The 126697-nt window shown below is 45.8% G+C and overlaps 2 protein-coding genes and 1 long non-coding RNA gene across 4 annotated transcripts; all 3 read left to right on the forward strand.

Annotated features, from left to right (window-relative positions):
• The first annotated feature begins 10132 nt into the window (after positions 1-10132).
• On the forward strand, positions 10133-20709 carry STRAP (serine/threonine kinase receptor associated protein). The gene is made up of 10 exons (XM_028746535.2): positions 10133-10436; positions 12646-12781; positions 12957-13038; positions 13277-13349; positions 14571-14667; positions 15409-15546; positions 16294-16430; positions 17881-18030; positions 18766-18831; positions 19773-20709. The coding sequence occupies exons 1-10, from the start codon at positions 10325-10327 to the stop codon at positions 19832-19834; spliced, it is 1053 nt and encodes a 350-aa protein (XP_028602368.1). The 5' UTR covers positions 10133-10324; the 3' UTR covers positions 19835-20709.
• A 2481-nt stretch (positions 20710-23190) lies between these two features.
• Positions 23191-71706, forward strand: DERA (deoxyribose-phosphate aldolase). 2 transcript variants are annotated; one of them, XM_028746292.2, is made up of 9 exons: positions 23191-23309; positions 30175-30272; positions 34189-34336; positions 36984-37079; positions 38022-38156; positions 43310-43438; positions 57930-58042; positions 62221-62370; positions 69997-71706. In XM_028746292.2, the coding sequence occupies exons 1-9, from the start codon at positions 23279-23281 to the stop codon at positions 70051-70053; spliced, it is 957 nt and encodes a 318-aa protein (XP_028602125.2). In that variant the 5' UTR covers positions 23191-23278; the 3' UTR covers positions 70054-71706. The 2 variants fall into 2 exon arrangements, with proteins under 2 accessions (XP_028602125.2, XP_077791375.1); XM_077935249.1 differs by lacking the exon at positions 23191-23309 and adding an exon at positions 23362-23452.
• A 19512-nt stretch (positions 71707-91218) lies between these two features.
• On the forward strand, positions 91219-94413 carry LOC114605601 (uncharacterized). Its single transcript, XR_013394428.1, has 2 exons — positions 91219-92104; positions 93251-94413. It is a non-coding gene; the product is annotated as an uncharacterized LOC114605601 (long non-coding RNA).
• The last annotated feature ends 32284 nt before the right edge of the window (positions 94414-126697 follow it).

A 126697-nucleotide genomic window follows, 5' to 3' on the forward strand; every position in this document is an offset into this window, starting at 1 on the left:
TGCAAGAAATCCATGCTCATGGGAATCTTTCTTTTCTTCACACGTTAGGTAGTTCTTTAAAAATCCAGTGTGTCATCTGTTCTCTAGTATATTAGATAATCATAATATGCGGCCCGTGAGGTCAACAAACATATCCCCAATTCGAAAACAGCTGCAAAGACATTGGGGCAGATGCCAATAAACAGGGAGGGATCCCCCCCCCCACAAAGAAAGGAACAGAAAACCTCTTTTGTTAAAATAAGTTTTGAATGGGATGACCTCGTAAAGATGTATTGCATCATTCCCAGTGGTATTTAGTGTGGCTAACAGCTGCATCCTTGGAAAACTATCACCTCCTGCACATACAGGTCAGGTAAAATATGGCCAAAATGGTCCACGCAAGGTAGGTGAATCACCTTCCAATTGCCAGAGGTCATTTAGGAGCCAAGGATACATATGGAGGCTCCTAAATGTCCTTGCAGATGTTGACCGCACACCCCTTCTTGATACGTTTAGCGTGGAGGTCTTAGGGGAGTTTGGAAGCATGTTTCTGGCTTCCCCTGCATTCTCAGAGTTTCTGGTCATGAAGAGGCTCATCTACAGGCTCAGTATTCAGCTAGAAACACTTACAGGCCTCGGTCCTGTATACCTGAAGGAGCGTCTCCACCCCCATCGTTCTGCCCGGACACTGAGGTCCAGTGCTGAGGGCCTTCTGGCGGTTCCCTCGCTGCGAGAAGCCAAGTTACAGGGAACCAGGCAGCAGAGGGGCTTCTCGGTAGTGGCACCCGCCCTGTGGAACGCCCTCCCACCAGATGTCAAAGAGAAAAACAACTACCAGACTTTTAGAGGACATCTGAAGGCAGCCCTGTCTCAGGAAACTTTTAAGGTTTAATAGGTTATTGTATTTTCATATTCTGTTGGAAGCCGTCCAGAGTGGCTGGGGAAACCCAGCCAGATGGGTGGGGTATAAATAATAAATTATTATTATCATTACTACTACTACTACTACTACATGCTTAGCTCCTGGCAGACCTTTCTGCTCAATGCAGGAACCCCAGGGGAGCAGGGGGCAAGCCAAGATAACTCAGTTGGTTACAGCATGGTGCTGATAATGCCAAGGTTGCAGGTTTGATCCCCATATGGGACAGCTGAATATTCCTGGGGTTGGACTGAATCAGGCTTCCTCAACTTCGGCCCTCAGGATGTTTTTGGCCTACAACTCCCATGATCCCTAGCTAGCAGGACCAGTGGTCAGGCATGATGGGAATTGTAGTCTCAAAACATCTGGAGGGCCGAGGTTGAGGAAGCCTGAACTAAATGATCCTCAGGGTCCCTTCCAACTCTGCAGTTCTATGATAAAATGCCATGTGGGGACATTAAAGGCAGAACTAGCAGGGCAGAACTAGCTGGAACTCAACAGAGCTCAATTCCGGCACCTCTCAGGTGGGCGCTATTGCCATTATGAGAGAACAAGGGAGGCGTTCATAGAGAATTCCGGCACCTCCTTTTCTAGAAAAAATAGCACTAAAAACTAGCATATGGCACCTGGTACCCTAAAAATCATTCGTCCTCAAATGTTCAGGGTGGAACATCTGTAAAGGGATGGTGGTAGACACCTGGATTTCTAGGAAGATCTAAAACGAGACTGGAGATTTGGGAGGGATAACAGTCATGCAGCGTGTTATGTACTGAGCTGAATCCTAGACCAATAAGATCCAGAATGCAGCAGTCTGATTGGCCTGCAGGAGCAGCCAATCAGGCTTCTGGAGGTGAATCTGCAACCTGATTGGCCTACAGGAGCAGCCCAGAATTAGCCAATCATGCGGGGCCCATTGTGTAAATAATGTATATATAGCTAGACGTTTTGGGGAAAGATTTATTCATTACTACTATGAGCTGAATAAAGAGCATGAAATTCACACTCGACTCCAAGTATATTTCACAGTGTGTGGTAATATCTCATATGCCAGGGGTGGCAGAACCTTTTTTCAGACTGAGGGCTGCATTTCGCACAGAGAACTGCCCAGAATGGCTGGGGCAACCCCTCAGATGGGTGGAGTATAAGTAATAAATTATTATTTCCCTCCAGGCAAGTAAGAAACATCATCGGTGTCCAAAGACACAAATGTTACCTACCAACACTTTGAAGCCAAATCCTGGATGCCTTCTTCCTGGACTCCATCCTCCTGTTTTTTTATCGTGACAGTACAGTGGCCATTTTGGCTACCACGTGCTTACGTGATTTGATTACATAGTCCCCCCACAAAAAAGTGCTTTTCTGGGCATGGCACCCAAAAATGCATTTTGGGGCACCACAAAAGATCACGGGCCCCCCCAAAAGGGATTTTTTCCTGGAGGAGTCTCAAAATCGCACAAGATCATGCCAACCAAAATGGCCACTGTGCTCTCATGACAGAAGGAATGTCTCAGTTCTTCTAGGACACTTGAGGAGTATGATTATCTAGCTTGGCAAGAGCACTCAAAGACAGTACACAGCAGGACCTGTGAGAGGTTTGGTCTGTGACAAAAGGGTGTGATTGAGGAGGGTGTGTGGCCTCCTTCTTCCCTGAATTTTGCCTTCCCAGCTATGTATTTTCTCCTGGTAAGTTTCTCAGGCATGTTTGCCGAAGCTGGAAGAAAATTAGCTGTAAAAGAAGCCGAGTGAAAGGCAGAAATGAATTACGACTCACTTCTACCACCCATCATCTAGTTTGGCTCATAGTGGGTTTCAACCAGTGCAGTCCTAACCATGTCTACTCCAAAGTAAGCACCATTTAATTCAAGGAGGCTTACTCCTATGGAAGTAGGGTGAGGCATGTAGCCTGCTGTTTGCATGCATAATTCCCACTGAAATCAACTGGACTTAATTCAGGACTGATTTTCCCCACTGATTTCAATGGGACCTGGAAGCAACAAAATTAAGTATGGATCCAACCCATAATGTCCACCAAGCAACATACCTTGGAACAAAATCTCACATGTCTGAGAAATTTCAAGGAATGCAAGGAAAATGGCTTTGGGGGAGACAAAAGGTTTCTTATAGAAAGCATTTCTTTTGCTATATTTTGGTTTTTTGTGATAACATCTTGGTACGTGAGGAGAACAGACACAGGCATGCTAAGTTTCCATCCACTTCCCAGCATTAGAATGTGAAGCGGTCAGTTTTATTTATTTGAGGAAAGCTGGAGAAGGAACACAACAATCTGGAGTGCAACTTCTGCATGGAATAGTAATTACCACAAGTTAGAAGGAGCTGTGTGGGAGCAAAGTTACAGAAGATGGAGCCGGGGGATTGTAATCAGCAGAACAGATCGAAGCAATTTATCAGCATGAGAACTTGCTGTCTTTCTCCGTGGCTCTTTAAAAAGAGGAATCATATTGATTTAAAAACCATATCACGGCAATGCATTTATTAAGGCAGTCAAAATATCACAAGTTTTTGGGTTCTCCGGGACTTCTCATCACACTACATGGTCAACAAAGCAGCTGGCATGTGTGTGCGTTGATCTTGGCCAATGGTAGCACCATGAGTAGTGCAGTATGCTGCTTTTTGTATGCATTTTCAAGGGACTTTAGGGGCCAGGGCTGTAGCTCAGTGGCAGAGCATTGATCTTGCATGCAGAAGGTCCCAGGTGTTATGTACTGAAGTTCTCACCCTGGGCCAGCAGGGGGATACTGTAGATAGTTCAGGTCCACATATGCAAATAAGGGATCAAAAGTGACATTCAGTGATTGGATAGTTACAGAAAATGGTTACTGTTGCGTTCTAGTGGAGCTCTATGTAAGCAGGCTGGCAGAACCGTTCAGTTCAGTTCTGTTCTGGCCTGTGAATAAACAAGAGCTGTTTGAAGAATCGCTGTGTCGTCTGATATGTTCACCCACAACTTAACACCAGGTTCATTCTCTGGCATTTGCAGGCAGGCCTGGGAGAGATTCCCTGTCTGAAACCCTGGAGAGCTTCTGCCAATCAGTGCAGACAATCTACATGGACCAATGGGCCTACCTGTGTTCCATTAGGGGCTATACACCTTTTGCTGTTCCACATTCATGTAGATGCAATACCACAAAGCTGCAGCCCATTCTGATGTAAGGCATAGATTTGGGGTTATTCTCTTTCCAACTGAGGCTGAAATCGTGCAGTACCTTTAACCTTTGCTGTGACTTCAGCAGAAAACCACAAGCTGACCTGGCTTTCTCTTTGATGTGCCTCTCTTCTAGCTGTGCTCCAAGAACAGAATACAAATGAGGCTCCCTTGACCTTTTCTCTCGCCACGCCAGGCTCGCGCAACAGTGCTGAATCCTTGGACTGTCCCTGCTTCTTGTCAACTGCCTTGAATGCACCGTATGTTCCTCCCTCGAAATGAACTCACAAAGTGGAACGGGGTCAGCAGTTGAAGGCCGCAAATCAGAAAGAGAAGGGGGGGGGGATGGTGTGGACTCTGACACACATGCGCGCACACATTTCTCCAGACTTATGGCCGAAGAGCCACCTTGCTTCTCAATGGCTGGGATTAGTAGCACAGAAAACCACTATGGCTCCTACCTGAGCTGTGTTCCCCCTATGCACTCCTTTAGTTTCTCCCTCCTAGATACATAGCTGCCATTCTGTCTCATGAAGAAAATCACTGCAATGGAACACATCTTAATGGCAGCTCCTCAAATTGTCCCTAATTTCCAGGGGGCAGTCCCGGATTTACAGAAGCCATCCAGGGAACCAGGCAGAGGGCCTTCTTGGTAGTGGCGCCCGCCCTGTGGAATGCCCTCCCATCAGATGTCAAAGTGATAAACAACTACCTGACATTTAGAATACATCTGAAGGCAGCCCTGTTCAGGGAAGTTTTTAATGAGTGACATTTTAATGTCTTTTTAATCTTTGTTGGAAGCCGCCCAGAGTGGCTGGGGAAACTCAGCCAGATGGGCAGGGTACAAATAATAAATTATTATTATTATTATTATTATTAATTATTATCCTGGAATTTCCCACTTTTCCTTAGGATGTCTCTATTTTCAACAGAGAAATGTTGGTGGGTAAGGAGTTATGTGACCCCCGAGCCAAGGAGATAAGTAATTATACAACTTATAGAAGACATCTGAAGGCAGCCCTGTATAGGGAAGTTTTGTTAATGTTTAATGTTTTATTATGATCAGATGGGTGGGATATAAATAACAAAATTATTATTATTATGGAGTAGGACCTCCCTATTTTCACCGGAGAAATGTTGGAGAGTATGCAATGATGGTATTGCAGAGAGAGTCAGTTTTGTGTTCTGCTTAGAGAACTTACCTTCACACACACACCCCTCCAGCACTGCCCAGGGGGCCAACTTTGACAGTTGGGTGGGGTTTCCCACCTGTCAATCACCTGATATTGCAATGCAGCCCAGTGGTCTGCTTCCCTTTGTGATTTGCAGTTAAACAGTACTTTACAAGCGCTGCCAATTAGCCGGTTGACAGCAACTGCAAGCCCCAATTTGGGCAATGAGGGAGCTTTCATTTTTTTTAAAAAAGATATTTATTGAAATTTTTAAACAATTAAACAAATTTCACATACGTAGAAAATACAAAAGAAAATACATAGAAATACATAAGAAAAGAAAAACATAAAAATCCTGTTTCTAGCTTGTTACCTTCATAACCCTCTTTCCTGAGTTCCTCACATCTCCCTTTTCTGTGTTCTCTTTTACAAAATCATATTCAGCAATATCTTACCCTCTTTTGAATCTTATTATATATTATACATTTCAACTATTATGTCACCAGTTTTTCCCTTCGTATCATTTCGTTTAGTTCTGACATAATGTTATTCTAACTTTTTTCACCCTTATTTCTTATACAGTACTTTTTCATATTCCTTTCAGCTTTATCACTAATGCCATATTATCTTTATCTCCTGCATCATTTTAACATTCAGTCATTTTGCAATATCTTTGTAAATAGTCTTTAAATTTCTTCCAGTCCTCTTCCACTGTCTCTTCTCCCAGGTCTCGGATTCTGCCAGTCATTTCTGCCAGTTCCATGTAATCTATCACTTGCATCTGCCATTCTTCCAAAGTGGGCAAATCTTGTGTCTTCCAGTGTTTTGCGATGAGTATTCTTGCTGCTGTTGTCGCGTACATAAACAAGGTTCTGTCCTTCTTTGGCACCATTTGGCCAACAAGGGAGCTTTCAATCACATGAACAGCCCTACCACTGTGAAGTGGTACAGCCCAGGACCAAGTTTATCATCTTAATGAAAACCAGGTGTGAGACATTTGAGGCATAAGGCCTGTTCGTGTTTCCTGTGGGAAGTTCCTTTGGCATTCGCTGTTAGGTGAATTAATGTGACTGTGGCTTTGCTGCTCCAGTGTGTTATCACCAAGTAGCTGACTTGAGGTCAGGCGTAAGGCTGGCAGTTCCTACACTGCAGTGGTTACTTCTTATGAGTTGTTGTCAGAGCCACTCTTGTTGACGAAGATCGCCTGCTTTAATAAGGAGAAGAAAGCAAACGGGTGAAGCAGAGAGATGGAAGACCCAGCATTTCCTCATTTTGTTCCTATCCTGCTTGCACCTGTCTAGAGGGCAGTAGGTCAACCAAAGCAGATTAAACCATGCAATATATAAATCACATATGAGTAACAGAAACATACAACTGTTTGTACATTCCAAGCAGAAAACGAATTGGTGTCCAACATGATAGGTAGAGCACCATCTAGTGGCGATGGGCACATTTTGTTCAAGGATAAACACTACAGTACAGTGGTACCTCGGGTTAAGAACTTAATTCGTTCCGGAGGTCCGTTCTTAACCTGAAACTGTTCTTAACCTGAAGCACCACTTTAGCTAATGGGGCCTCCCACTGCTGCCGTGCCGCCAGAGCACGATTTCTGTTCTCATCCTGAAGCAAAGTTCTTAACCCAAGGTACTATTTCTGGGTTAGCGGAGTCTGTAACCTGAAGCGTATGTAACCCGAGGTACCACTGTAGTATCTCTAGAGCCAGTGTGGTGTAGTAGGTAGATTGTTGGACTAAAACCTGGGAGAGGGGAGTTCGAAGCCCCACCAGGTCATGATGCTCACTGGGTGACCTTGGGTGAGTCACAGTCTCTCAGCTTAACCTACCTCACAGGGTTGTTGTGAGGGAAAAAATAGGGAGAACTATGTGCTGGAGGAGACTCTTGAGAGTCCCATGGACTGCAAGAAGATCAAACGCATCCATTCTGAAGGAAATCAGCCCTGAGTGCTCACTGGAAGGACAGATCATGAAGCTGAGGCTCCAGTACTTTGGCCACCTCATGAGAAGAGAAGACTCCCTGGAGAAGACGCTGATGCTGGGAAAGATGGAGGGCACAAGGAGAAGGGGGCGACAGAGGACGAGATGGTTGGATAGTGTTTTTGAGGTTACCAGCATGAGTTTGACCAAACTGCGGGAGGTAGTGGAGGACAGAGGTGCCTGGCGTGCTCTGGTCCATGGGGTCACGAAGAGTCGGACACGACTAAACGACTAAACAACAACAACAATGTACACTGCCTTGAGCTGCTTGGAAGGAAAGATGGGGTATAAATGCAGTGAATGAATAAATGATTTTTAATAGGTTTAAAGCAGCCAGATAGGCATGGTTTTTACTATAGCCCAATGTTAATGAGCCTGTTATCTCCAGGGCTCTGTCTTTCCATTTGTGCTTCTGATATTATTTATGACTTTCCTTTGACTATTAGGAGGTTTATATCTCCCCAACTGGATATCATATGGCGGCTTTGCCTACAGGGCAAATTGTAGGCCAATTGCACAGAAAATTAAATTACAAGCCAACTGGTGGGAATAATCAAATCAAACTTTCTTGAGGAGCACACAGATTGCTCTGCATTACCACTGCTGTTCAGGCTGCGTAGTTTGCACTGCTTACTTCAAGTTTTCCTACAAAGTCAGCTTTGCCGACCTTGGATTTTATTCTTTTCCCTCTCGGAGGCTGCACCACGCAGTTCTCCATAATAGTCAACCCAAGGGCCTTTTAAAAATTTAAGAAGACAGCTCCACTAATTAAATCAGACACAATTCTCAGATGGCACTTGAAGTCAACAAAAATAGATTGCATGTCTCAAGAGGCTGAAGCGGGGGTGGGGGGGCACTTGAAGGGAATTGAAATGTCCTCCCCTTGGGTGAAATAATAGATAAATGGGTAGTGAAAGGTTTAAATGAATCTGTTTACTTATTCACCATGCAATGCTATACATCACTAGACTTCAACTGGCGGGTCTGGGGACAGAACCAGTGGGTTGTGGCCTGATCCAAGGTAGACCACAACCTATGCAAATAAATGGTGAAAGATTAAGAAATGGGCTCCCAAAATGCAGGTTTGAGTTATTTATTGGATAAATAAGTCTGAGGTTCTCAGGGTGGTGGGTCCTAGGTTTTTAAAGGGTGAAGACACCTGCTATGCTCAGAAGTACTTACTCCCAGGAAGCTGGGCATAACAGTGCAGCCACAATCATTTAGTTACATTTCTCATTTAAAACAACAATAATCCCCGCCCCCCCAACCCCAATGATCAACCTGACCCAATCAACATACAAAGGTGTTGTGAGAATGTGAATACAGTACTTTGTGACTTGGGGAAAGTAAAACAAAAGCAACCCCCCCCCCCCAGCTGCTTTAGTATTTTAGTCTACTTGTTATGCTCACAACAACCCTATGATGTAGGTTAGGCTGAGATAAAGCAAGCGGCTCAAGGCTGCTCTGTGAGGGATTTGACCCTGGCTTCTCTCCAGTCCTACCTTGACCCCCTAACCACCTTTAACTGGTATTTTAATTGCTTTTGCGTTTTCTTTCATGTTAAGCTGCCCTTGAGAATTGTTCATGTTTCAGCCAGGAAAGATTGCATTTTGAAAGATGAATGAATAAATGGGTTAAACAAACAATATATGTCAACTTTTTGTTCTTAATGCAAGGAATTGCTAACATACAGTGGTGCCCCGCAAGACGAACGGCTCGCAAGACGGAAAACCCGCTAGACGAAAGGGTTTTCCGTTTTGGAGGCGCTTCGCAAAACGAATTTCCCTATGGAAATATGTTCCCCCCTGCCTGCCTTCCCGGGAGAGCGGAGAAACGCAGCGCGTTTCTCCGCTGTCCCGGAAGGCTTTTGAAGGCAGGCGGGGGGGAGCAAAGACTTTCGCCCCCCGCCCGCCTTCAGAAGAGGTCCTGGACCTCTTCTGAAGGCTGGCGGGGGGCAAAAGTCTTTGTCCCCCCTGCCTGCCTTCCCAGGGGCTTTTAAATCGCCCCGGACAGCGGAGAAGTCCTCCGCTGTCCCGGGGCGATTTTAAAATGCCGCCCGCCAGCATTTTAAGATCGCCCCGGACAGCGGAGAAGTCCTCCGCTGTCCCGGGGTTTTTTAAAATGCTGGGGGTGGGAAGAAAAGCCCTTGTCCCCCCCCCCCCCAGCCTTCAGAAGAGGTCGGGGGACATACTGTCCCCGGACCTGGTCTGAAGTCGGTTTCCATAGGAACGCATTAATTGATTTTCAATGCATTCCTATGGGAAACTGTGCATCGCAAGACGAAAAACTCGCAAGATGAAGAGACTTGCGGAACGAATTAATTTCGTTTTGCGAGGCACCACTGTACAGTATTTTCCCCGCAGCTGTAGGCTGAAGTGGTACAGTCCTCCCAACCACATGAGGACCCTATCTCATCCTTCGCTTTGCTTCAACCTGTTGCGTCAGAGTACGTACGGCGGTGTGCGCCCAATGGGCCCACAGGGGCCTGAGGAGGGTTCCTCCCCCTCTTAAAGAAACAGCCTCACAAATGGAACTGGGGGGGGGGGGTTAATCCCAACAGTCGCTTTCCTATTTCTTCCACTTTCTTAGCTCCGGGTTTAAAATGATGGCGAGCTATATATATATGATATGTTGCGGGTTCGAATCCTGTACCTATCCCTGGCTGGAACATAGGACCCTCGGGGTCCATTCCAACGCTACATTCATATTTCTTTAATCCATATTTCTACGATTCATATATATCCCTTGGTCATCTAAAATATACAAATATAGAGCTAGAGAGCAGGAGCGCCGCTCCATCCCCGAAACTCTATGGTGCTCTAGGGCGAAACCGGAAGCGTCGCTATGGTTCCCTTCGACCTGGGCGCGGACTTCCGTCAGCGGCCATTTCTGACGACGTCGCTTCCGGCGCCGGCGTCGTCTTATCCCTCCCTCCTTCCCTTGGCGGCTAGAGTGTTGCGCGTGGCTGTGGGCGAGCGGCGTTTCCCCGGCGTGGCCGCCTTCTCCGCCCCTCCCGCGGCCTCTTTTCTCCCCTCGCCCTTCCTCGCGTCGCCCTCCTCGTCCTCTCCCCCCGCTGCTCCTTCCCTCCCGCCGCCGCCATGGCGATGAGACAGACCCCGCTGACGTGCTCCGGCCACACGCGGCCTGTGGTGGATTTGGCCTTCAGCGGCATCACCCCCTACGGGTACTTCCTCATCAGCGCCTGCAAGGGTGAGGCGAGGGGCCGGCGGGGGCTTCTTTGCGAGGGGTCGGTGGGTGGCAGGCATGGAAATAATACCGCGAATTATCTCTCGCGCCTGTTTCAATAATAATAATAATAATAATAATCTCAAGTTTTTATGTACAGGTATTCGGAAAATTAGGCTGCGAACCGCCCTGCTATCTATGGATGAAGAGTGGTGTACAAATTCTATTATTAATAATATGCAACTGACTTTTGGGTTTAGTGGGTGTGCGTCAGTAAACGAGGGGAATTAAGACTAAGAGAGCTGAGTGGGGGGGGGTGCTCGTGTAATCTCACTGTATACAAGTTGGTCTTTAAGGTGCTACTGGAAGGAATTTTTTTTGTTTTGTATACAAGTTGTACAAGTGACAATAAAGTATTTCATTTCATTTCAATCTGCTGCTTTAAGGGAGCCTTCAGATCTGGGAACAGAATCTTTCTTAACAAAGCTTCATGCCTAGGTGTGTCCACAGTCCTATCTTTCTTTTATGCTGCTTGACTTACCAACCTCCCCCAAAACATCTGTATACACTTACATGAGGCTGTTAATCACAGGATTGTGGGTTCGAGCCTCATGCTGGGCAAAAACATTCCTGCGTTGCAGTGGGTTGGATTAGGTGACCCTCGAGAGTCCCTTCTGACTACAGTTCTGCGAGTCTATAAGTGTTGAATCAAACATTACTGGAACAATACCGCAGCGGTTTATACTTTATCTTGGGTATAAGGTACATTGAACCGAAATGGCTGCAAGAAAACTTTTACTTTTAATGAAAGCAATTCCTCTCCCCTGTTCTCCTTTTCCTGCCTTGTCTGTGGCCATACTACTTGCTACTTTCAGATCCTTGCTTTTCTGGGAAAGCTTTTGGAACAGCCTCCTTGCCCAAATGCCATGTTGTGTTAATATTTAAGAAGTGGGTCCTCCAAGTCATGTTTGTGCTTAAGGTACATCCTTCACAGGGAAAGCTGTTAAGCTGGAGTGTGTGTAAATAATAATGCTTCTACACCCTCTTTGTACCTGCATTCCCTTTACTCTGTTGTTTCTGTTTCCAGATTGTAAGGCCCTTGAGGGTAGAGACCTGTTGAAGCTGATGTTTGTAATGGATGTAGATGGTATTATGGAGACAACAATAAACCATTTTGTTAGTCACTTTATTTATCTCTTGGCACATAATGTGTCTGTGCCTAACATTTAACTATATGCATACCATGGTTCTGGTTATAGAATCATAGAATTGTAGAGTTGAAGGAATTCTAGTGTCATCTAGTCCGACCCCCTGTGATGCAGGAATCTCGACTAAATCATTCAGAAACATTGCTGAAGTCAAGCTGGCCAGTGCCTGGATAGGGTATTGTCTGGGAAAGCTGTGTCTAATGCTTTGAGTCTTTAAAGTTTATTGTTACACTGTTAAATGATGCAAGGGCCACCAGAGCCTTCCAAATATTGTTGATGTATTAGTTCCATTATGGTACAATTTTTTTATATAAAAAGTACATGCATATCCATTATACACTGGGCACTTGAGCCACCATTCAGTGCTGGATTAAACATGCTTAATTGAGCTTGAAACACCCCTAAATCCTATAATGGATTGTGGCCTTTCAATTAACTTTTTTGCTTGGTGCTCTTGCAAGCAGACAGACAAAGCCATTGGGATTTGTTGGGGCCAATGGAGCAGAAATTCCTGGTGCCTCCCATCTCCACTCTGCACATATAAAACTATGTTGAATCTGTCAACCTGAGAAAAGAGACAAGTTTCCAAACATTTCCATAAACTTATTTGCAGTGCTGCCTTAAAAGATCATAGGTGATTCCCCACCCCCTGGCAACTGAGGGGTAGTAGGTATGATCCATCATCCTGGAATAACCTACCTTCAACCTCTGATTTACCACCTGAACATTTATTTAAATCAGAGGTTGAATATGAATTGTCAGTCCTCCACATGATCTTGCCTTGATTTTTCCTTCTGTAAATAAGTGGTTGTGTAAAAGCAAGTGTTCTTTGATGAGTGAAGTTCATATAGAAGAATAGTGACATATATATAGATGACCACGGAAGCCTACAATGGGTTTTGCCCAAACCTCTTGCTGGATAATCTCTCCTGAATCCTAATTTCACAGATACTCTTTGTATGATTATTTGATATAGATTGTTGGTTGATAAACTAAACTTCTATGTTTTACTTCTTTTTGTCTAGATGGGAAACCTATGCTTCGCCAGGGTGACACAGGAGATTGGATTGGAACATTTCTGGGTCACAAAGGAGCTGTCTGGGGTGCCACTTTGAATAAAGATGCCACTAAAGCAGCTACAGCAGCTGCAGATTTCACTGCGTAAGTGAAAGTCTTGTATCTAACACCAAAACCTACACTGTTCTTTACTACTACATTTGCAGCTCACTTGAATCTCCCCGCCCGCCCCAGTGTCTCAATTTTTTAAGAGCTGTGTAAAAGCATTATTTTAAGTCTGGAATATATCATATCAATAGCTATGTTTTTTTCCTTTCAGCAAAGTGTGGGATGGTGTTTCGGGAGATGAAATAATCACCTTAGCCCACAAGCACATTGTCAAATCTGTGGACTTTACTCAGGTAAAACAGACACTAAATATCTTTGTTTCAGGGCTGAATGCCTGCCTTTGTTTGCCTGTGTTTTTCTCAAGGGCATCATACGAACAGCTTCATATTCCTAACTAGTACTGATTTTATTAGTATTAAATAAAATAATGATAAATGAAATAGTACTGCTTTTAAAAACCAGTTTCTAAAAGTAGTGATGTTTAATTACTGTTGCACCAATGAAAACAATGGCTTTCGTTTTCTGTTCTAGGACAGCAATTACCTGCTGACAGGTGGGCAAGATAAACTGTTGCGTATCTATGACTTAAGCAAGCCAGAGGCAGGTGGGTTTTTACTGTTAGTAGGTGAAACTAATTATTATAATTTCTTTTTGAAATTCTTTTGCATCCGGTTACACTATTTCAGGGTTGGGGAGCCTCTTCGCAGACCAGCTTTGACAGGTGGGCAGAACAACCCAGCTGTCAATCCCATTGTTCTGATGTCACATGATTGACAGGTGGGTGTCCCACCCATTTGTCAAAATACTTGTGTGGGGTGTGCAGAAGCGATGGGGATGGGAGGAAGAGACAAGTCGTTTTTGCCAGTAAAGGTAATGGAGGAAACACTTTACCTTTCCTGCCTTTTGCAAGCTGTTGCCTTTCCTTGCAAAACACTCCCTTCTTCTCACCCCCCAAAAAGTGTGTTTTGGTCTAGGCTGCATTAGAGATTGGGGTAGGGTAAGGGTACCTCCTTACTTATTAGTCCTCACACCCTGCTGTGTGTGGCAGTGAAGGCAGCAAAGAAAGTATACTGTGCTTCTTCCATTTCTGCCTCATGATGATGTCCAACAGAGCTTTCTGGGTAGCGTGGATCCTCTCACAGTATGGTCCGAAGGAGGTGGTGGAACCGACTGTAGCTCACTGTGATTTGTTTGTAAAGCATTTTGAGAACAAGCCTGTTGCATCAGCCGGAATCTTGACTATGCTGTTGTAGCAGATGAATCTCAAGGGGTGTCTGGCCCTGTTGTGTTGGGTGAGTTTCAGCTAGTAAGTCAAGGATGTGGACAAGGTGCTCAGAAAATCACTCAAGAAACCCTGAATTTGGAAAATCTTAAGTAACTACCAGCCAGTCGTTAATCTCCCCTTCTTGGGCCATGTTCTTGAGCGAATGGTTGTGGACCAGATCTAGCCGCCCTAGGAGGAAACTTGATTTTCTAGATCCATTTCAATTAGGGTATATGCCTGGTTTTGGTACAAACTGCTTTGGTTGCCCTGTATGCTTCTGATCTACTTGTGGTTATGCTGCAGCTACTGCAGCTCATTCCTGTCACAATAAATTTGGGAATTTGCACTGAAGATCGTTTCTCGCAGCCCTTTGCAATTACACGATGTAGTTATATGCAGGGAAATAAAATATCTCATGTGTAGTGCTTACATGTATTGCCACTATTCTCTCAGTAAATCTGCTTGGTATTGATTGTAAGTCATGTAGAGAAAACTACCTTGATGATGCGCATGGCTAGAAGAGATCTTTTGAAATAACACAGTATTTCCCTTACTGTTTAGACCCTCAAATCGTCAGCGGCCACACGTCTGGGATTAAAAAGGCTCTGTGGAGCAGTGATGACAGACAGATCCTTTCAGCAGATGACAAAACTGTCAGGTAGGAAGGAACAAATATCTCCCTTTCGCCAGAGCTGCCTTTTGTGTTTCTGGATTTGGTGTTCATTATAGGGCCCTCTTTTGAATTCAAATATATATATATAATTAGCTTTTCGGCTAGTGTGCTCTGTCCTAGAACCATAGAATTGTAGAGTTGAAAGAGTCGTAAGAGTCATCTAGTCCAGTGTTCCCCAACCTTGGGCCTCCAGCTGTTTTTGGACTACAACTCCCATCATCCCTCGCTAGCAAGAACAGTGGTCAAGGATGATGGGAATTGTAGTCCTAAAACAGCTGGAGGCCCAAGGTTGGGGAACACTGATCTAGTCCAACCCCCTGCAGTGCAGGATTCCCACCCCCCCGCCAGTGTGGGGCTCAAACTCACAACCCTGAGGTTAAGAGTCTCATGCTCTATTGACTGATCTATTCAGCAGAGTATATGTCTCACAATACAGTACCCTGCACCAGGAAAGGACAGACTTAAATATTGCTGGATTTACATAAGGTATACAATGCTTAAGTTCATAAAAAGCTGCAGTTTGTTTGCCAGGCTGAGAAGCAAGAAGAATCACAGAGCTTCTTGGGAGGGAAACCGTGAAATGCTCTTAAGCCATACTGTAAATGTCTTGGGGGAGGTGATGACGGTGCAGGGAAGCATGCGACCCAAAGGGCTTTGGGGATCTAACCTATGGCGCTGGTCTTGTGATAAGCTAAACAGATTTTTACCTTTGTATCTCTGATGCAGACTCTGGGACAGAAATACATATACAGAAATAAAGGCAATAAATGTTGCTATGTCTGTCAGCAGTATGGAATATATTCCAGAAGGGGAGATAATAGTAATCACCTATGGAAAAACAATCGCCTTCCACAGTGCAGAAACGTAAGTTGAGTTTTTGATGTGGTTAGTTCTGAAAGAAACAAACTTAATTGGCAACTTTTTGGAGTAGCGTAAACAGATGAGAAGTGTGTGTATATTGCCATACTAGATCTAATATATATCCCTTCAAAAATACTTCATGTTTTATCTAACTTAAGTTCTTTTCAGAGGAGACCCATTGAAATTGATCAACCATTAATTTCAATGGGTCTGCTCTGAGAACTAGCATTGGATATAATCCTTAGTTCTTTGAATTCTGAAGAAAGTCTCTGTAGTCTTGATTAAGGACGTGCAGTTCATAATTCAGATTGGAAAACTTTCACAACCTTGGTTTTTCTCCTGTGAGTGAAATGGTTTCATCTTACTTAATTTTAAAGCTTACCTTGCTTTTAAATCATAATTTCTGAACCTGCTGCCAAAACATAAACATAGCAAAAACACATCAGTATAAACCACAAAGCACTAAAAACACCCAAAATGAGAGTGGCACTAAATCAGCCAATTAAAGGCCTGGTAATATACAATGAATTGCAGCCATAAAAATCCAGTTAATCATACAACAACTAGCACAAAATATTACTATTGCTAGAACAGGCAGAAAAATTTGAGAAGACCCTGGCTTAGTAAGTGGGTGAAAGTCCTCTATATGGAATTCCACCTTTTGTGGGTTTGATTTGTTTAATGCATTGGTATATGGTTCTGTGGAGAGTCCAGTTCTAGCTTTTAATGCCTTTTCCTTCCCTTCTTTAGTCTGGAACAGATTAAATCCTTTGAGGCTCCTGCAACAATTAATTCTGCATCCCTTCACCCTGAGAAAGAATGTCTAGTTGCGGGTGGCGAGGACTTTAAACTTTATAAGTATGATTATAATACTGGTGAAGAACTAGGTACGTTCCAACAGGTTTCGAAATACCTCCAGAGCATGTTTTTATCATTTGCATTCTTGTTAAAATATAAAACCTGCTTAACTGGTCATTCCAAAGATTGGAGCCTTCAGGTTTTCTCGCAATCAGTATAATGAAGAGACGGTAACTTCCTAAGCCATTGTTATAAAGCCACATTTCATTTTCCTTCTCTTGGTCTGTGTGTATGTGTATAGGCTCACTTTCACAAACCTCCTCAGATTTTTCATTGCACTTCAGGCTTTAATAGGATTAGTTAAATTTGACCCTGACTGTAATTGCTGTCCAGATAACCAAGTTGATCAGTCTTTGTATGGCTAAGATCCCAAAGAGACAAAAGTGATGCGCATCCATCTCTTGTTACTTCCCAATCGTTCCCTACTGAGGTGGTCTTTCCCTACACTCATGTCTTTTATTCAGTGCTGGCTGCTGGAAGAAATGGGGTGCAAGAGGAATGGGGGGAATCCTGTGCATACTATTTAGTGGGGAGGTAAGGGAAACCCAAAAGAAGTACTGTATTTTTCGCTCCATAGGACGCACTGGACCATAGGGCGCACCTAAAGAAGCCATAGCCCCATGCAGCCTCTCCCTGCCGGAGGGGCTGTGCGCGGCTATCCCTGAAGCCTGGAGAGCGAGAGGGGTCGGTGCGCACCGACGCCTCTCGCTCTCCAGCCTTCAGCGAAAGCAACGCGAAGCCTCCAGAGCACGGAGGGAGCGCTCCCTCTGCGCTTCGGAGGCTTAATGTTGCTATCGCTGAAGCCAAGGAGCCTGCATTCGCTCCATAGGACGCACACATTTCCCCTCAATTTTTGGAGGGGAAAAGTGCGTCCTATAGAGCGAAAAATACAGTACATTCCCTGGCAACAACTTCTGACCAGTAGGAGGCATGTAGCCAGGCCAAGGGGAAATGAAATCTAAGAGCTTGCAAAGTGGCTCAAGTGTTGACTAAGAATTATTCATGTTCTGGGAACTTTTTAGCCTTCTAATGTTTGGCCTCGCAGGTTGTCTTCTGTGCATAGCTGTTGGGTAAGGAATATCTCAAGCTAAGCAAGTGCCCAGATTGAAGCTTGAGTTTCTGATTCTAGTGACCCTCTGATAGCTGCAGGCAGTTCTTTTTGATGTTTCCATGCTGAGAGTAAAATGTTCAAGGAAACTTTGTGGTTGCTGCAGTATCACATCCACGTTTGGGTGGCAAGCCATACCCTTAGTGGTGGATGACCTCTCCATATCACACAAAGTAGGTGGGGGCTTCTTCATGTTATAAACAGTCGGGGCCTCATTATTGTCCTATGACTTGGACCGGTAAATTCATTTACAAAACCCAACCGCTAAGGAACCAAGAGATTATTTTTCTTCCTGAATTCCTAAGCCTACATGTTAAAGCACATGCATTCCTTGTTGCCTGGAAATTCATTGATTTGTCATTTCCCTGCAGAATCTTACAAGGGGCACTTTGGGCCTATTCACTGTGTCAGATTTAGCCCAGATGGAGAGTTGTATTCTAGTGGCTCTGAGGATGGAACGCTAAGACTGTGGCAGACAACAGTCGGGAAAACATATGGTCTCTGGAAATGTGTGATCCCTGGTAAGAACTGGTGGAACAAAAGTGCACTGTAAAATCCAAGAAGCTAATATTTTCAGCGCAGTTTTATAGTAATAATCTTACTCCATTACTTGAATAGCTTGGTGGCATCTTACTGAATTGCAAACCAGCAGAACATCTTTAAACTGTTATCCGTTAAGGCCTAGGTGGTAAACCTCTGGACTGTCCCTGTTTATAGAGCAGGTGTGGGTTTACATGCTCTCCTTTACACCAAAGAATTGAAACAAATCTGCCCACGCAACAGACTTGTGGGTGAGAAGTCTAGATAGAGCTTAATCTTCCTGCTTAACATTTAGTTTTCTCTTTGGTTGGTTTTTGTGTGTGCTATGGATTAGCACTTACTGCTGTGTGAGCCTCTTGAGGAAGTGGGTGCACGCTGGACAAAGCTTTACTTCCTTAGAAGTATACATACTTCACTTTAATTCCTGATTTTTTAAAAATTTATTTTTGCTGCTCTTGGCCTTCCAAAATTGGAAGAGGACGCCAAGCCACCTTTTGATCACGTCAATGAGTTACTTAAAATTGGCTCATAAAGCATAGTATTCGTATAATGGAAAAGCACACTGGTGAATTCAACAAATACAGAAAATCAGTGATGCCATTTGCTTGGTGAATTGCAGAATTCCTGCAGTTCTGCAGCAGACATTGATGCTTTTTACAACAAAGTTTGGCATGTTTGAGCATACAAAAAGAGGACTCTGTTTTCTTTCTCTGTAGAAGAAGAAGCTGTAGAGCTGGCGAAATCAAAGGCCAACCTTCCAGGAACTGCGGAGGAAGACCTAGGTAATGAGCTGACAGCTGTGCTGGCCAGAGTAATTTAGATAATGGCCACAACATATGTTTTTACGGTGTAGTGTGTTAAGTCAGTTGGGGGAAGCGGGTTGTGGGTGTGGAATAGGAACCACTGTGAAATGTTCAAACACTACATAGTAGAGGTCCATACTGTTGGGATACTGCCAGGGAGACAAAGTCCATCATGACTGCACGTCGCCTCTGGACGTCCATCGATCTCCCGTAGACACGCAGTATCAGCAATTAGCGACACAAGCTCCAGAAATAGCTTGCCACATTCCAGAGCTGATGCACGCTCTATCAGCAGATAACGCACAGCGAAAGATGCACGCAAGAGAGCATTATTTACAATTTTTATTCAGCGTTGGTCAGAACAAAGAAAACATGACTGCCTGCTTCGGTGTCTCTGGCACAGAGAGAGAAACGAAAGCATAGCCACAACAGAAACATCCTGTGAACAGGAAATATGCGGACTCTGTGACTCACAAAGCCTGCTCCTTTTTAAGGTGGAACGGAAATATCCTAACACATACCCCCCTACCCCATGCTTAGCCATGTAGCTTCAGGAACTTCAAAAACCAAGTGAAAGAGTGCAAGGAAGACCCTTTTGGGGAAGCGAGTTGCAGTAGAGAAGCAGCTAGCTCCTTGTGATCTGAGATGGCTCCAAGGGCTGTCTAGAAGGCATAGCAGGGAAGTTTCCCTCCATTTTAACAGTGAACGGGGACAAGTATGTACTAGATGCTGCTATTGTGGCCAAAACAGCATTGCCAGAGTTATGATTGGGCCGCACACTTAATGAGTGCAATGCTGTTTGTTCAGCATAGATAAGAGTACCTGAAATAATTGCGTGACAGAATGCTTGAATAAAGTAGATGAATTTATCTGCCTGCTGAAAATTAATTATGTCGGTGTTTCCTTTCTTGACTCTGCAGAAGACCTTGGCTCTGAAAACTCAGATTCCATCTACAGCACAACTCCTGAAGTTAAGGCTTAAGTTCGCAGCTGACAATGACAACATATGGACATTTTGAGACTAAATCAAGGAAGCAGTGGAATGCAGCAGCGTCCCAGGGTGCACACTGTACCCCAAGGCAAAGATGGGCAGTAATTGATGAGAATGTATTGGAACTGGCTGTCTTTCAAGAGAGCTGAGAGTATTGAATGAGATGAGCAGTAACGGTTTTTCGCTATCTTCTAGCGCCACTGCCTGTTGTATGTCTGAATGTAACATGGCAGCCGAGACCCAGTTTCTCCAACTGTGGTTAACTCAGTATAGTGTTAATAATTGAGGAGAAATGTAATGGCTTCTAGTAGAGTGTTCTCTGAAAGTGGAAAGAATTGGCAAAAAGATAGGGTTATGTGGAAAAACAGCGGATTTGGTTTTTTCCCCTTTTGTTGTACACCACATCTAAATAATCTGTTTTCAACCATCTAAATAAATAAAATGCCTCTACAACAACCCTCTTTAGAGAGCTTATAAATTGTACAAGCTAACTCATCTGTTCACTAACAGCACTGAGCATTTTTGAGGTTTTAATGAGATAAGTCTGCTAAGACTGCTGGTAGTTTTTGCATGTAGGTGGCTGAATTCGCTTCTGCTTCAGGCTTTTATTTTCCCCACTCCACCTTGGCGAATTTATTTAATCAACCTTCTCTCTAAAATAACAATATTGGGCCAATCTTCCATCTTAATTTCTCCCAGTAGCATCCGCTTTCTACACCAGAAGTAAGTTTTGTTTCCCCCCGATTTAAATTTGGTCTTTTGTGTGTCATCAGATTATACATATGGTGTATAGGAATAAAGTTGTGGTTTTGAGGGGGCCATCTGTATTAACTGGAGAATAAATATAAATGAGCCTTTCATATATACATACAGGTGAGACTCAACTTATATGGGGTTCTGTTCCGGGGTTTGTGTGTGAAGCCAAAATTGTGTATAGTCACACTGTGTTCAATGGGGGGGGGGTGGATTGCTCAAGTCTTCTTTTCCTCTATGCCCACCCCTTTTCTGCTTCTTTTTATTTTTGTTTTTTATTGCCAAGTGCATAAAACTGAGAGTGCACAAGTTAAATGTGCATAAGTGCCATTATACAGGCAGCTTGCAAATATCCTAATGTGTTTGGGATGCTTCATGTATTTGTGGCCAAAGTTGTACATTCCAAGAAGACCCTGATCTTCTAGGTAACGATAGTTCTATTCTGATAAGGTTTCTGAAAAGTGTTTTTAAAGGAATAAACGGGTGCTGGGAAGCCAAAAAGTCAAAGGATAGTATTGGGTAGGAGTATTTAAATGCTTATCACTTTAGGGGAAAGGTGTGAAAAAGATGGAAAAGGACGAAAACACAGTTTGAGAACATAGAATTAATGGAACTCTGGGTTTGGGGGCCTGTTCAAGAGCATCTAGATGTAGAATTATCTCATCGGGTAATTCGGAGAGTGTAGCTGTTCTTTAACTTGTACCACTGTGCCAATGGATGACGAACAGTAGAAAACAACAATCAAGGATAGTACTGAAATTCTGCAGTCCCAAATCAAAATAACTAAACATGAGCTGTGACTTTGTGATTATGCCACTTAGGTCTAGACCAGCTGTTTTTCAGTACTAACCTTCCTCAGCTGTTGTGTAGCGCAGCCGCTGCACATTGCTCCTGCCTCATTCTCCCTTCTAGTTTTTATATCTCAGTATGAGTTCTGCATGAGTGGTGGTATCTGTGTCCCACTGGGGCAGAGGTGGAATTGCATTTCGGTTAATGTTGGGATTCCCAACTCCCATTATTCCCAGCTAACTTGGTCGGGTAGGAAAAAACAAACCAAACAAGCAAACAAACAGCTGAAAGGTCACCAGTTCCCCAATACTCCACTAAGGAAAGGGTTCTCAATAAAATATTGTTGAGCTATACTTGCTTTCTAATAGTTGAAACATCCATGGAAAAGCTGTTCATCAGCTTTATTGTAGAGTATGGTTCGAAGGAAATATATACAGCAGTGTTCTCATGTATCTTACATTTTTAAAATAGATTTTCTGGCTCACCCGATCCATCATTGGTCTGCTACACCAAATGTGTGTCAGCAATAGGATGGTGCCTATCCTTTTGGCTGAAACTCGCTGTACGCAATGGGGACAAAACTGCAAGCTTAGTGCTGTGTGATGTTACCTTGCCTATCATCCGTGTGTCTGAGGTCTCCCAACTGGATTCAGCTACTGAACTCTGTCTGGAAGCCCTGCACAAGGGTTCTTGTAAAGGTAAAGGACCTCTGAACAGTTAAGCCCAGTCAAATTTGGCTATGGGGTGCAGCACTCATCTCCCCTTTCAGGCTAAGGGAATGGGTGTTTTGTCTGCAGACAGCTTTTCCAGGTCATGTGGCCAGCATGACCAAACCACTTCTGGCACACAGGACTCTTGACAAGTGCCAGAGTGCACGGAAATGCCTTTTACCTTCCCGTCGCAGCAGTACCTATTTACTTGTGCTGGTATGCTTTTGAACTGCTAGGTTGGCAGAAGCTGGGACAGAGCAATGGGAGTACACCCCATTGCAGGGTTTTGAACCGTCGACCTTCTGATTGGCAAGCCCAAGAGGCTGGGTGGTTTCCCCCCCATCTACCTGTGTTCCCCCTGAAATTGGCTCAAGGTGGGGGTCGGATGGAAACCCAGAACCCCGTTCCATCCGCTATATACACCGCCTTGAACTCCTTGGAGAAATACAATGCAGGAATCTTCTTGCCAAAGACAGGGCTTACAGACTTCAGTTTGAAACTAATTGCACTAAAGTGGATCCTAAACACACACACACACACACACACACACACACACACCGAGTGCCAAAGGCCAGGTTAAAGAGGTGCCACTTCAGCATAGGAGGAAAGCTGTACGTGGTGCTAAACGCACTTCTGCAAGTGCAGAGAGAATCCCCACAATTTAGGGACAGCCACATTTGCAGATTGCCTTGCATACAGAAGGTCCCAAGTTCAAGCCCAGGCCGGCATCTCCAGATAGGACTAAGGGGAAGACCCTTGCCTGGAAACCGTGTGTGTGGCTGCTGTCAGTCAGTGCAGACAAGACTGAGCAAGGTGGAGAACCGATGGTTTTGACTCTTACACAAAGGCAGCTTCCTAGGTTCCCATGGCAAATGAGGAGCACGTGTTCCCAAGTCAAGTCTGCCTGCGGTCCGGCTGCAGGGCGAGCAGATCCTGCTGCAAACATCAGATTCAAACAAACAAGCAGTAGGAAACGTTGCACTTGAAAGCAGAACAGCGAAAGATTGAGGCCGGCTTGCAAGCGTAGCAAAACGACAAGCATACTTTGCATCGCCCCCTGCACCACTCGGCGCGGACTTTGCACGGGGTTGTGGGAGGCGGGTTGAGGCAGCAGGAAGAGGAGGAGGAAACGCAGAGCAGGAAGTGCGGGAAGCTTGGAAGGAGAGGCGGAATTGCCCCGATCATGGCTGCTAGGAACCAGGGCACGGCGCTAGGTAAGGCTGGCTCGGGTGCTGCAGAGCGGGAGGGGGGCAGGCGCCAGGGTCGTTGCAAGCCCCGCGAATGCTTACTCACAAGCAATCCCAGCTGTGCCCCTTTAGACGCAAGCCCTGCTCAATTCAGCGTGGCTTACCTCCAGGTCAGTGGGGGGCTGGGATTGCAGGAGAAGCCCCACTGGGTTTGGGACATTCTGTGCCTGATTAAGGGTGACACCCCCCCCACCCCAGACGCAACGGGACTGACTTATTTTTTTTGGGGGGGGTGTCGCACTTTTCGACTGGCTTGGCAAGACCATGCATTCCAGAATCCAAAAATATTTAAGTATTCCACTGTCTACGTACGGTATCCAACAGTGCAATTTTCTGTATATGTCCTTAAATTCTGCTAATAAGATTTGCTATCCAGTGAGAGCATGCAGTGCAGTCCTAAGCACTAGTATATTAAGTATTATTATTATTTATTATTGGTATTCTGCCCTTCCTCAGAGGGGCAGCTCAAAACAGCACTCTTTGTCTTATCCTCACAACAGCCAGACAAGGTAGGTCAGGTTGAGAGCTGGCAAATGGCCCAGTGAGCTTTGTTTGGATGGGGATTTGAACCCTGGTCTCCCAAGCCTTAAGGGTATCATGCTAACTGCAGATGAGACGTATTTATGGAGAGACAACGCTGCTGAGGTCAGTGGAACGTGCACCTTAGTCAGTGTGCTTTATTTAGTGCCCAAGCTTGCTGGTGACCCCAGGAAGAAAAGAATTCTGCATTTTATAATAGTTGGGGAGAGAAGAGAAACTTTCGTAGCTGCAGCTTGTGAAGGGCGGTTGTGGGAGTCCACTTATCTAAACTCCTTCTGCCAGGCAGCTATTGTGGAGGTAGCGGCCTTCCTTTTCCCTTTGGTCATCCTTGGCAAAATTCCTCTTGTTACGAAAGGGTTTAAAGTCCACACCAGGGGAGCAGATCTATCTGAATCGCACGTGGGTTTAGTACATTGGTGGAAATTTGGCGCATGGATCCTCTTGCAAAAACTGCAAGTTATTATTATTATTATTACATATACAGTGGTAAAGGTAAAGGTACCCCTGCCCGTACGGGCCAGTCGTGTCCGACTCTAGGGTTGTGCGCCCATCTCACTTAAGAGGCCGGGGGCCAGCGCTGTCCGGAGACACTTCCGGGTCACGTGGCCAGCGTGACGAAGCTGCTCTGGCGAGCCAGAGCCGCACACGGAAACGCCGTTTACCTTCCCGCTATAAAGCGGTACCTATTTATCTACTTGCACTTAAGGGTGCTTTCGAACTACTAGGTGGGCAGGAGCTGGGACCGAAAGACGGGAGCTCACCCCGCCGCGGGGATTCGAACCGCTGACCATGCGATCGGCAAGCCCTAGGCACTGAGGTTTTACCCACAGCGCCACCCGCGTCCCATATACAGTGGTATCTCGGGTTAAGTACTTAATTTGTTCTTAACATGAAACTGTTCTTAACCTGAAGCACCACTTTAGCTAGTGGGGCCTCCTGCTGCCGCCGGAGCACGATTTCTGTTCTCATCCTGAAGCAAAGTTCTTAACCCAAGGTACTATTTCTGGGTTAGCGGAGTCTGTAACCCGAAGCGTATGTAACCTGAATGCATATGTAACCCGAGGTACCACTGTACATATACACCCTGCCTGTTTCGAGAGACAGTGCCTCTGAGGGTGAAATCAAATTGCTGCGTTACCAGCTCCAAAGTGACCTCCTTGGATGAAGTTGATGGACTATATGGAATTGGCGGAAATGACTGGCAAGATCCGAGACCAGGGAGAAGAGTTGGTGGAAGAAGACTGGGAAAAGTTTAAAGACTATTTATAGAAATATTGTAAAATTAATGAATGTTAGAAGAATGTTGGAATGAAGTTATATGGCTTTAGTAGAAATGTTATAAGGAATTAAGTATAAATAGATCAATAGAAAATTAAAGGAAAAAACAAGGCAAGAATGTGTTAAGATAATTATAGGATAGAAAACAGAGGAAGATGGAAAGGAATTGCTGAAACAATTAATAGAAGTGGAATACAAAAAGGGAGGTGTGAGGAGGTCGTTGGAAATAAGCGAATGAAAGATAAGATATTGAAAATGTTTGAGGTGTTTTTAAATTGTTTTTGTTTGTTTTTGTTTTGTTTTGTTAGGTTAATGTGTTATGTAGTGTTTTTGTACAGTGGTACCTCGCAAGACGAATGCCTCGCAAGACGGAAAACTCGCTAGACGAAAGGGTTTTTTGTTTTTTGAGCTGCTTCGCAAGATGATTTTCCCTATGGGCTTGCTCCGCAAGACGGAAACGTCTTGCAAGTTTGTTTCCTTTTTCTTAACACGGTTAATACAGTTGCGACTTGACTTCGAGGAGCAACTCATAGAACGCAGTGTGGTAGCCTTTTTTGAGGTTTTTAAAGACTTTGGTGATTTTTGAAGCTTTTCCAAAACTTTTCCGACACCGTGCTTCGCAAGACGAAAAAAATCGCAAGACGACAAAACTCGCGGAACGAATTAATTCCGTCTTGCGAGGCACCACTGTATTGTATTTCTATTGTTCTTTTTCTTTTCTTTTTTTGTTTGTAGTGTTGTGTTGTAACTGTTCGAAAAGTAATAAATATCATTTTTAAAAAAACAAAAAAACACACAAAGTGACCTCCTTGGGGTGTGAGCCTGTGCAGTGTGTCTGGAGGTCCTCGGCTGCCAGGACATCAAGAACACGCACCCCCCCCCCTTGCTGATGTGATCCAAAGGAAAGTAGAGCAGTACATATGGCACCAGCATGCAAGGCATCATCCAATCATTAATTAGGGAGGCTGGTGCCAAACGTATTGCTCTACTTTCCTTTGGACCACATCAGCTTGGCTGCAGGAGATGCCAGAAGGAGGTGTCCAAAGTGCCGTCCAAACTGTCTTAGGGACTCCATTCCAGATTTCTGTGGGGTTTCACTCCTGAGCCTTTTTCATCTCCTGAAGATACCCCACAGGGCAGCAGAGGTTTAGGATCAGAGTTTTCCTTCTCCTAGATGGGCTACCTTCCTGGGTTGATGAGCATCATCTGCCCCTCACTTCCCTCTACGCAGCCTTTCTCAACCTGTGGGTCCCCAGATGTTGTTGAACTACAACTCCCATCACCCCTGGCAAGCAAGGCCAGAGCTCAGGGATGATGGGGGTTGTAGTCCCAACAACATCTGGGGACCCACAGGTTGAGAACCGCTGCGTCTACAGCATGTGCAGGAAATGCCTTCTTGACCGTTTGAACCGCTATTGGTCTCGTCCTCTCAATCTGCTGGAGGGGAAGTCCCTAACTCACTGAGGCTTTTAGAGCCATTGGCTACCCTCACCTGGTTTAACCAGCCAGTCAAAGCCATTCCCAGGGTGTGGCCACTGTCACATGCTGACATTTTCTAGAAGCCACAGGTGAGAGCTCAGTCTACAAAATGTGAACATATTACACCAGAAGGAACACCCTGCCAGAGCTACTACCACTCCCCTACCACCCCAGACACTCCAAGGGTTTATACACATTTAGTAAATAATTATAATAAGAATCTCTTATCAGCCCTAGACAGCATGAGTAGTGGTCACGGGAGTTTTAGTCCAGAAGCATCCTGAGCGCACCAAATTTGGAACGTCGGTGTACACTTTGGGTATATAGGGATGGTAGAAGGAACTTGCAAGTTCAAAGATCGAGTAATGGAAAAGGCAGTAATAGGTTTAGTGCAGCCATAGCCCAACTCCGGCCCTCCAGATATTTTGGGACTATAACTCCCATCATCCCTGACCGTTGGTCCTGTTAGCTATGGATGATGGGAGTTGTAGTCCCAAACATCTGGAGGGCTGGAGTTTGCCTATGCCTGGTTTAGTGCCTTGCTAAGCATGTCAAAGTGCAAGTAGATAAATAGGTACCGCTCCGGCGGGAAGGTAAACGGCGTTTCCGTGCGCTGCTCTGGTTTGCCAGAAGCAGCTTAGTCATGCTGGCCACATGACCTGGAAGCTGTACGCCGGCTCCCTCGACCAATACAGCGAAATGAGCGCCGCAACCCCAGAGTCGGCCACGACTGGACCTAATGGTCAGGGGTCCCTTTACCTTTACGCACTACAAAGGAATTATAACTCTAATCAGGATATATGTATTTGAAAAACAACGTCCCAAAAATGTAGAGATTGCAAGGCAAAACCATCACATATATAGGTTAGCAGTCTAGGCTCACTCAGGCAAGCTAATGAGCCCTAAGAGCTTTTTAAAAAGGTAACCAAAAAAGCAAACAAAAACTCAGTGCATATAAAAAAAAATCAAAGATCAAATTCGAAGAACGCTCACGATTGCGAATGGAACAGAAAGTCACCTTTCATCTACAATTGCAAAATATCACTGAAGAACTGTCTGAGAGTAGAAATCCAGCCCTAGATTTTGGGGGTCCTCAAAAGACAAAGTATGTTGGGACCACAACTGAGGAGGCCCTGTGAATAAATCCTGAGTATTGTAGGGAACACCAGATCAGAGGAGTTGACCCTTCAGCCCATTATTGTCTACTCTGACTGCAAGCAGCCAGTGTTTCGGGATTAGTGGTGAGCCCATTTCCCATTATCTGCTACCTGATCTTTCTAAGTGGAGGTGCTAGGCCAGGGATGGGGACCTCTGACCTCCAGGTGGTGTTGAACTACAACTCCCACGATCCCTGTCTACTGGGCCATGATGGCTGGCGCTAATGGGAGTTGTAGTCCAACGTCTTTTTTAGGCTGTCGGTGTGCCCTAGATGTCTAAAATGGGTATCTCTGGATGCTTGTAGAAATCTTGCTTCTACCAAGACAGGCCTTGGGTCCCCCTTGCTCAGTAGTGTAACTTGAAATCATCTGTTCAAGTCCTACCCTCCGGAGCAGGAGAAAACAAGCTGGCTCCATCTTCCATGTGCCAGCCCTTGAGATCTGTGAAGACGGCTATCGTCTCTCCTCTCATGAAGTATAGCACTTCACTGTCTGCCATTTGGGCAGATATTCCACTACCCGTCGCTTCGTGGGTTGGCACCGTTTTATACCAATTAAAGAGAATTCGCCTGTACTCTGTAGCCATCCAGTTCAAAGCTATCTTATTAACGTCCTTTTCTCTTTGGCGCAACACCAGCTATGCTGTGGTACCCTGAGGCATAATGGGCCAAGCTGCCTACAGTCACAGGCCCTCAAGTTAAAAAAAGAAAAGAAAAAAGGAAGATTGACTTTCCCATGAAACTTCTAAATACAGTTTTGAAGATTGTTTTTTCCCCGCTCTCTCTTCTTCTTTTTTGGACACGTCTTCAGAGGGAGTAAAACATTCTCTCTTTTTTTCCAGAGGAGGATTAAAAGAAAGTTGGCTAATTAGCTGTAGTTTAACTGCTTTAATTACTTTTATCCCTGAAGCCCCATGAATATTTAGATGGAGCAGATGACATATAAAAAATGGGACTATTCACGCTCCATGTTTAATGAATATCTAAGCTGCTTCCCTGCTCCTCCTTTGGCAGGTACTTGAGATGATTCACACATAATTCCCCCCTCCCCAATATATCCAGATTTCTGACCTGCATTTGCCTGGAAAGCTGAACTCTGAAACAGCAGCTCCCAACAGCGGGTTGCACATCTTTCCCAGGCCTTGTATACCTGAAATGCATATTTTTTTTAGGAGCCACCCTTTTCTCTTGACTGTTTTTTGTTTGATTTTTTAAAAAAGGTTTTAATACTCTATTTTTAAATTGATGTTAGCTGCCCTGGGACCTTACGGTGAACGGCAAGTAAAAAATCCAATTAATAATAATATGTGCTTCTCCAACTTACGTAGGAATAATCTGTGTATAGTATACGGGGGGATGCGGGTGGCGCTGTCGGTTAAACCACAGAGCCTAGGACTTGCCGATCAGAAGGTTGGCGGTTCGAATCCCCACGACAGGGTGAGCTCCCGTTGCTCAGTCCCTGCTCCTGCCAACCTGGCAGTTCAAAAGCACATCAAAGTGCAAGTAGATAAACAGGTACCGCTCCGGCGGGAAGGTAAATGGTGTTTCCGTGCGCTGCTCTGGTTCACCAGAAGCGGCTTAGTCATGCTGGCCACATGACCCAGAAGCTGTATGCCGGCTCCCTCGGCCAATAAAGCGAGATGAGCGCCGCAACCCCAGAATTGGTCACAACTGGACCTAGTGGTCAGGGGTCTCTTTACCTTTTTTACTATGGGGGGGACTTTATTTGTGAAGCAGTTCTCAAAAGAGGGCATGGGTCCCCACTTTTCCAGTCCCCGGGTGACACATTTTGAAATCTGAGAAACTGGCATGGACATCACACTGCAAAATGGCTCAGGGATTGAAATTGTGGTTTTCTTCCTTGCGGAATTTAATTCTGATTAAACTTGAGTGTGGATAAGAAAGGCTACTGAATTTGGGTGATGCGTGCAAAAGTGGCCAGAGTGGCTGGGGCAACTCAGATGGGCTATTTACAAATGATGATGATCATCATCATCATCTTCATCGCAAAGTGTAGCCTTTCATCCTTGTCAGTTTGGGGAATGTTCCCTTGCATGGATCTGTCCACCCTGCCAGCTGCAGCCCAGGGTAAAAAGGGGGACGGGACAGGACCCCAAACAATCCTAAATGTAATTGAAAAAAGGGGGGGAAGAGTGGGGCAGAGGGCCTTGATAGGCACCAAGCAGCATATCTGGGGTGCCATGTTGCTTATTGATTTGGTTTGGTTCAGTTTTTACGACTTTGTTCTGCTTTATTATTTGGGTTACATAGATGCGATGCAATAAGAATACATTCAAAATAGTAATAATAATAATAATAATAATAATAATAATAATAATAATAAATGTACTAAACAGAACTAGGCACTTTTCCTCACAGACCTCAGCTGGCTTGCGAGAGTCCGGGTGAACCAGCCGGCGGTCCTGAGGCGAGCAGCTCAAATTCAGACACAGCGGGCTGTGAAAAAGAATTGGCAGGTAAGTGGCTCCCAGGAGAGGGTCTTGTCCGAGGGGTAGGGAACATGCTTTGCGTGTCAAAGGTCTCGAGGGTGAACCCTGGCATCTCCAGGTAGCTGCTGGGAGAATCCCCAGCTTGAAACTCTGGCTGCCGTTCAGTGTAGGCAGTGCTGCACAAGATGGGCCAGTGATCTGACTCCGTATCGGGCAACGTCCTTTTGCTCCTTGAGTATTCTGCTCTCGTGTTCCACAGACACCTGTTATACCTCCATGGGCTTTAATACCTTGGAAGTCGAACGGAATCCGTTCCAGAAGTCCGTTCGGCTTTCAAAACGTTCGGAAACCAAAGCGTGGCTTCTGATTGGAAGCTCCTGCAGCCAGTCGGAAGCCATGGAAGCCCTGTTGGACGTTCGGGTTCCAAAGAACGTTCACAAACCGGAACACTCACTTCCAGGTTTGCGGCGTTCGGGAGCCAAAACGTCTGAGTACCAAGGCGGTCGCGATCTAAGGTACTGAATTTTGTTCAAGTTGCCTATAGATATAAAATATGGTGCTTGCCTTTTGTAATAATTCATTTTTGAGGACCATGGTAATGAGGCTGGTAAAAAGATTCTTTTCCAACAGCGAGTTTTTGTGGGTGGGTGTTGAGGCACCTCGGAGAGGGGCAAAACCACAAATAAGCTTTAAATACGTTGATTCATGAGTGGGTAGGCGTGTGCATTTTCTAAGCCACCCCTTGGACAATTCTTTCATCATTTTCAGTGTATTTTTTTTCTTTAAAAAATGTTTCGGGGTACTCTCATTTTGACTCAAGAAAATCACCATTTTATACTTCAAATCAGGAAAAATAAATACAGGAAATGGATAAAAGTACAAAGATTCACAAAATGTTTAGGGCTATGCATCCCCCCAGAAAAAAAGCACTGATGATGATGGTGATACTTGGAAACTCCTGGTCAGCCCTGGGGTCCTGGCAACCTTAACTGGGGCTGGTGAGACTTCAAGTTCAAAACTTACTGAGCTTATTTTCCAGACCCTGAATTATTTTGGTTGCCCTCCTCTGCACACATTCCAGCTTATCAACATCCTTTGTAAATTGTGTTGCCCATACCTGCACACATTATTCCAGGTGTGGTCTGACCAGGGCAGAATAGAGAGGTACTATTATTTCCTCTGGTCTGGACATTAGACTTCTGTTGCAGCCTTAGAATGTTGGACATTCCCTTTTCATCATTGATTGATATTCTGTGTAGTTTTCATGGGTTTTGCAAATTTGTTTTTACCTACATTTTTTAAAAAATGACTTAAATAAAACATCCACATTAGAGTAATGACTTTATATCACTGACTGAAATATCACAAAATCCTGTTTCGTTGCTCAACTAAAGGCATTGCCCTAATATGGATATTTGAATGTCTCTGCTTAAAAACTGCTAATAGTGGGTTTTAATATCAGCTTGGATTAGACAGACATATTTCTTTGAAATATCGTGAGTGTTGGCGAAGGTTTGGCTATGGAATATGTAGTCAGGCTCTCATAGCTCAGCCTCTTCTGTAAAAATAACTTCTCAGTTAAACAACAACCAAAAAAAAGCCCCCCTACAAGTTCACACCAATTCTTGGAACCGTTTTTGCTACATCTGTCTTCACAACTCTTTTTTCAACTGTGGAGGCCAGAATGTCTTTCCTAGGAGCTGATTATACATTCAATTTTAATTCCATTTATTTTAGCTGGAATAGGAATTCCAACAACAATAAAAGTGTGCTTGGTCTCATTTCTACACTTACGAAAAGCAAAGCAAAGTGCTTCAGAGCAAAAAGGGAAGAGATCCTTTGTATCTACCCCTGCTTTCTCCATGAGATAGGGAATCTAAATGAGTCTCAAAGAGAGCTTGATTCATAACATCCATTCTCAATACAGCACAGTTTGTTTTTCAGTACTTTACACTGGGGTGTGAAAAGGTCTGGGGATGTTTTAGGAGGGTCTAGAAAGAGAAGCAAAGGATGCTAAAACAGCTAAGTGCCACATTTCAAAACAGTTGGGTTTTGAAGCAATAGTCAGCCATGCAGTTCCATTAGCGTGAGGACTTATGGCTGTGCAGTGGAACTTTCTCCTCTACACTGGAGCCAGTGTGGTGTAGTGGTTAAGAGCGGAAGTCTCGTAATCTGGTGAACCGGGTTCACGTCTCCGCTCCTCCACATGCAGCTGCTGGGTGACTTTGGGCTAGTCACGCTTCTTTGAAGCTTAGTAAAGTCTGCCTGAAGTGAGCTGATTACTTGATTTCCTAGTATTTTTTAAAACAAACAAACAAGCAAGATTTGATTTTGATGGCCGATGAATTTTGGATGGAAACAAATTCTTCTTCTAGCATTACAGTGGTACCTCGGTTTTTAAACGTAATCCATTCCAAAAGACTGTTCGAGTTTTGAAACGTTGGAAAACCGAAAACTCAAGTACGGAAGCCTCCGTACAGAAAACTCAATACAGAAGCCGCGTGGCATGTTTGACTTCCGAGGCACGTTCGGAAACTGAAGCATTTATAAACATATTTTTGAAGATGGCTATCACTTTACCTCTCAGTATTCCTTTCTCTAGGTTAAAAAAAAAGGTAAAGGTACCCCTGCCCGTACAGGCCAGTCTTGACAGACTCTAGGGTTGTGCGCCCATCTCACTTAAGAGGCCGGGGGCCAGCGCTGTCCGCAGACACTTCCGGGTCACGTGGCCAGCGTGACAAAGCTGCATCTGGCGAGCCAGAGCCGCACACGGAAACGCTGTTTACCTTCCCGCCAGTAAGCGGTCCCTATTTATCTACTTGCACCCGGAGGTGCTTTTGAACTGCTAGATTGGCAGGCGCTGGGACCGAACGACGGGAGCGCACCCCACCATGGGGATTCGAACCACCGACCTTTCGATCGGCAAGCCCTAGGCGCTGAGGCTTTTACCCACAGCGCCACCCGCGTCCCTTCTCTTCTCTAGGTTATAATACTTTAAATACTTCAAATGCAAGGCAATGGGTCCAGTGCAATCTGGACAAATTTATGCCCTTCTAATTCCAATACATATCAGAGGGAACAGCATTAGGGGGGTGTGGGTGACCTTTCCATTGTAATCAGGGAGATTTTAAATTGCCTAACTTTAGATGGATCGTACCTGGTTTTTTGTTTCCTTTTAAATAAATTTATTTCCTCCTCTCCGCAGTATGCATGAAATGTGCCAGTTGAAAGATAAAAAAGGTAAAGGGACCCCCGACCATTAGGTCCAGTCGTGGCCGACTCTGGGGTTGCGGCGCTCATCTCGCTTTATTGGCCGAGGGAGCCGGCGTACAGCTTCATGTGGCCAGCATGACTAAGCCGCTTCTGGAGAACCAGAGCAGCACACGGAAACGCTGTTTACCTTCCTGCCAGTGTGGTACCTATTTATCTACTTGCACTTTGACGTGCTTTCGAACTGCTAGGTGAGCAAGAGCAGGGACCGAGCAATGGGAGCTCACCCCATCGCGGGGATTCGAACCGCCGACCTTCTGATCGGCAAGTCCTAGGCTCTGTGGTTTAACCCACAGCGCCACCCAGTTGAAAGATACAGTGGGCAAAATATTGTCCACTTAATCACCCTTAAACCACAATCTACAGGAAGCAGGGGGAATAGGATCTGGACCGGTGAGAAGGATCCCTGTTGAAAGCAGGGTTTGGTCAGCCGGGTTTGGGAGCATTTTCAGCAAACTGGTTTTGTTTAAAAATTACCAGAAGCTTCTGATCTTCTCCTGGCAGAGAAAATAGATGAGAGGAGGGAAAGTGAGAGTCTGTGGTTCATTGTAGCTTGTTTATGTACCAGCGCTCTTATCTGTCCTGGCCTCCGAAGTCCCAGGTGTTCTCTAGGCATGCAGCTATATGATAAGGCCTTTTCCTAATATATATGCATATTTCTATATGATAAAAGGCAGCTTGGCACCTGAGGGCCGTCACCTGCATCGACCTCACCACCCTTTCGGGCGATGACACCCCTTCCAACGTCTGCAGGTTGTGCTACAAAGCCAAGCATCCCATCCGAGGGGATCTGTTGCAAGCTCTGAGCGCGGACGGCAAAGGTAAGTCTTTCTCTGCAAATCAGGAACAGAACCTTGGTTCTGTTAAGGGCGTGTGTATCTGGAAAAGACACATGGGCTGTTTGTGTGCCAACTCCCTTGGATCGATCCTCTGGTGCGTGATGGTTTCTGCTGAACGGTTAGTCCCGCTCAGAAGGACAATCTGGATTCCAGGGCTTCAGCTGAAGAAGTGAGAACTGCAATGAAATGTTGCAGTGTGGAGCGCTCCTGTTGAGGGTGCTAACCTCTTTTAGAATACTCCATTGCATATCCTCTCCCTTTCTGGTTTTCCATTTCCCTCCCACCGCCCCAATAGCCTTAACCATTCTTATTTATATTTGTACAAATATTTATATATGGCCCACTTGTATAAATCATGAAGGCGGTACGTACAAATCCAACGAAGCACGGAAACAAACTGTCATAAAAATGATTAGCGGTGGGGGTTAATTAAAGAACGGAATAGGCTTTTTGGCATAAAAAAATATATTTGAGAGGCGCCTGAAAGTTAGCAGTGAGGACGCCTGGCAAATCTCTGCTGGAAGAGCTATACTAAAGGCCCAACTTCAGGTTTAATTAGTGTTTTTATAGTTGATTTGATTTTGTGTGGAGTGCCCTACCTGGGTGGATGGAGCAGCCAAGTAATTTCGTTGTCCCCGAGAGGGGGCAATGACAATAAAGATATTATTATTATTATTATTATTATTATTATTATTATTATTATTATTTGTCATGTTTCTGAGACATGGGGGGGAAACTAGCAGGGTTTTCTTGTTTGGTAATAATAATGATTTATTACTTATTCCCTATCTATCTGACTGGGTTGCACCAGCCATTCTGGGGGGCAGGTATGATCTCTCTGATCAAGCTGGGAGGTAAGGGCCTGGACTGTCCTTTTTTTATTCATTTTTCTTTTCCATTCATTACATACACCTCAAATTCTTAACATTTACTATATATTCCTCCCTCCCTCCCCTCCAAGACTGCCCCCAACTTCTGCTTCTGGTTTGTTTCTATTTTCACCCATTTTGCTATCTCTTAACAAAAAAAGTTATTAATAACATAACATCAAACCTAAAAAAAATAAAAGTAAAAGTAAATGCACCATCATATTTCACTATCTTCTAAACATTTTCTGATGCTGATAATGTGAATGTTTATTTAAATCCTGCCATCAAGTCTATTGACTTTCTTTGTTTCTGCAAATATAATATGAATGGTTCCCAATCTTTTTCAGAGTCTCTGTTGTCTTCTTCTCTTAGTCTGTCTGTCATTTTTGCCAGTTCTGCATAGTTCATCAACTTCTCCTGCCATTGTTCTTTAGCTGGTATTTCTCCAGTCTTCCAATTTTGTGCAATCAACATTCAATCAACATCCGAAACGTTTTCCCCTTTGTGGTTCATTGTTATATTTGCTAACATTTCGTTATGAAATTTTCCTCGTGGTGGTTGGTTTTGAGACACATTCTGGTTTTTATTTGTTGTAAACCGCTTTGTGAGTGACTGTTTTCACGGGAAAGTGGCATACGTATGACCCAAAGATCTCCTGTTGCCCAGATCATGGAATGAGTAAGCCCAATAATCTTCAAACACCCTCCCTGCCTCCCATCATCACCCATTTATAAGGTTTCGGTGAGTAGTGGGGCGTGTGTCTGCCTGCCTTTTCGAGGCACCTGCTTTTTCTGCAAAAGGTCCCACGTTCAGTCTCCTGCTAAACAAATCTCCGTCAGAGACAATAAAATAGCTAGGTGGCAGTGTAGCCCAGGTTCTTCAGCTGAGTTGCCTCGCTTTTTCAGTGTGTATCTGCCATGCTACAAATAAGGCTATTCACACGCTGTATAGTTTTTGTTTTTGTTAAATAAAGGTTCTTCTACAAAATGAAGAATTCTATTTTATTTACAACATTTTTATACCACCCATAAGCAAAAGGTTTTCTGGGAGGTCTACAGATACGCAGCAAAGGCACACGAAATATGGCTCGGGACACTCTTTTTTTGAAAATAACGGCGTCAGAGTAAAAAGCAAAAACCCACGAAAGAGAACTTCTGTAAGTTCTAAAGGGGGACTTACTTCTGTAAGTTCTAAAGGGGGATCTTCGTCTCCAGTTGTGACCTGACTTCATACTGGCAAATAAAGCTAGCATTACAAAAACGCAGTAGCTGTCAGGTGTGTTGCGGGGATACGAAACTCTGGAACTTCTCAGTGCTCAAGAGAAGCGGGAAGTACATAATAAGATGTGGCTTTGTCCTGCATCCATTATCAGAGGCGCAGTGCCCCCAGATGCCCGTTTCTGGGACTCACAAGTGGATAGAGGGCTGATGGCCACTGTGGGAATAGGATACTGGACTAGATGGGCCTTTGGCCTGATCCAGCAGAACACAGTTCTTGCGTTCTTAATAGAGCCAATATTTAAGTTCTCAGCAGTGAATTCTTGCTTTGGGGAATGGGAGAGATGGGCCCTTGGGGTCACTGTTTGTGAAACAGGAAAGCGAAATGATGCCCCACCATGGAAATTATATATATCTAATCTACGCATTTGGCAATTTGCTGCCCTTTGATGGTGGAGAGGGGCCTTGCCCTGCCTTGTGGCAAGGCTGGCCTTGAAAGTGGGTCGGAAACGAAAGTGGACCATATTCTTGATCTGTTTGCAGGCATTACTACTGCTGCCGTTTGCGTCTACCCAGCAAGAGTCGCTGATGCAGTGAAAGCACTGAAGGCTGCTGGCTGTGACATCCCAGTAGCTTCAGGTGAGCTTTCCTCCGGTGTTTCGAGAGGGGAGTCTGAATGCCCTAGTATAGGCCCTGTCTCTTCATGTGGAGCCTGACTTGACCGCATGCATTCCCATTATGCGGCCCTTGGAGGATTACGAGGGATGAATGTGGCCCCCGAGCCAAAGAAGATTAGTCACCCCTGGTATAGGGGCTGCGGCAACAATGTGTACCACTGTTTGGGGGTTTTGTTGTTTATGTGGAAATTACTCAGTTTGGTTTTATATTTTTTAATAGTTTGTTTATTGTTTATGACTACTTTTGTTATGTTGTAGTTATGTGGGGGGTTTTTATCTAGTAAGCCACCTTGAGCATGGTTTGAGCTGTGGAAAAGTGGCATACAAATAAGATTATGTATGCATGTGACACAGTGCTGATCATAGCTGTCAACTTTTCCCTTTTCTTGCGAGGAATCCTATTCGGAATAAGGTAATTTTCCTTTAAAAAAGGGAAATGTTGACAGCTATAACACTGCTGATGAAAGTTAATTTGCTTGTTGCAGCTCTGCTTTCCCCCTTTCCTGTTTATATTGCAATTAGATGAGGGCAGAGTGCTTGAAAATCATCGATGTGTGAATCAGGGATTGCCAGCTCCCATCAAACCCAGCCAGCGCAACCCAACAGCAAGGAATTATGGGAGTTGTAGTCCAACAGACCTGAAGGGCACCATGATGGCCTCTTCTGTTTTAGAGTCTTGTGTGTGGTGCTAGTTTAACCGCTTACTTTCACACTTCCCCCTTTTGTTGAGGAAAAAGAGAGACTGGAAATTTGGGAGGGATTGTGGATGGTTGGATTGTGGGAAGTACCTGACTTTGGTGAACCAGTTCTATAGATTTGGCAAGCTCATTTCTGTTGCCCCCCCTGCTATCTCTCTGCTCGCACCAAGAGTAATAACTTGCACTGTGTATGTTTTTTCTCTTAGTGGCAACCGGATTTCCAGCAGGACAGACACCTCTGAAAACCCGCTTGGAGGAGATCCGCCTCGCCGTGGAAGATGGCGCCAGAGAGATAGATATCGTCATTAACAGAACCTTAGTCCTGACAGGCCAGTGGGAAGGTGAGCATTAAGGGAGTCCTGACAGAAAAATGGTCGCAGGAACATCAGGAGAGCCCTGCTGGGTGAGACCAAAAGGCCTGTCTGGTCCAGCGTCCTGATCTCACATTGGCCAACTGGTTGCCCAGGAAATGTACACAATAGCACGTGCCCATGGTGACCCCCAGCAACTGGTATTTATTTAAAGGCATATGCAGTACTGCCTCTGATACTGGAGATAATATAGCCATCATGACCCGTGGATATCCTCCATGAATCTGTCTGATCTCCTTTGAAAGCCATCCAAAATGGCAGCCATCACTACATCTTAATGCAGCAAATGCCACAATTTAACAATGCACCAAATGAAAAACTGCTTCCTTTTGACAGTCCTGAATCTCCCGTCTTCCAGCTTCCTTGGGTTACCTCGGGCTATGGATATTATGAGCCAAAAATTACCCAATGTTGTTCAACTATTTGTATTTCAGCTCTTTTATAGTTGAGCACAACTGATAACAACAACAACAACAACAACAATAATAATTAAATTAAATAATTAAATAAAAACAATCATAATAATTTTATTATTTGTACCATGCCAGCACTTCAATTTGAGCCCAGAAGCTAATCAGCCCAGGTCTTTTTCCTGATTCTTTTCCCTGGCTATGTGGGGTTTGAACCTGGAAGTCTTTGTTCTCTTTTGGTGATGGCGGGGGAAGCCCGTTACCCCAAAGCATTTGTCGCTGACAACGATCAGGCCCGTGTATCGGCAAGATTTCCTTTTCTTTTTCACAAAGCTTTCCTTCCGCAAAGGAATATTGTGAAAAATAAATTTTCTCCCGCTTTTGTCTTAACTTCATGTGAAATGGGGAGGGGAAAGGAAACTAACATGGGTGCCAGCGCTCTAATTATTTCCAAACAGAATTGTTAAAAAGAACTCGAGGGGTTGTTGGCCTAGCGTTACTTTTAAAAAAAGAAAAGAAAGAAGGAAAGTGTGTTTGGTTCCTGACAACAAAATCTCTGTGTTTTCTAATTGGTGTTCGCAGAATCTCAGTGCATCCTCAGTACCGTTTAGATTGCTGTTGCGAGTTGTCTCCCTGGAATGCTATTAATTAGCAAGCTTTTTAATACAGTAGGAGAAGGCTTTTCTCTGTAATTGGTTTTCTCTTAATGTACCTTGAATGGTTTGCCTTTAAATGCTGACAGTGCTCCAGTAACTAAGCTCTGTGTTTGTACAATTAGCATCCTTCCATTACAATGCAACATTTCTTTAGCTGGAGGATGTGGTGCTAAAGGCCTCTTTTACCAAGTATCTTCATCGTAGACGATGTTCTGTTGAACTCACACAGGCTATTTATTTATTTCCACCTTCCCTTCCTCTGGGGAGCTCAAGGGATGAGCGCACACAGTTATCTCCCTGACCCACACTATTTTATTGTTGCAAGAACCCTGTGGGGTAGGTTAGACTGAGAGGTAGCAGCTCACCTGAGGTCACCCGGTCAGCTTCAAGGCTTGGCAACTCCTAGTCCAATTCTCTAACTATTCTACCATGCAGATTTGACATTGGCCGTTTTGTTGCACATCATGATAAGCTAGGGTTTCTCTTCTGGCGTCTTTGCACAAGTGGTGTGCTGGTGCAAGTGCCCCATTGCTCTCACTGTGTGCTCCTCCCCTGGCACAAGTGAGAAAGCCCTGATGCTGTTAAGCTTGGCTTCATATAGTGCCCAAACCCGGGATCGTGGCCTGTTTCTCCCTGACAAGCTCATCTTCAGAGGCTGACGCCAAGCTGTGCTTTGAAGCTGGCAAATGATCCTGGCTTGTTACCAGGATCCTGGGCCGCTGACGTAATGGAACACCAAGCTTAACTTGTGGTTTCATAGATTGTTTGCCCTACTTACGCCCGGCTGAGGAGTGAAGCAGGAACAGTTTTTTAAAACTTATTTCATTTCGAGCATTTGTATCCTGTTCTTCAGGGCTCCCAGAGCATCTTGTTGTTGTTTAGTCGTTTAGTTGTGTCCGACTCATCGTGACCCCGTGGACCAGAGCACGCCAGGCACTCCTGTCTTCCACTGCCTCCCGCAGTTTGGTCAGACTCATGTTGGTAGCTTCGAGAACACTGTCCAACCATCTCGTCCTCTGTCGTCCCCTTCTCCTTGTGCACTCCATCTTTCCCAACATCAGGGTCTTTTCCAGGGAGTCTTCTCTTCTCATGAGGTGGCCAAAGTATTGGAGCCTCAGCTTCAGGATCTGTCCTTCCAGTGAGCACTCAGGGCTGATTTCCTTCAGAATGGAGAGGCTTAATCTTCTTGCAGTCCACGGGACTCTCAAGAGTCTCCTCCAGCACCATAATTCAAAGGCATCCATTCTTCGGTGATCAGCCTTCTTGATGGTCCAGCTCTCACTTCCATACATCACTACTGGGAAAACCATAGCTTTCACTATACGGACCTTTGTTGGCAAGGTGATGTCTCTGCTTTTTAAGATGTCAATATCCTTCTTAAATGTGCTGCCCAGAATTCAACTCACTGTTGACTCATGTGAAGCTTGTGGTCTACGTAGACCCCTAGATCTTTTTCATATGAACTACTGGCAAGCCAGGTGCCCCCCAACTTGTATTTGTGCACCCAGTTCTTCCTGCCTAAGTGCAGAACCTTACATGTCTCTCTATTGAAATTATTTTTGTTGCTTGTGGCCCAGTTCTCCAATCTGTTAGGTTATTTTGGGAGAGGCTGCACTCTTCCATATCTAGAGGCTAGATGTTCAAAGCTTGGATCCTAAGATGTGGTGATAAAAGTGTCGGGCTAGGACCTTGGATGCCAGAGTTCACATCCCCACTCAGCCACGACGTTTACGGGATGACCTTGGGCCAGTCACCATCTCTCAGCAGACCTACTCCACAGGAGTAGGGTAAAAAGGAGGGGGGTGGTCAAACCATGCATGCCATCTTGAGCTCCTTGGAGAACAGGTGAGATAGATTTACAATAATAAAGAACTATGCTCACTGGGTGACCTTGAGCCACTTCCTGCCTCTCACCTAGCCTACTGTGGAGATTAAATGAGGAGGGGAAGAATCACAAACGCCACCTTGAGCTCCTTGAGGAAAACACAGGGCAGGCAAACTCGGCCCTCCAGATGTTTTGAGACTACAATTCCTATCATCCCTGACCACTGGTCCTGTTAGCTAGGGATGATGGGAGTTGTAGTCCCAAAGCATCTGGAGGGCCGAGTTTGTCTATGCCTGACGTAGGGTGCAGACACAATAAATAAATAAACAAGAAATTCAGAAGAGGAAAACTTCCCGTCCCCTGCTCCCCTGATAACACATCCCACATCGTTCAAGCCACTCTACAGAAGCGATGGTGGCTGCTCCTTAAGCTAACATTTTAGGACTGAAGCCCATGTTCAGAGCTACATCACGTTCTTTGTCCCTTGGTCGTGGTATATTAGTGGGGATGCGGGGAAGTAAATGCAAGAGAGAAAAATCGTGTGTGTTTTTAACATTTTCTTTGCACTAATGGAAAATTGTTAGGGAAAGTCATCTATCAGAAAGGAGTTCAGTAACTCCAGTGCAAGGACTCAGCTCCTAAACTCAAAAGAGGGAGCTGACACAAAGCATTTGCTTTTATATTCCAATCCATTAGAGAGCACTTAAAATAATTGTTAAAAGACCAGGCTTAGACAAATTATAGTTCAAGTGGCGTGAAGATACTCAACAATAGGTAACAGCAGATTTAACTTAAGGCTTGGCATAATTGGACGTACACTAAAGTACTTAACATTTTCAGCAATTTTTGAAATGTATTAAGAACGTGGAGACCTGTTCCGAACGGCCACCAGCCATCCATCAAGCACGACTTTAACAGGGAGAAATGTAAAGTATTGCACTTGGGCAAAAAAAATGAGAGGCACAAATACAAGATGGGTGACACCTGGCTTGAGAGCAGTACATGTGAAAAGGATCTAGGAGTCTTGGTTGACCACAAACTTGACATGAGCCAGCAGTGTGACGCGGCAGCTAAAAAAGCCAATGCAATTCTGGGCTGCATCAATAGGAGTATAGCATCTAGATCAAGGGAAGTAATAGTGCCACTGTATTCTGCTCTGGTCAGACCTCACCTGGAGTACTGTGTCCAGTTCTGGGCACCACAGTTCAAGAAGGACACTGACAAACTGGAACGTGTCCAGAGGAGGGCAACCAAAATGGTCAAAGGCCTGGAAACGATGCCTTATGAGGAACGGCTAAGGGAGCTGGGCATGTTTAGCCTGGAGAAGAGGAGGTTAAGGGGTGATATGATAGCCATGTTCAAATATATAAAAGGATGTCATATAGAGGAGGGAGAAAGGTTGTTTTCTGCTGCTCCAGAGAAGCGGACACGGAGCAATGGATCCAAACTACAAGAAAGAAGATTCCACCTAAACATTAGGAAGAACTTCCTGACAGTAAGAGCTGTTTGACAGTGGAATTAGCTGCCAAGGAGTGTGGTGGAGTCTCCTTCTTTGGAGGTCTTTAAGCAGAGGCTTGACAACCATATGTCAGCAGTGCTCTGATGGTGTTTCCTGCTTGGCAGGGGGTTGGACTCGATGGCCCTTGTGGTCTATTCCAACTCTATGATTCTATGACCCTCAACTTTGCCATGGGCTTTTTAAAAAGCTCTAAAAAGGGGGAAAGGAAAGAAAGGAGAGACTGAGGGTGCTGCTGCTGGGGAGAATCAAGGACGTTTTTCACCCACATTACGAATTTTACGAATACAGAGTGCGTCATAGAATTTCAAAGCAAGTGTGCTGTCTAATAGCAGGAGCAAGAGGCAATTAACACACACACAGCATTGTAAATACCCAGCCACAGCCCCCCCTCCAAATTGCTAGCCAGCCAATAAATAAACGGGCTAGTCTCGCTAGGCGTTGGCAGAAGAGGGAATCCAGCTACTTGCTGTCCTTTTGTGTTAAGAACACAAGAAGAGCCTGTTGTTATTGTTGTTATTGGTCTCTATTGATTTATTGGTTTTGGTTTGTTGCTCGTATAGGATATTTTGTTTTTTAATATTCAATGCTTTGTTGTGTTTTTATATATTGTTGTAAGCCACCCAGTGTGACTGGGGAAACCCAGCAAGATGGTCAGGATATAAGTTTAAAATTATTATTATTATTATTAACCAAAAACAATTCCTTTCCGCTAGGTCTCTACGAAGAAATACGTCAGTGTCGTCAGGCCTGTGGAGAAGCTCATATGAAAACTATTTTGGGGACAGGAGAGCTGGGATCGCTTACTAATGTCTACAAAGCAAGTCTTGTAGCCATGATGGCAGGTAACTTCCTTTATTTATTTATTTTTATTATTTAATAAATACAAGTGCTAGTTGCTTGTTATCCCCCACCCTGCTTCACCTGCACTTTCCTCAGGACTGTGATCTCGTGCAGGTCACTTGACTCACACAGTTTTTGGCCTGGACATGTTGGAGGGTAAAGGTAAATAGACCTCTGACCATTAGGTCCAGTCGTGGCCGACTCTGGGGTTGCGGTGCTCATCTTGCTTTATTGACCAAGGGAGCCGGCGTACAGCTTCCGGGTCATGTAGCCAGCATGACTAAGCCGCTTCTGGTGAACCAGCGCAGCACGTGGAAACACCGTTTACCTTCCCACCAGAGCAGTACCTATTTATCTACTTGCACTTTGACGTGCTTTCGAACTGCTAGGTTGGCAGGAGCTGGGACCGAGCAACAGGAGCTCATCCCGTTGCGGGGATTCGAACCGCCAACCTTCTGATCAGCAAGTCCTAGGCTCTGTGGTTTAACCCACAGCGCCACCCGTGTCCCATGTTGGAGGGAATGATATAATAAATGGCTGTTATGACCGGCTGTTTTTTGGCAACAAGGCCCACTGCAGCCCAGATTGTGGGAGGCCTTGTGTGGAGCAGAGTGCGCCAAGGCAAGATGAAAGAGAGGCCATATGAAGAGCAGCCAGATCTACCATAGCAGGACTAGGGGACACTGCAGGAATACTTGAACCAAAAAGCTTGAACATCCATGATACCCGGTACCATGGCCCAGTTCCCAGGCAGACCCAATGATGTACCTCCCCACCCTCCCCTTTGACTCCTAAAATAAAGGGTGGTATTCAGCTTAGCTTTACTCAGAGTAGACATATTAAAATTTATGAGCCTAACTTCATCATGTTCATTAATTTCAGTGGGTTTACTTTGAATAACTCTTGGTTAAACACTACCCATAGATATTCAGGACCAACCCTATTATTCCGGTTCCTAATTTTTCAAACTAGTTTTAATGTATTTTTATATTGTTGTAACCCACACTCGGACCTTACGGTGAAGGGTAGGGAACAAATTCAGAAAATAACCGTTAAGTGGGCAGTTAGCCCTGCAGAATTAGCACTCTTTCCTACAGAACTACTAGAGTGGGGCTGCTGGTTAATTTAACACTGCGGGGTTCTCGAAATCTTTGTTTTGATTTTTCCTTAAATAAAAATAAGTTCCGAAGTTCACCTCTCCTTTCCACCCTGTGTTTTTTGAAATGCAGTTTCACTGCAGTACAGCAGATGGCTCTGCTGTTAACACTATCCCCCCTCCCTCCTTGGCCCTTATTGTTATAACAGCATCGTGGCAGCTTCCCATATTTAAATATACACAATAGCTTTCATCGATCTGCGGCTTTGTTAGCTGCTAAGCGTGTTTTTGTTTCCGTTTGAATCGAGTGCAGCGGCCAAACGCATCAGACCACACTGTGAAAGCGGAGCGTTTCCTTCTCCTCAGAAATTCTGAGAAACGAGCCCTCCGTTGGAAGCCAGTATGGCGTAATGGTTAGAGTGTTGGAATAGGACCCGGGAGACCAGGGTTTGAATCCCCACTCAGCCATGAAGCTCTCTGGGCGACCTTGGGCCTGTCGTTGTGTCTTAGCCTTAACCTACCTCATGGGCTTGTTGCGAGGATTGGAATGGAATGGGGAGGAAGAGAACCACAACCACAAGGTCCTTGGAAGATAAAAGTAGTGTATAAATGCAATAAATAATAATAATAAGGCAGCACTAATGGAAGGACATTAAAAAGAGGCTGGCTGCTAAACCAGGACAAGGAAAGCCTCTTGTGGAGGTGAAGTCTATCAGGGGTCAGCAAACCTTTTCAGCAGGGGGCCAGTCCACTGTCCCTCAGACCTTGTGTGGGTCCGGACTATTTTTTTTTTTTGGGGGGGGGGGGATGAACGAATTCCTAGGCCTCACAAATAACCCAGAGATGCATTTTAAATAAAAGCACACATTCTACTCATGTAAAAACACCAAGCAGGCCCCACAAATAACCCAGAGATTCATTTTAAATAAAAGGATGCATTCTACTCATGTAAAAACATGCTGATTCCTGGACTGTCCGCGGGCCGGATTTAGAAGGCGATTGGGCCGGATCCGGTCCCCAGGCCTTAGTTTGCCTACCCATGCAATAGATCATGTTCTGTGAGAAGAATAACTACTTCTTTCTTTTCTGGCTACATCTGCACCATAAATTTAAAGCCCTGTTAAACCACCTCATGGCTTCTCTCAAAGCATCCTGGGAACTGTGGTTTTTTTTTAAGGGTCCTGAGAGAGTTGCCAGGAGACCTTTATTTCTCTCACAGGGGTCGCATTCCCAGAGTGGTTTAACTATCAAGCCCTCTTCCCGGGAATCGTAGAGTTGGAAGGGACCACAAGAGTCATCTAGCCCAACCCTCGGCAGTGCAGGAATCTTTTACATGGGGCTCGAACCCAAGATCCTTAGGTTAATAGTCTCATGCTCTGCTGACTGAGTTGCCCCAGGAACTCTGAGAGTTGTAGCTCTGTGTGTGGAATAGGTAACAACTCTCAGCTCCATTGACAAACTTTGGTTCCCAGGATGCTTTGGGGGGAAGCCTTAACTGTTTAAAGTGGTATAATAGTGCTTTAGATGTGTGGTACAGATTTTGCCTCTGTCCTGAACCACTCTATTCAGCTTCATTGGAAGTCCCCAGGTTCTAGTAGCACAAGAGAGGATGAAAACCTCTCCCAATCCACTTTAATCTATTCCATGCCTCATTTTTATTCAGCCTTGAGTAAGGCCTACAGTCCCATGCCAGGCTTCCCAAGTAACTGAGGTTGGGCTGGGAAGGCTGTTTCGCCCTGGATTGCTGTGCAATTTCCAGGAAGGAGGGTCTGTTCTTGTTGCTGCTGCTGCTGTTGCTGTTGTTAACATTTGTATGCCACCCTATACCCGCAGGTCTCAGGGCAGTTCACAAGACAAAACGACAGTATAAAAATACAAAATACATAACCAAAATAAAAACAACCCAATAACCCTTCCCCACCCCCCCAAAAAATTCCCCACATTTTAAAAGGGCATTAAAAGGACGGTGCTTTGGCAGCAGGTGCTACTGAGGTCCAACTCTCTTTAGAAGGAAAACTCACGCATCTCTGTATTTAGACGCTTGAGCTGAATTTAAAGCACAGTTATATAAAACACTTGAAACCCATTCAGAAAGCAAGCAGACATTGCTTGTGGTGAATAGGGAAACTAGCAAGACGGGCAGAGGGAGAGGAAGGTCCAAAACCGTTGAAAAGGTGCAATGAAAACCAAAGTCAGAGATCATGCAGCCTGCTTTGTGAAGAGAGGAAAAGACTTGCAGAGTTGGCACCTCTCTGTGTGTTTTTTTTAAAATTATTTATAGATGCAGCTTTTGATTTAGTGTCTGAGCTTTCAGAGCTTCTGTTGTATTGGAAATTGGTTGGGTCAGTGCATGAATTGCTGGCTGCTCAGTCCAATGGAAGAGGTCTTGGATTGTCTCCCCTCCAGAGGTAGTTTTGGGTTCTCTCCCTTTCTTGGGTTCCTGAGCCACCCCCCTCGCTGCTGCTGCTGCTGCGGCTGCGCTTGTGTCTGTTTTAATTTGCTGGTGAATAATTTAAAGGGGCCTGTTTATTTTTTAATAAAAGGGAAAGATATAAATTGTCTTGAGTGTGGGTAATGTTACTTACAGCTGCCACCGAACAGATGCTTGGCGTTTCCAAATGGATATTTTAGTCCGCAATCAGTTGCAGGAGAGAAGAACAAGCCTCCCCCCCCCCCTTTTGAAAAAAAATTATCACTCCCACCCATTCTTTTAAATTTTATTTCCCGACAAGATTCCCGCCCGCCCCCTATCTCCAGACAGAGATATAAGAGTTGTATTTGATATAAATATTTAATTCCCTTGTGCTAATTTCTTTTTTTCTTTTCTTTTTTGAGTGGGCTTTTCTATTTTCCTTTCTTTTGAGGGACAGGGGTTGCATGTTAATGCTTATGATGGACTATTTTAATATAAAGCTATTTAAATAAGTTTCATTTGTCCTCCGGAGCCCAAACTCTCCCGGACGAAGTCAGCTGGATGTTAGGAGGCGGGGAAAGGTACAAATGAGAGCCGTGTTTTGAAGTCGCAAAAGACTTGATCTGGGCCACTCGTTGATCAAACGGCTCCTGCCTTTCAAAGAACAAGGGCAAGAAGAAGCAGAAGTGGGTGAGGCACAAGAGCCAAGGATCTCCCAGGGCACTTCAAATGCCTTGAGAAAGGCAGAGTGTGAATTCTCTGAAGTGCTTGAGCGAATGCTGTTTCTTCAGTTCCCTCACGCTACAAAGCAGCCGAAGGGGGGACAGGTTTGAAGAGAGTTGCTTTTTAAATACTTTGAGAACTTGGGACCCAAGTTTCCACCTGTAACGTCAGCTACCTGGCAGAACACTAGGGTCATCTTTGGTGACCTGGACACCATCGCCACCATCTTGCTTGCCGGATTTCTTTGCTGGCCACTGACGTGGAATGGAAAACCCATTATCGCCGAGGTCGACGTCACGTATGCAAGAGGGCAGCCTGACCATATAAAACCAGTAAGAACCAGTTTAGGAGGAATCGAACACTGACTGTTAGAGTGAAGAACAACTCCAGATAAGGCACGAGGAGGTGTCTGCATGTTCCGTGAAAGAAAATGGGCTGAGTGTATGTTTTCAAGACTGCGGTTGGATGAAGACAATAGTGAGGACGAACAGCCGGCGTGACGTTTATTTTTCCTGTGTCGCGATGGAAGGTTCTCTCAGGCTCCTTGGACTCTGTCCTGCAATGCATTGCTGAATAAAGCCTGGCCTTCTGGGAACTTGGCGTGAGTCTCCGTACTCGAAAACCCAAGGGGAATTTTCCCCACGCCTTCCCTCCCAAAGGAGCCCAGGCTCACAAACAGCAAAGCAGCCAAACGGTGCTGTTTAAAAAATAAATAAAAAAGACATAAAGAAGCCACATTAGAAACATCTATGAACATTTAAACCTTTGATGATAAGATTGATAAGTTAGGCAAGCAAGTGGTGATTGAAGAGAACATAAGAACTTGCCTTGTTAGGCCATTGGTCCATGTAGTTGAATAGTGTATACAGTTGGCTGAAAACAGCTGTCCAGGGTTTCAGGAAGGAATATCTCCTCAGCCTTCCCTGGAGATGCTGTGGGGTTGAATTTGGGACCAAACCAGATGCTCTTCCACTGAGCTGCATCCCAAAGACAGAGCCTTCTTGGTCATGGCCCCCTGCCTGCAAACTGCCCTCTGAAGTAATTTTGGCTTCCCCCCTTTCCAGGCCCTCTGTCTTCTAGCATAGAATTATACTTACCATTCACCTCTTAGTCTCAATACTGTGTCATCCAGGGGTGAGAGACTTGTGACCTTCTTGTCACTGCTGGGGCTCCAGCCCCAGCCAGCATGGCTAAGAGTCTGGGATGATGGGAATTGTAGTCCAACCATGTCTGGAGTGCTCCTGGCTCCCCATCCCTGATCTCATACAAGCTGGCTGTGAAGTTCTGTTTTTCACACTGAATTGTTGGGTTGTGTCTTCTCTGCTGCCGTTTTCCCGATTTTGATTTATTGTTTGTTTGTCCATATTTGTTGGGTTTTTTTTGTTTCTTTGTTTTTATTGCCTTGTAGTAAACCACCCTGGGAGTTGTCTGTTGTTTTAGCGAAGGGCTGGCATAAAATTATTTTAAATAAACTTGCAGCCAGGAATGCTAAATGCAGCTTCCCTCCTGTGTTTACAGCGATCACTCAGCAGTGCTCTGATTTTGTGTGTGGCGATTGTGCTTCAGCAGAACTGCATATGGTAGTTTCCTGTACAGTGGTGCCCCGCAAGACGAATGCCTCGCAAGACGGAAAACCCGCTAGACGAAAGGGTTTTCCGTTTTGGAGGTGCTTCGCAAAACGAATTTCCTATGGGCTTGCTTCGCAAGACGAAAATGTCTTGCGAGTTCCTGCAGGGGTTTTTTCCTCTCCCCCCCCCTTTCCCAAGCCGCTAAGCCGCTTATCGGCTGATCCGCTAAGCCGCTTAACAGCTGAGCCGCTAAGCCGCTTAACAGCTGATCTGCTAAGACGCTTAACAGCTGATCCGCTAAGCCGCTTAACAGCTGATTGCTAAGCCGCTTAACAGCTGATCCGCTAAGCCGCTTAACAGCTGATCGCTAAGCCGCTTATCAGCTGATCCGCTAAGCCGCTTAACAGCTGAGCCGCTAAGCCGCTTAACAGCTGAGCCGCTAAGACGCTTAACAGCTGATCCGCTAAGCCACTAATAGCACTAATCCGCTAATGGGCTTGCTTCGCAAGACGAAAAAACCGCAAGACGAAGAGACTCGTGGAACGGATTCTTTTCGTCTTGCGAGGCACCACTGTATATGCAACACAGACACAGAAGGAGGAAACGGTAGAAGTTCTAGTGCAGAGTGTCCGGGACTGACTGGATGAGGAAGAGTGGTGGGAGCCGCCTGCCCAAAAGCCCCCCAAGGAGGGCACAGAAGAAGAAGACTTAGGTCCTGGGTCCTGGTGGTGGGACACCAAAGGGCAGTCTGTAGAAGGAAGGAGCTGGGAGGTGCTGGAAGCAGGGGGTTTGATTGACCAGGGGGGGGGTCAGGAGAAGGAGGACCTTACAGGACGGGGTCAAAGGCTGAGAGTCACAGTGCGAGCGCAGACTTATATAGAGAGAAGTCAGATTGGCCCAGCTACACAGCAGCAGCAGCAGCAGCAGCAAAACATTCCCAGTCCTGCTGGCTCACCTCTCCCTCTGACACCTCAATCGAGGAGAGTCCTGCACATTGCGGAGCAATAGGCCAGACAGGCCCAGAGGAGGAGCTCGCCCGCTCGATTCAGCCTTCGCCTGCTTGGGAGGAATCTAGAGTGATAAACTAGAAGGGGAGGGTCGAGCTAGTAGTCAGTTTCAGCAGCATAAAAAAGGTAAAGGGATGCGGGTGGCGCTGTGGTCTAAACCACTGAGACTTGCCGATCGGAAGGTTGGAGGTCCGAATCCCCGCAACGGGGTGAGCTCCCATTGCTCTGTCCCAGCTCCTGCCAACCTAGCAGTTTGAAAGCACACCAGTGCAAGTAAATAAATAGGTACCACTGTGGCGGGAAGGTAAACGGCGTTTCCGTGCACTCTGGTTTCCGTCACAGTGTTCCGTTGCACCAGAAGTGGTTTAGTCCTGCTGGCCACAGGACCCGGAAAGCTGTCTGTGGACAAACGCCGGCTCCCTCCTGCGAGATGAGCGCCACAACCCCATAGCCACCTTTGACTGAACTTAACCATCCAGGGGTCCATTACCTTTTACCTTTTCAGCGGCATCTTAGCTGGAGTATGGCAAACCAGAGTGTTGTTATTTTCTGTTGATAAAGAGCTAATTGCATTAGATCTCCTTAAGAACCACTGAAATCTATTCCTTATAGATATTGGGGTAGATACTGAAATGTGCATGGACCATAGCTGTCAACGTTTCCCTTTTTTCAGGGAAATTCCCTTATTCCGAATAGGATTCCTCATAACAAAAGGGAAACGTTGACAACTATGGCATGGACACAGCCTCTCCCACCCACCTTTCCATGCTCCCCCTCCCTCATTATGGAAAGACAGCCTGTAAGCTCCTTGGGGCAGGGACTTGTCCCACGATATCCGATTCTGTAGAATGCCATGTATGCTCGTGGCGCTGTGGAAATGGATAGCTAACAAGGACAAACATTTGCTTTTGTAAGTTTCATCACTTATATCCCTTGCAGATAATTTTTTTAATGTCTTTGGTGCAGACTTTGTGGGGGGGGGGGGGGAGGAAGGGTTGACACAGTCGAGGCATTTATACTTAAAGCCTAAAGGTTTCAAAGCAGAGATAACTTCTGCCTTCCTTCAAGGCATGAACTTTTATTGCAAGTCGAGTGCTTTTATCAGAAACCATTGAAAAATACACTCAAGTTGACATTGAAGTGTGGTGATCTTGGTTGCGTGTGTGTGTTTTTGTAAAAAAAAAAAATCTGCCTTTTAAAAAAAAGTTATGTTTAAAATTCATAGCACTTTCAGAGCCTGATAAAGGAGCCTAATTTCCCGGCTTGCTTTGTTCAGTGTAATATATTTTTTCTAAATCCATTTCAAGCAGCTCATTTTTCCATTTCAGCAACTTTCCTCCAAGTTTGGTAGACAATAGGCTTTTATTAATAAAATTAGTTAACAACTTACTGCTGACACTGGAAAGCATCAAAGTTAAATCGAGTTGCTGGAAATGTTCCGTGGCTCCGTGCAAAATAAGTTGAAGGGAATCGTCTGGGAACATCCGGCATTGTTGCTTTGTTGAGGCTGAGCTGGAATGGACTCGATTGGGAGAGACTTCAAGAGAGCCCCATATCTCAGAGCTATTCAAGGAAGGCTAGGTTATGAGCAAATGAATACATTTGGAAGATGGGCTTAAAAATAAAAAAAGTTGTGCAATGCAGTGTATCATATACATCAAATCTCAGAAACCTAACAAGCTACCTTGTCAGATCACTGATCCATCTAGTTTAGCATTGTCGGCACCTATGCGGATTAGGAGTGGCTCCTAATTAGGATTTTCAGCCAGGACATTCCTGGTCCCACCTGGAAATGCCAGGGATTGAACCTAGAACCTTTTGGGTTCAAAACAGATGCACTGTCAATGAGCTACAGCCCTTTCCACGACTGCCCCTGCCATGGTGGGTAGTCAGTGTTGGCCCTCTCATGAGGTTAAGCAAAGTGTCCATCTTAGGGTGCAAGTAATCTGACCCTGGCTATATGTCAGGAAGATTTTGGGCACCACATGGCAGGACAGAGTCTCAAACAAAGATGTGCTCTCCCAAAGTGAATGTTCCCAGCATGATCGCAATGCTGTCTCAGTGACGTCTACGCTGGCTTTGTCATGTCCACAGAATGGATGAGGGCAAGAATGTGCTCTATGGGGAGCAGGCACCAGGCCCATTGGCAGACCAATTGCGTAATAAAGATGTCTTCAGAAGTGACATGAAGACTGGCGACAGTAACTCTGCCATGTGGGAATCCCTTGCAGATGACCTCAGGCTGCCTGGAGACAGACGGTCAAGGTTGTGTATCCACAGCAGTGACCAGAGGAGGAATGACGGCTGGGAGGAGCACGGAGAGAAGAAATACCCTGGTGCAACCGCAGCAGCGCAACCAGACGCCTTCATCTGCCCCAGCTGCAACAACACATGTCTCTCCCGTATCTGTCTCTACAGCCACAGCAGGCGTTGAAACTCTCCAAGTGTATGACTTCACCCCTGATGCCACACTCTTCCATTGTCTCTTGAGACAGACGGATGCCAACAAATGAAAATGTCTCTTCCCCCAGTGTAAGATTCCCGCCCGCCACTCCCTGCTGATACTGCTGTTGTGTTATTCTGTTTCGTTATGGGTGTTTTGTGTTGTTTTATTAATATTTTAAGTCAAATTTCTTGCTCTGTTGTTGCATATACTATATTTTAGTTAGCTGCCCTGAGCTCCCTTTAGGAGAATGCATGGTGTGTGTGTGTGTTTCTGTGTGTGATATACATGTTTATGCATCCTCCCCGCCGGATCAATTTAATGAAAGGGAGAGAGGAAAATGCATTAACTCAGTAGGATCAACACCTTATAGCAAATGCTTACCACTGGTTCCTTGGGTTTAAAGGCCTCATATCTTTGGCCTTTTGGGAATACAAGGCAGACAGCAACGTGACTAATGTTTTGTTTTGTTTTTTTAAAGATCCGAATTAAAATAGTCAATGCCAGTTCTGTGCAAGCTCAGGAGGGTGTGTCTATGCATTGACTCATGAGGGTGTGTCTATGCATTGGGGGGGGGGGAGTGTTTGCTGTTCCAGGTCAGCCAACAAAACGTATCGGGCCGGCCTTGGTTGGGTTGAAACAGCATTGAGGAATCTCCAACTTGCGTACCTCAGGGCCATGCCAGACTACCCCATTGGACCCAAGAGGCTATTTCAGCCAAGCCAGGGCAGCCTGCCCCTACACTTGGCATCGTATATGATCTCAGGTGTGGGGCAGTTTAAAATGCAGTTGGGCTGAAAGGGTGGAGGTTTGCAGGCCCTACTGGTCAGCGGAGCCTGCAAAGCCCCGTGCGAAGTGCTGTGCAAGGGGCTTTGAAACCACAAGCAGCCATAAGAACCTAAGAAGGACCCTGATGGATTCATTTAGTCCACCATCCCCACAGTGGCCAACCAGATGCCTGCGGAAAGTCTGCAAGCAGGATGTAAGCGCAGCAGCCCTTGTGCCCTCTGCAGGCTTTCTTGCGAGACTTGATTCACATAGGTTGGGGGATATAAGATCCCCAGCAGGACCCCCACCCCTTACACTCACGGACGGAGGGAGGAGCGTGTTGCTTTTGGTTAACACTCCGTCGCGGGGCCATCCAATTTGGACTTTCATTAGTGCGGTTGAAAGGATTGCAGTGAAAACTGTGATACAAAAGATTATGCACCAGCCAGATTGCTCTGCATTATTTTAAATTGCAGACTGTGTCCTTATTCTTTATTAAGAGTAAAGTAACTTTAAGCAGTCTGAGGTTATCAGGAGATAATCACGTCCCCAGGGTCTTTATGGCACTTTGAAACGTAAAGATTGTGATTACTCTGTGATTGCTATGCTGCTTATTATTCTTTACTGCTTAATAATGGGACCATAATATTGTTTTTGGATATAGCTAGCTGAAAACCACTCTCCCAGTTTTAATCATGTAAATGGTTACCGTTTTTACAAATGCAAAAGGGGCCATTGTTTGAACTGAGTGGCATAGTGGTGAGTTCACATTGTAGTCTTCCTTCTCTTTCTAGACGTAGGCCAGGAAGGATTTAAAAGAAACCACAAAAACACGTGGACCAAAATGACTTTTCCAAAAGGTTGTGTGCATTTTCCTTCTGCTTGCTCCCCAATTTCTCTTCTAGCAAACCCACCCTGGGGGAATTTATATTTTCTCACCCAAGGTGGTAGGATTCACCAGCTGGAACTTAAATACTTAAAGTCTTCCAAAACTGCATCCTTAAACTGCGGTCCTGATATTCTTTGGCCTGGCCTGCTTCTCCTTCATTTCTTGCTCCAATTTGTGCACCCACATGTTGACCCAGTGTGTGTGGCAGCTGCAAAAAAGATAAAAGTCTATGCTTGGGATCACTACGAAAGGAAAACTGCTGATAACTGTAATGGCATTCTACAAATCTATGGGGCGGCCATGTTTGGAATACTGTGTGCAGTTCCGGATGCCTCGCCTCGGAAATGATATCGTGGAGTTGGGAAAGGTTCAGAAATGTGCAACCAAAATGTTCAGAAGGACAGAGTGACTCAACTATGGGATCTTCTCTAGGAGGTAGTGATGGTCACCAACTTGGATGCCTTCAGAAGAGGATTAGTAATGGCTGCTAACCCTGATGACTATGTTCTCCACCAGCTGTTGGATGCAACATGCCTCTGAATACCATTTGATGGGAATCGAGTGGAACACTGGAAATTGCCTGATGCTGAGTCAAATCCATTGGTTCATTCACCTCTACAGTGGCTCTTCTGATTGAAGTGCAGTGTGTTTCAGGATCGGGACATTCAACGCTTGTTTACAAAGCTGTTGTACTACCAACCTTACTGTATGCTTCTGAAACATGGACAACTGGGAAACACTGGCCTGCAAGCGCTCCAGTTGGAGAACAGCCTTTCCCTAAGGTGCCATGGGCTTTGAAGACATTCAAACTCAGGACAAGAGGAAGAAATGCGCTAAGAGGAAGGCACATTTGGCAAACCCTCACCGGGATCAACTCCTACCCAGAAATTTATGTCCCAACTGTGGAAGGACGTGTGGATCCGGAATTGGCCTCCACAGTCACTTATGGACTCACTTTTAAAGCCATGTTTATGGAAGATAGTCTTACTTGGCTATGAGTGATTGCCAAAGAAGAAGAAGAAGACAGTGGCCAACAGAGGCTGTCTGGGGTTTCATGCAAGGTTCTCCACTAGTCCTACCTGGAGATGCCAGGCATTCAATTTGGGACCTTCTGCATGCAAGGGAGAAGATCCTGTATCACAGAAGAACGGTCCTTCCATACTGCCGTGGAATCAGATTCTCAACCTTTTCTCTTTTCCTAAACTTTGCCCTTTATATTACCACTCTTAAAAAAAAAAAAAGGCACTGACAGCTGAACAATATGACCAGAAATACGTTATTTATAAAGCTAGTGTGAATTATGTTTAATGGCCTCCATTTTAAAGCAAGCCATTTGCTTCTCTCCCTCCTTCCTCCCTCCGCCTTTTTCCAAAGTCTCTGTTTTCATTAGTGGAATATAAAATGTTAATAATACCTTTATACTGTAGTGCTCAGGAGCAACATTTATCTTCCATGTTCTTTATGGAATCCTGCTAGCAAGCTCTCACTCGTATCATAAATAGAATTTGTTCCATGAAATAAAAAAATGTATTGTTTTCTTTGTTAGAAGATGCTGCTAAATTGGCTGTATGTTTGATAATCACATCTCAAGCTGATTATTCTGCTAATAGCCTTAAGATATTATTTTTTTAAAAAAATAAAAATAAGTGCATCACTATAGTCCTAATACTAGTATTATTATTTTTTTGAAAAAAAAATCCCTTCTTGTTTCTGCAAAGTCTGAATGAGATTTTCAGAATTGAATAATAATTTGATCCGTTAATCTTTTGAAGCTAGTAATTTTATTTTCCCTTCTTTGCAGTCTCCAAGGCTCGCAAATGAATAGAGCTTCATTACTGGAGCCTGCGTTTAATAACCATTATCCATTATCTTGTAATTAAGACTCCCTGTAACGAATCATGAGGACAATGCAAAAATACATAGTACATTTCTTTAATGAACTGGAAAATGTTCATCTTGTTCTATTTAGTAATGAGTTGCTGAATAGTCGTTAAATCCACTGGAGAATGGAGCGAGATGGATTTTGAAGACTATCTTTGAGTTTGTGGTTAATCTATTAGAATTAAAATTTCATCTTCTATTTTTATCAACAGCCGATTAGAAGGCCTTCTGTTTGACCAAATTGATTAGGGGACCCTATACAAGGGCAGATGTTGTTTAATGAAAGTTTTTAATGAAACTGTACCATAGAGGTTTCTAATTACCAGACTTATAAAAGCTTTGACTTACCTTACCCTGCAAAGAGGAGGAGGAGGGGTGGTGGAAGTATTGTGCTAAAGGGCTTAAATGCCACAATTAAATGAAATACAGGGAAAAGTAGGAGTTGGTGTGAGGAAGTTTGGCTTACTTGTCTGAAGAAGAAGTCATCAACTAAAGAGAGAGCTCAGCGAGAGGCAGTAGTTTGGTGGTAGACGGCACCCAACTGAAGGCTGTTAGTTTGACCTTCCCTTCATTCAGTTTTTAGCCAGCATGGCCAATGGCCAGGGATGATGGTAGCCCAAAACATCTGGAGGGCCCCCGCTTGGGGAATGCTTGTTTTAAGTGGAGATGCCAAATATTGAATCTCAGGCCTTCTGCATGCAGAAGGTGTCCTTTGCCACTGAGCCAGAGTCTCATCCGGACCTTTGGAATAGGTTGACCTAGTAATAAGGCAGCCTCCTATGTTCTTTTGAAACTCATTTCTGACACTGTGTCATTTTGCTACCCAAGAAGGAAATACTGGAAAAATTTGCAGGAACCCAAAAGTTTTCAGAATTAATTTTTTTAAAAAGTGTTTAGGAAAATATACTGAAATTGGGATCGGGAACCCAAAAGCAGCCCTGAAGGATTGCCAGGGGCTGGGGGGGCATGGAGTATCCTGAAAAAGGTGTGACGGGCTGGCTGGGAGCCTGAACAGGAGCACTCCACAGTGTACCATTTAAGGATGTAAGACAAGTCTGCTGGATGAGACCAATGGCCTATCTAGTCCAGCATCCTGTTCTCACATTGGCCAACCAGATACCTGTGGAAAATCCACAAAGAGGAACATTCTCCCCTCCCAATTCCTACTTCTTTCTTTTCCTAGTTTGTTAAGGTGTTATATTCATATGACAAATCTAAAGCTTATTATACACAGACTTCTCGCTTTCTGAACACAGGAAATCGTTTGTTAGGTCAGCGTTTGCACAAAGAGCCCTCGATTTCCACCATTTCCTATGGGGACATTTCTAATCTGTGGTCTCCCTCCATGGTTTCATCTGAAAAATGGCTGCAGCCAACCAGCAAAAGAGAGAAAATGGATTTGTCCAATCTCTCCTGCTCTCTGATTTGTCTGATCTCCCTGTTCCCTCTCTTCGTGGTTCCTGCCTGAAAATGTCTGCTGTCAACCAGCTAACAAGTAAGGAAGTGGGCAAACTCCGGCTCTTCAGATACCCGAATCATCTGTGTGCGCAGCGAGGTTTGGGCGTAATTCTTTATGTTTGGATAACTGAATTTTCAGCTAACGAGCATTCCTAAAGCGGGATCTGCACATACTAAGAACCAGAATGATAATTTTGCTGACACATCTGTTTATTACTACTTCTTTTTTTTATTCTCACCCTTGCAGGTTCTGATTTTATCAAGACTTCCACAGGAAAAGAAACCGTTAATGCTACCTTTCCCGTTGGGCTCGTCATGGTGAGAGCTATTAGAGACTTCTTCTGGAAAACTGGCTATAAGGTAACTTCATACCATCTCCGTCTTTTCATTGTAGACTGCGTTCTCCAAAGCAATGTTGGTGTGATGCACAGGCTTTGGACCATGGGTGGGGAATTATTGTAATTATTATAATTATTATTGTTGCCACCCATCTGACTGGGTTGCCCCAGCCACTCTGGGTGGCTTCCAACAATAAGCACAGCAAAACATCAAACATTAAAAGCTTCCCTCTGGCCCTCCAGACTTTGTTGGACTCCAAGTCCCATGAGCCCAAACCAGCATGGCTAGCGGTCGGGAATTATGAGAGTTGTGATCTAGCAACATTTAGAAGGCTCCTCTATCCATGCTTTAGGGTTGCTGAACTGCCAGACTTATTTATTAACTACATTTTTATCCTGCCGCTCCACCAAGCTGCCATGGGCGGCATAAACCGTTTCTTCCCCCTTTGTTTTCCTCATGACAACCCTGTAAGCAAGGTTAGACTGAAAGATGGTGACTAGACCCAGGTCACCCAAGTGAGCTTCCTGAAAGAGTGGGGGATTTGAAGTGGTGTCTCCTCAGAGCCAGTGTGGTGTAGTGGTTAAGAGCAGTGGACTCGTAATCTGGTGAACCGGGTTCGCTTCCCCGCTCCTCCACATGCAGCTGCTGGGTGACCTTGGGCCAGTCACACTTCTCTGAAGTCTCTCAGCCTCACTCACCTCACAGGGTGTTTGTTGTGGGGGAGGAAGGGAAAGGAGATTGTTAGTCGCTTTGAGGCTCCTTCAGGTAGTGATAAAGCGGGATATCAAATCCAAACTACTCTTCTTCTTCTTCTTCTTCTTCTTCTTCTTCTTCTTCTTCTTCCTAGCCTGATACTCTAACCCAGTGTTTCTCAAACTTGGGTCCCCAGCTGTTGTTGTACTACAACTCCCATCATCCCAGACCACTGGTTGTGCTAGCTAGGGATGATGAGAGTTGTAGTCCAACAACAGCTCAGGACCCAAGTTTGAGCTACGCTCTTCTAAGTTATACACCACACCACACTGGCCGGCTGTGACACAGAGCTGTAGTACTTTCTCTTTGAACAGAAGCCCAGAGACAGACAGAGGGTTCATAAGGAATAGGAAACTTAGTTTGTTTGAAGACTTTTTATCTCAGAAGAATGAGAAGCAAATATCTCCAATCTGGTATTCTAATAGAAAACTCATTCTCTTGACTTACGTAGCCAAAGCAGCACCATTTGGCCACAAGGGGGTGGTATTAATAGCTTTGGGAGAACCCAGAGGCTTGCAGAAGTACAAATACATTTGGAGGAAAAATACTACAGCAACGAAGGTTGCGAACCCTGAAAACACGCCAGTGAGGACTGTGTGTGCTTGGTGGCCACTGAGCGCTGACTGACTGATGGGGTGGAAAAGTGGGGCAGGAACAGGGATAGAATGGGAAATAGCATGATTGCAGAGTTTGTAGAGGAGCATTCTATGCAGCAACATTTTGTTGCTGGTGCGGCTTGTTTTCTGGCCATGTTTATGTGGAAGGCATAGAGTTTGGCAGTGGGTATAACCTGGCTGTGTCATCTTGTACTTCCTCTCTGATTCCTGCAAGAGAACCACCTCTTCACTAGGGACATCACACATCATTCCTTCAGCCTTTTATTCAATGGTCACTGCTCTGAGTTTCACTTGAAACATGTTTTGGGGTGGTGGTGGAGAAATGTCTGCTCAATTCTTCAGTCAGCATGCTGAGAGCACCACCGCCTTGATATCTGGCAATGTTGGCACTGGGTTTGAGGGAATCTCTGTGCAAGACGTCCTGCTCTTGGAACAGGCCTGCGTCCTCCTCAGTGCTGCTGAGGGAGAGGGTGGGGCAGGCTCCTCTTTGCTCCTGTTGCTGTGCTCTTACTTGGAGAAATAGCAGGTGAACAGGCTGGGGCAGCCAAGAGGTGGAGCAGAAGGGGCAGGGGGCTCCAGATGTCTGCTTTGGGGCTGTTCTTCCTCCTTGAGCAATGGGCTCAGCAGTGCAGAAGCGAGGCTTCGTTGGTACCCTGGACAGCTCCATGCAGGGCTCAGTAATGAGCAGAGCAGGAATGTTGTTTCAGCAGCAGTCCCCATCTGTCTGAACCTCAAATAAGAGGAGCAGCTCTGCCTCATTCAAATCCTTGGTCTCCTCCCCTGAAGATGGGAAATGTGACCCCAGGGTCATGACCCAGCCCTTCCGCTTGGGGATGGACCTCATCACGTGCCAATAATGCCGACTCCTGCTGCTGCCAGCATTGGCATATAAACACGCACCTGGCTCCTTTGACAGATACTTGGGCACCTCATAGAAGGCGCTATCTCTTTTTTTGTGCTGCTGTGGCAACTATTGTGTATTGTCTCAAGGCTCTGTGGTAATTTGGTGGTGGTAGCACATGTAATTTGGTCCTTCGCCTTGCCTCCGTGGAGGTTTTGCATGTCATTAAAATAACTGTTTAATTTATCGTTCATTTAAGCAGACTTTATGATGTGTGTGTGTGTGTGCTTAAAGTTCTATTAACCAAAAGTGTGTGGTGCGTGCACCTACTCAGGAAATAATAATAAAAAAATTAGATGTAAACTGAGTTTATATCCTTTTTATTAAACGAAGACAATTTTATCACTGACGAGAGATTTCTAAATGGTTTTCTTAACAAACCAATTTGGCTGCCGTACAGATGCTTTTCCAACAAGGCGTTGGCCAATAAAAACAGGTTAATGTAGAAATTAAACTTCTTCCGAGGACAGAAGCGGGTTGCAGGGTAACATTTATTGAATGATAAGCTGCGGCGGTGATATGAAAAGTGTGCAGCATAATGGGAAATAATCTTTTCCTGTCATTATTGAAGGACACACACAAATTGGTTTTTCTGTTGGGAAATCCCCCAGTCCAGAGAAACTTATTACTTTTAATAATATAAGGTGACGAGAAAAAATTCTCAAGGAGATGAACTTATTAAACAAAATAATGAAATGCTGTGAAACAGCAGGGGGAAAGTAGCCTGACTTTTTCAGCTCTTGAATGAAACATTTATTATATATAGATATATGTGTGTGTGTGTGTGTGTGTGTGGTGCATTCTGGCAGTCAGATGGATTCTGTAGAAAGTCGGCAAACAGAATGAGAGACAGGATAGTAATAGGTAGCTTTGGGTGAAAATAAATGTAATTATTTGGGGGGAACATGAATGTTTTAACTAAAAGAAACCAAACCCAAGATGGCAGCCAGAATCCAGAGGGTCACAGACAGAGCTACTCTTTGTATATCAGTGCTTCTGAGGCCCACTTCTCTGTGCATTCCTGAAAGTTGTGGGAACATAAGGAGGGGCCTCCTGTGCATTATATGAAACCGCCTGACACAGAGTCAGACCATTGGTCCATCTAGCTCAGTGCATACACTGATTTGCAGCAACGCTGGGGTTTCATGTAGGGGATTGAACCTGGAACCTTGTGCTTGTAAAACAGATGTTTGCCCACTGAGCCTATGACCCTCCCCTTGAGGAAAAGTCATGGAGAGGAACTGTGTTTGGGGAAAAGTAAGGTGGACAAGCTAGAGAGCTGTTGCAGCCCTGAGTACAACAGAGACAGGGAGTCTGTGATTCACCCAGATGCTGGAATACCAAATTATGAACGCGGTACTATCAATTTTCTGTTTCTTTTTAAATACAGTCGTACCTTGGATCCCAAACGCCTTGCGGGATGAAAGTTTTGGCTCCTGAACGCCGCAAACCCAGAAGTGATTGTTCTGGTTTGCAAACATTCTTTGGAACCCATACATCCGCCGTGTCTTCCGATTGGCTGCAGGAGCTTCCTGCAGCCAATCGGAAGCCGCGCCTTGGTTCTTGAACGTTTTGGAAGTCGAACGGACTTCCAGAACGGTTTCCGTTCGACTTCCAAGGTACGACTGTATGTGTTACGCTTTTACAGAGCTGAATAAAAATCATAGGATATAAATGCCTGAACCAAAAGGGCTAAGTAGGGAATTCATATAGAAGCGAGTTCCATAAATGAGAGGCCACCGCAGATAAGGCCTCTTCTCTTGAGCTTGACAGCCTTCTAAATCTTACTGGGGTGCATGTAGACAGAGTCTCCAATGGGGGCAGGATAGCATCATATGGATATAGTATACAGCTTTGCAGATTCCTATCTAGGCCAACTTTCTGTATTTTTAAATTCCCTGTTCCCCGTTCTTCTTTCTTAAATCAAGGTTGGCTTTAAGCCTGCGGGAGGCATTCGCACAGCCAAAGATGCCCTGATCTGGCTCTCGCTGATGAAGGAAGAACTAGGAGATGAGTGGCTAAAGCCAGAACTCTTTCGCCTGGGGGCCAGCACTTTGCTGGGAGATATTGAGAGACAGGTTAGTATTCCTACTTCTTCTTCTTTGGCGATCACTTGTAGCTAAGTAAGATTGTCTTCCATGAGCACAGTTTTAACAGTAAGTCTGTAAGTGACTGTGGAGGCCAATTCTGGATTCACATGTCCTTCCACAGTGGGGACATAGGTTTCTGGGCGGGAGTTGATCATGATGAGGGTTTGCCCAGCATGTCTTCCTCTTAGCATGTTTCTCCCTTGCGTCCTGAGTTTGAGCGTCTTCAAAGCCCATGACACCTTTGGTAAAGGCTGTTCTCCAATTGGAGAGTTCACAGGCCAGTGTTTCCCACTTGTTGGTGTTTATACTACATTTTTAAGGTTGTTATTCCTCCTAATGGTGTATTTTCCCCCCTCCATTAAAAAACCATGTGGTTTTGACTTTTGTAGAATCATAGAATCATAGAGTTGGAATAGACCACAAGGGCCATTGAGTCCAACCCCCTGCCAAGCAGGAAACACCATCAGAGCACTCCTGACATATGGTTGTCAAGCCTCTGCTTAAAGACCTCCAAAGAAGGAGACTCCACCACACTCCTTGGCAGCAAATTCCACAGTCGAACAGCTCTTACTGTCAGGAAGTTCTTCCTAATGTTTAGGTGGAATCTTCTTTCTTGTAGTTTGGATGCATTGCTCCGTGTCCGCTTCTCTGGAGCAGCAGAAAACAACCTTTCTCCCGCCTCTATAGGACATCCTTTTATATATTTGAACATGGCTATCATATCACCCCTTAACCTCCTCTTCTCCAGGCTAAACATGCCCAGCTCCCTTAGCCGTTCCTCATAAGGCATCGTTTCCAGGCCTTTGACCATTTTGGTTGCCCTCCTCTGGACACGTTCCAGTTTGTCAGTGTCCTTCTTGAACTGTGGTGCCCAGAACTGTAGTACAGTGGTACCTCTAGTTGCGAACGGGATCCATTCCAGAGCCCCGTTCGCAACATGAGCAGAACGCAACCCGCGTCTGCGCATGCTCAGGTCGCAATTCGCTGCTTCTGGCCATGCGCGTGACGTCATTTTGAGCGCATGTGTGAGTGGCAAAACCCGGAAGTAACCCTTTCCGGTACATCAGGGTCGCCACGGGATTCAGTCTGAGAAGGTTGAACCTGAAGCAAACACAACAAGAGGTATGACTGTACAGACTTTAACAATTGCCTTTTGAGAAGTTTCATTTTCTTACACTGCTGCTTATAATGGAGACTCGCTTTTTAATTGGCGGTGTTTACCAAGTAGTTCTGATCCACCTCATTTGGGGAGGCAAGGTCGTTCTGCACAGTAGTGATATGTCCATTTTGTACCATGTTATAATAATAATAATAATTTATTATTTGTACCCCGCCCATCTGGCTGGGTTTCCCCAACCACTCTGGGCGGCTTCTATAGAAACCAAAAAACACTAAAATATCATACATTAAAAACTTCCCTGAACAGGGCTGCCCTCAGATGTCTTCTGAATGTCAGGTAGTTGTTTATCGTTTTGACATCTGATGGGAGGGCGTTCCACAGGGCGGGCGCCACTACCGAAAAGGCCCTCTGCCTGGTTCCCTGTAGCTTTGCTTCTCGCAATGAGGGAACCGCCAGAAGGCCCTCGGCTGGACCTCAGCGTCTGGGCAGAACGATGGAATAACCCATGGGTAGCTCTTAAGCTGTGCATTTGTGATGCCACAGGTTCAGTTCCCACCACCTGGTTTTTAAGAGACCCCAGACAAGCAGCATCAGTCTTGGCCCTTCTTGCCACCCCCCCCCCCTTTCTTTATCCACAGCTTTATTAATTTATTTCAAGTGCTGGAAGGCACTTGGAGCCTTCCGAGAGCTCGAAGGGAGAGCACTTGCATTGCATGCAGAAGGTCCCAGGTTTAATCCCTGACATCTCCATTAAAAAAAACACCAGGTAGCGGATGATGAAATAGCGGAAGCCGTCAAACCCAATATTGTCGACTCTGGCTGTATTTTAATATTGTGTTGGAAGCTGCCCAGAGTGGCTGGGGAAACCCAGCCAGATGGGCGGGGTATAAATAATAAATTATTATAATATTATTATTAGGTCTATTCCCCACCAACCACCACCTTATCTTTTTAAATGGTGATAGGGGGGATGGAGAGAGTTGTAGAGTTGGAAGAGACCCCAAGGATACCTTCCTGGAATGCAGAAATATGCAGCTGATCCATATGGGGATCAAAAGTACAACCTTGGGCTCTGTCAGCACCAAACTCTACCCAACTAGGGCTGCCATCTGCACTACACATTTTAAGCAGTATCGTCCCACTTTTAACAGCCACAATTTCCCCCAAACAATCCCAGGAAGTATTATTTTGTTAAGTGTGTTGTTAAAAGGTAAAGGGACCCCTGACCATTAGGTCCAGTCGTGGCCGACTCTGGGGTTGCGGCACTCATCTCGCTTTATTGGCCGAAGGGGCCGGCATACAGCTTCCAAGTCATGTGGCCAGCATGACTAAGCCACTTCTGGCGAACCAGAGCAGTGTACGGAAGCACCGTTTACCTTCCCGCCGGAGCGGTACCTATTTATCTACTTGCACTTTGACGTGCTTTTGAACTGCTAGGTGGGCAGGAGCAGGGACCGAGCAACGGGAGCTCTCCCCGTCGCGGGGATTCGAGCTGCTGACCTTCTGGTTTGTTTTTTTTTTGGTTTTTTTTAAAAATAATTTTTATTAATTTTCCAAACATATAATAAAAACAAACAAAACAAAACAAAACATACAAACAAATAAACATATATAATTTCTTAAACTTATTTTCTTTCACCTTACTTCCCAGACTTCCCCATACCTCCCTTTTTCTGCATCCTTATATTTACCCTTTCTCAGCAACCCTCTATTTAATTAATTAACTCATTTTCGTTATAATTTCCTTAGACTTATGATTTACAGCTGCAATTCTCTGTTTCTTAACACCATAACATCTCAGCACTCATCAATTTTACAACAGTTTTTGAGATATATTTTAAATTTCTTCCAATCTTCTTCCACTGTCTCACTCCCCTGGTCACGGATTCTGCCGGTCATCTCTGCCATTCCCATATAGTCAATCACCTTCGCTTGCCATTCTTCCAGAGTGGGTAGCTGCTGCGTCTTCCAATACTTTGCCAGAAGAATTCTTGCCGCTGTAGTAGCATACATGAAAAAAGTTCTGTCCTTCCTTGGCACCAATTGGCCCACCATGCCCAGGAGAAAAGCCTCTGGTTTTTTAGGAAATGTCCATTTGAGGACCTTTTTAATTTCATTATAGATCATTTCCCAGTAGGCCTTAATCCTCGAGCAGGTCCACCAAAGGTGATAGAAGGTACCTTCAGTCTCATTACATTTCCAACATTTATTATTGGGCAAATGATAAATTTTTGCAAGTTTGACTGGGGTCATGTACCACCTATAGATCATTTTCATTATGTTTTCTCTCAAAGCATTACAAGCCGTAAACTTAACACCTGTGTTCCATAACTGTTCCCAATCATCAAACATAATATCATGACCTATGTCTTGTGCCCATTTGATCATAGCTGATTTTACTGTTTCATCTTGTGTATTCCATTTCAGCAGCAAATTATACATTCTTGACAAGTTCTTAGTATTGGGTTCTAACAATTCTGTTTCTAATTTCGACCTCTCCATCTGAAAACCTATTTTCCTGTCCTGTTTAAATACCTCGTTTATCTGAAGGTAATGCAACCAATCTCGTACTTTAGACTTTAATTTGTCATAACTCTGTAATTTAACTCTTTCACCATCTTGTTCTAAAATTTCACAATATTTTGGCCATTTGGACTCCATATTAAGTTTTTTTTGTCTCTTTAGCCTCCATTGGTGATAGCCACCTGGGAGTTTTACTTTCCAGTAGATCCTTGTATCTTATCCAAACATTGTACAATGCTTTCCTAACAATATGGTTTTTAAAGCCTTTATGCAGTTTTACCTTGTCATACCATATATATGCATGCCAACCAAATCTATTGTCATACCCTTCCAGATCCAAAATGTCTGTGTTCTCAAGAAGCAGCCATTGTTTCAACCAGCAAAACGCTGCCGATTCATAATAAAGTCTCAGGTCCGGCAGGGCAAACCCCCCTCTGTCTTTTGCATCAGTTAAAATCTTAAAGTTTATTCTGGGCTTTTTGCCCTGCCAGACAAATTTTGATATGTCTTTTTGCCACCTCTTGAAACAGTCCATCTTGTCCAAGATCTGGAGTGTCTGGAATAAAAACAACATTCTAGGCAATACATTCATCTTAATGACAGCAATTCGGCCTAACAAGGAAAGTCTCAACCTTGACCATATTTCTAGATCTTTCTTCACCTCTGTCCAACATTTGTCATAATTGTCTTTAAATAAATTCACATTTTTAGAAGTCAAGTTCACACCCAGGTACTTCACCTTTTTTGTTATTACTAAACCTGTTTCACTCTGAAACATCTCTTTTTCTGCCATTGTTAGATTTTTCTCCAACACTTTAGTTTTTTGCTTGTTCAGTTTAAATCCTGCTACTTGACCAAATATCTCAATTAGTTCTAATACTCTTTTGGTACTAGTATCTGGCTGTTGCAAAGTCAGTACTAGGTCATCTGCAAATGCCCTTAGTTTGTAATTTCTGGCTCCGACCTGAACTCCTTTAACCAATTGGTCCCCTCTAATCATGTTTAACAAAACCTCCAGGACTGTTATAAAAAGTAAAGGTGATATTGGGCATCCCTGTCGTGTACCTTTTTCTATAGGTATTTCTTCCGTAACCACATTGTTCACAATCAACTTTGCTTTTTGCTTAGAGTATATAGCACCTATACCATTTTCAAAACTTTGGCCTACCCCCATCCCTTGAAGATTCTTCTTCATAAAGGTCCAACAAATATTATCAAAGGCTTTCTCCGCATCCACAAAGATTAACACCGCCTTTCTATTAATGTTCACTTCCAACAACTCCAAAATGTCTATAATGTTCCTCACATTGTCCGACATGTGTCTCCCTGGGAGAAAGCCTGTTTGGTCCTTGTGAATCTCCTCTACCAACACTCTCTTCAATCTTTTTGCTAAAATGTCTGCAAAGATTTTGTAATCAACATTAAGTAATGATATAGGGCGGTAGTTTTTAACCTGGTTCTTTTCAGTCTCTGTTTTCGGTATAAGTGAAATAAAAGCTTCTTTCCACGATTCGGGTGCCTTTTTCCCTTCCAAAATTTCATTGCAGACCTCCTTCAATGGTTGTATTATCCATTCCTTCAGTGCCTTGTAATATCTAGCAGTCAAACCATCTGGTCCTGGAGATTTTCCCAATTGCATATTCTGAATGGCATCCTCTATTTCTTGTCCTGTTATTTTCTCATTCAGAGTCATTTTGCTTTGATCTGAGATCTTTGGTAATCCATACTTCTTAATAAATTCTTCTATTTCCTGCTCGTTGACTGGCCCTTGTGCATATAGTTTCCTGAAGAAGCTTTGAAAGCAATTACTTATCTCATTTGGTTTGTGGATAATTTTTCCCTCCATTTCCAAACTTGTCACAGTGTTCAGTTTTTGTCTCTTTTTCAATTGCCATGCCAGAAGTTTCCCACATTTGTCTGCCGATTCAAATGTCCTTTGTCTCATTTGCTTTATTTTCCATTCTATCTCTTGATTCATCAATTCCATATATTGCGTCTGGTAATACTTTATTTCTCTCAAAATCTCATGAGACTTTGGTTTGGACCTCAATTTCTTTTCACCTTCTTTTACCTTTTCCAAAAGTTTTTCTTTCCTCTCATTCTGCTTTTTCCTCTTTATGGAATTTTGTTGTATTAGGAAACCTCGCATCACGGCCTTGCTAGCGTCCCAAATTATTCTTTTCTCCACATCAGTTCTCAAATTTATCTCAAAGTAGTCTTTCAGTGTTTTTTGGGCCTTCTTATAGATCTCTTCATCTCTGAATAGGGCGTCATTCATCCTCCATCTGAAGGTTCCAGTTGTTGTTAGTTTCATCTCCATCTTCACAGCATTATGGTCGGAGCAAGTCTTTGGGCAGATTTCTACTTTTTTTATCTTTGGCGCCATACTACTAGTTACCCAAATTTGGTCGATCCTTGTCCATGTCATTTTGGCTTCAGAGAAAAAGGTTCCCTCTCTCTCCAGAGGGTTCCTTACTCTCCAAATATCAATCAAGTCCAGTGTTTCAGTCATTTCGAAAAAAGTCTTTGGTAGTCTTCCATCCTTAGAAATTATTTGTCTCTGTGCCTTATCCATATTTGTAGAGACAACGCCATTCATGTCTCCCATCATTATAATTTTAAAATCCAGGTAGTCCATTAAAGTCTCATGCAACTTCTTGAAAAATTCCGCCTTCCCTTCATTTGGTGCATATATTCCCAATATCATAATTTTTTCTCCTTGAACTTGTACTTCTATTGCCAGGTATCTTCCTTGTTCATCTTTAAATATCATTTTAGGAGCCAATTTTTCTTTCGCATAAATCACGACGCCTCTTTTTTTAACCTTATCTGATGAGATAAATTCTTGTCCAAGTCTCTTGTTTACGAGTAATTTCCTGTGCTGCTGACCTTCTGATCGGCAAGTCCTAGGCGCTGTGGTTTAACCCACAGCGCCACCCGCATCCCTTAAGTGTGTTGTTAGGAGACCCCTATTTCCCCTCCCAAAGCTACTATTCCCAGTGTTCCCTGGGAAGAGAGGGATTGATTTGCTAAACCATTCTGGGGATTGTAGCTCTCTGAGAGGAATAGGGGTTTTTTTTTTTGCAACCACCACTGGAAGCATGTAATGTGCAAAGCGGAAGACTTTGAGGGGGGGGGAAGCCCCAGGACAGACTGCAATGGCTGATCCTTCACACCCCACATGCTTTGCGTGGTTTCGGTTTTGAGTAAGTGCATCAACCCCAAGTAACTTTGCAACCGCTGAGGCTTATCATATTGATGGCACATTCACGAGAGTTGCTCTGGTGCTCTGGGAGATGGATTCGGATGTGCAAAAAATGTAAACAGGAAGGCAACAGTCACATAAAGGGGAAAGGAGATAATTTCTTGGGACACAGATGTATTAGGCCCAATGCAGTTTTTGGAATAAATCAAGGTGGAGCAGTGGTTTCAGAGGAAGCTTGGAAAAATTGTGCTTATTCCAAAATGCATTGGGCCCAATGAAATGTGATTCACCCCCCAATTTGGAAGGACCCAAACACAAAAGGCACTTTCCACATCTTTCTCCCTGGAAAGAGCCAGTGAGGTGGAGTGGCTGGACCCACTTGGCCACAAAGCCCTCCTATGTGGTTTCAGGTAAGCCACACACTCTTGGCTTGGCCTGCCTTGCAGGTCAATGTTAAATGAGCCCCATGTGTGCTTCTGTTTCTTGGAGAGGAGCGGCACACAAAATTTGCCAACTAAATAAAATACGGAGCAAAGAACAGGACAGAATGAGATCATCTTGTGTATTTGGTGCTCAAAGGAGATGTCTTCAGAAAACTTGTGCTATTTTTATCGGTGCGAGTAATTAAAAGTTTATAAATGGTATCCGCCTTCTTGTTAACCTGCCCTTAATTTGTCGGCTTTGTTACACCTGTTTAATTTCATCTTTTCCATTGCTGCTCCGGTAAACTCGTTTCTTCCCCAACTGCCCTCCTCCCACTCTGCAGATTTACCACCATGTGACCGGCAGATACGCAGCTTCCTATGACCTGCCTATGGCTTAGACCAGTGACTAATTCATGATATGAAAGAGAGAGAAGGAAAAAGAAGGAAAAGGGGATACACAGAAGAGGCGTAAGCAAGCGACGTCCTCGAATCCTTTCCTGCAAACAAGTCCAAGATGTGCTTGGGAAAGGATTAAAGGGCAAGGGGCTTCTGGCTCACTTTTTCACCAAGCTGGACAAGTGCTCATGATTATAAGAGAAATTCTGGAGCTTGAAGGTTTTTTCAGGTCAATTTTGCTGTGCCTCATTCACTGCAACATTAATACCAGCGGGAGGGGAGTGGGGCAAAGAGATGATCAAATGATTGATTTAGTGCGAATTTTGTATTAATGGGTTTGTTTTTTGTACTGGTGTTTCCCACCCAACCCCCCTTCCCCATGGCATAGGCTGCCTTAAGGTGGCACCGAAATAAACTATAACATGGTCTCCAATATCAGGATGGACACTGTTGCAGGCTCTTTTGAGAGCCAGATATCTGAGACTGCCTGCCTCTTCTCTAAAGCTGGGCTGCAGGCTTCAGGTCTGTTCACAAAATAATGCAAACAACGGGCATTAAAAAGAAGAAGCTCTTATTTACGCCCACCTGCCACCTCAACTGAATTGCAAGTGATATCTGAAAGTCTCCAGAGTCTCAGAAGCAACTTTTGATGTATTCAGTGGGAGCCGGGGAGGTGTTGTTAGTCTAAACAAGAACAAAAAGAGATTGGTTTATACGGATCTAAATCAGCCTCAGGTCCTCCAAGTGCTTTGGACTACAACTCCCATCATCCTTCACCATTGGCCATGCATGCTGGGAATGATGGGAGTTGGAGTCTTAGAACATCTGGAGAGCACCGGGTTGGGGAAGGCTGCTGTATCCCATGATGTGCTCAAAAACAAGAGCCATGGATGGTTGAATTATTCTCATCTTGAGCTTGTTAGGGCTTCAACAATTTGCCTCGCCCCCCTACACAGACACAGACATGCATCTTGCAATGTGTCCTTCCTTCCTTCCTTCCTTCCTTCCTTCCTTCCTTCCTTCCTCTCTCTCTCTCTCTGTGTGTCTGGATTGCAACCTACTGTACTGCACATTGTACAGGATACACTACTTTTTTGAGATCCAGCAGGGTGCATGGCATTTGCAGCCTGCTAAAACCATAACTAAACCTCAGCTGCACCTTTATGCAAGAGTCTACAAGCACATGCCTTGGAGCTGAGCCCAGTGATTCTGGAGCACAGGTAAAGGACTGCAGCTTCCCCATTCATTGAGATATTTGGGGGATTTTTCTGAATGAGCGATCCTGACAGGCATTCAAGCGACACAACCTGCTCTTGCGCTGGAAACCCCTCCTGCTTTCGCAGAGAGCGTTGCACATACAGGAACTCAACAGAACTCAGAAATGCAGTACACAGACCCGTCCACAAATTTCCCATTTGCTTTTAAAGTCCTTTTAATTCTTTGTAGGCTGACGGAGGGAGGAATCGTGTACAAATACTGTAAAAAATCGTTACACATGCCTTAAATCTGAGCCTCTGGTGGGTTGGGTGTTTTTTAAAGGATGGGATTATACTTTATGAAATCTTGTCTCAACTTCTAACTTTGCAGAAATAAATTGCTTGACATTTTAAGAACATATGTTTAAATAAAAAAAAATATTCTGTGCAGGGATTGTTCTCCTGTTTCGCTTGAGATTAATTACCGTGCGCACGCGATTTAACTAAAAATAATCGCTACCTTTCTAAAGATCAGGCCACCACGAGCTTTGTGCCTTATTTTGTTGCTGCCTTCTGCTGGGGAAGGAAGTGGGGCTTAGGCGCTGGGCATTTTCCATTTTCTCTCTTAGACTTCCAGTTCCCGCTGCCACCATTGAATGGAACTGCCAAATCAGAAAGAAATGTTTGGCTTGCTTTTTTAAAAAAAGAGGGGTGCAGGATTTCAGTACTGCCTAGAACAGTGTTTCTCAAAACTTGGGTCTCCAGGTATTGTTGGACTACAACTCCCATCAAACCTAGCTAGTGTTGGAATATTCTAGAAGAAACTTGTAAATGGCCTTGGGCAAGATGCTAGGCAACAGAAATTTTCCCCAGCAACAGGCGTCCTTATCAGGGCATGCAATCAACCAAGTCTGGGTCAGTGTAAATGAGTACAGTGGTACCTCGGGTTACATATGCTTCAGGCTATAGACGCTTCAGGTTACAGACTCCGCTAACTCAGAAATAGTGCTTCAGGTTAAGAACTTTGCTTCAGGATGAGAACAGAAATCGGGCTCTGGTGGTGCGGCAGCAGCAGGAGGCCCCATTAGCTAAAGTGGTGCTTCAGGTTAAGAACAGTTTCAGGTTAAGTACAGAGCTCCGGAACGAATTAAGTACTTAACCCGAGGTACCACTGTATGTGAATGAGTCTCTGGCTGGATGGCTAAAAAGAGAAAAAGATGGTTTTCTTTACAGTGGTGCCTCGCAAGACGAAATTAATCCATTCCGCGAGTCTCTTCATCTTGCGGTTTTTTTGTCTTGCGAAGCACGGCTATTAACGGCTTAGCGGCTTTAAGAAAAAGGAAACGAACTCGCAAGAACTCGCAAGACGTTTCGTCTTGCGAAGCAAGCCCATAGGGAAATTCGTCTTGCGGAACGACTCAAAAAACGGAAAACCCTTTCGTCTAGCGAGTTTTTCATCTTGCGAGGCATTCGTCTTGTGGGGCACCACTGTATTTGCTTTCCCCTCCCTTTATTAATGACCAATGTAAAGTTCTGTAAATAATAAAGACTCTGAGAAACCGAACAAAATGCTGTTTATTCCTGTAATGGGAATTTCACTAAGAGTTAGCTGGAATGCTGCTGCTGCTACTGCTGCGAAGAAGTAAAAGATGCAGGAAAACGTCTGTAAAAAGAACTGCTGCAGACAGAAATGAAAATCTAAGAGTAGGAAACTCCGACGAAAGAAGAACGGCAGACAAAATTAATGGACTACACAGAATTAGACAAAATGACTGGAAGGATTCGAAACCGGCGGGACCAGAGATTTGCAGAAGATTGGAAGAAATATACAAACTATTTGAAGAGCAATTGTAATCAAGAAATTACGCTAGTAGGACTACAAGAAGTTTTGTAAGGAGAAATATATGAAATATTGCAAACAGAGAAAGAAGAGAAATTACTTATGAGATTTAAAGGTAATAGTAGAAGTAAGAAATGTATATTAAGTGATTAGATTGGAAAATTTTCAGATGTGATTGATGGAAGTCAAAAGAACTGTATAGGATGTAAAAGTATGTTTGATTATTTGAAAATGATATGTTAAAAAAAACTAATAAAAATGTATATATATAAAGAAAATCTCAGAGTAGATGCTCATGCGCCAACAGCTAGCAGCCCCAGTGGTCAGGGATGATGGGAGTTGTAGTCCAGCTGGAGACCCAAATTTGAGATGAAGATGGGTAGACTGGGGTACACTGGTCAATCTCTTGAGTGATCTGTAGTAGTTTGACAAGGATTTCTGACTCCCAGTTTAACAGGAACAGTAACAGGACTTCCTGCATCTAAATAATTCTGCTGGCATAAAGAAAGCTAATTGGGAGCAGACTTGTGTGTGAAAGGTTTCTGAGCTCAGTTTTGCGCTGGTATGGAAAACAAATTCCTAGGCCTCAGAAAGCACTCGGAGGCATCCTGGTCTTTGTTTTATTATTATTTTAGCTATTTGCCTTTTGTATCCGGCCCTGAGTGGTAGTTCTTGGGGTTCTAATGAAAACCAAAGTAGATCAGAAAAGCTGGAAATCTGCCACCCTAATCGAGAAGCTGCACCATAAAGAAGGCTGATCGCCGAAGAATGGATGCTTTTGAATTATGGTGCTGGAGGAGACTCTTGAGAGTCCCATGGACTGCAAGAAGATCAAACCTATCCATTTTTAAGGAAATCAGCCCTGAGTGCTCACTGGAAGGACAGATCCTGAAGCTGAGGCTCCAATACTTTGGCCACCTCATGAGAAGAGAAGACTCCCTGGAAAAGACCCTGATGTTGGGATAGATGGAGGGCACAAGGAGAAGGGGACGACAGAGGACGAGATGGTTGGACAGTGTTCTCGAAGCTACCAGCATGAGTTTGACTAAGCTGCGGGAGGCAGTGGAAGACAGAAGTGCCTTTTGTGTTCTGGTCCATGGGGTCATGTAGAGTCGGACACGACTAAACGACTAAACAACAACAAATCGAGAAGCAGCAGCCCCTAATATCAGGCACATGGGCTTCAGTTGGGCTCTGACATTCTTAGTAAATAAATCTCAGTTTGGGGGTAATAACTTTCCTTCTCCCCAAGTATTGCTTCTCCTTGCCCCCCATCCACTCATGTCAGCCAAGTTGATCCATAAAGCCTGGCTCTTCATAACTTTGAGGAGGACCGGAACAGAAGAAGGTACCTCCCTAACTTAATTTGCTCAGTTGTAACTTTGGTTTCCTCCCGCCCCCGCCCCCCCTTCAGAGAATAGAAGTAAGTTTTATCCTGCTGATTCTGTTCTGAAATGATCAGTGGTAACATCTGGATGATAGATAAAATGTCAGGGGTAGGATTAAAAGGAAGAATCATTTTTAATTAAATACAACCTGTGCAGAAAAAAAAGATGAGGATTTGCCGGGGGGGGGGGGGGAGGAAAATCTCCATCTGGTCAATTCTTTAATAGGGCAGATGAGAACCAAGAGGATTCTAACTGTACAAAAGGACACCGTGTTTAAAATGCCTAATGGCCATTTGAGCTAATATCCTGGCTGCTCTAAACTCGCATAGAAGAAGAAAAATTATTCTGTTTGTGTCCTATATGAGATTTTGGGCTAGCTGTTACTGTTTGGTACATTAGCTGGGAGAAAGGCAGATTCATTGCTAGGGATTATTAGGAGAGAGGATTGAAAATAAAACTGTCGTATACACAGTTCTGGTCATTCCACCTCAAAGATGGTAGTTGTTGAGCTTGAAAAGGACGAGGAAAATGATCGGGAGCTTGGAGAAAGCTTTTGAATGACAGCCACAGAATTTGGGACTTTGGGCTTTAGAGGTGGTAGGGAAAAGGGTCATCAGTGATGTTTGTGGGGTTGGGGTGGGGGGAGACACAGGATGGAGTTTTATAGAAGTTCTCATGGCATGGGGGAAATGGATAGAGGTTTCTGCTCCCTCTTTGAGGTCATCTGAAGAAGCTGATTTGACAGTAGATTCAGGGCCGACAAAGTGGAGAACTTTTTCACACACCCCATAAGAAAACCCATAGTGAACAAGTTAGACTACAGCCCCTATCCCTGCCCCATAGCTCAGTGTTTCCCAACCGGTGTTCCGCGGCACACTACTGTGCCGCGAGACGTTGCCTGGTGTGCCGTGGGAGGGAGGCGGGCGAGTCGCACGGCGCCTCGGCGTCGGGCGGCAGCGAGCCCAGGAAGCGGCCCAGCCGGCCGGGGTCGCCCGCCTGCAGCAGCGTCTCGCACCCGCACGAGACCTGCTCCGCCGAGAAGCGGGCGAGCGCGGAGGATCGGGCGCGGCGGAGGCCAGCCCCGCGCTTGGAGAGGACGCAGCAGCCGTCGCCAAACCCGATCCTCCTCCTCCTCCTGCTCCGCCGCCGTCCTCTGGCTCTCGGCCGGGAGGAGCCTGCGGCGACGGGGCGGGCGCCGAAGTTGGCAGAAGTTGGCGCGCCTCCTCGGCAGCGCCTTCGTCCTCCTCCTCCTGCCTCTGCTCTCCTCCGGCGGCGGGGGCGCGCCGCCCTCACCGGCCGGGGGGCTCGGCGGGGCCCGCGGGGAAGGAGGCCATGTTCGCGGCGCGCGGGATCGCGGCCCCCCTCGCCCGCCTCCGGCCCGCTCCCCTCCCCCTGCCCGCTGCCCTAGCGCTGGGGGGGGGGGCGAAAGTCTTTGCTCCCCCCTGCCTGCCTTCAAAAGCCCTCCCTTTGCTCCCCCCTGCCTGCCTTCAAAAGCGCTGTGTTTCTCCGCTCTCCCGGGAAGGCAGGCAGGGGGGAGCAAAGACTTTTGCCCCCCGCTGGCCTTCAGAAGAGGTCCAGGCGAAGCGCCTCCAAAACGGAAAACCCTTTCGTCTAGCGGGTTTTCCGTCTTGCGAGGCGTTCGTCTTGCGGGGTACCACTGTATTAACTTTCCTTTCCCCTCCCTTCGTCCTTCCTACTTTTACTCCTGGGCTCCTCCCCCCTTTGCGCAGCCACAAATCAATCTCTCTTTTTTCCCCTCTCTCTCTTCTTTGCTCAGACGCAAAAAAGCGCCGCTTTTTGGAAATCCGGACTGCTGTCCCCGCTGAAACGATACTTTAAAAAAGGAAGAACCCACTGGCTCTTATTTCTGTTTAAAGCAGTAGATCCCGAACTCTTTTGGCCCACTGCCCCCTTGGTTCCACATCCCCCAGTGTCCCCTATGCTTACTCTATAGAAAGCATTACAGGGGTTAACGTGGCTCGCTAAGGAAGATATTAATAGAATTCTGCATTTGGGGGGAGACCCTAACAGTCATCTACCATTACCTTCTATGCTGTTACTATTTTTTTATTATTTTTTACATAAGTAAAAAGTGACCTTTCCCCATCTGGCATGGTGGTGTGCCTCGAGATTTTTTTCATGACACAAGTGTGCCTTTGCCCAAAAAAGGTTGGGAAACACTGCCATAGCTCATGGTCAGGGAGGATGGGCATTGTAGTTCGGCAACATCGGGAGGGGCCCTGTTTCCCAAGAAGACGTCTTATCAAAAACTGGCCATAACAGCTATATTGAACCTCCATATTCATATCCTGTATACTAGTTGGGACCTTTCCCTACATGGATTGATTTGGAGCTTCATAGAGCCCAGGGATAGACAAAACTGTCATTTTTTTGTTTCTCTCAGCACATAGGAGCCAACTCCAAAGGGGTGGACTCCCTAAACTTGGTGGGTGTCACCATGCTGTGTCATGTGATCAATTATGCAGGGTGGGGCTTACTCTCCCCCCATTTTTTATTCAAGTTGGCACCCCTGTGTTTTCCTAAGCTAAAGTTCAGCTTGCCACATTTCCACATCAGGTTTTGATCAGTCTTAATCTCAAGAACATCCTCACATAAATTCATCAGCATTTTTGTATGCAACTTACCAAAATATAATGCAATTGTGTCTGTTTGTTTCACTGATGCATTGATTTTTATGCACACTTTCCCTTCAATACATGCATTTTTGTACACAACGTCTGGATGGTGAGCTGCATCACAGCCTTTGGAGAACTGAATTTGCAAACCAACCCCAATTTCTCCCCCGCCCTTGTGGAGGCATCTGGTCGGCTGCTGCTCAGAACAAGATGCTTAGATTTGACAGATCTTCTGTCTGATTCTCCAAGGCTTTATATAGGAGGTTGTGTGCGTTATGTGCTTTAAAAAAAAAAAACCCTGTCATCAGCAACTCCACTTTTTACAATTTCCTATGGTGCACTGCTGTGGGGCATTGTGGGAAATTAAAATGGCAGTTTATAGTAACCCGTTACAACTTCTAGGTAAACCTGTGAACGTCCATGGACCTAGAGATGGTCCACTGAGGGCACTTTGTGAAGGCCACATTAAATCTGGAGTTGGCCTCAGAGGAAAAGTCCTAGGCAGTGCTTTCCCCCCCAAAAAAACAGGTGCTGGAACTCTCCTACATGGGAGACGGATTGAAGAAATGGAAATATGAATTGGTCCTTCCCTATAGTTTGGTCAATTGTGGTTGGGAGCTAGGTGGAGTCAAAGATCTGAAAACAAAGTGAAGCCTCACACATGTTGGCTGGCTTCCATTTTGACTTGAAATGTTTGTTTTGGGCTTCTCGGAAGTACGTAAAGGCAAGAAGCCCAGGGGTGTACGAAGGGGGCAGGGGGTGGTCCAGCCTGGGTGCCACCCTGGGGGTGTGACAAGATGGCCCGCTGCCTCCCCCCCAGCTGTAGAGCGACCAAGGGCGCACACAGCGTCTTACAGGCTGCTCCACATGCACAGTCCGCATGGGTGCCACGCATGTGCAATCTGGGCAGTTCGCCCCGCCCCTCAGCGACCCCCCAAGTGCCGGAGAGGCTTCTTCTGCCATTGGGAGCACCGGCCTTCAATGGCACCCACCTGAGAGGTGCATTCTGGGATGCACTGGCTGAAAGAAAGCGTTTGTCCTGGGAAAGGAGGGTTGGATCTAGCGAAGTAAGGGAAAGGCCGGAGGAAGGATTTTGATTGGGCAAGAAAGAGACAATAGCGTACATGAGAGGTTTACAGAGGCAAGAGAGGCTGAAGTTCACATATTTATTTGAAATAACTTGTCAAATCCAGGGTTGCAGGCCTCTGTCACTGTCTGACGGAAGCACAGAGAATGACTGGCTCCGAGCCTTTTGTGAAGTGCATATATTGAAACTGCATTGTTGAACCACTTTTAAAACTCTGAACTAATGGGTACTTTGGCAACAGTTTCCAAGTCTGAAATCATTATTAATTCCTTTAGTACTGTAATAACATTGATGGAGATGAACTCTTCTAACATTGAAATTGTATAGTATTTAGCAGTAATTAACGTCCCCTAATTAGGAAATGTTGCCAAGTAGTTTTCTCTGCTGGCTCCATCAGTAGTTAAGTGCAGCTGGATGAAAATTAACCACAAAGGGAACAGCTTGCGTTTTATGTGGAGTTTGCTTTTGATTGATTCAAAAAGATATTCCTCAATGCTCCATCTTATTATCAAAAAAGGGTACATGGAATTATCAGTGTTAGAGAGAGCAAAGAAATCCACATGTCACAGCAGATGAAGCCGATGGGGGTGGGAGCGAGAAAATTCACCAGCTGACCTTGGAATTCGGTTACAATTCCAACGTGGAGGCAATTAGATTTTAATGTGGCCACCACTATCATCGACGGAGGTGGTCAGTTTGGTGGGTGAAGAGGTCATTCATCCCATTTTCAGGCTATGCTGAGGGTCTGAAGTCTTCACAAATCACCTTCTCAGGTGTTCCTTGAACAGGTGGAGGGGGCAAGAAATTTAGAATTGTGCAGGAGAGGCAGGGCCAACAGGGATTAGACCCACCAACCTCAGCCAGTTCCCGCCTGCCTGCCTTCTTACTACCTCTGGTCTCTGTGGATGCCTTTGCAGAGCTCATCGTGGAAGAGGATGGGGACAAAGTTATAACGAGTTGGCTCCGACTCCACCTGTTATTGACCTTCCTGCCCTAAGAGTCCCAATGGGCACCAGCCAGCAGTGAGATTGCAACTGCATCATGGACTGGTTGGATGCAGAGGAATGGTGGGAGGAACCAGCTGGGGAACCACCAAGGGATGAAGGCTCAGAGCCCAGGAATGGTGGTGGGACGATGACGACGATGAGTGGCCAGAGGTAGAAGAGGGATCAGACTGGGAAGAGGAGGTGTCAGAAGCTAAAGAGGTAACAGGACTTAGTGAGCTGGGAGAGTCAGTGGTAGAGGGAAGTCCAGAATCAGGCAAAAGCTGAAGCAGGAGAGTGGGAAGAGGGAAACCAAGAGGCAGAGATGATTCAGGCTGGTGAAGAGCCCCGGGTGTCTCCCTCTCCTGCTGCTACAAGCTCCCCTTCACCTTGGCCTCTCAGAAGCTGAAGAGGCATGAAAAGGGCGGAATGGGAAATGAAAGATGAAGAAGTGAAATTAGTAATGATTAAATGGGCACAGGGGGTAGGGCAGAGGTAGGCAACCTAAAGCCTGGGGGCCGGATCCAGCCCAATCGCCTTCTCAATCCGGCCCACGGACGTTCTGGGAATTGGCGTGTTTTTACATGAGTAGAATGTGTGATTTTATTTAAAATGCATCTCTGGGTTATTTGCGGGGCCTGCCTGGTGTTTTTACATGAGTAGAATGTGTGATTTTATTTAAAATGCATCACTGGGTTATTTGTGTGGCATAGGAATTCGTTCACCCCAAAAAATATAGTTTGGCCCACCACATGGTCTGAGGGACGGTGGACCGGCCCATGGCTGAAAAAGGTTGCTGACCCCTGGTGTAGGGCATAACGTACAAATTGAAGATTGGGGGAAACTGTGGAAAGCGAATTTGAAATTCACGGACTGCATATTGCTAAAAGAGAATTACATGAAAATGATGTATAGATGGTATATTACACTGGTAAAAATGGCCAAAATGTATAGAACAGAATCGAAGACCTGTTGGAGATGTAAAGCAAAGGAAGGTACCTTTTACCATATGTGATGGGAGTGTAGACACATAAATTTTTTTTGGGGGGGGGGGAATGATATACAATGAATTTTAAAAAATGTTTAAAATAAAATTTTGAAAAAGCAGAAGCCTTTTTGATAGGTATTCTAGGTCAAGAATTACCAAAGGGGAAATGCAAGCTATTTTTATATGCCACAACTGTGGCAAGAACTTTAATAGCAAGAACTGTGGCAAGAACTTAAAAATTGGCAGTCTGGAGAAATACCAACGAAAGAACAATGGCAAGAAAAATTGATGAACTACGCAGAGTTAGCAAAGTTAACAGACAAATTACATGAAAATGATAACAGTGACTTCAAAAAGGAATGGGAACTATTTACAACCTATTTGCAGAAACAACAAAAAGAAATTAACTCATTGGCAGGATTTGAATAAACTTTCACAATTTTATTGAGTTTAAACATGGAGGATGACATTGTAACAACACCCAGTAGTATATATACATGCAGAATATAACAAGTAATGTAATAAACCATAAGGGGAAATTGAGGGAAGTCGGGTGGGGAGGGCGAAGATTGTAAATGTAATGGTAAGGTGGGATTGGATATTGGTATGTGATATATGGAATTTGCAATTGTAAAACTGCAATAAAAATGTATTTTAAAAAAAAGAAAAGGGCAGAAGAGAGATTGGCTTCACGCAGGCACAGTCCCCAATTGCTTGAGAAAACCCCCGGACAGGAGGGGACTTAGACGGCACTGAGGAAGTGGGAGCTTTCATTCTCAGCAACTGATCCACGGGGAAAGACGTACCAGGGATGAGCTGCTTGTGCTCATTAGGCCTGACACTCTGCCAAATCTTTGCTGACCATGTTCTTGCTAATAAAGAGTTAACTCCAACTTGCACAGTGTGATTTACTGCCAGCTGTCTCCTGACAATCTTCTGCCCTGATCACTCCATGTTCTTCTGATTGTTCTAAACCATTAACCCTGTCCAGGTGTTTAAATTCGAAATGTTTGGAGGGAGAGAGGATGAGCAAGCTGCTTCTACTTCCATCACCCTTCATGAAGAGGAGGAATAACTTCTGAAGCAAGGAGCATTTTGGGCTCAGGTGGGTTCGCCATGCAGTTTAGAAACCTGATCTTCTAGGGTTCTAGATTTCCCTGCCTCCATCTCATAGAGGCCTACAGCCAGTGTGGTTAGAGTAAGGGTGGGAGAATTCGCCCTCCAGGTGTTGGACTACAATTCCCATCAACCCTGATCATTGCCCATGCTGGCAGTGGCTGATGGGAGCTGTAGTACAGCAGCATCCACACCTTTCCCACTTCTGGATTAGCGAGTCAGAATGGACCAGGGGGACCCAGGTTCAAATGCTGACTGGGTAACCTTGGGCCAGTCACCATCTTCCAGCCTAACCTACCTCACAAAATGGGGGGGGGGGGGGAGGGTATCATGTCCTTGGATGAAAGGCAAGAGATAAACATAGTAATAAATAAACAGAGCAACTAGTCATGGAAGGAGGGTAGAGTTAATGTCCTCACCCCCATTTTCATCCTATGTGTTTGGGGGATTAGAGACTACATGGAGGTCAGGGACATGGTCACAGTTCTAATTCTACCCTTCTATAGGGTGGCTGAACATCTGGAAAGAGATTTTGTTGTGAGTGTGCACCTAAAAATACACTGCACGAATGAGAAAGCAACACTTGTTTAGAAAACAGGCACTGTACAAGTCAGCACTCATCAGAAAAAGAGCCAGTATTGAGTCGACTTTAACTTCCTGTGGCTTCTACACTCATTTGAGATCCTGGGTTTGCAGTCCCAAAACAAAGCTTAGGGAACCGGAGCAAAATTCTATACTTGCCTTCATCACAAGTCTCACTCTTCCACTTTCAACGCTGGCTGTGATGCGTAGGAGTTGTTCCTTCAAACATTCACATTCCTCAAAGTTCAAGGCTGCCCTTGCTGCCCCACAATATTTATCTCTCTCCATATGAGGGCAATATCTTTTATTAGACCATGCAACCTGTTACAGAATAATCTGCAAGCTTTCAAGTTGCCCGAAATCCTTCGTCAGGCTGGTTCTTGAACAGGGAGCACTTCACACCTGAAATATTTTTGTAGAAGCTCCCATCCTTTATCCTAAATAAGAAAACAGGCCTCTGTATTAGGGATGCATACCAAAGGCATAAATCCCCACCCCCACCCCAGGGTGACTATCTGATAACACTGCTATAGTTACTGGAATACTTACTGTATTTTTTGCACCATAACACTCACTTTTTTCCTCCTAGAAAGTAAGGGGAAATGTCTGTGCGTGTTATGGAGCAAATGCCTGCGGGTAGCGGGGGGGATCTGCTGCAGTCGTAAGCAGAGGATCCATGGTTCCCCTTCCTCCCCTCCTCCGTGGTTACAAAGCATGGACCCACATGGATCCTCAGGATTTTTGCATTGGGCTACTCCAAACTCACTGTCAGATCACATGTCTGTGGCCACAGCATGAACCACAAAAATCATATATCCACTATTTCGTTTAGAATATTTTTTTTTCTTGTTTTCCTCCTCTAAAAACTACGTGCGTGTTATGGTCTGGTGCGTGTTATAGAGCGAAAAATAAGGTATATACAAAATTCACAGCTAATGGTTATGCACACGCACACACACACAATATTCACAGCTATTGCTCTTAAATTATTATTATTTTTTGGCACTCTAACCTTGAATATATTCAACAGCAGGCCACTGGATCTTGCATAATATTACCCCCCCTCCCTAAAGCCTTTCTCCCACTCCTAAATGCCCCCTGTGTGGTGCAATTGTGCAGACCAAGAGCAGTATAAAATGGAGGGGGGGGCAGGGGCAGGAGATACTGTAACATTTGGCTAGCATGGGATATATAACCCTAAGCAAAGAGGCCTTTGTTGGTAGCAAAGGATGCTATCTTTGGGAATTTTGTTGAAACGCTATATGGAATGCTCCTGTTGGTGCGTCGTGAAACTTCAGAGCATATGGTGCTTCTGTTGGTAGGTGTTATCTGAAAGTTTTCAAATCACACTATGAGAGGGTCCCTCTGGTGAGCTCTTGGAACGCTTAGCAACTGTGAATTAGAAGTGACAGAACAGAGAAAGGGGGACTAAAAAAAAGCAAATGCAAAAAAAAGCAACCACATACATTCTGTCTTCAAGACAAGAGTACAAAATAAAATCTATAAATTGAGACATCTTTACAAGGGAAAAAATGAGGCCAACACTCCAAAGCGAAAAGAGATCTAGAGAGCTCCCCTCACCTTCTTCTCCCCTCCTAGCAAAGGGGGGGGGGACACCCTGCAAAAAGTCATCTAAATTGTTAAAATAAAAATATGGTCACTTTCTCATGTTGACACGGTGTGTTGACGAGTAAATTCAAACAACTGGCGGATATAATGTAGAGTAGCTTAAGATGGCTCTCAGGGGTCGGGCCAGATTGCTCTGTGGGACAATGAAAAGATTGTCTTTCTGTCGGGTGTCCAAGTCAACACTTTCCCTTCTGTTTGCAGAAAAACTGCTCTTATCCAGTAATTCTCAACTCCCCTGTATTGCTTTCCTCCTTCAGAGGCCCGAAGGTTTTAAATGCAAGAATAAATGTGAGTAAGAATAGAAGCATTGTTTTGCAGGATCAAAACAAAAACTCATTAACAAGGCAAACTTACATGTTTCTCCTCAGAAGAAAGAAAAACAAAGAGTTCAATTGAAATTACTCTCAGGTAAGTGTGTGTAGGATTGGAGCCTTAATCCAGCAGTTTGTTTAGTCTAGCAGCCAGTTTCCAGCAGTGAGTAACGGGATGCCTCTATTAAATGGGGACATGAGACTCCTGGGTTGTCCGCAGCACTTTTTAGTGACACTGGAAAATCCACCAGAGCTTTGCTTGAAAACTTCAGAACTTCATAAAATCATAGAATTGTGGAGTTTGAAGGGACCCTGAGGATCAACTAGTTCAATGCAGGGATATGCAGCTGTCCCATATGGCGCTCGAACCTGCAAACTTGGTGTTAAAGCCCACTTCGAAAGAAACAGCAAACTTTTAAGATGAAGCTTCTTTCCCCACCAAATCATTTTCCGGCTCAGATCAAAATCCAAGCCATGGAAGAATTCCCTGTTTCTTTCTCTCTGACTCTGCCCGCCCTCTTCCTGCCCCAAAGCACCCAACCAGCCATTCCGTTTACTTCTTGGCATCTGTGGAGGTGGGAGCAAGGACATTTCCTTCCTCTTCTTACCTCTATGTTGCTCTGAGATGCTGGACAGCACAGCAGCTCTGAAAGAGCAGCACCAGTGGTCCTTGCCATCTTTCCCAAGGTCAGTCGCTACTGCACCAGTGCTACTTGCCAGTTAAGTAGAGGTGGCACATCATAACCACCACAACTGAGTGGCAGGAATTTTTATCTGATAGGCTCCCCATGCCAATTCCTTTGGGGCCTTCAAGAAAGCAGTGGAGACTTTGAGAACGGAAGCGTTTTTGAGTAGGCTGGCTGCACTGTTTTTTGTTAAAGCTAATTTAAAACTGATAGCCAATTCTTATGCAAAGTGAATTCTTCAGTTCGGTCCCAACGGAAAGTGGCAAGCAAATAAAATAATTGATCCTAATGAAACCACTTGCGCTGAATGCGTAAGTGCCATTTAATATATAGCACTGAAAGAGTACATCAAATCATCGCTAATCCCCAACACAAAAGTGCATAATCCAGTCTACTCAGGAGGAGGGCTTTTCAGTTACCACTAATATGGAACAATGGCTGGTTTCTCAAGAGAAAGCCGCACAGATTTGTCAGTCATACGCTTGACAGCCATTAAGTGCTTGGGTGGCTTGTCACTGATAACTCAAGGTAATTCAAAAATTAGCAGTTTGCAATTTTACCTAAATGGGCGAGAACTTGCAAAGTGGTCTTTATACTGTGAGCTTAACTTCAGATCCGTTTCCCATAAGAAAGCCAGTTTGCTGAGACCCCACACTGCTCATGTGTCTTCCAGTCTAATACCTTTGCCTGAAAACCTATAAAATTTCGTATGGCATGATAAACCACAGGCATTCTAGATTTGGATTCCTAAATGCCTGGTTCTTGCACCCTTAGCAGATATCAGTGGGTGCTGTTTTTTGAGGCATGGAGCAATCTCTCTTGCTCCCCACCTCCATAATGCCTAACTGATATCCCCCTCCTGATGGCTTCGATCCAGCACACACACAGTGTCCTGAACAAAAATAGATCTGCAATGTCTCTTAGGAACGGCTGAGCAAACTAGCCACTCCAGGAACCACTTTCAAATGTCCATATCTCCCCCCCCCCCGCCCCGCTTCCCTGCTTCTCTGCTCCCCAGGGACCCCTTTCCATCAGTTCTCACCTCCTTCACGCCTCCATACCAGATGCTGAGCTTTGATGGCAGCTGGGCTGTTTTAAAGTTTTATCTCTAATTAAGAAATGGAATCTTAAGCAACAGTTAAAATTTTAACACAGGCCAGCTGTGTCTACAAAGGAGCTGCTATTTCAGATGCACGGTCCTCTCCCTCTCTTACCCCCCCCTCCCCACCCCGCATGTTTCTTAATTGAAATGATATTGTAATTCAAGGAGATTCCAACTACTGCTCCAGCAATTACGGGAAGGTAAGCTTGTCAGCTCCCAACCAGCCATGAGCGTCTGGTTCTTTAAGAGCTCTGCTTGATGGCGTATCAAAGAGGTCTGTCTTCCACCGTTCAGGCCTGCAGTCATCTGGCTTCTTCATAGGGGCATTGCTAGATACTTAAAGGGCTCAGAGCAGAGACCTGTGACACCAATGTGCCTCTGGGGACGTTAAGATGGCGGCTAGTTAGGTCTTGCTGGCACTGCACTTTGCAGCGCACCCTCCTGCTCTGTAATTATTACTATTTTCTCTCTTTTTCTTTAAAAAAAATATTACGGGGTGTCGGGCAGGAGATCTAGGTCCAGTGCACAAAACCTGGAGCCTTGTTTTTTCCCTCTTCTCTACTATAGCGAAGGGCCGGGGTGCCAACTTGAATAAAATATTGGGAGGAGCAGGTAAGTGCTTTCCCACCTAATCCATCACAAGTCACGGTGCACCCACCCCATTTGAATGGCAATGTCCATCAACTTTGGGGGGCCCTGGCCCCCTCAAATATTTTATGGGGGGCCCCAAAGTGTCAGGCTTTCTGGAATCGGGTTCCTTCCTCCTGGACGTAAATGAGCAGACCAAACGAAAGAGAATTCTTACCAGTTAGTTTCCTTAATAAACACAGCGAAGGATAAAAGAAAGCCTCTAACCAGAATGGTGGTGCTCCCAATTAAGGTTTTCCCCCATCCCTATTAATCCATGTCACTCCTATATTTTGTAATCTGAGCTTGTACCCTCTGCGCTTTCTGTTCTGACGCATCAAGGGTGTGGCTCCCACCATTCTTCCTCAGTGTAGACCTCCTCAGCATGGTCCCTGACACAAAGGGACCTTGGCCCCTAGGAGTTGGCTCATTGGTAGGAGCAAAGGGTGGACTTTGGTCTTTCAAATTTCAACAGCGCCCTATGCGAGACCAGAATTCTGTGTCACCCACCTCTCGCCTTCTGTCCTGTTCAATTTACTATGTCATAGTTGTGGCACCCCCTAACCTTGGTGCCCAGTGTGGCAGAACACCCACCCTGCTTTTCCATGAGAGCAACAGAGCAAGAAACCAAACAAACACAAAAAAGAAAGGGGATAGTCTCCTTGTGGAGACTCTCCAAAGTGAAGAGAGAGGGGCTTTTCTGTGGTGGCACCTTCCTTTTGGAACACTTCCCCCATAGAGAAGTTTGCATGATGCCATTACTGCAATAATAATAATAATAATAATAATAATAATAATAATAATAATTTATTATTTATACCCCGCCCATCTGGCTGGGTTTCCCCAGCCACTCTGGGCGGCTTCCAACTGAATATTAAAAACAATGCAGCATCAAACATTAAAGACTTCCCTAAACAGGGCCGCCTTCAGTTGTTTTTTAAAAATAAAATAGTTGCTTATTGCCTTGACATCTGCTGGGAGGGCATTCCACAGGGCAGGCACCACCACTGAGAAGGCCCTCTGCCTGGTTCCCTGTAACCTCACTTCTCGCAGCGAGGGAACCGCCAGAAGGCCCTTGGCGCTGGATCATCTAATCGTAAGGCTAAGACAGTCCTATTTCTTCAATCCTTTAATTATCAACAATTGTCATTAAATAAAAAAAATAGTACTCTTTGGAACTCTGTCCTTCCCTTTCTCTTGAAAGCCCCCCCCCCCCGAGAAAGTGGCTTCCATTTTGACAATCTCATTCTCAGGGCGTTTGGGTTCATTTCAAACTTACCTTGTAGTTGATGAAGGGTGCTGAGAACTGTAGCTCTGTGAGCGGTCTTCTAATAAGTCGCAGGACCTTTAACAAAACTACAGTTCCCAGAATTCTTTGGCCAGGCCAGTTGAAGTGGCACGAGAGCGCTTGAAATGAATATTGTATTGAGGATGAGCTTAGCGTTTTGTGGGAGCAGGAGCATGGAACGGCATCTTCTGCCAGGTGTGTGTGTGTTTCTTAGTCCGGAGGCGTCCATGGATTGAGGTGTGACTCCACATGTGTCAGAGGCATGGAGGGACACTGGAGAAAAGGAAGACCCCCTCACATGCTTATGATATTGAATCACACGTATCAGGGAATACAGGCATGAGATGCAAGCATTAAGCATTTGCGGGAGGGGGGGGGGTCTAGGTAACCAAGGCAACCTTTTTCGCCTCGAGCCACACTTTCTGGATGCCTGTCTAGTGCAGTGCCAGTAATTGTAGCTGAAGAGGCTGTTTGTTATGAAAGGCAATTAGCACTTGAAATAAAAGAACAGATTTAAATAAATTGGGGTAAATTGAATGATGTGATTCTTTAAAAAAAAAAACCCACACACAACCTGGCAGTGAGGGATTTGGGGGTCCAGTGGGGACCACCAAATCCTTGGTTTTAGTGCCAGATCACCCTATCCTACTCTACCCCAGGCTGCAATCCTAAATACACCATGATTGCAATCCTATAAATCAGTGGTGGTGAAGGGACAGTCTTCCAGGAGCCGCATGTCAATGGTGGGTGTGGCCAGAGGGAAAAGTGGGTGGAGCAACAGGTGTGATTCTTACCATGGTGCAGTCTTGAAAAAGGCAGAGATTTCTTTCTCCATTCTGTCAAGGAACAGGCATTATCTGCGTCCAGTCCAGGGTATGGCACAGCTGATTAGCTTCTTTATCCTTCACCTGACACACCATCACAAGCACATTGTTTTGTCAAGAAGTAAAAGTAATGTTTACTTACATAATCCAGGCCTTGAAGCAGCAGTTACAGCAGCAAAACGAAGGCAGGTTTATAACGACCATCTAAGTTGCTGAATTACAAAATATAAGTTCAGAATGGTGTCTGAGCTGCAGAGCTCAGACATGCACGTGTGCTCAGCTTGGAGGCATGATAGAAAAAGAGAGGTGCCCAGGCAGGAGAAAGTATGTACTGTTACAGCTTCCTGCAAAGGCAGACAAAGAAAGTGATCTCACAGAGTTCTGTCTAGCAAATTTTACGGGAAAGCTCTGTGAGCCTCAGCCCTTTCACGTGCCTATCTGGCAAAACATGAATTGTTGGCTTGACTGCAATAATGTCCCACATACTCAAAGGTTTCCAACAGCAGTGCAAAAAGTAGGTGGCTGGTTCATTCTAACGCAGAGACCGGGCAAGTTGCAGAGGCTGATTTAGGGGTGTGTGAAGCCAAAACAGTGTTGCAGGGGGCACCACAACTATGATGTAGAAAGGAAGGAGAGAGGACGGGGTGCCCCGTGCAAATTTTGGCATCACACAGGGTGCCACTGAAATTTGAGACCTCAAGGTCTGCCACTGCAAGTTGGCTCATTCATGCCTTCCAACATTTCTCCGATGAAAATAGGAACATCCTGAGGAAAAGTAGGACATTCTGGGATCAAACCAGAAACCAGGACTGCTTCGTAAATCTGGGACTGTCCCTGAAAAATAGGGACGCTTGGAGGGTCTATGCTCCTCCAGTGACAAATTACCCAGACCGTTCAGCCTGGACACGGAGATCCAGCGCCGAGGGCCTTCTGGCGGTTCCCTCATTGCGAGAAGTGTGGTTACAGGGAACCAGACAGAGGGCCTTCTTGGTAGTGGCACCCACCCTGTGGAACGCCCTCCCTTCAGGTGTCAAGGAAATAAGCAGCTCTCTTCTCTTTAAAAGACATCTGAAGGCAGCCCTGTTTAGGGAAGTTTTTAATATTTAATGCTGTATTGTTGTTAACACTCGATTGGAAGCCGCCCAGAGTGGCTGGGGAAACTCAGCCAGATGGGTGGGGTATAAATAATAAATTATTATTATTATTATTATTACTTCCCATATCACTTATGGGAGGAGGGCTTTGGGCTGCTATAGGAGTGTCCTGACCTGCCGTCCATCTGGCCATGCAGTAGGGAGCCAGGATCCCATTCATACAGCTCTTGGCTTGCAAGTCCAACAGACCTCCCAGCTCCTGATAGTATTTTCCACCAAGCCTTTCCCTGAACTGAATAAGTTGGCCAGCCTTACCTTAGTCTGCGAAAACTGCCTCGCTATTTATACCATCTTGGACGCTTCTATTTTCGAATTGCATCTCGCTAGCTCGTAAAAACGACCTGCTTATTTCTGAGAGCGGCTCGCGCTAAGTGGATGCCGCTTATTGATTGTCAAAATCAACATCTTTCCAAAGCTGTAATAGTAACTGTCCCTCCAAATGTGCCTCTGCCTCCCCGTGCCCCCCTTGCTAATTCTCAGCAGGCGAGACTCTGCATTTATAGCCTCCCAGAATAGTCAATGCCCGCAAGTCTCCACTCCTGTACGCCTACAGCTAAATCATGGTACCCAGCAGATGGTGCATATGTGTTTCCTAATGCAACGTCTTGTATGTGTGTAGTTGACATAATTAAATAATTGTCCCCCACGCCATCTCATGTAACAACTGAACCAGAACTATATCTCTCAAAGGGAAAGAGCCAGGCGCTTCTTACATGTGCCACAGGAATTGCGCACACAAAGGAAGCATCGTCCCATAAATAAAACATGTTTTCTGCCTCCCTGTCGGTTTTATTGTTTAATCTGAACCTAAAGATCATGGTGAGACTATGAGAGCACAAGAACATAAGATAGAACCCTGCTAGATCAGGTCAAGGGACGCGGGGGGCGCTGTGGTCTAAACCACTGAGCCTAGGGCTTGCCGATCAGAAGGTCGGCGGTTCGAATCCCTGCGACAGGGTGAGCTCCCATTGCTCGGTCCCTTCTCCTGCCAACCTAGCAGTTCGAAAGCACGTCAAAGTGCAAGTAGATAAGTAGGTACCACTCTGGCGGGAAGGTAAACGGCGTTTCCGTGCGCTGCTCTGGTTTGCCAGAAGCAGTTTAGTCATGCTGGCCACATGGCCCGGAAGCTGTACACCGGCTCCCTTGGCCAATAAAGCGAGATGAGCGCCGCAACCCCAGAGTCGTCCACGATTGGACCTAATGGTCAGGGGTCCCTTTACCTTTACCTAGATCAGGTCAATGGCCCATCTCATACCCTCCAACATTTCTCTGGTGAAAATAGGAAAAAGGAACATTCCAAGATCAAATCAGAAACCAGGACAGCCTCTGTAAATCTGGGACTGTCCCTGGAAAATAGAGACACTTTGAGGGTCATAGTGGCCTACAATCCTCCTTCCATAAGTGGGTCTCCTATTTGCCCAGCATCCTCTTTTCAGTAGCCAACCACATGGCTGTGGGGAAACCTGCAAGCAGGACGCAAGCGAAAGAGCACTCTCCCCCTCCTGCGGATTCCAGCAACAGGTATTTGGGAAGCATTATTTCCTCTGACCATGGAGGCAGAGCATAGTCAGCATGGCTAGTAGCTATTGATAGCCTTTTCCTCCATGAATTTGTCCATTCTCTTTTCAAGACCTGCAAGTTGGTGGCCCTCACTGCCTCCTGCAGAAGCGAGTTCCCTAGTTTAACTGCCGTGTGAAGAAGTCATTTCTGTTATACGCCCTGAATCAGCTGGATGCCTGTGAATTTTAAGAGCATCCATGAGGCAGTGCAAACTTTTGTAGGGTGTAGTCACAAGTGCATGGGCTGAACTCAGATCTGAAGTGATGTTCCCTCCATCGCTATCTTCTTGAGCAACCCTGTAGAGCACACGTGCTGCTCTCCAGGTGTTGTTGGACTTCAATTCTCATCATTCTCAACCATTGACCATACCGGCAGGGGCTGATGGGATTTGTAGTCCAACAACATCTGAAGTGCACACCTTGTGCTGTAGAGCTTGGGACCCAAGGTGTTATGGCCTGGGATTCGACTCAGAGGCGGAACCTGAGGAATCCCAGCCTGCACAGGAGTCCCCACCTCCAGAGCCAGCTGAGCCAGGGCTGGGGCCTGAGCCGAAAGGGTCCTCACCTGTGCTGGATCCTCAGGTGCAGGCACCTGCTGAGTCTGCTCTGGCCCCTGAGGTGATGGAGGACCCATTGCCTGCAGGTGCTACACTCTCAGCCCCGTCAGGGGAAGAGGAGTTTGCCTCTGGGTCCGGTAACCCTCCAGCCTCTCCTGAGCTACAGAGGCTCAGGGCAGAGAGGCAGGGAACTAAGTTCCTGCAGGAGGAGTGCTCGCCTCCAGGCCAGGAGAGGCGAGTCACCTGTGGACCAGGGCCGCCGTATGCTTCGGGGCAGATAAAAGCCAGTCAGCCCCAGTCCCAGGTTGTGGGAGCAACATTGTTGGTAGCCTGTTCCTGCCTGCACCCTGACCTGCTCTTCTGCCAGAGTTCCTGACCCCACCCGACTCCTGCCTTGGACCCAGCTACAGCTTTGATGGACAGCCTCCATACCGCACCATCGACCTTGGACTGGACTCGGACCTCGCCTCTCGGTTGGCCCCCAGGACCAGCACACAAAGGTGACCCCCCTATTGCAGGTCGGTGACGGATCTAGGCTGAGTCAAGGGAAGACCAGAGCACAGGTAGCTAAAGCAGGGGAGGGGATTCTAAAGTGACCCCCCCCACAACCCCACTATATAGGCAAATCAGCGTACACATGTTTATTTAACAAGTATTTGCCCAGTTTGGCCTAAATCCTAGCCTCTGCCTGGGTTCGTTGGCTAACCCTCAACTCCATTCCATAGTAAGGTTGTTTCCCATGTGGTAAATTGCTGCTATTAGCGGAGAACTCGAGGATGTTTAAAAAAATGCTATCATGGGCCATTTGTCACTGATCATTGTCTCTCGTCCCATCGGGCAATTACCAAACAATAGGAGACAAGCTGGCATACGAGAAGCTCTTATTTGAATGGAGCACACTCTGACACTCATTTAACTTCCTTTCCCCCCTTATATTCTTTAGAATAATCTGGATCTTTTGTCATTCTTAATCTCTCTCCCCCTTGAGAGCCCTTTTCAATTTGTCAACACTCGGCTTCGGCAGTGGCGGTCAGACTACGGTACTCCGTCAGCTCGGGTCTCACGAGTGCTGAATGGAGAAATTCTATTTCTCCTTGGTTCTGTTTTCCCCACCTCCCCATTTTACAGTCCAATCTGGCTCTTGACCTTTGAGTACCTGCAGCTCAGGTGTCCAATCTCCTGCACAGGTACTACCCGAGGCAGGTAGAGTTTGTGGTATTAGACCAAGTCTATAAGCAAAGGATGTGTGTGTGTGTGTGTGTGATGGCTCAATGCCTTTCACAGATAGATTTTAGGCATTACATGGCAGGACGGAGTTTCAAAGAAAGATGTGCTCTCCCAAGCCCATATTCCCAGCATGTCTGCACACTCCTGTCTCAGTGATGTCTACGCTGGCTTGGTCATGCCCATGGAATGGAAGGTGGCAGGACCCCCAAGGATGTGCTCTAGGGGGAGCTGGCTTCAGGCATCAGGTCCATTGGCCCTCCATCTCTGTGTTACAAAGATATCTGCAAATGTGACACAAAGGCTGGTGGCGTTAAACCCGCTGCCCAGAGTGGCTGGAGAAGCCCAGCCAGATGGGTGGGGTATAAATAAATTATTATTATTATTATTATTATTATTATTATTATTATTATCCCTTGCAGACGACCACAGCACCTGGAGACAATCAAATTAGGTTGTGTCTCCACAGCAGTGAACATAGGAGGAATGAACACTGGGAGGAACGTCACTGCACACTCGCATCAGCACAACCGGATACCTTCAACAAAACATGTCTCTCCCGTATTGTTCTCTACAGCCACAGCGGGTGCTGTAACTCTCCAAAAGCTTGAACGCAAAGCTGCACTCCTCCCTTGACTCCAAAAACACATGAATGTCAACAACAACAGCTATCATCATTCAGGGTTACAGGAAGTTGCCTTATACTAAGTCAAACCATTTGGTCCATCTCATTCAATATTATCTTCACCAATGCTCCAGTGAATAAGGAAGAGGATGTTCTCAGCCGTACCTGGAGATGCCAGGGATCGACCCTGGGACCTTCTGCATGCAAATCCAATGCTCTTCCAATGAGCTACGGCCTTCCCAAACATTTCCACCCCATCTTCCCTCAGCAACTCCATGGCACTGCCAACAGTTAAAACAGAGGGCCCTGGAGCACTTCCTGTGCACCTGCTATTGCCTTTTCCCACAGTACAGTGGTACCTTGGGTTACAAACACCTCGGGTTACAAACACTTCAGGTTATAGACTCCGCTAACCTGGAAGTAGTACCTCAGGTTAAGAACTTTACCTCAGGATAAGAACAGAAATCGTGTGGCAGCAGCTGTAGAGACCCCATTAGTTAAAGTGGTACCTCAGGTTAAGAACAGTTTCAGGTTAAGAACGGACCTCCGGAACGAATTAAGTTCCTAACCAGAGGTACCACTGTACCATCACGACAACAGTGTTGTGCCAAAGCTCTCTCTGCCCCAGTTTCAAAGGTTGCTTAGCACGTGGCATTGGAAGTGGCAGAAAGAGCCCAGTGTTTCAGATACAGAAATTGAAAGCCTCTGCCCGTCGGTGGGTGCAAAATGAGCTGCTATGTTCTGGCCCACTTTTGCAAATACCCCAAACCACCACAATGATGATAAAAATGCCAGCAACGCCTTGTTGTGAAAATAGACTTGCTAATTCCTTGTTGTTGTGTTTTCCAGAAGTGTGTTTCCATAAGTATGCATAATGCATTCTCCCCATCACTTTGTAACTTCTGGAGCAAAGACTGTAATCTGTTTAAGAAGAACATGAATCAGACTGATAAAAAGTAATTGGCTGTTGTTGTTGTTTTAAAAAACCAAAACCCTCTTTTTTTATATATATAAAAAAACCACCCAAAAATAAAAAATAAAGCTGTCAAAAAGTTCTTATGGTAATGAAGAGCTTTGTTGTTATGACAATTGCACAGTCTCTCCTTCTCTTTTGAAGAAGCCTACAATGTGAAATTTGATAGGCAAAAACATCAGGAATAATTAAAACAAATGGTAAGCGAAGGGGAGGGAAAAGAAAAAACACATCTGCAAGTACAGATCCCCGCCAGAAAGCTTTAAAATCACACTTGTTAAGTGACAAACTTCAAATGGGATGCATATATATATAAAAACTGACACAGACCGATTCGCCAGCTGCCAGGGGCTAGGATAATCACACACTCCGAGTCCCAGCGCTTTGGGCAGAGCAAGGATTCCTTCCCTTGCTTGCTTTCTCATTCAATCCATCACACGAGGCATAATGTGCCACATGTACTTCTGGTGACTGAAGCAGGAGGAGTTTTTCATAGCGCGTTATGCTCTTTCAAGGAGCGCAATTATTCATGCTTCTCCCGTCGCATGAAACATCACAGTTGGGAACAAGGAATCTAGACACCTCACGCTCCACAGGACAGCGGGGTTGGGGGTTTTTTGGAGCCTTAGGGGCGCATTCTTCCCTGAGGAACCTTCTGAGTGCCGGTGGTGGGCGGGGCCAGAGGGGGAAGTGGGAGGAGCAAAGGGAGCGATCCTCACCTGTGCACAGCAGGCTACGTTCCAGCCGGAGGTTTCTGCACAGAGATACTTCTCTATCCAGGCAATGTGAGAAGCAATGCCACTCCTCAAGGATGCCTGAGATTCTACATCTGAGCCTTACAGGCTGCCATCTTGATATGCTAGTTAGAGCAGAATTAGAATGGAGAGGGACAGGGTGGGGCCTGAAGAGGTTTGGTTCTTGAAGGAACCCGTAGCCACCACTGTTTTGGAACAGCTGGCGCAAAAATGTGGTCCATTATACTGGCTGCCAGCCAGTTCTAGGGACAATTTGTGATTGCCTTGTGCTTGGGAAACAGTATTTAGGGCAGGCAAGGAAGCAGAAGACCTCAAAGGAGTGGAAGACACCCACACCCACCCACTGCCCACTGCCAGGGAGAGCAGGTCTGTTTCCGCTCATGAGAAGCTGCCATGTGCAGCCAGTGATTTTCTCCCACAAAAATGAATGGTGACTGTTGTATGTACGATGGAACCAAAATGTCTCCACTGAGAACTTTGGGGTGAAAGAACTTGGCAGGCGTGAAGAAGCCTGATCTTTTCTTGGGGGTGGGAGGAAATATATTATTTGACAGGCTGTTGGGAGATGGTGCAATTCCCAGAGTTCCTTGGGAAGAAGAATTGATTGTTAAGCCATTCTGGGAATCGCAGTTCTGTGAGGGGTCTCCCAACAACTCTCCACACCCTTCACAAACTACAGTTCCCAGGACTCTTTGTGGGAAGCAGTCATGCTGTTTAAAGTGGTACGATTCTGCCTTAAAGGTACAGTGCAGATGGGGGCCTATGAATGCAAACTTAGCATACAACAGAAACAGACTAACTTGCCTGCCCCTATTCCCCTTCTGTTATCATCCCGCTGTCCAAAATGCAGTTTGGGTGGTGCTGAGTCCTGCCCAACCCTTTCCCTCATGTCATTAAATAAAGTACATTGATTCCGCTGTTATTTATTAATTTCATTTCATAAGATTTATGTACTTGCTTGGTTGTAGGGTGGAAAAGAAACCTCAAAGCGGTTTAACAAATCAGGTAAAACAATAAAATTATGACTGAAAGACTTATAACCATGATTTGAAACATACAGAAAGTTAAAACTGCAATAGGATAGACTAAAAAAAAAATTAAGAATGTCTCCGGCAGGCCATATTGATAGCTCAGTAGCAGAGCATTTGCAATGAGTTTTGCCTAAATATTACCTCGCTTGCATTGACAAGTGGATGAAATGATCGTCTTGGACGCTAGGTGGTGCTGTAACAGTTGTTTGCTGAGCAGGTGAGAGGAACAGAGGCAAAGCAAGGAAGCTTACTTGGCAATTAAGGCTGCCTACGCACTAACCCATTGGTGGCAGAAAGATGCAGCTTTGCTCCACCTGCCATAGTTCATGAGAACGGAAGAAAAGCCTTCTTGATCAGGCCAGTGGCCCATCTAGCCCTGTATCCTGTTCTTGCCCAGAGGTGGATTGAGAGCGGCGTGATGGGCTCTGTCGCATCTGGTGCCAAGCCTAGGGGGCGCTGCAGGGCACTGCAACTATGACATAGTGAGTTGAACAGAACAGAAGGTGAGAGGTGGGGAGTTGCCGACTTTTGGCCTTGCACTGGGCGCTGCTGAAATTTGAGAGACCAAAGCCCGCCCTTGCAGAAGGCAGCCAGATGCCCATGGGAAGCCAGCAAACAGGAACCGAGAACAAGGGCACTTTCCCACACTCTCTGCCATGGTTCAGAGGCATTACAGCAGAGCAGAGCCATCCTGGCTAGCAGCCAGTGACAGCCTTGTTTTCCAAGCTCGTCTTCAGCAGCTTCGATCTCCAATAGATTGGGTGCAGACACAGTCTCTGATTGCCTGTGTGTGTGTGTGTGTGTGAACCCTGGAGAGGTTTTAGGCAGCTGTGGGAAGGAAGGAACCTGCGGTCCTTGCAACTGCCACATTGGGGCAAGTCCTACTGAGAAGTGTTGCTGGGATCACTAGGCCTGAGCTGTTTTGGTTTCTTTGAACAAAGGGTTAACTTCCCTGACCCTGGTGTTTCTTCACTGCTGACCTGCTCCCAAGATCTAGGGTAGCTTCTGGTGTTTCTGGTGAAACGTCCAAACAGAGCCGCAATGCATTCAGCTCTCACCGCTCAAATGTGTGTAATGAGCATCCGTACAGATCTTTTGCTGTTTGGGCTTGTAGCCACAAAGCTGATCTCCCCTTCTAAGCATTCAGTGTTTCTTTTTCTTTGTTTGTATAGGGATTAGGATGTTGTGTGGAATGAGAGACAGACAGACAGACAAACAGACAGAAAGACTCAGGAGAGTTTGTGTGTTGCATGATGGTATATATGCTTTCCTGAGACAGGGATGCGGAACTTTGTGGTCTTCCAGTTGTTGTTAGTGTTGAGAATTCCGTTCCACCTTAAGGAACAGACATGGGATTGTTACATGTCACATGTCTGTTTACATTCCAGCACAGTATGCTGGGAACTTCCGTTTGTGTATAGCTTTTGCTTTTAGACGACATGAGAGAGAACAACATGTTTCTTTGTCCTGATTTATGATTAATAAATCTGTAGTTGTAGTATGCTTGCACAAGCCTCACGCCTATTCTGTGTGCGCAGTTCAATCTGCTGATAGTGTGCCCTGGCTTTGAAGCCTGGGTCGCTGATTTACTTTGGAGCAGAAGTGATGGTCTTTGCACCGGGCCGCTGGAAGGGAATGGCCCAGCCGGGGCTAGTCAGCTGACCTCCCTGCCCTCTGCATGCCGACAGTTAGAATACAACTCCCATAATCTGTGACCATCAGCTGTGGAGCTTTTGGGAACTGGAAACCAAAAGCATCCAGAGATACTACTGGTTCTGCATCCCTGTCCTAGAAAAAAACTTCATCTCTCTCTCTCTGAAGGAATCTTCCCAGGGAGATTTTCAATTTGAGGAAAACCAAAACAGAGGGTTAAGCAGATGTTTGGGGCATATGAATGATGCACTGCTTGAATACAAGGTTGCTGCCTGATGATTAGTTACACTGGGCTACCTAAACTGGATGGCACCTCAATTTTAGAAGAGAAAAGATGAGAAGAAAAGGGTCGGGCAAAAGAGAAGAAGAGAAAATTTGGCGAATCTAGCCAGGAAAGTAAGGAAGTGGGAGCATTATGTAAAGATAAAATAATGCATAAAGCAAAACCAAACGTGTCTCCAGGGTCGCAGTTTGGTGTTAAAGATGGTTCGTGGGTTTGGAAATACCAAAGACCCTTGAATTAGTTTACCTGTGGGGGTCCCTTTCCCAGTTTTTGCAAAGTGGTGCCCTTTTGCAAATGGGAAAGGCTTACTGTCTGATAATGATGATTACCAAGTCCCCCCAGGAATAACACCCACAAGCTTTCTAGAGACGGTGTGCTCAAATCTTTGTTCTTTCCCTTGTAGTTGCATTAAAGACAGTTTGTACTCCAAAGGTTAACACCGTCACCGAACACTCCAGACTCTGACAGCCTGCTAAGAGGCCTGACAAAGCTATAAATGGGTGTGTGTGGCTGCGGCTGCTGGCAGAAGCAGCTTTTTCTCTCTCTCCCTGTTCCCACAGGTGCGAGTGGTTCTGGTGACAAGAGAGGGAAGGAGGAACACTTAAGAGACCAATTAGTGCGGAAACTATTCCTTTATCTAATCTGTGCTTCGCGCCAACACTAAAGTGTTCCCCCCAGGGGCTTACCTAACAGCGTGTTAACCCCAGAGCAAGCATGGCTAACATCTGTGATTTCAGGGGCCATTCAAGACACGAGTTTCGGGCAGGAGCAGAGCAACCTGGGGCCCAACACAGGTGGCCAGAATAATAAAGAGATGAAACACTGGCTTCTCCGACCTGAATGGAAGAACTCAAGAGACATGCGCAGGATCAGGTCAATGGCCCACCAGGTCCAGCATCATAGTCTCACATTGGCTGATCTGTGGGGAACCCACAGGCAGGGATCAAGCTGTCTCCCTCTGCTCTCTGTTTTCCAGCAACAGTGAGTTCCGTAGTTTAACATGTGCTGAATGGAGCAGTGCTTTTTAAAAAACTGCCCGAAATCCTCCAACATTCAGCTTAATTGGATTTCTACAACGTCTAGTGTTATGAAAGAGGGAGGGGAAAAAATATCTATCCAGTTTTTTCGTGCCAAGATCACCTGAGGAATATGCATACAAGTGTGCCCTTTAACTTAATGTTGCAGTGTGGAGTGCTCTTTGTTCTGGATTTGAATCACTCCTTTCCATGCCAGTCACTCAATTCCATTCCCTTTCCAATAACAATAACAATAACAATAACAATAACAATAACAATAACAATAACAATTTATTTATACCTCACCCATCTGGCTGGGTTTCCCCAGCCACTCTGGGTGGCTTCCAACAGAACACTAAAATACAATAACCTATTAAACATTAAAAGCTTCCCTAAACAGGGCTGCCTTCAGATGTCTTCTAAAAGTCTGGTAGTTGTTGTTCTCTTTGACATCTGGTAGGAGGGCGTTCCACAGGGCGGGTGCCACTACCGAGAAGGCCCTCTGCTGCCTGGTTCCCTGTAACTTGGCTTCTCGCAGCGAGGGAACCGCCAGAAGGCCCTCGGCGCTGGACCTCAGTGTCCGGGCAGAACGATGGAGGTGGAGACGCTCCTTCAGGTATACTGGACCGAGGCTGTTTAGGGCTTTAAAGGTCAGCACCAACACTTTAACAACACACACTTTTATGCATCCCCCCGCAGTCAACATTCCATGCTCACTGAGCATGCCCAGCTTTCATTGGGATGTTATCTGTCCATTTAGCCCCTTCCCTCCAAAAATATATTTGTTGTGCTTCTGCGAATCTTCACGGTTCTCTTAAGCCCACATATATCTTCCTCTTCTGTGAGGGTGGAGCCATTTTGACATCGGAAAAATGGGTATTATAGGATATCTGTGAAGACTTCCTACATCTTTTCTTTCTGAGTGAAATATTTTGCCACAGCTTGATTAAAATATGGCCAGATAGATCTATATCAGGAGCCCAAACTGGCCAAGAGGACAACCCCCCCTCCATCTGTAAAGAGAGAAATGATGCCCCTAGAAAGACTTGTCTTTGTGGCAATTTCAGGTGGGAGATAATTTGGTCATGGCATTGCCAGATTGCAACTGAAAACACCCTCCTAGATACAGTGGTACCTCGGGTTACAGACACTTCAGGTTACAGATGCTTCAGGTTACAGACTCCACTAACCCAGGAATAGTACCTCGGATTAAGAACTTTGCTTCAGGATGAGAACAGAAATCATGTGGCAGCAGCGGGAGGCCTCATTAGCTAAAGTTTAGAACAGTTAAGAACAGTTTCAGGTTAAGAACAGACTTCCAGAATGAATTAAGTTCTTAACCTGAGGTACCACTGTATTTATCAACCTGCAGCCATGAAGGAGATTGTAGACCCTGCCTTGCTAATCCCACTGTCCCCTCCTGCCTGTGGTGGAGCAAAACCGCCAGGAAGGAAACCTCCAGCCTAGCAAGTCATTTGCAGTTTTGTTCCTGTGCAACACTGCATTGCCTAAAACTTTCAAAATTAACCATGTTGCTATTTGTTCTTTGGATTTTTTTTTAAGTCTTCCCTTCAAACTGTTGCTGTTCTTGTTGTTTATATGCTGTCCATCTGACTCAGTTGCCTCAGTCATTGTTGGTGGCTTCCAACAAAATATTAAAACAAACAAAAGACACACACACTCAGACATTAGAAACTTCCCTACAGCGTTTGTGTTGCCCATTAAACTCTGCTACATATTCCATCTCCTGGTTGATTCCTGAAGCCATTCTTGGTACCAGAGCTAGGCTGAGTTCTTGAAGAACCTTGCGTGACCACCTTTAACCCACCCAATTCCAACCTCTTTATCTTTAACATCTGCATTTTTGAGACTTACATCTCATGGGTTCATATTCCTTTGGTTCCACTCCTAAACTGTATCTGTAAACCTAATTAAGGCAAGGGAGAAGAGAGAGGATAACGATGTACGATAGAGTATCGGAGTGCGCGCACACACAACAGAAAAACCACCTATTAAATTAGCACTAAACCCACAGCTGGGTTTTACAAACGTCTGCTGCACAGAGTAAGGAAGAGTCACATCAGCACACAGCACAGGTGGTGTTTGTGACAATTCCCACCCACCCCATGTCTTGGAGGACCCTTGATGCAGATGCTGCTGTTATTTATAGCACTCCTGCTTCCCTGCCTCTCCAATTTACTTAGCAACTTGCCACGATCAAGTTAGATAATCACACTTCTTCCCTGATGCATGCAGACTCCAGTTGCGCTGGAGTTTGGGGGACAGGGACGCAGGTAAAACATGCCTCCCACTTATTTGCATTAGAAGCTAAGGTTGCAGGTGCTGGATGTGGTGTGGCAATGTCAAAGTGGCCTCCCAGGTCTCTGCAGACAGGTAGGGATGGATTTATCTTTAAATCTCAGCTTCTCTCAGGTCACACCTTCAGCATGCATATACAACACTGTGGTACCACTTTAACAGCGATGGAGAATCCAGGGAACTGTAGTTTGCCGAGGGTGCTAACCTCACAGATCTACACCTCCCAGCACCCTTAGCTATACCTGAAGGAGCATCTCCACCTCCATCGTTTTGCCCGGACGCTGATGTCCAGCGCCAAGGGCCTTTTGGTGGTTCCCTCGCTGCGAGAAGCCAAGTTACAGGGAACCAGGCAGAGGGCCTTCTCGGTAGTGGCATCCGCCCTGTGGAATGCCCTCCCACCAGATGTCAAAGAGAAGAACAACTACCAAACTTTTAGAAGACATCTGAAGGCAGCCCTGTTTAGGGAAGCTTTTAATGTTTAATAGGTTATTGTATTTTAGTGTTTTGTTGGAAGCCGCCCAGAGTGGGTGGGGTATAGATTTTTTTTATTATTATTATTATTATTATTATTATTATTATTATTATTAGCAAACTATGGTTCCCAGGATTCCCCTCGACTGTTAAAGCAGCATATCAGTGCTTTTTGATGTATTGTGTGGCTCAATGTGACTTGAGTCTCTAATACAGGCTTCCTCAACCTTGGCCCTCCAGATGTTTTTGGCCTACAACTCCCATGATCCCTAGCTAGCAGGACCAGTGGTCAGGGATGATGGGAATTGAAGTCTCAAAACATCTGGAGGGCCGAGTTTGAGGAAGCCTGGTCTAATATTTCAAATATTACATTCAGTTCACTACAGTTCTGCAACAGCTTGTGAACCCCTTGTTAAAAACAACACACCTCAGCATTTTAATTTACCTTTCACCAGTATATGCTTTCTTGCTAACAATTTCCCCATACACAATGCATATTTGTATGCTGGTTTCAGCAATGCATTCATTCATTTAATTCATATCTCACCTTTTTTGCACACTTCCTCTTAAGACTTTTTAAAAAAAATAATGGTACACATTTTTGGTTGGAGAACTGCATCACAAAATTCAGGGAAGTGTGAATTTGCAAAGGACAGCTGTGTTTCACTTCATGTATTCTGTCGGGAAGTCTTGATTATGCAGGTTCACGTTAAAACGAATAGCAGAATTAAGCGGCGGTGATGCGGATGTATGTAGATGTGGTAGAGCCCAGAATGCACTACTTTGGACTACTGCAGGGTAGAGTAATATCATTCCTTCTGATAGGATAGGTAAAGGTAAAGGTACCCCTGCCCATACGGGCCAGTCTTGACAGACTCTAGGGTTGTGCGCTCATCTCACTCTAGAGGCCAGGAGCTGGCGCCGTCCGCAGACACTTCCAGTTCACGTGGCCAGTGTGACATCGCTGCTCTGGCGAGCCTGCACCAGCGCAGCACACGGAACGCCGTTACGCGGTACCTATTTATCTACTTGCACTTAAGGGTGCTTTCGAACTGCTAGGTGGACAGGAGCTGGGACCGAAAGATGGGAGCTCAACCCACTGCCGGGATTCGAACCGCCGACCATACGATCGGCAAGTCCTAGGCACTGTGGTTTTACCCACAGTGCCACCTGCGTCCCTTCTGATAGGTTAATGCTGTTCAAAAATGCTATTACCTTCCTGTGGTCCATGGTTAGGCCCGTTGTCTGATTTTGATTTAATAATAATTGCAACTGTTACCAGAATTTTTATAAAGGTTGTTTCCAGTTAAATGGGACACTGAATCCACAGACCACCCCCCAAAAAACACCACCATTCAATTTTGTAAATATCCCCATAAAAACTTGTTCAAGGTTACATAGTATTCACCTTCCCTCGTGCAGCAAAACCTTCAAATATTCATATAAAATCAGCCCTACGTTGGATCGACACCATTCCAACTTCATTTTACTCAGGGAAAAGGTGGCTGCCAAAGGGAGGACCTGGGAAATGGGTAAAGACAGTGATCCCAGGTTTCAGGGATTGTGGCTTCTTTGTCCTGACTGAGAACTCAATTCATTCCTGGATGGTCTGCTATTGTATACCTGTTTGGCACCCATTTTTGCCAGGCTGCCAGTGATTATCTCTTGTGCTAAGTTTGCAACACAGGGGTTTGTTGTTCTGTATTAATGATTATCTCTTATGCAAGAGATTAGGTTCTGGGTCAGGACAAAGAAGTGTGATTACCTGACCGGGAAACCCAGGGACTTGTAACTATTTCCTTTGTATCACTTGATGGATGTGAGGTAGAAGGCAAGGGAGAGATGGGGGGAAACCTGATGATCAGGTTTCTGCCAGAAACCCCCCGCCATTGCTGGCCAGCACTCCCCCTGCCCCCTTCTTGCCTTTATATACTTCTGATAAGCCCAAAACGAACATTTCAAGTCAAAATGGAAGCTGACCAGTGTGTGCGAGTCTACACTTTTTAAATTGATGACTCCACCTAGCGCCTGGCTGCTCCTAGCCATGATTGGTCAAGCTATGGGGAGGAGCAATTCATATTTCCTTTCCCCCCAATCCATTTCTCAAGTAGTGGCGGTGGGCCTTAAGCTTTCCAACCTGGTCTCTACTGTTGCATGTGCGTGCATTTGCGCAAGGGCCCTTCCGAGCTGCCTTAGCGATCCACCCGAATCCAAGAGAATGAGGGAGGTGGTGGTGCATTTATTTGACTTGCACCAGAACAAGGGGCTGCCAGGAGCTCGTCCTACAGACGAGTAGGACCCTGGCAGAGACACATGCCCAACTGGCATGTTCTCTCCCTCCTGGCCGATCGTTCGGGAGCTTCAAAAGCTTTCTTCAGCCCGAACATCACAGCGACCGATGCCACCAGACATCGGCACACTTAGGGATCCGCAGAGTCTTCGCAGCTTGCATAACAGACCTCAGCAACTCAGCATTTTGGCTAATCTACTTTATTTACATATAAACAGACACGGAGCACTGCAACATGGCTCCCTCCCTCTCTAGCATCAGACAGCAAAGAGAAAAAGAACAAAGGACAATAGTCCCACTTCAAGGAACACAGTAACACATACATCCTGTCTCCTTCACTTTCCACTTCGTGGCGTCAAAACATATACCGTCATTTGATAGACAAAAATCCCATGACTGCAATCATGGAGCAGGAATTCTAACAGGGGCGACCCCAAACCAGCCAGTAAGACAGCTCGCTGTAGTTTTCAGCACCTCCGCGGGCAGACAAACACAGCTGTTACCAAACTGCCATCTGTTCAGGGCTGCTCCGAGTCGCTCGGCTACTTACTGTAACAACTGGGGGGAAGGCACCGTGGAAACACAATAGCAATGAAAACTGGGTGTGAGTGGGATCAGGAAATGCTGAAGCACATTGCCAGGCCATTTTGTATGGCTGCCCCACCCGCACCCCAAATTCTTGCATTCTATTAATGCAATAAATGGTTCACTGGGGGAGGAAGGGGCAGTAGGGCAGCTGCATTCAGAAGTTGCCCCACTGCTTGGCAAGACCACCCCACAAGTAAGCTCAGATCTTTTCAGCCAAAAGCATCATTGGTTTGTAAGATGTTGCAAACAATTGGGGAGGTGGGCTATCTGCTGGAAAGGTTTGCTTTAGCATTTTGGTGGAGGAGATGAGCACTAACAAGCTGGTTTGTGCTGTGTGCATTGCTCCCGCCTCCCCAATAGCCAGTGGCTAAGCAGGAGAGATGAGCGCAGAGTTCACCCACTAGAATGGACCGGGATGTGGATGTGCAGCCCCTAGACCAAAGCACAGCAGAAGGGAATATTCTCAGATCCTTCCTCCCTGTGAGTAAGCTGTGATAAATATTACATTCCTTTGCAACACAGGAGAAAGAGTAGGGCTGTTTGATCCCTTCCACCCAGAGTAGGAGCCTGTCCGGTCTGCCTATTTATTTATCCAGTTATTTATCTATCTTTCTATCTACACTGGAAGGAGAGAGAGAGAGAGGGAGGGAGGGAGAGAGAGAGAAAGAGAGAGATGCTTATCAAAGGACAGCGAGACCACCCAGAAATCAGCTCACTTAAGACACCATCTTTCGCTCATTTCGGCGGGGTGGGGTGGGAGTTCTCAAATAAAAGCGAAAATAAAACAGCATACCACAACAAACCTAAAAGACGCTGGGAGGGAAAGATGAAAAGAAGAAAGAGAAGGAGAGAAACAGATGAAAACGCATCTAGAAATTGTAGGTGATTATCTGCTATTGTGGGAATGGCAAGTCGTATGATTATCCTTTGTAAAGTGTTTATTGCTTTTGAGGTGGGGGTCTTCCAGGGGGTTAAAAAAGAGAGAAAGAGAGAGATGAGCAGCTTCTGAAGGAATTTAGTAGCATGTGGTTCAGGCCACCGTGGATATTTGAAAAAGTGGGTCTTTTGGTTGAACCAGGAGGGTTTTCAGCCTACTTGAGCAAATTACTTTATTGACTCATCCCAGTTTATAGCTCACTGTCCTTCGGAGGAGTTCAGAGTCATTTACATTACGATTTATCATCTTTGCATCCCACCGCCTCTCCAAGGAGATTAAGAAAGCCTGCATGGTCCTTTACTCCTATTAGACCCCCAAAACAACCCTGTGAGGTAGGTTAGGCTGAGAGTGAGTGGTCTGAGCTCACTCACTAACTTTAATGGATTTGAATCCAGCTGTTACTGGGCTTAGCTCCAGCCCTCTAACCACTATACCATACTGCTTCTCTCTCTTTATGGCGCCTAGGTGGTCTCTCACCCAGGCAGTTACCAGAGATCAGCTGGAAAAAAGCCTCTTTTGCCTTCAGATCACTTTCTGGGCAAAAAGAGCCCAGACTCCTACTGTCTCTAGGATCAATGTCACTGGTTATTATGATGCTTTAAACCTCCTAGCCTTCCTGACTGCGCACAAGGAACTCTGGACACATAGGGAAGCATATGCCTCATAGTCTCCCTTAGGACAGTTAAAATAAAGTATTTCTTTATGCAGCATAATTGTTGAACTATGGAACTCACTCCCACAGGATGGGATTAAAAGAGGTTTAACAAGTTCATAGAGGAAAGGGCTATCAATGGCAACTCATGTCAGGCAGCAGAGGAGCCAACCCCATGGCAGGTTGCCCGGAACGGACAAGACAAGGAAAAGTCCTTACCATCCATTTTTATTCAATATTCACAGAGAGAGGCTTGGGAATGTGGCCTCTTGGAATAATGGTGTTGCTCCAAGTGACTCTCCACCCCCTCGGTCTCTCCCACTTCCATACGAGTCATCAATATGGGTGCCTCCTGCCTTTCAGCTCTTTGCTCTCCTACTTTCAAGGCCCGCCGTGTTCTGTGAGAGGGTGGGTGGGTCTGGAATGCTTTCTAAAGACATTGGTGCTTATTCTTCCTCCTCCTCCCCTCTCATTATTTCCCAGCTTTCCCCCTCATCTGCCTCTGAGCTGTGACCTCCCTCAAACCCCTGTTGTAATTCTGAACTGTCTCCTTCTTCTCTGGAAGGGTCAGGCTGGGGAGACGGTCTCCACCATTCCTCTGCCCAGTCCCTGACAACTAGCCAATGTGGCTCTGTTTTGCCTCCACAGTTGGAGGACCTTAAGGTCCATAAATAGCAACACCCTAGAGGTCCCGGGCCCTAAGGAAGTCAGATTAGCCTCAACCAGAGCCAGGGCCTTTTCAACACTGGCTCCGGCGTGGTGGAACATTCTGTCTCATGAGACCAGGGCCCTGCAGGATCTGATTTCTTTTCACAGCACCTGTAAGACAGAGTTGTTCCTCCTGGCCTTTGGCTTGGAATCAAATTGATCCTCCTCCCCCTCTTTTTCCTGTCTCCTTCTGTGATGGAACTCCTATTTGGGGACTTCCCTGGCTTTTTTCTGGCCATGTAGAACCAGTCTGGATAGTTGGCCTTGGTGAAGACTTGACGTTTTCATCCCCCCAAAAGTTTTTGATTTGAGTTCCTACTGAAATGAGGCTGCATTTTAATGTTGTATTTCAATCTTGTTTTTAAGTTGTATTTCAATCAATCGTTTATACCGGTGTTAGCCACCCTGAGCCTGGTCTTGACTGGGGAGGGTGGGGTATAAATAAAATTTAATAATAATAATAATAATAATAATAATAATAATAATAATAGCTTAGCAGTACAAGCACTGTGTTCTAGAAAGGGCCTGTTTGGAACATTTCATGCAGTACTCTGACGCAGCTGTCGATCGGCTCAGCAAATTTCACAAGTTGCGGACAGCTAGGTACAGCCCCTGACCCAGGGACACTGTAGCAGGACTTTCCTGAGGCCCCATGCCTTTGTGGCCCTGTCCACTGTTGCCTCTAACCCTACTCACCACTGATCATGTGATGCCTCTGGAAAGGTGCTGGGAGGGAGGCAATGGTAGGTGGCATCAGAACCAGTGAAAAACAGTTTTCTCCCCATCCTCCTCCTCCTCCTCCTCCTCCTCCTCCTCCTCCTTGCTGAGGTCTACAGGGGGTAATACAAAGGAAGAGGAAACAGACAAATAGGGCTGCTCCTTGGACTGGGTGGAAGTAAGAAGTGGGGCTAGTTGAGGGGCAGACAGAGGTTGGGGGGCACTGATCCATTCGTCCTAGAATACCCACATCCATTGACTGCTCTATGTGTATAACAACAGATGGAAAAGTCTTGTTGGTAAGGTCAAAGAATGGGAAAGAATTTCCCTCTCAGCTCAAGGGCATCAGAACACTTTTACAAAGTCCTGACTTTGTTTGCTAGTGAGAAGGGAACTATTTCCCCTTCTTCTTCTTCTTCTTCTTCTTCTTCTTCTTCTTCTTCTTCTTCTTCTTCTTCTTCTTCTTCTTCTTCCCCTTTTCATTTTTCCTCAAGCCTTAAAAAAAAGATCACTGGCAAAATTCTTAAAATAAAATATGATAGGTGCCCAAAATGTGTGCATTAATCAAAGCGATGCTGCAAAATTGATCAACCTTCTTCTTCAAAAGTATCTCTTTTTCTCTCTCTTCCTTTTGGCTTTCCTCACCCCCTTCTTCTGTTGAGTAAGGAAGGAACCCAAAGGATTTCCCTTTAGGAATCTTGATCTCAGCATGAAACTGAGTAACGCGATTTATGTTGACACCACCATCTCTTCCCTTTTCCCTTTTCAGACCAAAAAAATATAAAATGGCTTCATCTCATCAGGTAACGCCGTCACGAAATGCTACAGTGGAAACGCCGTCTCTCCGATGGGCTTGTGGAGACAGTTAGCTATATATTTATATAATCCTACAGCCTGTTTCAAAGATTATGCCGTCCGTAGAGCAAGGGAAATTAAAATAACAAAGCAACTCTAAGCATAGAATTGTGGGTTGGGAGAGAGGTGTCTTTGCCTGTGTCTGTGCATCTGTGTATGTTTGTGAAGGCTGGAGCAACCCTCCTATGAGGAAAAGTTACAATGTTTGGTAGTTTATTATTATTATTACAGTGGTACCTCGGGTTACATATGCTTCAGGTTACATACGCTTCAGGTTACAGACTCCGCTAACCCAGAAACAGTAACCTTGGGTTAAGAATTTTGCTTCAGGATGAGAACAGAAATTGTGTGGTGGTGGCGCACCGGCAGCAGGAGGCCCCATTAGCTAAAGTGGTGCTTCAGGTTAAGAACAGTTTCAGGTTAAGAACAGACCTCCAGAATGAATTAAGTTCTTAACCTGAGGTACCATTGTATTATTTAGAAAACATGTAAGTGGGAGACATGGGGTGGTATTCAACTAAATCTGACTGATAGTAGACCCATTGAAATTTTATAGGCCCAACTTCATTCATTTCAGTGAGTAAAGGTAAAGGTAAAGGGACCCTTGACCATTAGGTCCAGTAACGGACGACTCTGGGGTTGCGGCGCTCATCTTGCTTTATTGGCCGAGGGAGCCGGTGTACAGCTTCCGGGTCATGTGGCCAGCATGACTGAGCTGCTTCTGGCAAACCAGAGCAGCGTATGGAAATGCCGTTTACCTTCTCGCCGGAGCGGTGCCTATTTATCTACTTGCACTTTGACATGCTTTCGAACTGCTAGGTTGGCAGGAGCTGGGACCGAGCAATGGGAGCTCACCTTGTCGCAGGGATTCGAACCACCAACCTTCTGATCAGCAAGTCCTAGACTCTGTGGTTTAACCCACAGCGCCACCCATGTAGACTCATTGAAATTTTATAGGCCCAACTTCATTCATTTCAGTAAGCAGACCCACTGAAATGAAGGAATATGACTAAATTGGGCCTGTAAACTTCAATGGGTCTACTCTGGATAAAGTTTAGCTGGATACAGATCCATGCAGAAACAGGGTGCAAGGGACTTCTGCCCCTGGCTGCACTACAGGGGTGTCGCGTCCCATTTTGCCGCTTGAGACGAAACAAAAAGTGCCACCCTGCTCTGCTGCTGCTGCCTGTGCCCTCTCTGCTGCCAGCTGTGGAGTGGCACTGGAATTGGCAATGATTTCTCATGAGACCTCTCATGATCTTGCACGATCTTGCAAGAAGTCAGTGCTGCTTCTCTGCCAGCGAAGGACACAGTGGGGTGGGTGGGTGGGGAGTCAGCCCATGGGGACACCGCCAAAGGGGCTTCTGCCACCTGAGGCAGCATCTCCCCCTCCCCACTTAATGACCTGCAGGCCCTGCTGTACTACAAGCTACTCCCCCCGCCATTTACTTGGGGGTTACGTTCTGAGGCACCGCACATTTAAATGAAATTGTGTGCATTTGAAACACCACTGAAAAAAGTCTGTAAACACCACAGGCCACCTCCCCACCCCATTCTGCCCCTTTTGGTGACATCTTCGGGTCACCTCTGGGTTTGGCACGAGGTGTGCATGTGCAGACGCGCACATGGCAGACATGCCCAAAATGGTTGCTACCTGTATACACTAGTGGAGGAATAGGGGAGCGAACAACCCCCGGCACCACGATCCCGGTGGGGTACCATCACGGCTGCCCCCCCCTTTGCTGGGCGCCACACCCCGCAGGTGGCACGTCATACCCCCAGGACGTGCGCGGGTGGCGCACCATGCCCCCAGGACATGTGCCACACCCCTGCGAGCGCCACACCACACCCCCGGGATGCACACCAGCCATGCCCCTACCTGCTCTCCGCCCCCGGTGCCGGAGCATGAAGCTTCGCCACTGCCTGTATGCATTTAAAGCAGGATCATGCCAATTTAAGCCGTCATGGCTTTTTCTGCAGAATTCACAGAGACGGTAAGGCAGGCCTGGTGAGGCCTGGTGAAGATGCATGTTCTAGGGAAGAGTCCCAAAAGCCAGATAGAGAAGTTTGGAGGCACACATTTGATCCCCAGACCTACCCGTTACATAAATGGTAGCGGAGAAGCTCAAAGGCGATTTTAGATGCTTGTAAACCCTCCGAGCCTGTAAAAGTAAGGGATTGAAACCCATAGCTCCAACTCAGTGATTCTGGTAGGTCTGTTTCTTACACACAGGAAGGACAGGCCCTATGTCACCAGCTGGCACTTACCTGCTGAATGCCCCGGAAAATAGCCACATCCCATTTTTTTCACATGAGAACTCAGCAGCTATTTTGGGTGCCGCCATCTTGTGTGCTGTCGCCCTGAAAAAAAGCACTCTTTCTGGGCCGCAATCTCACATGGCACCCCAAAATGTGTGATTTTTTGAGCACCATGCAAGATATGGCCCCAATAATGCACTTTTCCAGGGCAAGAGTGAGGTGCAGGTCAGATGACTCGCCGTGGAGCGCATCCAGGAAGATAAGTGCCCTGGCTTTGGGTCTGGAAAAAATGGTTGATATGCAGGCCTCCTCAGGCAGTTGCCAGCACCCCCTGAAAATATCACCCCGCCATGGTCCCTCTCATCTTTGGGATCAGCTGTGAGGACCTTCCCAATCTTTTATCAATAAGATACGCGAAATTGTTCACTGCTTGCCTTTCATCTCCTTCCGGAGACTCTCTCTCTGCCCCAGTTTGAGAAACATGCTTCTTGCCTCACAAAAATACAAGTGCATTTTTCAATGAATATAAGTGATGCTGGCATCTCCAGCTCTTTTATACAGTTGTTGTTTGTTGCTGTTCTTTCCTTTGTATTTCAACATTCATGAATACATCTAATCATCCTAAGCCACATAAACACATAAATTCATGAAGCAGTCCACCCGACTCCTTTTATTTTTAGGAGAACGTGTGAAATATTTATCACCTTCTATGCCCTTCTGATCCATGTCTCTTCTTCTTCTTTTCTGATCCAAAATATAGATGAGAAGCGATGAAAAATTTACCGTGCTACAAAACAATACAGTTAACTTATACATCACCACCTACCCCTTTGTGCAACATGTTCCTCATGACATCAGTTACACGAGTTGTAAGTCCCAGGAGATCAATGCGGTTTTACTCTTGCCACCCGGGCCAAAATGGTATTATGATATATTAGGAGAGCTAGTGGACTTTTTGCCCTTTCCAAAACCTAAATGAAGCATGGGGTGAGGGCTAAGTTGACTGGGGAAGCAGCACAGCATTGGAGAAACCTTCCCTAAATTTCTCCCTTCAAGATGCTATTTGCTGTAGGTTGTTTGGCACCACTGGCCCATGACAGGGCCTTTTCAGCGGTGGCTCCTCATTTCTGGAATGTCCTCTCTAGTTTTAACGTAGGTTGTGAAATGCTTTGAATCCCCCCCCCCAAAAAAACCATTAAGTGGTATGGAAATGAAATAAATATTGTTGGCATCCGTCCATCTTGAAAGACAATTATTATTATTACAATGGAGTGTGCCTCCAGGGGTGAAATCAAACTGCTGAAGAATCACAGCACTTGCTGTGGCTGCAGAAACTGGTAAGCCGCTGCCTGTTGCCCCCCGCATTGCTTTTGCTGCATCAGCAGCATCAAAGTGACTTCCCTGGGTCACAGGCCTGGGCATTGTGTATGGAAGTCCTGGGCTGACCAGACGACAAGAACTCCCTCTTAGCTTCACTGATGTGGTCCAAAGGAAGGCAGAGCATGACGTTTGGCACCAGCTTGACTCCACTCCTGATTTGTGTTTACTTCTTAAGCTTTTCTTCTCCCAAAGATGTCCCGCAAGGCAGCAGGAGTAATTTAAAATTGTTCCTGTTTGCCCCCGGCATATGATGGCTGAAATATACTGTGTTTGGCATCCTTGAAATTATTAGCTGTGAGGATATGTGCCTGTTCTTTAATGTTTCCTGAAATGATTGATAGATAATAGATAGATGATAGATACAGTGGTGCCTCACAAGACGAAAAGAATCTGTTCCGCGAGTCTCTTCGTCTAGCGGTTTTTTCGTCTTGCGAAGCAACCCTATTAGCGGCTAAGCGGATTAGCGCTATTAGCGGTTTAGCGGCTTAGCGGCTATTAAAGGCTTAGCGGCTTAGCTGCTAAAAGGCTATTAGCAGCTTAGAGGCTTAGAAAAAGGGGGGAGCGGGGGGGGGAATCGCAAAACTAGCAAGACGTTTCGTCTTGCGAAGCAAGCCCATAGGGAAAATCGTCTTGCGAAGCAACTCAAAAACGGAAAACCCTTTCATCTAGCGGGTTTTCCGTCTTGCGAGGCATTCATCTTGCGGGGCACCACTGTAGATAGATAGATGATAGCTAGCTAGATGATACATGCGTACATACATACATACAGTAGATAGAGAGATAGAGAGAATTTATATGTGCTTAATGGGACGCGGGTGGCGCTGTGGGTTAAACCACAGAGCCTAGGACTTGCTGATCAGAAGGTCGGCAGTTTGAATCCCTGCAACAGGGTGAGCTCCCGTTGCTTGGTCCCAGCTCCTGCCAACCTAGCAGTTTGAAAGCATATTAAAGTGCAAGTAGATAAATAGGTTCTGCTCCAGCGCGAAGGTAAACAGCGTTTCCGTGCGCTGCTCTGGTTCGCCAGAAGCGGCTTAGTCATGCTGGCCACATGAACCCGGAAGCTGTATGCATGCTCCCTCGTCCAGTGAAGCGAGATGAGCGCCGCAACCCCAGAGTCACCCACGACTGGACCTAATGGTCAGGGGCCCCTTTACCTTTAATATTTTATTGAAATTTGTACAGTTAAACCTCGGTTTTCGGACTTCTCAGCTACTGAACATTTCATAAGCCGAATGCCAAAACCCTGGAAGTGAATGCTTCCATTTTCGAACGTGCCTCAGAAATCAAACGGCTTCTACGGCACATTTCTTGCTGACATCCCTTTGATCATCGGTTTCCAAACATTTCAAAAGTCGAATGGACTTCCAGAACCGATTACGTTTGAAAACCGAGGTTCCACTGTATTTATTTTGTTGTTTGCTGTCCTGGACTCCTTTTGGAGGAAGGGAGGATAGAAAATACAAATTAAAAAAATTCTTAATACAAGTTTTGCATGCGATGAGATCTTCTTGTTTAAGCTTCAACATTGCAGATGGGGCTATCCAGCATGTATGATATGGATAAGTAGCGTAGCTGTGTGATAAGCAGACAAGCTTTGCCTGCAGAAGGTCCCAACATCTCCACGCAGGGCTGGGAAAACCCCATGTCTGAAACCCTGGAAAACTGCTACCAGCCAGTGTAGAACATATTGGGCTAGATGGGCCAGTGGACTAGCTCTGGATAAGGCAGCTTCTTGTATTCTGTATTGGGTGAGGAGCCAGGAATGGCTGCACATGCTTCCAATCTAGCCCCCTTTTCCTTGAGTAATATGCAAAGGGTTTAGTAGCTCTCGAATCCATGCATTAATTTTGATCCTGTTTCCATTGTCACACACCCGCCTGCTGTGCGTTCTCAGAAGGAGGTAATTGAGGGCCTGAATTTGAAAAATGACGAGGGTCCTCACAAGCTAAATCAGGGCTTGTAGGAACAGAATGGCGCTTTTGCAGGGACCGTTTGAACTAATGACTGCTTTCAAACAAACAATTTAACATCAGCACTTGAAATGATTCCACCAATATTTCCCCTCCAACCCATTTACAATTAAAATTCAAATAGGTTCAGGAATCATTAGCTGCTTATGGGGAAAAAAAAGAATCTTAAATTAAATATTTTTTTGCTTTGTCAACAAGCCAGGTAACCAAAGAGACCCTCAATTTCTTTTAATTGCGGGGGGGGGGGGGGGAGAATAAAAAAGTTTTAATACTCCAGATGGATAAAATAATGAAACAACCACTGTGCATTTGGGTGCCATTATTACACACAAAAACAAGGTGCTCTCTCCATTCCCCAAGATATTTCTTTCTAATCCCATAAAAGCATCTGTCTTTGATTTCAAGTGGAATACCTGCTGTGGAGGTTGCAATGCAAATCCAATTTGTGTGTAACAAAACCAAATGGGTTGAAATGAACTCTGCATTCTAAAGATGTTTTTGTTTAATCATTCCCTTCCCTTGTCTTTATAATGAATGCATAATCAAGTTATACTTCAAGGGGGGGAAATAAGGGAAGCAAAAGGGAGGAAATGATGAGGTGGGGGTGGAAACAATACCTTAGTGAGTATCTGCTACTGGTGATTGTTGCTACTGTCTTGGAAAACGGAAGGAAGGAAGGAAGGAAGGAAGGAAGGAAGGAAGGAAGGAAGGAAACAGAAGAACATCAGAGCACAGAGTTGTGTGTCATTTGGAAAGATCTAATAAGAGCAGGTCCTTATAGTAAAAGCTATGGTTTTCCCAGTAGTGATGTATGGAAGTGAAAGCTGGTCCATAAAGAAGGCTGATCACCAAAGAATTGATGCTTTTGAATTATGGTGCTGGAAGAGACTCTTGAGAGTCCCATGGACTGCAAGAAGATCAAACCTATCCATTCTGAAGGAAATCTAGTGCTCACTGGAAGGACAGATTGTGAAGTTGAGGCTCCAATACTTTGGCCACCTCATGAGAAGAGAAGACTCCCTGGAAAAGACCCTGATGTTGGGAAAGATGGAGGGCACAAGGAGAAGGGGACGACAGAGGACGAGATGGTTCGACAGTGTTCTCGAAGCTACCAGCATGAGTTTGACCAACCTGCGGGAGGCAGTGGAAGACAGAAGTTCCTGGTGTGCTCTGGTCTGTGGGGTCATGAAGAGTTGGACACGACTAAATGACTAAACAACAACACAATTTTGGGGAGAGGAGGAGTAAGGTGCAAGAAATAAGTAGCCATATCACTGATGGTATCATTGAAGGATGCTTGGACCCCAGGGTTTTGTTCATCAGCTCTCCAGCATCCTATAGCCTGAGACTCAAGAGATGGGTGGTGTCATGTGGCAGCAGGGAGGCCAGATGACAGAAGTGGACAGGGTTCCTGCGTCTCTTGGCTCCCACCCTCAGACAAAGAACGTGGACTCTCAGGTCAAGGAAACCCAATAGCTGTGTTCAGGAAATCAGTGCGTGATCTCGGAATATTCACACTCTGGAAAAATAAGGAGAAAAATTGATAGAGTTGTCCATCACTAGAACTTTCTCAAATAAGATGTGGGACAAGATTTGCACCATTTCATTTCACTTTTAATTTGCATACCTTCATTCTAAATTACCGTGCGCAAGGCAGTTTACCGCAACAAAATATGCAACGAAGAACACACACCTTATAATAATCGGACCCAATACATAAAGTCATAATAAAACATAACTTTAAAATGGAATGACTTAAATAAAGAAATATTCAATAATATAATAGTACACAATAAAATTAGCTCTCAAAGCATCAGCAAATAATAATTAAACAGAAATTCACTCTTAACAGATTAAATAACTACTAAACTATGATCGATAAAAATAACTGCAAGTCACAACACATAAAACACCATAGGGCATGACAAAACCACATAAAAGGATCAAATTGAGAAACAAAGATTCACAACTTATAAATGGTTGTGGGTCATGGCCCAACACTATCAATCTCTGGGACCCTGTTTAGGCCCCAAATTCTTGTTCCCTATCTAAACTGGTTGGCTTATTTCTGCTGTTCCTGGACACAGCAAGGCAGAGAAGATTCTTACCAAATATGTCTTGCCTTGTGCATCAGTCATCGAGACTTACATGGCACTAAGTCTCTTTTGCCCCCCACCTTGGGGTGCAAAGAACCTCACCAGAGTCAACCAAAGAGGTTAGCTTCCAAAGCTTGTCATTTTAATCAGACAGATGACAGCATGTGCCAGTTTGGAAGATGATTTTTAGCACCACAAACTCATTCTAAATAAGCTGTCACATAGCCAGCAGGCAGAAACTTGTACCTACCAAATGTCCCAATTTTTTGATTTTTTAAAAAAAAGCACCGGCAGAGGGGTGGGGGCAGGGGTAGTAGGCTATTGTTTTCTCCACAGTCTCTCTCTCTCTCCCCCATCTCTCTCTCCCTCCCTCCCTCCCAGTTCCCAGCATTTACAGTGAAAATACAAATTGAGAGGAAACACAAGGTTTCATTTAGTGGTTGCAAATATGTCTAGGCAAACAGACACACCGAAAGCCCAGCAATGCTTCATGGCACGGTGTGACTGGATAAAAGAGACACCCCTTGGAAAACGATGTATCATGACACTGAGGAACTCAGCTGTAATTAATTAAACCATGTGACCACTGGATGTCCCCACAGTTCCTCCAATGCAGTTTAACTCTCCTTGTAGTCTTGGCAGATGGAAACCGAACGCGTTCTTTCAAAATCTGTGGAGAGGCAGATGACTGAATATCCCTGGATTTTCAGTAATCGGTAGATGCCGGTGCTGATATGGAGTGCCTTGTGACCTCCGTTGCTTACTATGGAGATCCTGCCCACATGGGCTTCCTCATTTGGTCAAAGCCAATGGCTCACAGCAGGTAACTCTTTCTGTCAATGAAGCACAAGGGGAAGCCATGAATGAGGAAGCCCGGCATATACACAAACCCACAAAGAAGCAGCCATATTGGGATGCTTGGCACAGCAGAAGTGCTCTGGCGTTTGGGCTGGAGGGATCGATTAAGCTGTCATGGAGACATTCAGTGGACTCCTCCAATCTGTGCATCTCAGGCAGGGTTCCCTAGAAGAAAGACTAAAGGTAAAGACTAATGCACAGGGATTATTATTAAATTGAGGTCTCCTTCACATTATACAGTGGGAGCTTCTTCTCAGTAATGATGATCATGACCAGTGGTGGGGGTTTTTTGGGGTGGTGGTGGTAAAAAATGAGTTGCCAGTATTTGTGTGCATTATGGTGCTGGAGGAGACTCTTGAGAGTCCCATGGACTGCAAGAAGATCAAACCTATCCATTCTGAAGGAAATCAGCCCTGAGTGCTCACTGGAAGGACAAATCCTGAAGCTGAGGCTCCAATACTTTGGCCACCTCATGAGAATAGAAGACCCCCTGGAAAAGACCCTGATGTTGGGAAAGATGGAGGGCACAAGGAGAAGGGGACAACAGAGGACGAGATGGTTGGACAGTGTTCTTGAAGCTACTAACATGAGTTTGACCAAACTGCAGGAGGCAGTGGAAGATGGGAGTGCCTGGCGTGCTCTGGTCCATGGGGTCACGAAGAGTCGGACTCGACTAAATGACTAAACAACAACAAAAATTTATGTGGGTGCTAGCACACAATGCTGCCGGAAGCAAAAAGGCGAGCTGATGTTACTCGATACTGGTGTCATAGGAAATCACGTCTTCATATTATTAATTATGATGATGATTAAGTTTATGATTTGCTCTTCACCAGCAGGCCCTAGGGCAAGTTGCAACAATTTAAAATTCAGAACGAAATACAAATCACAGCAACAGGAATAGTGGAGATGCAAGGGATTGAAACTGGAGGCCTTCCACATGTAAAGCATCAACTCTTGCCATGAAGCAATGGCCATTCCTTCCCTTCCTCAGAGGTCCAACTCCATATGACTTCCTTGCCTCAAACATGGTGAGTGACTACATTGGTAGGACCTTCTTAGAAGGTCCCCTCAGAATATGCACCTCATTCCTTCCTCTCAGTCTTTCAAGCCAACCTCTGTCCACCTGATGCATTCCAGCTGTTTTGGACCACAGCGCCCATCAGCCCTTGCCAGCTCAGGCACCCCACCTTTCCTCCAAAAGTAGTCCAGGTCGGCAAACATCAAAATGCAAAAACAACACAATTTAAGGCAGAAAAAAAAAAGATATTCAGGTTCTTCATTCCCTTGGTTCTCCCTTTCCAACCACATTCATAACAGTACTCAAACCCATATTTATAATCACTTTTATATACATATTAATAAGGAAGCATTTGATCTATTAATAACTCCATCTTGTTCGTCTGAACTCTTTTCCCCACCTCTAGGTAAAAGGTAAAGTTAAAGGACCCCATGACAGTTAAGTTCAGTCAAAGGCGACTATGGGGTGTGACGCTCATCTCTCTTCAGGCCAAGGGAGCCAACATTTGTCCACAGCAAAGCTTTTGAGTTCAACGGCATGGTGTCTAGAAGAATATTAGGAACCAAGTCCTTCTGCTGTCCCACATCAGTTGCTTTGATTTACCCATCTGATGGCTATTAAATTCAACCAAGTTAAGTCAACAGGGAGTTTGGTGCTAAAAATTTACGGAAGATTAGATTAGCGATCTACAGGAAATAGATTGCCTGCTTTGTAGAAGAAAAAGAAAAAAGAGGGGAGCCCTCTGCACCTGAAATGTATTGACAGAGCCGTTTTTACCTAATCAACTCAATCGGGCAGTGGAAAACATTTGGTTGCAAATTCAGCCCAGCCTTGGCATAAACAGATTGCATTTTGGGTTGTGTTATTATTAGTGCAGGCTGGACAGCTTGAACGTGAGGATAATTTATTCCCTGTACACTTCTAATTACAGCAAAGGAGGTTCGATCAGTGACACACTTGTCCATCTCGTTCTTTCTCGTCTTTCAGGCATGGCTGCATGCAGTTAAGGAGACAGACCAGCGCAAAGCATATGAGAAACACAACTCTGTCAGGAAAGGACTGAAGTGTTACCGTTAATTATTCTGGACCATGTGCTCGTTTACAACCCATCTAACATGAGAAATTGTCTCCGAGGTGTCAAACAGCATCACTTACGTAAGTGCAGGGGAAGCAATCACAAAATGTTTGAGTGACTGGATTTGGGTGACCTGCCAGAGACCCTCACCAGAAGCTTTGAGATTTAGCTCCCAATTTGTGTGTCTTCAAGTTCGACGCAGAATTTAAATTGGGACTCTCTCTTGAAGTGTCTCTTTAAAAACACACATGCACACACACACACGCCCAATTCACTGTTGGGAGAGGAGGGAACGGGGAGAAATTTGATTCCATTAAGATTTAAAGGCGAACCTACACAATTTCCAAAATAACGCATGGGCCGATTTCTTTCTATGCAGCCATAATTCAAAATCAGCAGCACGGTTCTCCAGTAAAGTAGCTTGCACATAAACGCATATACTAGGGTAAAGGGTGTATAAAAATGTAGATATAGTGGTACCTCAGGTTAAGTACTTAATTCGTTCTGGAGGTCCGTTCTTAACCTGAAACTGTTCTTAACCTGAAGCGCGGCAGCAGCAGGAGGCCCCATTAGCTAAAGTGGTACCTCAGGTTAAGAACAGTTTTAGGTTAAGAACGGACCTCCGGAACGAGTTAAGTTCTTAACCCGAGGTACCACTGTACAGCATTAATATCACAGTTTAAAATGACATAGGTAAAAAATAAAAGCAATTTAAAAACCAAAACCAAAAATGGAGCCCTCTCTGCCCCTCAACAGCAGCAGCAGTCCTTTATGGAGCCAAGCCAGGTGGAGAGAAGCAGGGCCGAGCCCTTCAGGCTCCCAGCAGGTCAGTCCTGGGCCCATCTTTGTTTGGAATTCTGTCCTGCCATGTGATAGACTATTGGCCCATCCAGTTGTCAACATGGTCAAGCAGTGGCTCTCCTGGGTGCCAGGCAGGGACCTAATGTGGAGATGCCAGGGTTTGAACCAGGAACCTTCTGTATGCAAAGCAACTGCTCTGCCAATGAGCAACAGCCCTGAACTACCCAGTCATTGCACTTCCATTGTTAGCTACAAAAGGACTTGTAATTTCCCACCCATGCTATCAGGAGCATCGCCATGACTCCCTGTGCACCTTCTGCAATGTTCTGTTCACACCAGTGGGCATGGCATAACTTCCGACTATAATCCTTGTGATGGCTGATAATATTATGACCCCTTTATTTTATATCATTTAAGACAGTGTTTCCCAACCTTTTTTGGGCAAAGGCACACTTGTTTCATGAAAAAAATCTCGAGGCACACCACCATTAGAAAATGTTAAAAAATTTAACTCTGTGCCTATATTGACTACCATATTTTTCGCCCCACAGGACGCACCGCCCCATAAGACGCACCTAATTTTTGGGGGGGAGAATAAAGAAAAAAAAAATTTTTCCCCTCCCCAGGCACGGGGCAGGCGCGGGGGAAGCCCAAGCTTCCCCCGACCCCAGCCCCCAGAACAGCCTGATATCCGCAAGCCTAGGGAGCCACACTGGTCTCCCCAGGCTTGCGGAGAGGTGCGTGAAGCCCGGGGGCGCTCTTCAGCGCGCACCAGGCTTCGGGATGCAGGCAGCTCTGCGCTACCCTCCAGAGCCCCGTGCGGCTTCGCGCTGGGATCCAGGGGGTGGCGCGGAGCTGCAAGAAGCCCTGGAGCGCAGGCAGCTTCGCACCACCCTCCGGAGCCCCGCGCGGCTTCGCGCCAGGATCCAGAGGGTGGTGCAGAGCTGCAGGAAGCCCTGGAGCCCAGGTAGCTCCGCGCCACCCTCCGGAGCCCCGCGCGGCTTCGCGCCGGGATCCGGGGGGTGGCGCGGAGCTGCAAGAAGCCCTGGAGCGCAGGCAGTTCCGCACCACCCTCCGCAGCCCCGCGCGGCTTCGCGCCGGGATCCGGGGGGTGGCGCGGAGCTGCAAGAAGCCCTGGAGCGCAGGCAGCTCCGTGCCGCCCCGCGCGGCTTCGCACCGGGATCCGGGGGTGGCGCGGAGCTGCAAGAAGCCCTGGAGCGCGGGCAGCTCCGCGCCACCCTCCGCAGCCTCCTACGGAGGGCGCCCTGTGCTCCGCGCTGCTGGCTGCCGCCCGCAAGCCGTGCACGCGGGGGGGAGTTCCCCTGGGCGCGCAAGGCTTGCGGACAGCTACGCGAAGAACGGGGCGTCCTCCGAAGGACGCCCCGCGCTCCGCGCTGCAGGCTGCCGCCGCAAGCCTTGCGCGCCGGGGGGGGAGTTCCCCCAGGCGCCCAAGGCTTGCGGACAGCTGCGCGAAGCACGGGGCGTCTTCCAAAGGGCGCCCCGCGCTCCGCGCTGCAGGCTGCCGCCCGCAAGCCTTGCGCGCCGGGGGGGGAGTTCCCCCAGGCGCCCAAGGCTTGCGGACAGCTGCGCGAAGCACGGGGCGTCCTCCAAAGGGCGCCCCGCGCTCCGCGCTGCAGGCTGCCGCCCGCAAGCCTTGCGCGCCGGGGGGGAGTTCCCCCAGGCGCCCAAGGCTTGCGGACAGCTGCGCGAAGCACGGGGCGTCCTCCAAAGGGCGCCCCGCGCTCCGCGCTGCAGGCTGCCGCCCGCAAGCCTTGCGCGCCGGGGGGGGGAGTTCCCCCAGGCGCCCAAGGCTTGCGGACAGCTGCGCGAAGCACGGGGCGTCTTCCAAAGGGCGCCCCACGCTCCGCGCTGCAGGCTGCCGCCCGCAAGCCTTGCGTGCCGGGGGGGGGGGAGTTCCCCCAGGCGCCCAAGGCTTGCGGACAGCTGCGCGAAGCACGGGGCGTCCTCCAAAGGGCGTCCTCCCTCCCACGGCACACCAGGCAAGGTCTCACGGCACACTGGTGTGCCGCGGAACACCAGTTGGGAAACACTGATTTAAGAAATGAACCTTTTAATTATTTCTAAAACAGTTTTCCAGCTTGCTTTTTTAAAAAAAAATTAAAGAGATGCACTGCTACAACACTATGCTGCTTTAATGTCCCTGTATTACGGCACCACATTGCTACGACGCCACCCTGCAATAATGCTGTAGCGTTATGTTGTTATAATGCTGAACCTCTCTTTCATTAAAGAAAATTATAACTGGGGAATTAAAGGATTGATAATTAATTCAATGCCAGATTAAAAATAATTAATTAAAAGATAATTAGCAGATTGGTTAAGGAACAGTAATGGGGTCATAAAATGGTGCTAACCTCAAATTATAATGAATGTGTGCTTAGTTGCTGGGGATTCGTCACTGCCTACACAACAGGCACATAGAAAGTTGCCTTATATTGTCTCAATATTGTCTGCAGCGGCAATGGCTCTCTGGGATTTTAGGAAGAGATTTCTCCCAGTTCTACTTAGATATGTTGGGAATAGAACCTGGAACCTTCTGCATGCAAGGCAGATGCTCTAGTGCTGAGCTATGGCCCTCAGCTATGGAATTATGGAGCTCTGAATGATAGGGCTACCCGTGGCTACCAGCCACGACGGCTATGTTCTTCCTCCACTGTTGGAGGCTGTTGCCCTCAGGTCTTAACTTTGGGCTTCCTGGAGACATAACACTGGTCTTGAAAGACCTACACTGGCTCCCAGTACGTTTCTGAGCACAATTCAAAGTGTTGGTGCTGACTTTTAAAGCCCTAAACGGCCTCGGTCCTGTATAGCTGAAGGAGCGTCTCCACCCCCATTGTTTTGCTTGGTCACTGAGGTCCAGCGCTGAGGGCCTTCTGGCAGTTCCCTCCCTGCGAGAAGCAAAATTACAGGGAGCCAGGCAGAGGGCCTTCTCGCTAGTGGCACCCGCCCTGTGGAGCTCTCTCCCAGCAGATGTCAAAGAGAACAATAACTACCAGACTTTTAGAAGACATCTGAAAGCAGTCCTGTTTAGGGAAGCTTTTAATGTTTAATAGGTTATTGTATTTTAATATTCTGTTGGAAGCCACCCAGAGGCTGTCATGTCCCTCATATCAAGACCTTGTCATTTTACGAAGTTGGAAGAGGAGCTCTGAAGACATACGCAGCTATGGAGATTGTGCTGCTCTTACATTCTCCTGAAAAGCTTTTTGGTCTAAGAAAAGGCCAAAATACTTAGTCTCCAAAGCACCCTAGGTACAGAATAGAAGCCACATCAGGTAATAGTACACAGCAACATTCTTCTCAGTGGTATCATGCTACAGTTATTTTCCAATTGCCACCCAGTGGTGAAACATGGGGTGCCAATGCCCTGGGCCACGCTGAGGGTGGTGGATGGGAGGGAGGGAAATAGACACATTCAACTGCCTAACAGCATCTGTGTCACCCAGCAGATCACAGTCACAGAGATCAGAGAAGTCATTCTGTTGTCCAGAGGTCAGTTTCTGGTTTTCATGGAAAAGCCATTTTCAACGACACCCAGCAACGGAAGCATGGAGCTGTATTGAGGCAGCACAGGGTGTTGAAATTTTGCACCCCTAACAATTTTGTGCAAAACCGCCCCTAACAATTTTGTGCAGCCGCCCCTGTGCCCCCCCCCATGCTACACCGCTGCTGTCACCCATTCAGACTGACCTTCATGTGCTAGTGTGTGCCTTCATAATGAAATAGCAAAGGCACTACAGCCTTTGTAGCGCAACAAATCTGCTTTCTAAAAAGGAAGAGGATATTTTGCTGCAAGAAAAGTGATGGCATATCCAACTGGAGGACATGTGAAGAAACTAATATTTGAAACTAGCATTGCATAACCTCTGCAGAATTTTTGTGCCAACGAATTGGGACGGACGCTCACGAAGCAGAGAGGCTTTGCTGACATGAATATAGCCATAGCGTTGGTGGAGAGGGACAAAGGATCCTCTCCTTTTGGCCTAAGGTCATTCAGGAAGCCTCGGGTCACCTCTCCGAGCTTCCTCAGCAAACTTTCAGCAACACCAGGCGCTGTCCGCGAGCAATCCTTTCAATAAAGAGACCCATCTACCCTCTCCAAAAACAGCAGGCATCAAGAAAGCATTCCTTTCCGCTAATTGGTATGACGACGAGACTACCCTGTTCTTATTTACAAAACTACAGATTTATGTCAAGCAAAGCCAATTATGCTTAATGCTTAAACTATTGCAGGTGCTGAATGACTTTGTTGCTAGGCAGTGGAAATGAAAAATGCTCTCTGAACGCATCTCATTGCAATGGAGAGCATGTGCTCCATCATCAGTGCAAACTCAACAGATGGATAGCTTAATCCCTGCCACTGATCTCTCTTCTCCCCCTCCCCACCCTCATTCTACCTGAAACAATGTCCCACATGCTTTGTCTTGCCCGTAGTACCTGGGAAATGGTTCAAATTCTTTTTTTTAAAGAGCGCCTCTTAATGTCATCCAGCAGATACATTTAACTCATTCAGAGTAGGCTTGGTAATTTACAGGGTGTGTGGTTTTAATGAAGTTTGCTTTGCTGTGCAGGCTGAAGGGGTTGAGCATCTGGTTCGTGGGTTTGGGTTGTGGTCACTCAATACAGTCATACCTCGGGTTACAAGACACTTCAGGTTGTGTTTTTTTGGGTTACTGACTGCCAAAACCCAGAAGTACCAGAAGTACCAGAAGGGGTTACTTCCAGGTTTTGGCAGTTGCGCATGCGCTAAATCAGCTTTGCGCATGTGCAGAAGCGCCGAATCACAACCTGCGTGTGTGTGGACGCGCCGTTGCGGGTTGCGAACGTGCATCCCGCATGGATCATGTTCATAACCCGAGCATCCACTGTAATGGTTATAGCTACACTGGATTAGTGCGGGCTGTAGCTCAGTGGTTACAGCACCTGCCTGTGGATGCAGAAGCTCCCAGGTTCATTCTCCTGCATCTTCAGGTAGGGCTGGAAGAGGCACCCAAAACCTTGCTATCCTCTTGCTGCAGTCTAGTACAGTCTAGTACAGAGCTGATTCTCTATTTCCATTTCCATTGCTTTCAATGTTTTAAATCTCTCTGAGTGGCTCCGGGCATTACATAATGCCTTGAAATGATGGGGGAGAGGAAGCATGAGACCCTCAGTGTCAGGCTTCCAGGTATCGGCTTCCTCCCCCATGGCAGTAGATAAGCAGAACAAAGGAAAAGGAGTTCTACCTGGACACTGAGGTCCAGTGTAGAGGGCCTTCTGGCGGTTCCCTCACTGCGTGAAGCCAAGTTCCAGGGAACCAGGCAGAGGGCCTTCTCGGTAGTGGCACCCGCCCTGTGGAACGCCCTCCCACCAGATGTCAAAGAGAACAAGTACCAGACTTTTAGAAGACATCTGAAGGCAGCCCTCTTTAGGGAAGCTTTTAATGTTTGTTGCGTTACTGTATTTTAATATTTTGTTGGAAGCCGCCCAGAGTGGCTGGGGAAGCCCAGGCAGATGGGCGGGATATGAATAATAAATTCTTCTTCTTCTTCTTCCCAGTTAGAAACTTTAATAATCACAGCAAGGGAACAAAGAAGCCATCTCCTAGCATTGGTGCTCCCAATTAAGTTCACTCCCTGCTCCATCCCGATTAATATATGTCACTCCTACTTCTTGTGATCTCAGCTTGGAGCCGCAGTGTTTTCTGTTCTGACACTTTCTGAGCTCTCCAGGGCTTTGGGGAAGGGGTGTGTGTGGATACTATCCAGAGACTGTGAATCTGTAAACTCTCTCTCTTCTAGTGTTCCTTTTGCTAGCTGTTCCCCATCCAGTATTTCCCAGTTTCTGCCTTCTGAAATACCGTATTTTTCCATCTATAAGACGCCCCCATGTATAAGACACCCCCTATTTTGGGGGACTCAGATTTAAGAAAATGGGGGGAGATGTATCCGTGTATAAGACGCCCCCTTAATTTTTGACATTATTTTTTAGGGGGGAAACCTAGTCTTATACACGGAAAAATACGGTGTGCCCCTGCAAACCATTGTTCGAAATCTACACTGTCCTCCAGCTCCTGGGAAGATTCAGGTTCAGAAGGAGGGAGTGGCTCCAACCATTTTTCCTCAGTGCAACCCTCCTCAGCACGGTCCCTGACACTCGGCTACAGCCTTCTCCAACCTAGTGTCCTCCAGGCATTTTCAACCATATCTCCCATCAGCCCCAGCTGCTTCTCATGCACAAGTGGAGGTCTTCCTCTAGCTGCTTTGCATACCATCAGCAAACACAGGTTGGAGTGGTTGCTGAGAAACATATCAGCCACTCGAATATATTACTAGTGTTATTACCCGCTGGGACGCGGGTGGCGCTGTGGGTAAAAGCCTCAGCGCCTAGGGCTTGCCAATCGAAAGGTCGGCAGTTCGAATCCCCGCGGCGGGGTGCGCTCCCGTTGCTCGGTCCCAGCGCCTGCCAACCTAGCAGTTCGAAAGCACCCCCGGGTGCAAGTAGATAAATAGGGACCGCTTACTAGCGGGAAGGTA

This window comes from Podarcis muralis, chromosome 10 (assembly GCF_964188315.1).
Source record: "Podarcis muralis chromosome 10, rPodMur119.hap1.1, whole genome shotgun sequence".
Lineage (NCBI taxonomy): Eukaryota > Metazoa > Chordata > Lepidosauria > Squamata > Lacertidae > Podarcis > Podarcis muralis.

What these genes read in the sequence shown, in the direction of transcription:
- DERA (XM_077935249.1), top strand. Translation starts at nt 23,377, where the DNA reads ATGCTTACTCACAAGCAATCCCAGCTGTGCCCCTTTAGACGCAAGCCC. An exon ending in TCTTGTAGCCATGATGGCAG is followed by an intron (nt 43,439 to 57,929) that starts GTAACTTCCTTT and finishes TCACCCTTGCAG; the next exon opens with GTTCTGATTTTATCAAGACT. An exon ending in TGGGAGATATTGAGAGACAG is followed by an intron (nt 62,371 to 69,996) that starts GTTAGTATTCCT and finishes CCCACTCTGCAG; the next exon opens with ATTTACCACCATGTGACCGG.
- STRAP (XM_028746535.2), top strand. Translation starts at nt 10,325, where the DNA reads ATGGCGATGAGACAGACCCCGCTGACGTGCTCCGGCCACACGCGGCCT. An exon ending in GCCTTCCACAGTGCAGAAAC is followed by an intron (nt 15,547 to 16,293) that starts GTAAGTTGAGTT and finishes TCCCTTCTTTAG; the next exon opens with TCTGGAACAGATTAAATCCT. An exon ending in AACTGCGGAGGAAGACCTAG is followed by an intron (nt 18,832 to 19,772) that starts GTAATGAGCTGA and finishes TTGACTCTGCAG; the next exon opens with AAGACCTTGGCTCTGAAAAC.